Source organism: Puntigrus tetrazona, chromosome 25 (assembly GCF_018831695.1).
Source record: "Puntigrus tetrazona isolate hp1 chromosome 25, ASM1883169v1, whole genome shotgun sequence".
In the NCBI taxonomy this organism is placed as follows: domain Eukaryota; kingdom Metazoa; phylum Chordata; class Actinopteri; order Cypriniformes; family Cyprinidae; genus Puntigrus; species Puntigrus tetrazona.
This window is the reverse complement of record NC_056723.1, coordinates 10845755-10989933: the sequence shown is the minus strand read 5'-3', so window position 1 is coordinate 10989933 and position 144179 is coordinate 10845755. Positions and strand designations below refer to the sequence as shown.

Genomic DNA, 144179 nt, shown 5'->3' with positions numbered 1-144179 from the left:
GATGGTGACGCGCCCACTTCTTCTGCTTTCTCTTATAGTCCTGTTCCTTGAACATTTTAAAGCATTTTCAGTATCTGTAATCTCTGTAAAGCTTAATACCAGCATTCACAACCCCTTTTTTTGTCTATAATACGACACATTTCTTACTTGAGGCAACATTGTTGGTGTGGGTCTTGATTTTATGCATTGTTATTTGATTGGATTGTGAAAAGTGAATGTTTGACTCATTCCAGGCATGAAAGAATACATTTCCTCAGTTCATTTCACTGCGAGAGTTTAATGAGTCCCACTATATATATATATATATATATATATATATATATATATATATATATATATATATATATATATATATATATATATATATATTTTGCTGCTTTTGATGTGGTGGAGTCATTTGGTCAAACATTTATGCATACTGCTCTATTCTGCTTCATGTACATTTCAGTGACTAAAAATGAATAAATGAATAGCTTGGTTTGACCAGTTTCACATTTGCTTTTGGAATCGAATTCATTTGTACATTTAATAAATGTAAAAACTTTGAAATAAAACTCCCAGATATCTGATGACAGTTGTTTAGATGCAGTTTTGAAAAATGTGGTATCTTTTACTCTCTGCTAGCTTGAGATTAAATGCTAATAACACCAGAAAATATCCAAACTAAAATCAAATAATTCAGTTACATCAATCAAATTACCAGTATTATTTTACGGATGGCAATATCCGCCTTTCTTTCTTCTGTAACACTTTGTATCTCTTCTTTCTTTCAATAGCTTGTTAATAGTTTGAATTGTACTTCTGCATTTTATTTAGAATTCTTTTCCCATTCTGATCAATTCATCAAATTAATCTTGTCAATATTTGTTAAGCAATTATTAGATAATTTAAGGTTTCGCAAGGCTCGTTGGAGTTCGCAGTGCATTATTTAAAAATAAATAATTAAATGTGATAAATGAATAAGTTACTTTAGCAGCCCTCATTAAAACACTGAAGGCTGTGACCGAGAAAAAGAAAAAAAAAGATGCAAAAACTGCAGGAAGGGTTTTCTGACTTCTAGGGTAAAACATGGCCAGTTTCTCAGAGTAATGAATATAAAAGCGTGTCTTGAAGGGTTTTACGCCTCTGCACAAATGAGTGCGTTAGGATGGACGTGACCGCGAGCGCATGCTAGTTTGGCTGTGCTCAGTCATGTGACGCTAAACTGTTGATGTTTACGTTCAGCCGGATTCGTGAGTCAAATATAATGCAATGTGTAACGTTTAATTTGTTTGACAGAACGCATTTCAAATGCTTCTTTTGTGTTTTGCATTCATTATCATTCACAGCGCTGCGTGTGTTCGCCTCGCATGCACGAGTGTATGTATTTGTACATAGATGAGCCATCGTGTGCGTTCAGGATCACGTGATGCACATCTGACGTTTCTTATGTGTTTTTTCTTGCATGGACTGCTTGATCGAGGTAGTACGGGATGTTTTTTTTTTTGGCGGTGAACAGAAAGAGGATGATTTCTAATCAAGTCAATGATAAAAGCAGCAGAGTCGAGCTTCAAGCCCACAACCTTTATCCCAGAGCTATGACAGTCTCTGTGGCCAGCAGGCAATTGCCAAGTCAACTACAATCAGACGCACTTCAGTGGCTTCATACATATGCTTATTTTTAGATATGTGTGTTAGAGCTGAACTACAAAATGAACAAGTCTGTCATGGCCACACTGAATGTCCCGTATTATGCTGTACGTGTCTTGTGTGGAGTACATGGATATACCCCATATAAGCAGGCGTAATACTTTTTTATTATTTATTCTTAAAATATTATATAGAAATATTAGCAAATTATGTGAAATAAAATTCAATGTATATATATTTTTTTATTTTGTTGTTCATATCGTTTTTTATTTTGTTTTATTGTATATAAAAATATATAACTTTCTATAACTTTTATTTTACTTTTTTACATATTTACTTTTTTTATTCACCTGCATACTAAAGGACACTCCAAGTCTTTTTGATGTGTTCTTTATTTGTCCGTGTGTTTTGTGTTTGTATGTGTGTTTTATTTATACTGAACAGAAATCAAGCCACACCTTTGTAATATGCAGCATATTTGTCTATTATTTTATTTTAATTAGTTTAGATTTTATTAGTGTTATTATTATTATTATTATTATTATTATCATAGTTGTTGTGTTATTTATTTATTTATTTATTTTATTCTTCCTAAAGGGAACTCAAATCCATTATACATTCTATAATATATATTCCCTATTTGTCCATGCCTTTTACTTAATTATTTTTTTATGTTATGTTATTTTATTTTAATATATTTTTCATACATTGACATTCGACATTACAGACTGTAACGGTTCTGGACCTTCCTGTTGTTGTTTTCATTCCCCGTGTGCTCTGTGTGAGACCTAGTTTCTGTCTCCCGTTGATTGGTTTCATTTGGTTCAGGTGTGTGTCGTTTAATTAAGTCATTATCTCCCCTTTATGAGCTGAACTCAGTGTAAGTTTGTCTGCTCTCATCCACGCTATGTGTATTTTGTTACTATCCGTCACGTTGGATTGCTCTCTGTGGATTTATTAAAAGGCTATTTTTGTAATTGTTTTGTTATCTTCGTGCGCTCCTTTTTCCGTAAATGTATATAATAAAGGAATTAATTAAGAAGCAGGAGAACTCTCTGAAGCTAGTCGGAGTGTCTTAATAGCGAGCGACTGATTATAGAGTTGACCTGGAAAGATTTCATTGTGTTTTCATCTCTGTTATCGATTTTTCTCAGCAGCTAAGTGAAAACAGATTATTAAGTAGCTGGATAATGGTTGAATGAATGGAGGACAGGGAAAGGACGTTACGAGCATCTGCTATAAGCGTATCGGCAGCTAATTGTCTTTATAAAGAGTGGAAAAATCAATAGAGGGGATGAGTTCAATAAACAGTGGACTGTAGGCATTTCTTTAATGTGTAATGTTGGAAAAGGGCATCACCACTTCACATAAGGCGGCTGAATTATTTGAGCAATTAACCTTTTGACAAGGCACGGACTTCCTTTATTTGTCTGACTCTGCTGTCAAACTCCGGCATGAGATCAAGAATATAATATCAGGCCTGAAAACTGAGCAGGCATGTTTCTGATTAACCTGCATGTAAGGTTCTTTTAGATACAGAGTTTAAGAGCTTGCGAATTCTTACGCTTGTCTTTTTGCCTCGTCGGTTGTCTTGCATTATAAGCAGCGGCTGTGTGAAACTAGATCTGATGTCAGGGGATTGAGTTATAAGAGGACAGATGTGATTCTACAGTATCAGGTCACTGTAAGGCCAGTGGTCTGGAAATTGGTTTCTGTGCTTGCTTCAATTTCTTGGTCCAAGCCCATATTTGATTGCGCTCTCCTCCCACTGCACCGTTGTGCTTGTGTATGTTTACATGGTGGCTGTGACTGGATTTTTTCTTTACACGCTAATGTCTTAATTGTTTTAAAGTAAAAGACATCAGTGGTGGCTATTAGTGTGTATATATATTTCATTTTATTTGTATTTCTTTTTCACTTGGATCTGACAGCTCTCCTCCCGTTTCTTCATTGCTGCCTCTCCCTTCTCACTTCATCAGTTGTTCTTCCCCTCAGTCTTTGGACAACTTACGTGCTAAAGACCGAGCCTGGTATAGTTCAAATCACATTGGCGCAGACCTCTCAGAAGACCGAGACCACGCTCTAACCCAATTCAAAGAACCAGCGCTAGGCTCGTGCGTCTCCACTTTTTCCAAAAGACGCAATGCTAGTGCCAAAGGGTTTTCACAAACGTAGTGACACAGTTGGCCGCGGTCCACGCCTGGTGGAGGGTATTGGAGACGCACCCTACAGAGATGATCTTTCATGCTCTCCGCGCGACTGAACTCCCTCCTCAGAACACAAGCTGTCTTATTTACCATTTACTTGGGCTGCCTTTCAACATCGCGAGCGTCTCGAGCATTCAACTTCTGTTGATTAGGTTAGCACTTCCCGTAAGAGAGCTGGCAAACACACCACTTGAGCATGAGCTCCATCAAATAGCTATTAGTATGAATCTCCCTCGAGCCCGCGAGGTTGTCGAAGGCGTTCCCCTCACAGGAAATTAACTAAGATGTAGCGGTTCAAAAGTAGCCCGCTTCGAACACGCGGGAATCGTGTATGTGGCCCTAATAATCAAAGCTGGGACTCCAGGAGTTCACGGAGCTGTCGAGTCATCACATATGCTGTCATGATTCACATTTTTGATCTTCTGTGCCGAATGCTCGTACGAACTCATTTCGCTCGCCTTTGTTCTTTTAAATACGGCGCACTTGAGCTGATTCATTGTTGATGCGGAATATTAGCCACGGTGTGTTATAATGAGATACATCTTCAGGCAGGAGTGATTCACTCCACTGCGGATGATATTTGCAATGCATGTACTGTGGAAAGTAATGCCGAGATCAAGTTGAAACTTGTGCCTACACGCAGAGCATAAATTACAGGACGGTTCGTTCATTATAAGCACGTTCCCTCTCCATGTTCGGCTTTCCACAGGCCACTTTGAATTAGCACCATCTAATTGCAAGTCTTGAGAGTGAGGTCTAACCTGTGATTAAACCAAGACTTGGCTTAATCAAAACATCTCGTCCACCCTTTTAATCATTTCTCCTGCATTGTCACAGTCTTTGTACGGGGCTTTGGATCGCGCGAGCGAGAAGCCACAATCAAGTCGCTGATTGGAGAATGGTCAGTGTCCTGCATCAAGATGAAGAGGCTGACGCCAACTTTGTTTCGGGATTCATATTTTACTGCAAAAAAACAGAAGCAATGCACAGATCAGTTTGTTTGAGGGATGGCGTGAGATCCGTTTCTGTCTGTGGCTCCTTATCGGCACATTTAGTGTTCGTTTTCATCGTTATCGTTCTCATTATATCATTCTCTTACAGATTTTTTTCTTCAGCTACTTCATTGCGCACAAAATCTGTCTTGTCACAAAATTTGTGAAATCTCAAACACCAAAGCACAAGATATCATACAATTCTCTTTGCAAGGCAAAAAAACCCCAAAAACATAAATTAATATTATGGCAAAGGTGATGTGTTTGTGATTATTTTGAATGCAGTGCATCTTTTTAAAGTGATGTGAGGCATTTTGAATTTTGTGTGTAATTCCTGCATTTAAAAATACATACATAAGATATTCCTGTTTTTGCTTTTTTTAATTTTAAATGAATGAATGAACAAATGATTTTGTTTTGTTTTGTTGAACTTTGTTTTATTGTGGCATGCTTTCTTTTTGCGTTTTAGTTTTTATTTAGTTTTTATATGGTTTTTTTGCTTTTTTTGTTATTGTTTCGCATTCGTGGTGTTTTTTTATGTTCTGCATTGCAGTTGCTGTGTTTGTTTTGATGTATTTTCTGTTTTATTTTATTATATTGTGGTTGCAGTGTTTGTCTCAATGTGTTTTCTGTTTGGTTTTGTTGTATAGTGGTTGTGGCTCTTGTTTTTTTTTGTGCTCTGTTTTTGTTGTTAGCCTTTGCTTAGTTTTGTGTTATTGCGTTTTTGTTGTTGTTGCATTTCTTTTTTCAGGGTCTTTGTTTTGTGCAATTTTAGTGCTATATGTTTTCTTTGGTGGTTTTTCTTATTTTATTTGAAAAACTAAAATGAACAGTCACACAGTAGATTTCTACTTTTTGACTGTAAAAGTGCACAGTTTCTGTCATACAAATACAATACACTAAATCGTGAAGACTGACCATCACCATGAAACGGACCGCAAAAATGTCACCCAAAGTAACTCGTGCTGTTGACTTTATTCGATCAGTACTTCATTTGCGAGCTCTAACCTTATCAGTGAATTGGCTCGTTTGGAATCGTTGCCTGGCACGCGGCCGCATCTTTAAGGATAATGTGTGTGCAGAGCGTGAGACTCTGAATGAGTAATCTGATTATTTCGTCGCTCGAGGTGTGTCGTAGCAGCAAGCAGCATTTCCTGTGGAATCCTCCAGGCCCACTCCACAGCTGACTGTATGCAGGTGTTTTAATAATGCATGCTTCCCTATCTCGAGAGACGCTCATTTGATACAAACTCTCCCTCCTCACGAGCTGCTCTGTATGCCACTGAAATTGCTCATCTGAGACGACTCCTGTAGGCCCGAGAAAACTCACCGGGGCTTCGTAATGATGGAATGATTTTGTATAATAACAGATAACAAATGAAGAAGATCCTCTTGTACTTTATTAGCAGTTCACTAAATTGTTTTGTTCAGAATATGACCCTGATTTCATTTTAAGCTCATCACTGATTGTAATTTATTCTTCTTGTTGGTTGAATGGAACTGCAGCGTTATGCATACTTTATGTAGAAATCCTTACGTGTTTATGTCTCAAGTAATGTCTGATGGGATGCGTTTACTGATTCATCTTGACCATGGGTCGTCTGATTCAGGATTTCAACAAGATACGAAAATCATAATGTTGTTTTTTTTATCTCTTTGGACAGGAAGTGCAAAGACCCTAGTTGTGTTTAATGAAAACGGAGACGCCCCTGGACGATACGACATCTACCAGTATCAGATAACAAACAGGTCAGCTGAATACAAAATCATCGGACACTGGACGGATCAGCTGCATTTAAATGTAAGGAGCTCATCTGCGTTTTTCTCATCTTCTTCATCTTTTTAAGTGTACTTAAATGTTAGAGGCTCCCTATAAAACAGTTATTTACTTTGGTAATGATGATTATGGTGTAGACGACTGTCATAATGATTATGGCAATTACACTGTACAATTAGTGGTGTTGAATTAACACCCGTAATTCTGAAGTAATTTTTGCTTCATAGACGTGAAATTAACTGTGTACGTGTTGGCACTAATGCTGATTTATAATAATGTTTTATAGTTTGAGATCGGTAAATATTTCATTATTATTATTATTATTATTATTATTATTATTATTATTATAAAGGAATTCATACATTTTCGAGCATAGATGCATGTGGGTTTTTTTATAAATATTTACAAATTATGTTCTTTTGAACTTTCCGTTCATCAAAGAATTCTGTTTCGGTGACTGTTATTGTTGTTGTTGTTATTATTATTAATAATAAAAATAATAATAATAATAAAGGTTTTTTGAGCAGCAAATCAGCATTTTAGAGTGAATTTTGAAGGATAATGTAACACTGAAGACTGGAGGAAATAATGATGCTATTCCTTTTATTAAATATATTATTTGTGAAATAAATTTGTAAGCATAAAATCTTTTTTAAATAGCATTAAATGATCATTAAATAATCATAACAAGCCTAAGCTTTTAAATATGATATTATATTATCTTATATTATTTTACCATAGTTTGTCTAAACTATACTCTGATTGACAGATTCTGATTGGATGGCACGTATGCATTAAAACTATTTAATGCACAGGTAGTTTCAAGTCAGTTTAATCACTGTTCTATATCAATGTGCTGCTTTAATCAGTGCACACAAGGCCACTGAGACAAAGAGAGAAAGAAAATAGTCTACATACATCAATATATTATATTCTTCAGCAATGACGTGGTAAAGTCGGTGTAAACACAGCTTTATCGTTTGAATAGAGTCATTCAGATGCAGGTGACACGCACACTCTATCAACTCTCTCTCTCTCTCTCTCTCTCTCTCTCTCGATAGATAATTATTTCAAATAAATGCTATAATTAATTTAAATCTGATCTTACCACACCATCTCATCTGAGTGTCTGATTTGTAGCAGGCAGAATGCTAGCGCTAATGAGCAGTATCTGACGAAAATATTCCTTCCGGTCAAATATAGCGCTGAAAACATCATTAACAGCTTTAACTTGTCAATGCAGGAAAGTGACCGTATAAGCGAGATAACGTATGGCTAGCTGTGCATCAAACTATTTTAATGCATTTAGTTTAAAACGGTTTAATGCTAAGCTTTAGCTTTCTCTTTTAATCAGGTCTTTCCCACTACTGCTGACAGTTTGGCCACGTACACACTGTAATTTTTCGGTAGCGAATCGCCTGAAATGATCGTCTCGTGTGTGAACAAGACTCACTCCCGCGTCTGTCGTGACTGACACAGAGGAAACCATAGCAACGTACTGTAACTATCAAAACAATGGAAGCCCGCAGTTTTGTTTTAGCTGCTGCTGATGAGATACGCAGATACAGACGTGAGACGTGATAACATCCGTCAAACCGTACTAAGCCGCTATCAGCAGGGGCGTCCTTATGTATTTCTGCAATTTAAATCCCTGCTGAATTCGGTCCCTACGCACTGCACAACATTTCTTTAAATGCGGTTGTCACTACCTGGATTTCGCTGGAGTTAATTCGGTAGCAGGATGTGGTTGTCAGTTCCATAAATTACTGAACTGTGTGTGTACAGAACAGGATTAAGCACTAAAAGGTGAACTGACAAATGCAGTGTGTACGTGGCCTTTTTCCTTGATCTAATTCACTTTCACAATATGCTCCTTTGTTAAACTTGTTTGTATTTTATTGAACATTTTTAATTTCAATTTCATTTTACCAACGGATCCCACAAACTCTGGAAATAACAAATGCTTTTTGACATTTACCGGAATATTTCTGTCGTTGTTTGTCTATAGATGAATGCCATGCAGTGGGCGAGCGGAGACTCATCGGTGCCGGCGTCTGTATGCAGCCTGCCCTGTCAGACCGGCGAGCGGAAGAAGGTTGTGAAGGGGGTGCCGTGCTGCTGGCACTGCGAGCGCTGCGAGGGCTACCATTACCAGGCCAGCGAGTTCACGTGCCAGCTTTGCCCATATGAGCAACGGCCAGATCAGAACCGCACCGGCTGCCAGCCAATCCCCATCATCAAGCTAGAGTGGCACTCGCCGTGGGCTGTAGTACCCGTCTTCATCGCCATCCTGGGTATCCTCGCCACGACCTTCGTGGTGGTGACGTTCGTGCGTTACAACGACACGCCAATCGTGCGGGCCTCCGGCAGGGAAATGAGTTATGTGCTGCTAACGGGAATTTTCCTATGCTACGTCACCACGTTCCCCATGATAGCGGCGCCCGGAGTGGCTGTCTGCTCCTTCCGCAGGATCTTCCTGGGCCTGGGCATGTGTTTCAGCTACGCCGCCTTGCTCACCAAGACCAACCGCATCCATCGGATCTTTGAGCAGGGCAAGCGGTCGGTCGCGGCACCGCGGTTCATTAGTCCCGCCTCCCAGCTAGTCATCACCTTCAGCTTGATCTCAGTTCAGTTAATGGGTGTGTTTGTGTGGTTTGTGGCCGACCCGCCGCACACCGTTGTGGATTACGGCGAGCAGCGCACACAGGACCCCGAGAACGCCCGCGGGGTGCTCAAGTGTGACATCTCGGACCTGTCACTCATCTGCTCGCTGGGCTACAGCATCCTACTGATGGTCACGTGCACTGTTTACGCAATCAAGACCAGGGGAGTGCCGGAGACCTTCAATGAAGCCAAGCCCATTGGATTTACCATGTACACCACCTGTATCATCTGGCTGGCCTTCATACCCATCTTCTTTGGGACCGCACAATCTGCAGAGCGGGTGAGTCTAGTTTTTTTCTTAATAAGTGAATTTTTATTTCGGTAACTGATACGTTGAGATCATCAGCCTCACATCATACGACTTTACAGACAAAATGTTTTTTTCACCTATTGCATAGCTGCTGATTTGAATTTGTTGAGTTTTTGATATTGGTCACCTGCATGCCTTATACGAAAAAAAGTTTTAGGGTGGCGAGCAACCCTATTGTGATTGTTACAATGTCCAAAAATCTGCATTCTCCACTTAAAATTGCAGACCAGCAGACCAAAGTCATAGAGACTTGAAAATTGGATGAATAATAGTATTCTCACCATCTACAACATCACCAAGACTTGCTCAAATTGGCCTGACGGGAGCACTACAGAAATCAAAAGTAGCAAATCACTCCTAACTCATAACTAAACTGTTAGTTGCAGGTTTAGGTCTATTATGTTGTAAGAATCCTTGGCATACACTCCTCAGATTTTGGATTTTTTTTTTGTAAACCAGTCCGCCCAATCTGAAACAAAACAGTGCATAAAAGTTTTCTTGATTCGGATTAACAAAACATTTCTAAATCAAGTTGACATTTCATTGTCGATCAAAAATGTTTAAAGTGAGTGGGCCCACAGTTACTTTAACAGCTATAATTCTTGAATGGAATGAGATTTTTAACCAAACTCAGAACTCATACAAATAAAATCAATCTTTGTAAAATTATTCAAATTGGGGAGTTCGATCACTTGGTGGCACTACAACAGGAGAAAAAAACATGAAAACGGCTTTAACTAGGCAACCTTTACTTTTTCAAGCTCATCATTTGTCCAGTGTTCACCAAAATTGATACACACGAACAGAAAGATCTTTCTGGTAGACCCAACCATCAGATAACACACATCAGAGACAATTAAAATGGACATGAAACTCCATCTCCTCAATGCTTTATTCAACTAAATTCAAGTTTATTTGTATAGCGTTTTTCATCATACAAATGGTTGCAAAGCACTTTGACTGGAAATTTTACATTTCTACATTATATTTAGGGGTAAGTTGTTAGTGATGACTTCGGCAGAAACCCACAGTAAAAAGCACGCAGCTGGTCACAAATTACACTTAATCAAACAGACGGTAAAGATTATTGACTGCTATGGTTATATGTTGCGATTAAACTCAGAAGATAAACAATTTGCTTATCTTATATGTTGTTACATGGTTAGTACCATCGTGTTCAGAACAAAACTTAATTATGACAGCCATGGCCTGAGGTTACCTGCACAGTTTTGGCACAGTGCCACCTAGTGGTCAGGAGATATGATAACTCATTAGATCATTAAATATTAAAAAATAAAAATAAAAGGAAAAAAACATGTCACTGATTTGTCTCACCTTTTTTAAAATAACTTATGCATTACATTCAGTGTTTGATAATGCAGTGTTTAGCTGTTTTTAATCATATCACATTCTGTTCAGTAGATTCATTAGTTTATATTACAACTTAATATGAATCTTATTATAATTCCTATTTTACAGCATTTTATACTAACACATAGTCCTAGTGTCTTTACTTTCATTGTCTATCTTTATCTAGCATTATGTCGTATGATGAAGTGAACAGATGAGGATCATCTATATCCTCTCTTCTCTGGCAGCTCTATCAGAACACAGTCCTTGTTAGATTTTTAGGTCTTTGCATCAAAAACAAGCCCTCATCTAAGAGATGCTCATTATCAGGTATACAGAGATGATCAAACATGACCCAGAGGAATAGTGCTGCTGTTAATGGGCCATAAATAGAGCGCGCTGCCTCTGTCAGTCCAGGCCAGTGTGGGTCTTATAATGTTGATGACTTCAGTGGTGGTCTGCAGGCTGTAGGCTGAACCCTCTGTTCTTTCTGCACCAGGATGTATTTCGGTCCAGTGCTCATTAGTCCTGCCGAGAGAAGCCAGGATTAAAAACACTGTCTTCTCTGCATGTCTAATGTCTGTGACATGTGTTGAGATTTCCTCCTGCAAGGATTTGCTGTCAGATATTGATGTCAAATGTTATGTTAAAGGACAAATTGAGCAAAAATGGAAGATTGAAAGCAATGCTCATTAGGAATTCATCTCTAAGAGCTCGACAACATGATTTTCTCAAGATATAACAGCTAGAGATGGAGTTGAACTTGTTGACCTAAATGCTTTCTGTTAGCATAGATGGTTCTCTATATATTTATATATATTTTTTGCACAGACGGCGCTCTGGAATACCTTATTTTGGATGTTTAATGACGTTCTGAAGTTTTATTGAATGATGACTTTAAACTGTATAACTGACTGAGCATCTTAGCATGTTTCATGTCTGCTATCACTTCATTGCCTATTTTTCCTCATATAATAAATAAATATATGATGTTTGTTTCTTCATTTATTTGGTAAGACGCCAGGTATTATGTGGGATAATGTGCAGTCAGCTGGTCATTGTCATAAAATAAAATAAATCCTCGTCAGGGTGATTAAAAGACTCTTCTGCTCTCCCTGTAATGTAACGTGATGATTTATATTGTGCTTAAATTAAATAAATAACATTTATGTTGTCATAACGATACAAAGGCATTAAATTATTAAAATAGTAACAGTTTTTTTTTTGTTTTTGATACCAAGTAATGGCATTAACTTATATATATGTGTGTGTGTGTGTGTATAATATATGTATATGTATTTATTTATTAGTGACGTATTGATTGCATCCAAAGTAAAGGTTTTTCTATAAATAATATAATATAAAATATAACAACATGACTATAGCAATGTATACACAGTTAGTTTAAAAATAATAAAGTAATAAAATACTCTTTTTTACTCTTTAAATGTCCACAGACCCCAGTTTGAAATCCCTGCACTGAGCGTGAATCTTTCTCATCTCAACTATTGAACTTTCTCATCAACTTCTCATTAAAGCGAATAAATCCCTAGTGATGGTGTCCTAAGCGGTCGCTTGTGCAGCGTAATGCGTTGACCGGCACTGCTGTTGGGTTTATTTTGCTGTAATGACCGACTGGCTATTTGTTATCCCTTACCAATTTTGTTTGATCATATTTTCCCTGCTGAAAGGACATTTCCTAGCATGCCATCATTTTGTGATTGTGTGTTTATGTTTACAACATGTAGTAACCTTACAGCTTTAATAACGTGGATTTTTAACACCAGTGCTATGTTTTGACTCCAGTGCTACTGCTGAGCAGAGACATTTTTAAAGGCAACACACCTGTGAGAAGCCTGGCATGTTATCGAATCCAGTTGTGCATGCAACACAGAATTAGCTCGTGGAGCGATTCAATGTAGTAATTAGCAAAAGGGAATTGAAGCACATTGACATTGATTGAATTGGCATTTTCCTACTTAAAATGTTCCAGGCATGTGACGTGCATGAGGCTCATTACAATGGATTATCCCTTGGATAGTTTCCCTTGCAGACAAAATACCTGCCAATCAACTCAATGGTCTGTAATCCATTGTGCCAACCTATTGAAAATGACGAGAGGGGGTTAACGGTTTCAAATACACCACAGTATGTGTTTTGAATGCAGCAAATGATAAACCTTTTAGGTACCTAGGTTTTTTTTTTGTCCTTGAAACTACAGAATGTACAATATGTGAGTATGAATTTAAAGTTAACAATTTGTTAAGAACATGTCATGGGTCAGACTTGAACCTGGGTTATCCGCATGAGCACCGTGACTTAATGCATCTGCATTACATGCACAAATCACCTCACCTTATTAACATATAGATGGTTTTTTTGCTTCCTGATCATTTAATTACCCTCAAGCCATCCAAGATGTGTATGACTTTGTTTCTTCAGCCAAATATGAATTAATAATTTGGAGGGCAACATTCCAGGATTTTTCTTCATCTAATGCGAGTGAACAGGACTCAGCATAGACCATTTCTGACGGTCCAAAATCAATATTTGGGCAGCATTAACATAATTTACACAACCCCAACCAACAGTTAATGTTCTTCTCTAGCAAAACGATAAGTCGTTTTTAAAATGAAAATGAAAAATCGTATACTTTTCACCTACAAATGCTCGCTTCATACTGCATAGCTCAGTTTAGTTCACAAGCTCTTGAGTAAAGTGTTAGGCTGCATGATAAATCGAAAATGAAATATTAACCTAGATTAGACAGAAGCTCTGATTATAATGCAGATTTTTTTTAGTAAAGTACAGTTCTGTGATCAGTAGTACATTGGCATAGCCCTTATTAGTAATCGACATAGCTCTTATCACTGCTTTTAATACTATAAAATATGTTACGTGTCTGTATAAGATTTATTTGAAACACTCGACTGACGTTATGAAGTGAGTTTGGTGTAAAATATGTTGCTAAATGTGATATTTTCACATGCTTTCAGAAGAAACAGCATTTACTATACATAGCCATATTTCTCCGAGAAGCTTCTCAAACAGCTGTCATTATCCAGAACGATTTCTTAAATTTTCATTTTTAAATTTTATTATTTTTTTCCCCGTAGTTTGTCAGAAATGCTGTTCCACCTGAAAACAGGTGACGGATATTTACTACTAATCAAAGAACTGGCTTTACTGAGAAATTGTTTACATGACAACAATATACAAAAAAAAGTAAAAGTGTTTTGGAAAATTTTCATGTACAGACGACAACATTGGTCCAAAATTTCCATGTTCACTTGGAAACACAAAACCATCTAAAAAGCTGTATTATGCATGCACAAATACAGTCGTACCATTAAATGCTTACGATGGGAAAAAGTTCATTTTTAGTACATTGTTGTCATGTAAACATATCCAAAGAAAGCAGAAAGGAGAGGTTTTCTAAAACATGCACTTTGAAACCCATTTTCAAAAGTTTGTGTTTTAGGTTTTTTGGGGTATAACATCCCCTTAGGAATGACACAGTTAAGCTTTGAACTTTGATTAAAACACTAAACTCTTAATGTGCAATCACATCTGTTGTTGTTCAGTAGTTCTTTGCCAGCAAAATGCAGGTAATTTTAATTGGGATACTTTCAGGAAAAATGTAATCCGTGCAAATTTCGCAACATGTTCATGTTGACCAACAGCAAGCTGTTTGGTTTGAAAGCGACTTTGTGAACTGTGCTTCATACATCGCTTCACTATTAAAAACAGACGATGGATCATTTTGCCTATAAAACTTCGCTAATGGGATGCACTTTAAAGTGCAAAAACCTTACATTAGATTTGCCACAAGTTCAACTTGTCTTTCAATAGTGCAACTTGTCAAGACTTTGTGCCTGTTTGCATGCAGCGTATTTCTGGCTATCAAATGTAAGGAGTTTCCCATCATACTTGTTTAATTATACAGTTTTTCATTTAGATGCAGTGCCATTTAGCCTGATTTTACATAATGTTTTAGATTAGTAAATTATCAAGCTTTTTAACCTATATATAGTACAAAATGTCAAAATCTTCCTCTCAGCTTTTCCAGTGTTTAATTATCATCTGCTAGATAGCATATCTCAGTCAGATTAGCATAAGTGAGTTATGATAGGCTATTTTTACTCAGCGAGGTGGCTTCTCATACACGAGGGATTAGCGGAACTGCAGAATTTAACATAAAAGCACTCTAGCATTCATTTTGAGAAACAAACACTATGAAAACAAACGTTGTGGTAAACAGCTGGCCCTCGGGGTGGTATTAAATTAAAAGTTACGTAAAAGAGGAAATTGTTTCCCTCAAATCAGACCGTTTTTCATTCCTCCGCATGACAAAAGAGTCCAAATGGAAAGAAATCCGCCGAGCGTATTTCCCGTTTCCCTTATCTCTCCCGGGCTTATTTCTTTCGCCCTCACTGATGTTAAAAAGATTATTGCAATGAGCAAGCGCAATATGAGGACACAGATATGAGTATTTTATTGAGGCATGTCTCTCTTATTCACATCTCCTCACTCTGTGCTCATTAAAACTCAGAAGTTTCTTTACAGCTGCATGGCGTGTAATTTGAACCTTGCGCCTCCTCGTTTCTGCTCATTTTCTGCATTAACAGTCCTGTTTCTTCAGCGTACTTGTGCATTTCCTCATTGAAGGGAGCCGATTGTACATTAGCATTGGGATTGCTTGCGTTAAACGTCCTGGAGTGAGAAAAGGAACTATACCAATTGGTTTTTCTGTCAGTACCCTCACTTTGCATTGCAGTGCAGTCGAATAGAGGGGAACAGATGAAAAGATGAGGGAAGGATGCCTGCCGGGGGTAATTAGAGTTAGATGAGTCATCTGCAGTTTTACGGACATTTTGAATGAGTTCCAGTTTATATATAGTTGGTTGTGTTTATTCGTTCACCGCTCGCATGCTGTGGCATTGATTTTTAAACCACTTAAGCTCCCCAAAGATCTTTAGTTAAATGGAGTTTACTTCTTCGTACTGCTTTTTGAGAGTGTGTTTTCTTTTTTTTTTTCTTTTTTTTTTTTTACCCCTGCTGTTTTGGTGCTGCTCACTGACGCTGTGAATTACAATAGGCACATAAAAATATAAAAACACACTCAAATGCTTTTCAGGATTCACACGATAGGGTTATGCCGTATACTCCTGATGTATATGTGCTAATTTTGCTCCAGATATATAAAATTAAGCAGCATTCATTCGAATTTAAAGTTTTTCTGCAGAGATCGCATGGCTTTGTGCTTGATTTCATGCACCTGTTATCAATGGGTGTAGCTGAAATAGCCTTCATTTACATTTATTCATTTGGCAGACGCTTTTATCAACGGCAGTGACGAACAAATGAGGAATGCCTGCTAAAATCGTTTCATCCCGCTGTAGTAACATTGGAAGTGTGTTCAAAAGAAAGAGTCTAGAGATGGAGGTAGGACATTGGAAGAAACAGGCTGGCAAATAAAAGGAAAAGCTTTCGTTAACCCTAACCAAAATCAACTGGTTACTACACTCTCGCTATAGAAAAAACATGGTTCATTTTTGTAATCGTAGAGTCAAGCCTAAGTTGGCAACACTGCTTATTGATTGACAGTCAAAAAAACACTGGAGAGAGTAAGAACAGCTTTTGTCTACATTGAAAAGAGATTGTGTGAGGGAGTTGAAAGATAAACGCAACATTTTTACAGTTATAATAAGGTCATGTGATTGACTGTAGCATATGTTAAGCATTCGCTTCAAAACTGAAGTATTCTTTGGGCTAAAGAAATAGTAAACTAATCATAGGAGATTTCTTTTAGCAGTTAGCACTATGCTAAGGTAATAGGCCGAGCTGTTAGCTTGCTAATGGCTAACTGAAACACAAAGAAATGGAAATGTTTATTTGAACCATTTTTCAGATTCTAGAATTTGTTTCTGTCACACTGTATGATGTTATATACAGTATATGGAGCCCCTAAAGGAACATATTAATGAGAAAATAATGAGATAGAAAGAAAATTACATTTCAGTGCTTTTGAGTTTTCTCTCACAAAACTTTTGTGTTCCTCGGAGATCTTTAGGGTTCTTTTCATTTCCCCAAGAAACTTTTAGTTTCCCTTCGAGTGGAAACTCGCACTGCATCTCTATATTCTCCCTTTATCAGGAAACCAAACATGCATAACCCAAGACTATGCACTATATGGACGCAGTGTCTTATTCTCTTTCTCAGGGAACCATGGTAACATGCGTGACCCGAGATGTCCCGTTTTTGTTCTACCAGAGGGGTTCTCATACTAAATGTTTGCATTCCCTCTGAGAAAATTAGCACTTTGCTCTCAAACCTTTTGTGAAGAAAATAATATGAGCTCAGAGGAAAAACTTTATTTCAGTGCCTTTGTGAGGAAACAACGTTTCTTGGGGGAATGCAATACTTTTGCAAGTGAACTCAAAAACATAGAAATATAATTTTTCCTCCAGTCTCATATTCTTCCCATCACCACGTCCCCTTAGGGGCTCCATAGATATATGACATTTGACATGACATGAAAAAATATAAAAGTCTTCTTGAAAGCAAGTCATTCAGCAGCCATTTAGAACATCACGAGGCAACTATTTCCCAAATTATCAGCTTCTTCAGCATAAATCAGAATACATTTTCTACACATTGATGACAAAAAAGCGATCTTAAATCAACCTAAGCTACTTCACCGGTTTTTGATGGTCTCACAGCTTAGCAGGACTAGCTGGTATTTTCAGGCAATACAAATGGTCTCCCAGTCTGGACACTCCAGATAAAATACATAACCATTCTCGAAAGAAACGTTAAAAGCCATTAAACCCCTTTGCTTGTTTAATTAAAATGCAGTACTTCTTTTGCAACAGCTGCTATAGTACATTCTCCATTTTCATTTTCATCGAGCGTCATTCCTTGTAGCGCCAGGCGTTATGGAGACTTGCACAAAAGAGTGGTAGCAGGGTCACAAGGTTAGACTTGAATTTAAATTGCAATTCAAAGGGAGATTCAGCGAGAATTGTGCGCACTCAAATCTCCTTGACAGGATGGCAGCGCTCTGTTGTTTCAGAGAGACAGTACATGAAATCCTCTGCTGATGTGTTTACCTCTTTGCCCACGTCAGTACTAGGCAATACAGTTAATTTGATTTCAGTCTCATCTAAGCAGTAGTACGGAGTGACACCCTCCTGCAGTGCTCTAGATTCTCCTCTCCTGACCTAAAAACCTGGGCTCATTCATTCTCAGCACCCCATTTCTCTTAATATAAACGTGAATAGCTTTATCATCTGCTTCCTCCACAGCAGGCATATGTTATCATTTACCGCTCGTTAGCTTACTGATCACTCGCACCCAAGGTAAGGAAAGCAGTAATATATTTGTTAGCGAGGTTAGCCATTCATCAAACTCTCAGACGTGGGCAAGGATGAATCGACTTTTTAAATTGTCTTGCTCGGGGCGTGTGGTTGCATCCTAGGTTCAGGTTTTGTGAATCTGCAAACGTTAGCATTATTTAAATCAGATATGACTGGAGTGCGCCAAAATGGAGTCAGACCTGATCTTGAGGTGCATTCAAACTTAAAAATCCACTAACGTAATAATATTAGTAATAAATCGTCACTTGTTGCTATCTAGCTTACATTAGCATAGAACAGTGAAATTTTGTTGGTGAACAAATTAAACAAAATGCAGAACTTCCTATAGGCTTCATGAAGAAGTTATTTTTTTTAAATGAATTCCAAGATGTTAGTAAAAATGTTCATAGGTGCAATATTTAAAGATTTCTTAAGAAGTTCCTAGGCCTGTTTCTACTGGTGTATTTTTGTGTTAAAATGGAGATTTAAAATGTAAATGTGAAATCTCCATCTACACTACACAAACTAAAACGCTTGTCACGTGACCATTTATGCAATCATAGATATTGAGTACAACAACGAGCATGATGGTATTGTTTCCACGGTTGTCAAGGATACACAGAGTGAATATGGGCAGCCACGCCATTGTTTTCAAAAGTCTCTGAAAAAGCACTGAAACACAAGCCAGTAGTTCTGAGTCTGCAGTGTTCTCAGTTTTCGTCCTTGAATGTCAAACAACCGTCTAACACTAAAAACAACTGCCTTGTAACCACCAGGGCTACTTTTAATATATATTTTGTTTCAGATTTCATTAGTTTACTTAATTTTAGTAACTTATTCTAAATACTTTGGAATACTTGTCTCTTGTTTTTATGTTAACCACCTCTAAACAAAAAATGGGTGATGTGAATACATTTAAAACCATTTAATAATGCATAAATAAAGCTATGGGTTTTTAAATATGAAACTAAAACCACCAGTAGGTGGTGAAAAATCATTGTCTTAAAGTAAGAGTCATGAAATCATTGTTCATTTAAAAGGACTGATTCATTCAAGAATCAAGCATAAGTTTTTATTAATGAAACTGAATCATTCCCACCTGATTTGTTTAAAACACAAACCAAATGTTGCTTACAGATGCACAATTTTGATGTGGATTTATTTTAAAGGTATTCTAATGATGTCAATCCCAACCAGATTAGTTTAAGACCGGTTATATGGATTCATTTTTGTTTGCATTATGGAGCAATTCGGACAGCACTGTTCTTTTAAGTCACTAAATATCAACTTTTTGTTATGAATTGCACAAAATCAGCATCGCATTTGCAATCGCTCGAATATTCAGCTAAACAGCAGTCTTCTTTGTTGACTGATATTGCTCAACCATGGGCGGCACTAGGGAGGGGCTAACTGGTGCTTCAGCACCCCAGAAAGGCCAAAGCACCCCCAGAAATAAAGAAGAAGAAGAAAAAACATTTCACTTCTCACAATAGATTGTTTCCTTGTTCCAAGTATATTCCGCCTGACTAAAAACACTAGTAAACTAGACACATGTTCATATTAAATTAATTAATATAATTACGTACTAACCCTTTAATATAAGCAATACTTGCATATTATTGCCTGTTCTGCGCTCAAAGCTTTGCAGCAAAGCACCTGCAAAAGCAATATTTACCAATTATTGCCCCAGTTCCCCCTGACAACGATCTAGCACCCCCTCAGCGCCAAAATTCAAAAACAGTTAACATTTCCAATCATTTTACATCAATATCAAACATCAAATCTAAGTCATTGCTTTGGTAATCTAAAATGCTTTCTGATGTAAGTGTAATTTGATTACCGCACATTTAAAATGTAACTAAAATGAAATACTCACGTTACTCATATTTTGTAATTCAATTACAGCACGTTACAACGTTACGTGTGTTTCGTTACTCCCCAGCCCACCTGCTGCAATGAGCAAATCAAACATTTCATTTTGCTGTAGTTATATATGTGGACAAGCACCACTTCAGAGAAATGTACAAATCTAGTTGCTTTGGCCTTGGTTGCATGAGTGGAAAATAAAAGTCACATCGAAGGTGAAGAAATTTATTTTAAATAAAGATTAAGAAAACAAGTGTAGCTGTAGCTCAGGGACATTTATAAGCACTAATTATTATTATTATTTTTTAGTTACACTAGAACTTTTCTTAGAGCGACGCTGTTTTGTCACCCATACTGCCATTGATATCGCCTTCTCCTTTTCTCCCCAGATGTACATTCAGACGGCCACACTGACCGTCTCTCTGAGCCTGAGTGCGTCCGTGTCTCTGGGGATGCTCTACATGCCCAAAGTCTACATCATTATCATGCACCCAGAGCAGAACGTGCCCAAACGCAAGCGCAGCTTCAAGGCCATCGTCACCGCTGCCACCATGACAAACAAGCTCAGCCAGCTGGCCAGCGAACGGCCCAATGGAGAGGTGAAAACCGAGCTCTGTGAAAGCGTGGACAATAGCAGTGAGTACAGACGTCTTCTCTATCAAACACAGGTTGTTAATGTTAGCGTGCTTCCTTCATTTAATTAAACATGCAATGCATGTATTTAAAAGTTTCTATCAAAATTCATTCCGAGATTAAAATAAAAATCAAGGTTATAATAATCTCTTGATATCATAAAGATAGCCTCAAAAAGCGCTTCATTACAAGGCAGAAATTCTTGAAAAGAAAACCTTTGGCTTAATATTTTATCATGGTTCTCAACCTCCAGGCTCTCCATTGCCCACAAGATGCTGGAACATCCAACACTCCTAGTTTATGTAAATTCAATTTCAGGATTTTAGACGTTTTGAGAGCCAAATGTTCTTCAAGGTTGCCCTTCCTTTTTAACCAGTGAATTTGCATGAAATTCATCATTCATGATTAACTGGATAAAGGATATTTTTTCTTAAAATATTTTTCACTCATAATTTCTACCTGGTAAAATATTTTAAAACTTTCTAGAGAACTGTACATTCATTATAAACTACACATGGACTTTTAAATACTCTAGGACTGTAGGATCCCTTACTATTCAAAAAATTTTACTTATTTTTTATTATTTGAATGTTTTTTTTTCTCACTTGATCTTATTCTAAATCCCTTTAAGCCATCTTGAGGCCCCCATCTGAGGACCACTGTCTCAGAAATGTAAAAATGTATTTTATAAATCACATATATTTTTAAATTGCATTACATATAATTTTTTTCATATACTTATACTTCCTAATGCGCTATAGCCGCACTTCCCCAAAAACCTTACATTTACAAATTAATAAGTCAACATATTTGTAAAAAAGCTTATTCAATAATGCTTAATTTTGGTTACGCTATATGACACATCTAGAGCCATTTAAACAAAACAGGTGTGAAAATAAATGATACAGCGGTTTGTTAAAACCAACATAAACTAATGTATTTAGTTTCCCTTACACAGTGTGTCATTGACCCACACGTATCGCATTCATTTATTTAAAAAAGTAAACGCATAGCATATTATGAACCGAAATGTCATTCTTGGGTGAACTATTCATTTAACGCTGGCTTAGCTGTTAATGAACCGATATTTGCATCGCTTACTCTCTTTGGTATTTATCTTGTCATCTGAAGCTTTTTATTGTGAGGAAATGGAGCAGATAAGGATGCATTCACTAGAGTATCATTGCTAATTCATTAGCTATGCCGCCTGCATTGTCTAACGCTAGATGTTTGATTCGCGTGTCGTATAAAATGACGTCCGAGGGAATCTGAATCGCTGGCTGCAAGCTCATGGCAGCAGATTGTATTTCAGCAGCCAGTGCGGTGTGTCACCTTTTACACGAGGGATCCGATCATTAACCAGGGCAAGGGCAGCACGCGCAGGTCCGGAGCACTGTGTAAAAGTTAATGCAAATATTCAGACCCTCACTAATGTGCCGTGACCCTTCTGCTAAAGGGCTCCAACACTGGGCCAGTTTGTAATGAGAGTCAAATGCGGCATGTAATGAATAAGCAGAGAATGCCATTTCGAGGACAAACACGTTTTGGTGTTTCTCGGTATGTTTAATCTGTGTGCTGTAAACGCTGCATTACCTTGCCTGTTTAAGCAGCATTAAACATGCTAATAAGTACCGCGAGTCAGCTCTGCACAGGTACCGGGCATTTCTCACAATTCTTAACATGTTAAATTCGCATTAATTCATTTTTTGCTTGCAATAAGAGGTGCATTGTTTGTTTATGATAGTGGAACGGAGTATGAACTTTTTCAAACTAAGCAGCTTTCTGCTGGTAAAATGTTTGGTTTAGGGCAACCTCAATGTAAATACATGATTATTATGCAAAATTTCACTTTAGGAGATTAATATTTAGCCCAAAAATTAAATAATTTACTGAACCTGATGTTCGTCAAAAACCCTGAACACTGTGAATGCACTATGGAAAATATGTAATAACTCATTTAGTGCAATAAAAATATATATAATTCAGATCAGTTTTCATAAATTGGTCCAAACAATGCATTAAAAAAACGTATTTGTCGCACAAAGCTATTTAAAGACTTGTGTACGAGTCATATGAGCCATGTTTACTTTTTTTTTTTTTTTTTTTTAGGGCCTTCACTTTTAGATAACACTGTGAGTAGATATTCTTGAAAAATTCACCTTTTAAAGAAAGAAATTCACAGTCATTTCTAACAACAAAAGGGTGAACAATGGCAGAAAGTACAGGTGCATATTCTCTGTTAGCAAAAATTGAGTAATGTCTCAAATAAGTGTTCGTTCTGATTTTATTTAATTGCCTTGAATCCTACAATCCTTATAATGACTTTTTGAGAAATGTCACAGCATAGTCCTTTTCTGCGAAAAAAGAGCGTTATTATTTTCTCAATTGTTTCATGCCACTTTTGAATGAAAGCAAGCAAAAAAATCATTTTCAAGCCGTGAAATGAAGTGGAAATCAGAATCAAACCGAATTAACTCGGTATACCACAATTGGTTGTTGTTTTTCTTTCCGTTATACTGCTGTTTCCTTTAACCGGCTATTTTCTTTTTTCAGCACCGTCCACAAAAAACAACCTACGTCAGCTACACCAATCATGCCATATGAGCGCGCATCCTGAAAACGGTTTGGCATGGACCTGGCTGGCTCCGACAAAACAGGATCCAATGACTGAAAACCAAGCATGAGACATCAGTGTTGTTTGTGGACAAGAGGATGGACTCTTGGACTTTTTTTTTTCCTGGATATTTTATAAGAAAGCCTAGGCGGCCATCCAAAAAAAAAAAAAAAAAAAAAAAAAAGACAAAGCTGTCATTTACGTGGGCAGCCCATAAAATGAGACACTGGAAAAAGGGTAAGAGAAAAATACTAAGTTTAAAGAAACAAAACCAATATTGAGTCGACCATGTTACATGTTATTCTAATTGTAAGTATTTTGTGGTTGTGAAAATTTTTCATTCTTGTCCCACAGTGTCAGACCTGCATTGGAAAATGCGTTTGTCTCTTGTATTGGCTACTCTGGTCTATAACCTCGGGTTGTGAGTGTGCAAATGCCATGGTTGAAGCATGCCGATTAAATTTTTTATACAAATAATTTATTTATAATAAAGGAATGTTTTTGAAATGTGGAGGGTTCTTGGGTTATTTTTTGGGATGAAACTTGCAATAGGAAATTCACATTGCGGTCTTAAAAATGAAGGATCGAAGCGAAGTGACAGAAGGACAATCAAAGAACATTTGAGCGATTTCAACTTTTTAAAAGTTATAGAACCTTTTTCGCACTTTAAAGAATCTTTTGTTCAATTAAAAATTCTTAATGAAACCAGCGATGGCGATAACTTTTATTTTTACCAGTGTAGGGCTGTAACTAATGCTTATTTTGATAATCGTTAATCTGTTGATTATCTCTCAGTTATTGTATTAACAATTAAAAAGCTAAATTAAACTTACAGCAACAAATAATTCATAAGTCTTACATTTCAGTCAGCATTGCTGTGTTTAATTTCACTTGATTTTATTCATTTCTTATAGACATCAGAAACATAAAAAAAAAATCGAATTTGCATTTTCGAATATTCGAATCTTGATATAATGTAAATGACAAACGGCAAGGATTTTTATGTCTAATGGCACTTTATCTATTATTTTACTACAAGTTGTATGTTTCATGGTGTTTTTTAATATTATGTGTTGCTATTTAGGATAGATAGACCCAGGTCGTTGCTTTGATTTGTAAAAGAGCGGCATAAATAAATAATGATAATATAAATAATGTAACGTAAATAATATATTTCTAAATGTTCAGTGCTAGAAAGTAAGCCATGCAAGTCTGAAATGATACGAGGGCTGCAAAATGATAATAGTTTCACAAGCAGCATGTTTAATTCGCTAAAAAATAAGCATTTTAAAGACCGAAAAAAATGTGTGTCATACATGCATTTTCTGTTCAGGTGAGTCTAGACATTTCCAGGTGAGTCTAGCATATAAAAATGCCAAGCTGGCAAGTTGGTATAATTTATGAGCTGAATCTGAGCAGGTGTACTGTGTTCCAAATATAGCAAACGTCCGTTTTTTTTTCCAGGGCAACACAAAATGTGTTATTTATTGCCATGCTGTAAAGCCTTCCTTGAATCTTAAAGCCTATTTTATTATGTAAGCAGCTCAAGACTGTCCAACTTTCCTTATCCTAGAAGAAGAGGAGTAAGTGTTGCACACAGCATTTTAAAAAGCCTTTACTGTCCACATAATTTCTTACACTTCCATCAAAATAACCTTTAACGTCCACTATGCCTCCCTCAATGTATTTTCAAAACATAAATGCAACTCATCTACGCGCCGACTCTGCAGCGGTTTCTACAAAGGATGTTTCGGATCCAGTCGGATGCCGTTAATTGGCTCTCTGACAGACACAAGATTCCTGCAACTAAACTACTTCCTTGTAACTATGTCTACTAAACCCAATTATCTCTCCTTAGAGCTTTTTCTCACTAATTACTGCCTCTCAGTTGCTATTTAAGACTCATGAGATATGGGGGGGGGGAAGCATTGATAACCAAAATAAACAGGCTGTTAAATATTTCTGGCACTTCAGATGTTTCCACAATGCACAGCTTGGTGGATGGCATCCTTCCCTTTTGACAGACACAGCACAACTGGCTGGAGTGCAAGAGTGAAATGGAGAAAATTGACCACGCGTTGACGATGATCAATATTTGCACCGTGAAGAGAGACGGGCGACAGACAACTTATACCTGTGGGAGGAACATCGATATACCGTAGCACTAAAAATGACAACTAAAATGGTTTATAAAGGATCCAAACGGTGTTTTGAGCACTTAAAAGCTTTTATTTATTATAGCTACTACAAAAATTGACTTTGAAATGCAATATTTCCTTTAAGGGAGCTCACACTGCATCCTGTAGTAAACACAGCAGTGGAATCACATCTGTATGAAATGTTTATGTGGTGAAAGGTTTGAGTTTTATTAAAATGAACCATTTATTTGAATACTTTAAGACATTCAATGCTGCGGTTCAAATTTGGCGCATAAACATTAAATTAAATATTTTTTTATTGAATATCTATATTTCAATCTTTTTATTGAGGAAGGTTATATCGCAATAATTATAGTTATCGTTTTGTCGCCCAGCCCGACCTCAAAGTACAGTATATCTACTCCTGCATCCCCTCTTTGAAAACTGACACCCCCCAGGTTAGGAACCACTGCACTAAAGGAACCATCGTTACATACAGAACCCAAGACGTTCCCCTTTAAGAGAACGGGTACTGCATCCCCATGATGTCCACTAGAAGACACAGTTTGGGTTTTCCTCAGGGGAACTATGGTTGCACGCTAGCAGTGTGACAAGACCCTTATAACATGAGACGAGATTTTTAGACTTGCTTTAAATAAATCATCAATGATAAAATATATAGGGAAAATTTTTATTTCATTGAACAAAAACATTGGGAAAATGTAGGTGCATTTTGTAACCAACTTTATGAAACTTAGCTTCTATTTTAATAAATCACTTGCAACAACATGTGAACGCTGCAAAATAGTTTGCCACAAACTGTTGATAGTTTGCCACCTGTGTTCATTTGTCTATTCTTATTTATATATTCATTCAAACATATTTGTTCATTTATTCGTTTGACAGCCCACTATGTGAGATTGACTGCAATAAGGTACGTTCTTTTCAAGTTATAATCATAGTACACTAATAAATGATTTTTAGAAACAAAAGGTTTCATTTTAATTCATCAAGTTACTTCATGATTCTTTGTGTAATTCTATACATTTTACTAGAAAATTTGTCATGTTATACTCATAGGGAATAATCAATCTGATTATGTCTTAGGACACTTACACAATATACTTACAGGTGCATCAGAGAACGCTGTGAATCCATCGACTTTACTGGGGAGTATAGGACGTAGAGGATAAATGAAAAAAAGCAGAAAAGCTGCTGCCATGAAGTCTGCTTTTTTAACTATGCCAACCCCAATTGATTCACATGCAATGAGGGAGGCTAATTGATCACAAAATCCGTTTCTTTCAAGCCTGAAAGCGAAGAGTGATTCTGGGTAAAGACGTTTTTTTTTGTTTTTTTTAATCTGCAGCCTTTCTATGGGATCAATTTGCCCATTGACCTAGACACAGAAGTCCCAGAAGGCCTTGTCTTTGTGCGGCAACTGTAAGGGCTTTGCTCTGGTGAGGATATCTCATTTGTACAACTTTTCCTTTCTTCCCAAGCAACCTTTCGTTTAAATTTATTCAGATCTATACTCTATGAAGTAATGCTTTATTCAGCAATAATTAGCTACTGCTGTGCTGCTTTTTTTGAGCTCATAATTACATTAAGTATAGACCTTATAGACAACTTGCTGTTTCAATTTACCACTTACAGAGTGTTCTGCCACAATTTTATCAAATAGTGCAGACAGCAAACAAAACGCAGTTACGCATCATCAATATTTGGACTGAACGGCCATCAGCTCAGGAAGAAAGACATTTTTCATATTTTTTTCACTTTGTACAACCGTGTATAGCAGCAGAACTAATGATCTCTGAAAAGACTTAAAATCACACTGTCAAATTTATCAACAGATTCTATCACAAAAAGCTAAATATATTATATATACAGAATGCTTTTTGGTGGTTGCAAAGAGAACAAATTGAACTTGAAACAGCTTAAAAAAAAAGAGTGCAGCAGTAGGGCTCCACATCACAGTACCACATCACTCCAAAATCACAGTAATTTTCCTCAGAGAAATAGATTTTTATTTTTTTTTATGCTACTATACGTTACAAACCTTTCAAAACTGACCTACTGTGAGCCCTGATATTCAGTGGTAAGTGTTTCGATTTTAGTTCAAGAAGACTGTTTTTAAGTGAGTTTCAGTTGGAATTAAAAGAGAATTTCCAACATGGAATAGAAATTGCAAGTGTCCCTGTTCAATTTACAGTCAATGCCGCAGCTGTCGTTGCCAGAAAACATTTACTGTAAATATACAATGTCAGACATTACGAGATGGAACATTGGTGCCTGTACGTTTTACAGCATATAACCGTAGATTTCATTAAGCCATGGTAGGTTAATATAACATATACATTAATAATACCAATGGCAAAATACAGTAGAATGCCATGTGACGAATCATAAGAAAAAAGTGCACGTGGACACAGAGGAAGATAAATATTAGGATAACACACAATGCTGAAATAATGCAATCAAATTGAAAATATACCACAAAACAAGTGGAGTGTCTTTTTACTGTTTTTTTTAAAGCAAATTACTGTGTAATTATAAAATGTATAGTTTTACCATGTACGTGTAAGCTTTTTTCTTTCTTTACTGTAATTATATCTAAATATTTTGTTACACACTTCAAATATTTTTGTATACTAAATAAAATCACCAGATAAGTAATGATTAATGGTGTACATACTTAATTCGTCATAAAAAGCACTACTTCACATAGCTCTATATCATAGCTTCTAATTTTGGTTGGTTTGGTTCATGCCTACATTTAAAAAAAATATATAAAAAATAAATATCACGTTAAAGTTTTTAAATGAAAAGACTGGGAAAATACTTCCGGGGGCAAGGCCACTAAGTGGATGGCCACTGTTGTTAGATCTTGAGCAATATTGCTCAACCTTTGCAGTACAGGCTTCCATCAAAACAAAAATGAGAGGGTGCATTTGTCTTTATTTCAAAATAACCTTTCCTGTTGTGGTTACATGACCCTGAATATCTTTCTGAAGTTTCCGAACCAAATCTCTTTATATCACATCACCTTCGCTGACTCCATTAGCGGATTTTGCATTGAATTTTAAATGTGTCAGCACGTCTCTTTAGGGTCAGATCTACCGATTTCAGAGTCAGATTTCACCAAAGTTTACAGATATTTCTGTAATTGCAGTTTAGCAAAAATAAACCTTTTGAAAACAAAAACAATAGAATGAGGAGGTCTGCAAAATCTGATACATAAAACTTTAATTCTAACCTTGAGAACCGTTTCTCATTCAGCTCTGGGTCTTTCGCTTAAAGCAGCACCACTCAAGTTCTGTAACCTTTGAGTAGTTGAATAGTTGTGGTTTTTAAAACATATCTTTTAAAAAGGCTTATTTGTGACTTTAAGAAATATGCTCTTGTGATAGTCCACAATTTCAAGTTTTTTAATTATTTATACAATGGCAAGATCGTTTGTAAAATGGAACCTTGACAAGATGGAAATAAATAGATCTAAAATATCTAAAGTTTAACATTGCATGCATGATGGTGTCAGTTTGACAATCAATTTGATCATTTCTAACCAATTCTATGTTAATATTTTTATTACTTAGATGTATATGTATTTATTATGACTTCAGGGTGTATATTTAAGAGGAAAGCAAATCCTCTACCAATTAGTTTTTGTTTGTACTATTGGTTTTCTGTTGGATGATATCACTGAGACTCTTTATTTCTTTCAGAATATTATTATAAGAGATTCAATTAAATTCCAAATATTACAAAGAAAATTTGATTTGAATATTTCACACTAATACACATAAGCATGCATCATTTTGCTAATTGTACTTGTGTTTCCAACCATATTAGTGTCATTTTTTGTAGGATGATATTACTGAGATACTGAGATTACTGATAAAAATAATCAGAATATGAGAATAATTTTTCAGAATATTACTAACGGCAAATAGATGGAAAATAATGTGGGGACTGGGAATTGAATGAAATTATAAATATTGCAAAGAAAATATGCCTTATATGAATATTCTAAATTTAACAGAAAAAAAAAAGAAATGCCAGCAAATGTTTCTTACTAAATTGCTAGTTTTAGAACATTGAACACAAATAATTTATTACATAATAAATAGTTCTATTTAATAATAAATATAATATTACACCTCAGAGAAAAAAATACTTGATACTCTTTATTCACGAGCTCCAATGTGAAGTGAACTTTTCTGCCTTTGACAGACAGAATGTTCGTTAATTTTATGCGTAATAATGTTAGCTCACTTCTGTCACATCGTTTAGAACATTGTGTTTGATGTTTGAAGTGCCAAACATGTCCTGAGGGTGTGTGCGCTCATAAATATAATATTGCGAAAATGATTACTTTTATGCTCCTAGGAAAAACACTTTTAGACTTCTAAAGGTTGCTAACAATTTTTGAGGTCGCTGTAATTAATTGAAGGTTGTTTAGTTCTACAGACATGCCTTCAGTCCGTAATTTGTAATGAGCTAAAGGTTACGGGGTGAAATGCTATGCTATAATGTAGTGCATACGTAGTGTAGTTTTATGTAGAAAAGACATAATGTTAGGACACATGTCAGCAAGCTTCCGCTTTACAACATAAATTAAACTCTTGAGTGCACGCAATCCTATTAACGTAAGTGCGCACAATGAATTTTACAGCTGAATAACATTCACTGTGATTGACTTTAAATGCTTCCTAGGAGAAAAAAAAATGTTAGTCTGTTCATGAATGCATTATTCTTTCTTCGGTGGTGGAGAATGCGGGCACTAACACATATACACGTACAAGTTTTTTGTCGTATTGCAATATGCGTGTTTATGCAGGATCCAGTTTTAACAATATATTGTAGACGTGATGGTATGTATAAAGAAAGTGACGTGTCAGCAACATCTCCACCCCATCCCCATGACTGTCTCACAACAGCCTGCCAAATGTCTACTACAGCCAACGGTTTCTTGTCACCATCCAGCCATGTGATACAATACTTGAAGACAGATAGCTCCTTTGAGGTTTTTGTGGCCATAGAGAATAGTACCAGACATATGGAAGCCCAAATACTGCTTGTCTGCTCTGGATACACTAGAGGTCCTTCCATCTATTAATAATCTGCTTAGCTCTTATATACAATAGACTGTATGCTCGTGCATGCTTGTGTGTATATATATATATATATATAAATATATATATATTGAGAGAGAGAGAGAGAGAGAGAGAGAGAGAGAGAGAGAGAGAGAGATGTGTGTTTGTCTTCACGCTATAATTTGACATTGACAAAATAGGATCTGTGGCTGTAGTCCAAAAATGTGTGCTCTGCATGCCTAGATAGTATTTTAAGGCATCCTAGGTGCAAAAATGTTTCAAAGTTTCATATTGGGCGGCACTGCATGATTTATTTTACAGTTATGGCAAAATGACAAAATGCATTATGATGAGCTCAGTGAAAAGTCCTCGATGGCAGACACGATTTAGAAAAAAAACATTGATTATCTTAAATTGTATTTAATGCTAACAAGTATTAAAAAAAATTAAGTAAAAGTTTTATTGTATTGTTCTTGTTTCATGGCATAAACGTTACACGCAGGTGACATAAAATACGTACCAACAAGGACATATCACTGCAGTTTCCAAAGAATGAGGTATATATTTTTATGAGACTAGGTTGTCACGCCAGACTAAGAGGATTCAAGTGCGGTTAAAGACAGAGTTTATTGACAAAGAATAATATGGCAGTTCTCAGGAAGTAAATAGTCTCAGTGTAGAAAATCCAGGAACAGCAAAGGGAATCCACAAGAACCTAGTTCACGTCGTCCTCTCAGTGAAATGGAACTAAAACCAGAGAAAAGAGACGGCCACGAGTCCGGAGAATCAGTCAGCTGAGCGGGATATGACACAGGAGGGAACTGACAAAAGACAAGACCAAGCGCACAATAAATAGTGCTTATTAGTGTCTAATTATGATCTTAGCATCGTGCTAAGCTAAAGTCCAAGGGAATTAACTGTATATTGGCAGGTGGGAAGGACGAGCTAGCATTTCCAGTTGTGTTTCCCAAGGGGGTTTTGAATGAAAGTGACCCAATGATGGGTTGCCAATTTTTTTCCATTGTGAGCCGTATATCATCATTATGCTTAGGGGACGTGGTCTACACTTTCACCTGGGCCATATATTTTGGTACTCAAAGTCTCAAAGAATTCCTGTCAAGGCCTGAAGATACTAATTGGACCATAAGTCACTGATGTAGGGCACGGAGTGTCATGCACCCCATATGGTCTGACTGTGAACTGAGCTGTAGAAGCTGTAGATGTGATTTTTGTTGATCTAATTACCTCAAATGCTTATGTGAATGATTTTTTTTTTTCAGATCTGGATGGAAATGACACATTTTTGAGTTATATATATAAACAATTTCAGTAGAAAATAATTTGAAATTGAGAGATCGTGATAGCAAAAGAACAAAATGTAGGTGTGGTTCTAAACATCGGTTGGATTTTGAGATTAGAGCTTGCAACCAAAAGTTTAGGGTGGACTAAATGAGTGCAGATATCCCTGGGTCACCTGTCACTTTATGGAAAAGAGCAGCGTGAACATTTTGCTAAACCTCCTGTCTTCCATATTGTTTTTCCATCTCCTGTAATCCAATATGTCTTCTGTATTGGTTTAGAATGATGTGACTCTAAGTATATGACAGAATCTTCATTTTGGCCATATCCCTACGTCTCTATACATTTCTCCAACTGAGTTATGTTTAAGTGAATATGTTTATGATCTACAAGATGCAAACAATACACAGAGAAACACACAGGCTATATTGTCTTCCCTGTTTGAGTTAGGACTGCAATTATCCCTGTGTTGTCCCCGAGACTGACAGTAAAGGCGGCCTGGAGTGAACTGTCTATGCTTGAATTAATGATTCTCAATGCGGTGTCATGGCTAGATATCAGTTTTTCAGCTTTATCTTAGTCCTAAAGAAATGTCCTTTGAAATTCCGGCTCACTTTGGAATGCTGATGTGTTACGACTTTAAAAACTTTTTAAACTTTAGTTTTTGAATTTGAAGGTGCCAAATAATGGGCGTTTATCAGTTTCCCAACATGCACGCACGCACTCGCTAATCTCAAATAGCCATGACAAAATGAACCTTGCAGTTTTGGAATCTTAGACTGCCGCCACGGCACAGATTCAAGGCCGGAAGAATTTGTTTCCACAAATTTCCCAACATCGCTGTAAAGCAGGCACCACGTTGTCCCCTGGAGCAGTCTAGGGGTTAAGTGGCTTGCACAAGCACGCATAGCGGTTATAGGTTATGTATCCCCTCCCCCACCTAATGGGACTGAAATGTTCAACCTTTTGCTCGCCCACTAATCTATACTATTTGTTCCATGAAAATCATTAGTTTTCTCATTTAGAGCTGCACAAACACAAAAGTAGATTTTTTCTTTTTCGGCTGTAATTATAGATTTCCCGCTGTTTTCTTTCTTAGTAATATACACGGGGAGTAAACTTGGCTTCGGTATTTCCATGCAAATTAAGTATGGATAAATACAGTATACAAAAAGATAAATTCATTCTTACAAGTTCAAGAATGATTGCTCCCTCAAATCACTGTGTAATGAGGCATGTCAAGAAAATAGCCACCTAGTGTGCTATTGGAAGTGTAATTTCTGTGATTTTTTGGACAGTTCTAATCGTTATGTTACTGTTGCTGTTTGTGTTTTGACTTGGAAATGAGCAAATGGGTCATTCCAAATGTCTGCTGCATTTTATATCCCAATGAGGCAACACTGAATATTTTACATAAAATGTTAATTAGTTTTAATGCCACATGGTTGAATATATGTAAATATATGTAGCCCATTAGCACAAATTCATAATGATTGGAAATTAAGAATTAAAACAAAAAGATTTGACAGATATATTCTCATGTCCTCAATCCCACGTCCCCTATGTTTCTCAACTTCACTTTGAAATATAGGTTATATATTTATTGCAATTATTTGCCTTTATTATGATAGGACGGATGAGAATTGACAGGAAGTGAGGGGGTGAGATCGGGTAGGTCCTCAAGTCGGACCGACTTAAATTAGCATTTTGAATGTTAGTAAATACATAATATATTGTGATACTTATATTTTGTAAATATGTAAAAAGGTTAAATTAGTTTATGTCTCTCAAACTCCAGTTTCTCCAAGTTGTTGCTACTATCCTTTTAAAACCTATGCTCTAAATCACATGGCTTGCTAGAAGTTACATCATTTTCTTAGAAGGAAAGCAACTCAAGAACAAAGTAGGCTTATCAGTCGTAAACTTGTATCTCTTTTGCTCAGTTTTCAACCCGTTTCATTAATTTATACTAGACACGAAAATCCTGGTTTATTTCTTTTTTATACATAAGGCATCTATCAAAAGTATTCCTAATCTTCTGCTGAGATGTTGTTCTTTAATAGCTAGTAATGGGCTCCGTTAGCTTAAAACACTCAATCTGTTATGGTCCACCCCTGTTACACATTGCAATAAAAAAAAACACACACATTGTGTAACAGGGTGGACAAATATCTACACGTGTGAAATATTCAGGTCATACTAGCATGAGGTTGGCCCGTGTGTGCATATTGTTATTTTATACATTTATCAAACCGGTAAAATATCATTTAAAATACTTTTTGTATAACCTAAACTATATTTTGTAGTGTTTCGGTCTATGTTTCTGACTGGAGAAGGTCGCCTCAAACCACAAGAGCTATTTAAACCTAAAGTGACTCTCTGCATCATTAAACATTCTTTTTTCTCTTCTGCGTTTAACCCCATGATTATCCGAAAAACTCCACCTGTCGGTGCACCTATTGCGAAAAAACACAATGGCCAGCATGCAGACATTTAGTCAGCATCTACGGGTTTCTTTTACATGTCAGAATGAGGCAAAACAACAACATGTTTGCCTAAGATGGCATTGTGCTTTATGCCATTCAATATTTGACACCATTTGAAATTTCTGATTCATTACCTCTAGTCTAATCTATTGAAGGTTTGTGACTTGAGATGCCAGGTTGTCGAGTTTCTTGGTGGCCTGTCAATTTCAGCGATGAAAAATGTCCATCAAATGGGAATTGTTATTGATGTAAATCCTTCAGCCTGTGTAACGCCAGTAAGCATCTGTTTGTAATTTTCAATTCTTGAAATGTAAAACCAATTTTCCAATCTGACAGTTTGGAGGTTTTATCAATTTTAGTCGGCGTAAAGAAAATCCCTGATGTCCTACAAATGCTAATTCAGAATCAAAATAAATCAAACATAGCGCGCGAACAGGTGGGCGTGGTCGTCACTTCATTGGCGTTTGCAGTGCGTTTAACTTAAGCAACTTCGTTGAGCAAACTTCCAAATAAGGCCTTACCAATGAAAAAAATAGCAACCAAATGTGACTTGCTTCATCGTTTTGAAGCGAATTTTGAATTTTAAAGAATAAAAAAAAAAAAAAAATCTCTCTTATTGTTAATAAATAAATGGTGGCTGTACTAAATTAGTGATATGACCAAAACTTTGCTGAAAAAACTCTACTTCATGCTTTCTGTAGTCTGATTGCTAAATGATACATTTTTAGCAAATAAATTATACTTTCAAATTAATTTCTAATGTCTTTCTGTTGTGAATTGTTTGATTTTGATAAAGCAAACAAAGAGTATTTTTATTGATATTATAAATATTTAGTTTTTAGTTTTTTTTTTAATAATGTTAAAATGTAAACATCAAATAAGATACTACATGCCATTAGGAACATTTATTTTTCACCTCTCAGTCAACATTGTATTACACTGCATCATATGTTTTAACCCCAACAATAAAAGCAGTAACACTTTAGAATAGGTAATACTTGTTAACTATTAACTACTTTTTCTGTAAATAAATTCTTTAATTTGAGTAAGGTAGTCTTTAAATTTAGGTATTAGGTAGGATTAGGGATGTAAAATAAGGTCATGTGAAATAAGGCGTTAATATGTGCTTAAATTAGCACTAATAAATGACTAATAGTCTAGCAATATGCATGCTAATAAGCAATTTGAAATAATTTTAAACATGCACTAAACTTGCATTGCTCCTAAGAAAGTAACTTGTAAGTGTTGTTATCATTTATATTGCTTTAATTTATATTGGTCAGCAGCAAAAACGTTAGTTAATAAAAAGGAGATTACAACATTTTGTATCATACTCTTAATGTGCATTACACTATTTTGCTAATTTGCACTGTTTTTATTTATATTAATTAACACTGAATCTGTTTTCGTGCAAGTGAGATGAGTAAATGTAACTAGCGATCCATCACACAAGATTCAAACAGCATGAAAAAAATATCGCTTGCATTTTATAATAACATAATTGCATAATGCATAGTTTCTCATTCAGTGCATTGCCTTTCCAAGAGGGCTGAGACCGTGACATCCACAAGCTGCTGACCAGGCCTTCATCGATTCTGACAGGTCTGTGAGGAAAATGCTATCTCAAGATCACGCCAGGGGGATGGCTAGATAATTTATTGATTAAGGTGACCTTGGTCACAACCTCTTGAAAGTGCATGTGTTGTTACAAAACAAGCCACGGCTGTATCGATCCGATCGGGGCTGGAGTTTCCTCTCAGAGATTTGCGAAAGATAGCCAGTCCATGAAAAGAAAGTGCAAACAACTGGCTTGAGTTAATTACTTTCTGCAAGGTGATAATTGAGACAAGGACTGAAATAACCAAACCATGTGCTGAATTAAGATAACGGGTTTGTATTCAGATCAGCCTGTTTGTGCCAAGGGACTCATTTTTTAATTGGATGAATGTACTAGTCCTAAAGTGATGGGACAATCACTTGACCACTAACGATCCGTTACTAAAGATTACTAAACGCTTATGAAATGAACTGTTCACTAGAATCACTGCGTGTGCAAAAGTGATCTCATAGTGATCGACTATATTTGTATATAGCGCATGTATGCGAATGTGTGAAAGTATACCATAGAACAATTTGAAAAGACATTTACAGCATGTTGACTCACTGAAAGATGATTGAGGTTTTGTAGAACGTCAGGAGTCATTTGAGGCTTAAAGAGACATCTGAGAGCCAAAACATCATTTAGACACTCACCTGGATCTGGATTACCTGAAGAGGCTCCAAATCCTGCTGTTGAGCAAAATCGTCAAGGACAAGATGGATAAACAAACCCACTTCAGGGAACCGATGTCCCATGTGAGAGAGTCCCCATAGTGTTCTCTTCTTCAAAGTGCGAGTCTGCAGTCGGTGTCGCTTTATAATCTGAAACGACTTGAGAGGAACTTAAGCAACAGCAATCGGATTTCATACATCTAGTTTACATTTTAGGCCAAATACTCAATCGGGCTACTTTGGCCATTTTCGTTGCCACGAATGAAAATTGTTTCAATTGAGTTAAAAGCAGAATTAGATGCGCCTTTGAAAACACCGTGATGTTTCGCTTCATGACATGAATCAGCTTTTGAGCGTGTCAGTTGAGCAGAATAATTTGTAATTACTCATTTACTGATTGAATCAGAACCAGCGGTTCGAGTTCGTCCATTTGTTGCCACCTACTGGCAATCAATGTCATAAATCAAATATTGCAGCCAATTAAAAGTGCTACTTGCTTACCTCCATGTTCTTCCAACCCCATAAAAGCTCTGTTAGCTTGCTGATACAGCGATGCATTGTTTTCTCTCAAACCAAAGAGTAAACGCTCATAGAAAAGCGTGGACCTTGTTTTGCGACTCACACAGAACAGCATACGTGTCGATTTTGCACTGAATTGATAAAGTCAATATTTTTGTTTTCTTTGTATACAGAAAGTATTCGTCACTTTATAACGTTGCATTGAACCACTGACAACAGATGAAATATTCTGATGATGTCTTTTAAACTTTATCTGATCCTTGACAGTGTTCGTTACTTGGCAGTCAACGGGACCGTCTACAGGCCTCTGGTTTTCATCCAAAATATCTTAAAGACGATTAAAGCTTTTACGGGTTTGGAACGGACACGAGGGTAAGTGAGGGTACATTTTCATTTTGCGCGTGGAGTAACCCTTTCATTTATTTTCAAGATCTGAGGCAAACAATGTTTACTTTTGCCTTTAGTATGTCTTTAAGGTCACACAGAATGGTATTCAACTCTCATCAATAAAGCACATAATCACCTCATATTTTGAACTTGCATACCTTTTATCATATATTACAGCACTGTGGTACTCACGTGGACGTGTGTCAAAAACTGAGGGAAGAAAGTGTTGAATAAAGCCCTAACTCTTTAAAAAACAGTTTAATAGGCCTAAATTACTGTTATATATTTGACATCTGCACTTTTGTTTGCTGTCAGATTTTCAGTGTTATTAACTTTTCAATAAGGAGTAACTACAGGCATAAAGAGCAGGCTATAACACTTTCTATCTAGGCTCACATTGGCCCATCTATTTTGAAATTGGCAAGGTTTCCTAGTCAACATCCTTCTGGACGCTGGAGATCAAAGTACATCAAGCATGAAAGCGCTTGATTACAGTTGAGGTCACCATGAAATACAGCATGAATTAAGCAGTGCTAATTCCCCTCACACTGGGGACAAAATAGTCTAGAAACTATTTTTACTCAATAATTGCTGCATTTCACAAATAGTTAATAACACGCTGAATTAAATGTGGAATTTGGAAAAACTGAAGTAGATTTTTATTGTAAAACATACTCCAGTAATCCTTGTTTTATTTAGCACCTTGAAAAATATTTTTTATATACATTATATGTGTACATTTACACGTATACACTCTAATAGAAATTAAATGTTTTGCAATTAAAATGACATCTGCTGAATTTATGAAATTATTATTATGGTAACACTTTTACAATAAAGTGTCATTTGTTAACTGGAACAAAAAATTAGCAATGCATTTATGAAATGATCTATTCATCTTTGTTAATGTTAGTTGATGAAAATACAGTTGTTCATTGTTTATTCATGTTAGTTCACAAATGCATTCACTAACGCTAACAAACACAACGTGGTGATTTTAATAATAATGCTGAAATTAACGTTAAGATTAATAAATGCTGTAGAAGTATTGTTCATTCTTAGTTAATGTTTACTAATCTTGTTAACTAATAAAACCATATTGTTACCATTAATACTTAATATATTTTACATAAATATTTAGGGTATTTTTATTAGTAAAATAAATAAATAAATTATATATATATATATATATATATATATATATTTTTTTTTTTTTTTTTTTTTTTTTTTTTTTACAGAAATGTTTGTTTATGCATTGCAGTATATGGCTTTATTTTGTGCAGTGTAACTGTTATTCAGCAATATTTCAGTGTTCCTTTAAGAGTCCTTTTCAAGACTCACTTTCTTTGCACTCTTGGTTTCAGGCTCTACTCTTGTGCTCTGAAAAAATGCAGAAAAGCACACTGTCTTCTTCCTTTAGCTGTATGCAGCCCAATGCACATGGCATTTTGCTGGAACAGAATAGTTGTCCCCTGTGTCTATTGGAAACAGTGAGGTGATATGAATAAATAAAGCAGCACAGATAGCTTTTTATCTCCTGCTGTGCGACGTGCAGACCGGGAGATCAGGATTATATCATAACTGGGGCCATAGCTGCTGAGTTTGCACAATCCCATAAGAAGTTTGTTTTAGCTCTACCACACGCCACTCCCTTAAAATCACGAGCTTAGTTCCTGAACTCAATGAGATGCCTCTAAAAAGGGCAGCATTTTGACAAAGGCTGTTTCCAAAAAGTGTGGCTTAATTTCAATCTATCCTACCTCCTAAGATACCTTATAACAGCTTACATTTAAGGCAGCTCACTTGTATTCTTTTAGAAGAAGGTAATCCCAGCATGCACTGTGATGAACTGGCAATAGGTCCAGAATAGAAAAATTAGCTGAATAATCAAAAATACAGTATATAAAGTTAATGAATACCGTGATAATATGAACTTTGCATATGTTTTTTTTTTAATAGTAGGCATTATATGCAATGAGGCAAAGTTAAGTATTGATACGCATTATATGCAATGAGGCTATCCAAGTATCATTATGGAAATTAAAATTACATTACAATTACATTTTTCTTTACAAAGAATTATAAAAAAATAATTTCACGCTGGATAATGCATGTGGTTCCTGCCTCTGTCTGTGGATTCAAAATACTTTTAATTGTGAGCTTTAGTTTTTGTGCCTTCATTGCAAATCGTTATGGACAATAATATACCCAACTATAGTTATATAGTATGCTATAATATACCAAAAATGTATTTTTCCTACATCAGTAGCACAGTGTACTCTTGTCTCATTTGCTAGTGAACTGATTGTCCACTTTTCTTGTTCAGTCCCACTGACAGCATACTTTGATTGCCTTACCTCTATTTTCTAGTCAGTAGAGTTTCTTTTAAATTTAAAGTGCAAGTCTCACTACGTTTGGGGAGGTTTGAACTGAAGGAGGTTGGACATAAAAGCACCCTGCTGGAGGACGAAATGAACACTAGCCTTGAAGACTTATAGATGTAATGACTAATAGCTCAGCTCCCTGCTAGGAAGCAAGATCATAGAGGTAGAAATATTAGCATGCTCCATTTTCTTTTTAATTCGTGGATATATTTGCTTCAGCCTACATCTGAGGTGTTTGTGTCCTGCTTTGATGTGTATAAACACACTACTGATCCATAAATGGAAAAGCAGGAGGCTTGGATATGCAATCTAGGTTATGCATAAGAAGCTGATGCGGCAAGTGACCTGGTTTGGTAGAACTAGGTCATTTTCACTTTCCTCCGTTTCAAACTGTTTTGAATGGTTTCGGTTTAGCTTTCTTTAAATTCTGGGAGATCGTGACTCTTTTGTTGAAGACTGCATTTTCAGCTGGAATTATTTTTACAGATGCTGGGTTTGTAAGTGTGGTCCATTGCTGTGATGGATTATTTCAAGAGGTTATATAAGACGGCCAAGAAGTGCCAATGAGAACTGAATGCCAATGATCATGTACTGAAAAGACAAATAGGATTTGGTGGTTCGTTGAGCCTTGTAATTTTTTTCCTCACAATTTAATCAAGGTGCCTTTAAAAAGATATTTTGGCTTGTTTTAATGGTTAATGAAAACATATTTTTTGAAGCCAGATGGTGAAGTTATGCAGTAGGAACAACAGTGCCACGCTTAACTACTTAGTCCTAGAAGCATTGAAATTTTTGTCTTTTTTGACCTCTCATATTCTGTTGGTGACGTTGAGGATCTTCTTTTCTTGGAACTAAACCCATCTTGTCCAAGTCAAAAATAACCAGCAAAACAAAAATGGTTTAGGAAATGTCTTATTATGCAACATTAGTTTTTTTATGAACGTTTTTGTCGCTCTTTTTGAAATTGATATGATTTTGTTCTGATATGAAATTCCTAGATGATTTGAGCGTATGCACTACAAAACTATTCACAACAATGTATTTGCTCAAAAAACAATGGTGAATAAATTGATATTAATAACCAATCAATTCCAAAAAGGTATTTTTAATCGCGATTACATCCAAAATAAATGTTTACTTACATAACATATGTGTGTGTACTGTGGGAGACATATGTATATATATATATATATATATACACACACATACATACATAGTTAATAGGGAAAAATATGTTATTTATATAACAAATAGATTTATATGAATATGCAGGTATACTTATAAATACATGATGTTTAGCTATAAACAAATTTCGGGAGGAGCACGACCGATAATTAACGCGCTGGCTTCTCAAGCTTCCCAATCACGCAATTATCCAACCAGAGCAAGAAGTTTCATTATAAATTCGCATAATTTACCGATATCTCGTCGAGCATGGTAATCCAGCATGTCCGAACAAGACCAATCGCCAGAAACTCATGAAATCGGCGTGACACCGAAGCCCCACGACCGCTTGGAGCAAGCATCGCTAACGCCCGCCTCGAACTTCAACGAAGCGCCGCCGGGTTTACCAGAGGCAGAAAAAACTAACGCGAAAGTGACTATCCTTCGCCAACGCTGACAAGATCACGCTCGCCCCACCCGCCGACGCGCCCTCAAGCTTCCCCAGCCTCTACCGCAGCCTTTTCTTCCGCCGATCCGCAAATAAATGGACACCTGCCGGCGCTGGGCACCGCAAACGCGAACATTCGCCTCCGCCGCGCTTAACAAAGTCGCAGCTTCGCTGTACTCGATCATCGTCAGGCTTAGCCACAAACATTTCTCCTCCAGCCAAAAGAAAGGAAACAACTAGAAGAAGCCGTAATTTCCCAGGGGAAGACCTCGAGAAGTCAGCATCTGCACCCGTGATTAAGCCTCCGCCCACTGTGAGGCGGCAGAAGGCTTCCAGCTACTGCTAGCAAAGCCCCAGGACTCAAACACCAGCAGCTCTTCCTCCAGTTTCCAGCAAACAACCCACGCAGTGCTACCACGGCCCAGCCCCCATGCCATCAGCTCAGCCTGTACCCACTCTGTTCATTGGATCAGCTGAACTCACACCAATGGCACTCACGCCCAGTCTCTCCCGACCATGCCTGCAACCAGCTCCCCAATCCACTGTCCGTTATTTACCAGCCTCTGCTTTCCCTATTCCTCCAGGGACCTAACTCGCCCATTTCTGTTCCTACAGCCCAGCCAGCCATAGTGCAGCACAGGCACAGATGCCTCCACTGACGATCCCAGCCGACTCACCTCCTATTCCTCCTCCTCCCTATTTTTCATACCAGTCTGAACCTGGTGGTTCAAGACCCTCTACCATCTTCTTCACACACCTATTCTTCTTTACCTCCTATCTTTTCCACTCTTTCCCCTAGATCCCCTGCCAGCAGCCGCCGTGAGCCCCAACCCACTCACAAGTAGCTCCTATGAGCTACCCCGCCAACTCTCCCATCGCCCACCACCCCTTTCTCAGTATCCACTGCTAACCTCTTCCTATGCTCTCAACACGCACCGGACCCCACCTCAAGTCCCCAATCTCCACTCAAAGCACAGATCCTTGCAGAAATCCAGGATGCTGGCACCGAGAAGTGAACCCCCATGCAACCCAGGTGCTTCTCTTCACAACTAATATCCCAGCGACCATCCTTTAAGGTCCTCTCCCTCAAGCCTCTCGACCTGCTAATCCATGCCAGTTTCTCACAACCCTGCAATCTTACCTGACCGCTTGAAATGCTTTAAATCTTCCAGGCAAGCGTATAACCTCCACCCCTGATTTTTCCTCACATCCATCACTTTCTATCTCCTTTCTTAACACCTGTAAAACCCAAAGTCAGTTCTATTAAGGGCTACTTGAGTGGTATCCAGTTTTTCCATAAACTCATCCACGGCACGCTCACCTCAAATAAACCAATGCTCAGACTTCACTTTTAATCAAGGGGCATCCAAAGAAGGCATCCCTCCCGATCCGACCAAGGATGCCCATCAACTCTCGAAATTCTCTCTCAAATGCATATCCACCTCTCCTGCAGAGGCTACTTCTATCCATACTGCTCGTGACTCGATGCAATGTTCATTCTGGCCTTTTCGGTTTCCTCAGATGTTCAGAATTTACAGTCAACTCCAGATTCGACCCAAATATTCACCCACTATTTCCGGACCTATCTATCAGAGACTACTAAACCGTATCCTTTTTTCATCAAACAAAGTAAACGGACCAGACCAAAAATGGGCATTTCATATATATTTAACTCCAACTCCTACTTTTCCCTTCTAAATACTTCTAGCTTTCTCCAATACAGGAAATCCCAAACTAAAACTCCACTGACCCTCTGTTCACAGATGATTCCAACCACTCCCGTATCTCGATTCTGGTTCCAAAAGCACCTCAAATCAGTCCTATCTTACTCCGAATCCCATCAAAATTTCTCCACACTCCTTCAGAATAGGCAGCCACCACTGCAGCAGAGGAAAAGTCTCTCCCAACAGCAAATCCAAACCCTCGCCGCTGGTCTTCTAACGCATACAAAAAGCCACATTCGTTCAGACCAGTCACCATCAAAAAGCCCTCCAGACCCCACAACCAGTCCCAACAGAACTCCAAACCTACCACCTCTGCAGGGGATCACCTGCTGCACGCTCACTCCTTCATAAACGGCCAGCCTCGCCAGGCACGACCAAATGGCAAAACTCGCCACCGTGAGCGGCCACACCAAGCAGGAACATCGCACCACCGCCCCTGACGGCTCCCGCTATAAACAGCCATATTCAAAATCTGCCACCACAGTGGATATACTCAAGCAGGAATAATTGCACCCACCGCCTGGTCAGCTCCTCTCTCGCTATAAACGTCGATACAAAATCTGCCACAGGAGTGGTAATGTTACAGGAGCATCGCATCCACCGTGACGCCTCCCGCAGCAAACACCATATACAATTTCACTGCAGTGGCCAGCCCGGGCAGGAGCATCGCATCTACCGCCATGGACCACCGCTTATAGACGCGTCAGAGTACGTAAATCTGCCACAGGAGTGGTAATGCTAAGCAGGAGCATCGATCCACCGGGCCGTGACCGCCTCCCGCAGCAAATGACCATATATACCTGCCACTGCAGGCGCTCAAGCAGGAGCAGATCGCACCCACCGCCATGGACCACTCCCGCCAGATGACTCCTATTAAACCTGGCACCGCAGTGGCCAACACAAGCAGGAGACTGGTACCCACTGCGTGGACCGCTCCCGCCGTGATGCTAATACACTCTGACCGCTTTAACAGCGGACTACCTAGCCAGAGGGATTGCACCACCGGGCCATGGACTGGCTCTCCCCCATTGTCACAACAGTAGGCAAACTGCTAATGCAGTGGCTAACACAGGCTGGAGCACACCGCACCGTCGTGGGACCGCCCCTACAGGATCATGGAGCATAAACTCCAATCGTGAGGCCAACACAGGCAGGGAGTGATGGTACCCACCGGGCCGTGGATCAAACTTCCTGCCGTATTACACAATAGCACATTAAACTCTGCCACCACAGTGGCTAACACAGACAGGAGACAGACCCACTCACGTGTGGGACCGGGCTTCCCGCTGTACACGCCAATATACAACCCGCCACCGTGGTTAACACAGGCAGGAGTACTTGCATCGCACTGTCGTGACTGCTCTCCGCTGTAGATGACGGTATACAACCTGCATCAAAGAGTGGCTAACACAGGCAGGAGATTGCACTCCACCGGCCGGATCGCTTCCTGCCAGACATGGCATACAAAACCCAAGCACCGTAAAAATAACACAGGCAGGAGCATTGCACCCACTGCTGTGACCGCTTCCCGCCGAGATGATGGTGTTACAAACCTCACCGCAGTGGCTCAATACAGCAGGAGCATTGCACCCACCGCCAGGACCGCTCCCGCCGAGATGACGGAGCACAAACTTGCCACCGCAGGCATAACGCAGGCAGGAGCATTGCACCCACCGCCGTGTCTACTCCCGCCAGAGACGCACACTTGCACCACTGCTTCTAGCAGCAGACCGCAGCCGAGCTCTGCACCCACCGCTGCGGGCAGCTCCCGCCAGAGACGTGTCATTCACACAAGCTGCTATTACAGTGACTGCTCGTAAGCCGAGCCCTGCAATTCCACCGCCGTGGACCGCTTCCCGCTTAGAGACGACATCGCACTCCACTCGCTTCTAGCAGCAGACTTGTGTGTCGGAGCTTTGCACCCACCGCTGTGACAGCTCCCGCCAGCGACGGTCGCTCACACATGCTGCCATTACAGTGGACTGCTTCTAAGCCGGAGCTTGCACTCCACCACGTGGACCGCCCCGCGCCAGAGACGCACCGCACTCCACCGCTTTTTAGCAGCAGACCGCAAAGCCGGAGCCTTGCACCCACCGCCGTGGACAGCTCCCGGGCCAGCGACGGTCGTTCACATGCTGTTATTACAGGTGGACTGCTCTAGCCGAGTACTGTAATCCCACCGCTGCGTGGACTACCCTCTACTCAGACGCCACACGCACTCCACTGCCTTCAGCAGCAGATCAAAGCAGGAGCATTGCACTCCATCGCCGTGGACCGCCCGCCAGGCATGACAACATAAAACTCACACCGCTGGCGGGCTAACACAGGCAGGGAGCATTGCACCCACCGCCGTGGACCGCCTCCCGCCGTATACGACAACAGGCAACCGCACTGCGGTGGCTAACACAGGTAGGAGCATTGTACCCACCGTGGACCGCTTCCTGTACACGATAATATACAAACTCGCCACCGCAGTGGGGCTGCCGACAGGCAGGAGCATTGCACTCCACCGCCGTGGGACTGCTCCCACTGTAAATGACATTATACAAAACTCGCCACCGCAGTGCGTGGCTAACACAGGCAGGAGCATTGCACCCACCGGCCGCAGGACCGCCCCGCCAGATGATGGTGATAAGAAACTCGCACCGCAGTGGCTAACACAGGCAGGAGCATTGCACCCACCGCCGTGACTGGCCCCGCCGAGATGATAAGGCAGCAAAACTTACACCGCAGTGGCCAACACAGGTGAGCATTGCACTCCACCGTGGACCGCCTCCCAGAGGACGCACTCGCACGACTGCTTCTAGCAGCAGACCGCAAAGCCGAGCTTTGCACTCCACTCACAGGACAGCTCCCCGCCAGCGACGCAATGCTCACACATGCTGGCGCCCGGCAGTGGACTGCTCGCCGAGCATTGCACCCACCACGCGGACCGCCCCGCCAGAGAGATCGCCACTCGCACTCACTGCTTCTAGCAGCAGACCGGGCAGTGTCGGAGCTTTCGTGACCCACCGCCGGTGGACAGCTCCTCGCCAGCGACGCGCCGTTCACACATGCTGCTACAGGGACTGCCTCTGCTGGAGCATTGCACCCACCGCCGGACCGCTTCCCGCTTAGGAGACGCCACATTCGCACTCCACCGCTTTAGCAGCAGACTGCAAAGCCGGAGCTCTGCAATTCCACCGCCGCGGACAGCTCCCGCCAGAGACGGTCGCTCACATTACGCTGCCATTACAGTGGACCGCTCTGCCGGAGCACAGCACTCCACCGCCGTGACCGCTCCCGCAAGAGACGCCATGCACCCATCGCCAGCAGCAGACCGCAAAAGCCGGAGCCTGCACTCCACCGGCCGTGACAGCTCCTGCCAGAGACGGTCGCTCACACATGCTGCTATTGGCAGTGGACCGCCGCCGGAGCCCTGCACTCACCGCCGGACCGCCTCCTGTAAGACGCCACTTGCACCCACCGCCTTTAGCAGCAGACCGATGCGTGCCGGAGCTTTGCACCCACCGCGGAGCGCTCCGCCGGAGACGGCCGCTCGCCACATGCTGCCAATACAGTGGACCGCCCAGCCGAGTACTGCACCCACCGCGGACCACTCCTCGCTTAGAGACGCCGCCAACATTTTCTGATGCCCACTTCCTACACCTACATAATATCATCCAATACCATTCCACTTCAACTAACATATCCATGCTCTTCCTCCTTTCTAGCTGGCCAGTAGCTTTTTTTGGGGGTCGCTTTTACACGCGGTTTTCGGCCGTTGTCTTAATTGGCTTTTGGGGCACTCAGGATCGGTCGACACCGAGTCCTGTCCGCTTTCACGGACAAGAGGAAAACTCTGACTCGGTAGTCCACCTAGTTCTGAGCCCTTCCCGACAGCTCGCCAACACGCTTACTTTTTACCGCTACTATGATTAATTATACGTAGCGCGAACTCTGGAAATGATGTTTAGCTATAAACAAATTTCGGAGGAGCACGACCGATAATTAACGCTGGCTTCTCGCTTTCCTAATCACGCAATTATCCAACCAGAGCAAGAGAAGCCTACTATAAATTCGCATAAAGCCTACTCGACATATCTCGCTTTCCGCAGCATCCTCCACCACCCCAATCTCTCCATTCCTCCTAAGTTCTACTATCCTCTCACTCAGGATCGGGTCGACACTGAGCCCTGTCCGCCAGCCGACAAGAGGAAACTCTGGACTCGTAGTCCACCTGTCTTGAGTCTCTCTCCCCTGACAGCTCAAACACGCTACTTTTACCAAGCATTATGATTAATTATAATGTAAGTGCGAACTCGTGAAATATACATATTTTAAATAAATATATGATGTATGTGTGTCTTTACATATGAATAATAAATATACACAGTACATACACATATATTATGCAAGCAAAACTTCTGCTTCCGCGATTTTCATGAAAACGTGTTAAACGTGATTGTATAATAGCAGACCCTAAACAAGCTACATGGTTTGTGCTTTTATCTCAAAGGTGGGCAAAATGTAATGTTTAAAGTAAGAGATTTGTTCAAATCCTCAATCCCAAGTGTGCTTGCTTTAGCAAAAACCACTCACGAGCAAAGGCAGGTACTTCTGGCAGATAACGTGATATACCACATAAATACGTGAAATGAAAGATCATGAAGATACGGATGGCATGATAAGACCATCTTGTCCTTATGTCCCTAATTAGAGCATTAAATAAACGGCTCATCTAAACGTGATCTGTCACCATCCAATCACTAGTGATTACACAAAGCCGTTCAGATAGCGCAGCAAGCAGTTCAACGCTTCCCTTTGAGGTGTTCCTTTCAGCGGAGAACTGATTGTTGATCTATACTGCTGTACGGTGCATTAGTACGTTGACATTGATGCAACTGAACAGCACATGTGGATGTTAGACGTTATTTGCCAAAAAGCTGCATGATAAACAAATAGATGGCTACGCTTATATGCAGTCGCTACCGCTTGTTTTATTTCTTCTACTATTGAACACACCCGATCATCAGGCTTTGTCGCATGAAGGGCATTTATTCTCTCCTGAATGGTAGAGATGCATAAACAAAATTGGTCCTCTAAAGACAGGAGTTGCGCGTGGCGCCCGATGACACCTTGTTTATCTGTTCATGCTGGCGAGGTGGAACTCAGTTCTTGGTAGAGGGACAGAACTGTTTGATAAAGCTGTTGAGGATGGAGTTGACTGATGGTGCAGGTTTGGGACAGCTATCAAAGATTGCATGGAATGGTTTGACACAGGTTTCTAAGGTGTTGATGCATTTTATTGAAACAGGATGTTGGGGTGAGGTATATTGGATTTTGCTGACGTGCCTCTGAGTGCGCTGGATGAAGTCATCAATATTTTGGTTTGTTTTACTGAGGAGAAAGAGTCTACGTCTTTATCTTGGAAACATCTGTTATGCAGACACTGGAGAGGACAGTTGTACATACATAATCATCTTATAGATGATCTAATAGATGTCTATCTGATAAGAAACATCCTATAGACATACTGTGATGAGAAAGAAATCTGTGACAAAATTTAAGTTGACCAAAAGTAAAAAAGTTTGTTTTCAGTCAGAAATAGTTGTAAGTAGTTTTTTAAAAGCTTAAAGCTGATACAGATATACAGATGGATGGATGCCAAGGAGCCCAGAGGCCGCTAGGGTATCTTCTAGGTGGCTGCCAGGATACTTGGAGTGGTTGCTATGACTGATGATAAGGCAGTTGCTAATTTGTTGCCATGTGTTTGCTAAGGTGTTTCTCATGCAGTTGCTATGGTTCCTTGGAGTGGTTGATAAGGTATTGATAAGCAGTTACTAAGGTAATCGGGTGGCTTGCTCGGCAGATAGGGTACTTTGGGTGGCTGCTAGAGGTTAAGGCGCAGCTCTTTGGTAATCAGGGTGGTTGCCAAAGTCTTGACAGAGTACACAGGGTGGTTACTAGTTAGTCGGATAGATAGATGTGCCCTTTGATGTATGTATGATATCAGGAAATTTTTCTGAACCCTAAGCCAATCTCTGATTCTAACCATATTACATATATTATATTACATGTAAGTAATAGTTAAGTAATAGCCGATTACTCCAGTACAGTAAAGACTAGATCAGCACCTATTATTTCCAAGTAAGTATTACTTGTTTAATATTGTAAAGCTGTTTTGACACTATCTGCATTGTAAAACACAATAAATAAAGTTAACTTGATTTGTGCCAACTTAAATAAAGTGTAACACCATGGTAAATCTACATTAACAATAACATTCTAAAACCAAGACTGTAGATATAAAAAGACAGTCTACCCTGTTATGAATGGAAGGAACTGTAAACATCTAATATAGCACTGTCTGAATAAAACTGCATGCGTGAAGGGGCTGGAAAGAAGCTTTTTAATGGAATTTATACGAAACAGTATTCAAAGGGGCAGCATCATTTCAAATGTTTTAGTGATCTGGAAATATGTAATTCGAATTGTGAGTTCAGTGTTAGTTTCTATTCACTTAGATATAATTTGATCTTTTGGATGCTAGAAATAGCCACCCAGAGGCATTGCAATATGGCTAACATATGATTCTCTTGAAAGGAACTTCTATAAATCTATTCAAAACACATTCAAACTCATAGTTTAATGATAAAATCACATTGAACACATTAGTCACTGTGATAGCCACATGCTAAAATCTACGCTGAACATATTAGTACCTTATAGAAACGTGGTAAAATCCACACAGTACACGCGGTCTTTTGTTCTTCTCTTAAACTGTGTTTCTTCACTGGTAATTAGAGCTGGTCAAAAACCGCAGTTACATTTTTTCATTTTGCTGGGTGTCTGTGATCGCAGGAGGGTCTCGGAACAGCATTTCAGCTGGGATAATCTTTCAAAACCTTGCCTACCCTGCCAGACGAGAGGTAACGAGGCTCAAAACAGGGTACAGAGAGGGGAGACAAATTGACAAACAGCTGGGCTTCAAGAGAGCAGGATGTGTGTGTCGCAGAAGAGGACAGCTGGGGAGGTACACGTGAAACTGGCAGTGGGAATGTCATGAACTAGATTGGAGTGATAATTCTCTTTCCTTCATGCCACAACATCCCAAACAAATCCCAGTGTTTCTGTATAAATAGTAATTTGTTATATTTCTGCACATTTTGTATGTTCAACGTGGAGATTACCCAAGGAACATTTCTATAGCTCATTTAAACGTAATGAATTCTTTACGTTTAATTCATCCTTCAGATGTTCCTCCTAACTGATTATGAAAAAGGTACAAATGAGATGATATTGGAAAGAATATGGATATTGTTTATAGTTGTCCTGTGAACAAATAGCTCAGCTAGGGCAGGAAATCTGTTAATCAGCTTATTCCAACCAATCACAAGGTCAACCAGTATCTGACCAATCAGGCCTGGTGTGTCTAATGTGGTATTAGCTAACATAATCAGATGCAAAATTCATTTACTTTTTAAATTCACTTTAATTTTTAAGTTGTTTGAATATAATGTGTTGGAAGTGTGTGTACACACCTATCCTATAATAATAAAAATTGTTTAAAAAACTTCCTTCTCAAATCAGCTGCTGGCACAATGACATAGTTTTGTACAGGCCCTCCTACTTAAAGTTGATTGACAAGACATCTAACCTTAGACCCGTCTTGAGTGAGTCTGCTTCACGCGCTAACTTCGGTGCACAGAAGACAACCGTGCCATTGTAAAGTAATCTAGGTGTTTTATTTTTGGATGTAATTATGAATATAGCAGTCAAGTCATTTATTGCCAACATTTGAGCCACCGAAGACGGAGAGGATTGCTTTTTTGAAGGAAACGCACAGATCCCCAGTCTCAATAAATGCATCTGTTTACGTAAATCATTTGTGGTCCAGCTTCATCTCCTTCATTCATTCATTCATTCATTCAGCTTGAGTACAAGGGTTTTTTATGAATCTTTGCCAATCGCCTTACTTAATAATTTGCTAGTTAACAAAGCTTTTAGGAGAACAGCTCCTCACCCCACAGAAGAGAGGGGCGGGGGTCAGCAGAGCTCATTAGCATTTAAAGCAACATGGACTAGAATGGCTTTGTTGACAACAGAGCTGATTTTGACAGGGTAAAGAAGGTGTTTTTATACTGCTGTTGAGAAATTTGAACCAAAGTATGTTATATATTTTTCATTAAGACCCTAAAGAATCATATCAACCTGTGAAAAAAAGAGCACCCAATGACCCTTTTAAGATAAATGAAAGTTCCTACAAAGTAGCACTAAATTAAATTTTTACAATTTTAAAACAGCGAATCTGTTCTGCCACATTTAGGACATCCCACAGAGCACAAGGGCTCATTAACCAGAGGAATTCTTGAAAGTGTAAGGCATATAGTGTCCAGAGAGAATCCTATGAGTGAGTAAGTATATAATTTTAAAAGTGCTTTATGGAGTAAAAGAGAAGAAAACTGTTTATATAAAGAGCGCTTTTTAATCTCTGAGGAGCATGAGGACTACTCATGTGAGAAGTACTGAGACTGTGTCTTTCTCTCTTTTCCTTCCGTTTTCTAAAAATGATCCTTCTAACCTTCATGGAATTTGAAAGCTAGCCAGCATAATTTAATCAATTTGCATCTATAATGGTGGAAAGCAGCTTTGATCTTAATGCGGCAAGTTATGAGGCGCTTAGAGTTATTGTTGCTTGACTGAAGAATCCTGGTCTAGACACCTAATATTAATGATATCAAGGTTTTAAAAGAGAAAAAACATGCTTCCCACCTGTTCAAGTCAAGTCACCTAGTCACCAAATCGACGATACTGACTACAATAACTTTCATTGTCTGCTTTTTTCTTTTTGGTTTTCAAGGGCTTGTTCTTTCTTTGATTAGTTATTAAAACTGAATGGATCTGGAGTGCTCAGTTAATTTTTGATACTTAAAAGGGTACTAAAAGCATATTGATATTGTATTGATCTGGTTGTAACTGTGCAAATAGCTGTATATTGACACAAAACTTATATATCATAATTATAATGCTTTGCCCCCAAACCCTATCAATTCAGTCATGGCACCACCTATTGGTTATAAGTTATACTGTGACTATTCAAACCATATTTCTTAACTATTTTTAAGGATTCAATATTGAATCAAATGTAAAGGATATTTCCTTTTTAGGATGTAGCATGGCCTTTAAAGTGAAAACCCATTTTTAACCCTGCAATCTAAAGTATTTTTCAATGTTAACGTTTTATGCATTGAAGAAACAATTCCAATAAAGAGTTTTGATATCAAAATATTCAAGTATTGGGACTGTTTTACATAACATACCATATGGTTTATGGTTAATTTTCAGCACATTCATTGTCAACTTCTGAGAATGTTTCGAAGACAGCACCACACTGCTCAAATGTTCAGTGTGAATGCTGGAACCTGTTATGTGGGCCTAAAATTACACGGCAAATGCAAAAAGTGTGAGATGATTATGTGTACTTTCTTTCTTTGAAATTCTTGACAGATTTTACCATCATTAATGCAGCACAAGTATGGGATTCACTCATACAGAACTTATTCACTTGTATGTATTATATGTTCTGTACACAACTCTCTATGGTGTTTCCGAATGCTAATGAATCCTAATATTTGTTTGAAACTGTTGCATAGTTTTGATTGCGTGAACATCATTCGCTATGACACATCGTTCATCTTTATTGCTGATGCATCTGGCTTCCAGAATGTTTCAAATAATTATGCTAAGAATTTCAGTTCAGATAAATCTTGCACAGATTTTTTTTCTTTTGTCCAACTGATGACTTTTGCATTTTAAAACCGATGAGTATTCATTTTGTCATTTGTGCAGACATTGGCCTTGAAACTACTTTTTTGTGCTTTCTAACCGTCATTCAAACCTGTGTGTAACCTTTACAACAAAGCACTCAGAAGAATTGGAAGAGAAATGAAGACTCATGGACCTTTCAAGCCCTTGAGCGCTATGGACTACAGATGATCTTTACATTAAAAAGGGGCTTGAATGAGCTCATGCATTTCAATACCATAGGGGAGGAAGACAGACAGAATGGCAGATGAGATAAAGAGGTCAATTCTCGCTAAGGTAAGACAAATGGAAGCTGTTTTAAAGTTTGATATGTTCATATATGACAATGGCTCTGTAATGGACGCTATATGAATTTTTAGAGGGCTGTGTATTTTTTCAACCAGCAATGGATTTCCAAAAAAAGAAAAAAAAAAAAAAACACAATTTCTAGGGACATTCAGTGAATCATACACCATCCTGATGTTACATCATTTCTGAAACATATGCTCGAGTGTAAAAGATGTTCCCAAATTGAGCTAATTATTAATATGTGGTCCATACCTGAGAAAAATGTGATTTTTATTCTGTTGTTTGATACTCACCCTGTCTGGAAGTTCTCAGAGCTTCAGTTCCCGATGAAGAAATCACCACAGGCAACCCCCAAAACCAAGAGAAACATTGCTTTGAATGAAAAGGAGATGAGGTATAAACTCAGCCTTGGACTTTTTATATTTTAATGTGAAGTTTGTCTTTTCTCTGGCAAAAGAGGATCCAACTGTTTTAAAACAGGTGTCCTGAATTGCCCCGTCTGCTGTTGGTCAAATAAACCGATAGCCCTGCCCCCAAACCCACGCCATTGGTTGAACTAATGTTGCTATGCTGAGCTAGACACAATTTTCAAATAAACAAAGAATTTTTTTTTTAAATACCAGAGTCTGCGTCCCTGCTATAGTAGTGAAAACAGTATACAAAAATGGTAGTCTGTACAAATTCATAGTGTTGGGGAAAAAGTACCTGGATGACCAACTTCACTACTTTTGGCAAAATATATGTGTGTATCCGAAATACTCCCATTAGACCTTTGAGCTGTGGGAATGGCAGTGAAGAGGTACAACTGATGTCATATAACAATGACAACATTGCAGATGTAGTATATGTAAATTTCATTCTCACTGCGCAGAACACATTAACTGTCATAAAGTAAGTTCTTAATTAACTGTAGTACATACTCAGACACTACATGCCATTTTCGCAGCTAGCATGTTTATAACTTCTTGAAGAAATCAACTTACTTACAGTTATGTTTAGCATATAAACAATAGGAAAGGAAAACTATTTTCACTTTAAAAAGATGAGTGCTAATGTTAATTAGTGCCGCTTGCTTGTTGTCGCTGCATCAGTCTTCAAGCGTTAATCGAATCACACACCAAACTTTATACATTCTGATTCAAAGAAATGACTTTTGTCTGTGCTTTGTGTTAGATCTAACTGTGCACTGGTACAGATATCCCGCTTGTCTGCCTTGTACTGCACCAAGAACCATTGTGAGCATGAGGAGAATATATTTGCATGAAATTAAACAATTGGAGGACGGATCAAAATATATTACACTGCTAGCAGTTAGTGTTAGGTAATTACTTTCAGAGTGTGGAGGGGATGAGGGGCAGATGGTTATGTTTTTAATTTGAATGAGACTGATTAAGTTTCCATAACTTAAATGAAATGGCTTGTTTAGTCATCTGCGCAGAGAAAATGTTTCAGTCACTGTCATTCCATATTGTATTCACACTCACTGTAATAATTACAGAAGCTATACTTTACACAATAATGTGATCCTTAGCTTATGATGCTCAACATGAGACCATTTTTGCAAACCGAGGAGGTCAGTAAAATTTGAAGAAAAACAACCCAGAGTCACCTGAAAATTGTACCTGTGGTGACCTTTCTGCTGTTTATTTTCAAATGAGTCATCTACTTGCAAGTACAATCTTAAAACACTTTATTTTAAGTAGTTTATGCCTGTTTAATATTCTGTAATTTTAATGTAATGAGAAAGGTATTACTTGTATTCAAGCTGTGTACTATTGGGTTAAATCAAAGGTGCAGCTAGATAAGGTTTACAGTATAGATACACATGAAGTACACTTTAAGTACAATCATGATACACTTTATTTTAAGTAGCTTATGTCTGTGTACTTTAATAATTTATAATTACATTGTTACATGTGTTGCACATAATTTATGCAATCGTTTGGTTAGCTGTGTAACAGACTGTTACATGTGTAACAGTAGCAGCCTATTATATCTATATAATTATAAACTGTTAGTACAAACTGCTCCACAACTTGGTAAATATATTTTGTTTTATGCAAGTACAACAGCTACTATACAAGTATTACTATGTAATTACTCCTGTATTATAGACAACTTAAAAATAAAGCTGCTATCGAATCTGCAGTTAATTGTATTTTTTAGTGTAATGTTTTTTGTTTAATTGCAAACATATAAGTATAGAGGCATGATTTTCCACAGAGCCTTGGGAGGAAGTGATCTGTAAGCATTCTGTTTCTCTCAATAGGAGTAGCTCAGCTTGACACCTTGTTTGCAAGCCATTTTGTTTCAGTAATTTGACATATTTTTGGTATTCAACAGAAAAAGGATAGCTGGATTTGATTTTAACCACTGGAATGTGTTGCAGGGTTCTCAACTGCTCAGTGCTAATGAGCACAAAATATGTGCCTTCTTCCTTTGTTAAATATTCCTTTGTGAGGGACCTCAATATAACAGGTGGTTGGAGGAGGGCCTAAGAAATAAGAGGGTTTGGTAACAGCCAAGTTGTTTTAGAAGTGGAGAAAATGATTACATTTTAATAAAAGATTGTGAAGACAGCTCTTTCATGATCGGACAAAGAATGTATATAGCTGATTTGATTTCACATTGACTTTGAATGATGATAAACAAGAAGGTACACAAAAATGGATCATGGTGATGCCATTTAGACCTTGTTTGGGTGGTATTAGGCATACGACAGACCTCATATTCATGATTACCACAGTCAAATAATCTTATCTGTAATGATGTCTTCAACATATTGTGATAAAACAGTTTTAGACAATGAATGTCATTATAGCCCGACAACGTCTCACATGAAAAGCGCAAGTTAATTTTTCTCGCAAAGTGTGGAATAATGAACTAGTCAGAGATCTTATGTCCCTGAGAGTGATGCTCTTCATATTGTGTCTGTCTAATGGGCTCCTGCTGCTGTGGAAACAACATTCTTTTTATCTGGATGAATGGAGTTCCATTATATACGTCCCCTTGGTTAGTAAGTCCACCAACACCAAGAGAGAGGTTTTACAAAAAATAACAATAATAACAAAAGAAAAATATGAAAAAAGGAATTGCAAGGTTGAAATTCTTTTCTGCCTCACTAGGTAAGGCCAATGAAATATGTCAAAACAGGACTATAAAACAAGAGCTACAAAGTGAAAAAGACAAGGACAAAGAAAACGGGAAAACAAGAACTTATTGAGCCATTAACGCCAAACTAAATATAAAGCGCTATATCTGTCCATTTTTCAGAATCACTTTGCCGTGGGAGCAAAGGTGAGTGAACGCGTGGCCGGGGGCGTTCTGTGAAACAGCTTTCATTTAGAAATGAAAGGATAAATGAGTATTTCCTTTCTTTTTGTTCAGTGTGCACTCATTTGAAGTTTCTCAAATCTCTAATGACGCACAAGGGGTGAACGGCAGTAAATCATTATCTGCTGCATGGGGTCATTTAATTGTTTAAATGTTTCACTACAGGTTTGATCAAAAGAACTAAAAAGACTCGTACATACATTATGAAAGGAAGAAGCTGCAATCCGAGCCGCATACAGCTCCAAATCGTCGATCGCGATTCCAAGTTTGTTACCGGATATTACCAGCCACATGAAAGGGAAGAAGAAAGCTGCGATGAGAGACGTCCAGCTCAACAGCCGTGATACCAGGTACTCTGGGTGTAGCCGCTCTCCGCACTCACGCTAGTGCTACGCTAACAACCATGTGCAGGATGCACAATATTGCATCATGCGCCATTTAGCTGATTTGAGAGGAAGTAATGTGGTGCTCAAAGCTTTCCTGTGGCATCACCCAGAAAATAAATAACGCAACAAACGCACTGCATATGCAAGTGGAGCTGGGGAGGAAGGAGGGTTTGTAAAACACTGCAACTGCTAAAGTACTAAAACACTGAGCAGTGAGCTCATTAGCTGCTGATAGAGTTTCATGATAGAACTTTTCATAACTTTGCTTCCGGGTAATTTAGTCATGTTCAAGTCTAATGTTTTAAAAATGTGTTCAGAATTTAAGTCATGTAGTGCATTCCAGCTTTTACCAGTCTAAGGAACATCATCCCACAAGACGGCACGATAGACCAATCAGAATCGAGTATTCCAGAGTGTTGCCTAACAACAAACAAAACGTAATGAAGTATTGCCATGCATCAGCTGAACCTGATGGATTATGTATGCTTCAGTGTAAGATATAGCAGATGTTAAGGGATGTGGCAACAAGAAATTATAACAAGAATATTAAAACAACTTTAAGTGGTGTCTTTTGAGACATTTTATACCCAATACTGGTTTTATCTTGTTACACGGGTTGATTTGCATTTCCTGAAGGAAATTCAAGAGCTTGCAAATCAATAGTTAAGGTAAGAGTAAAATTTTTATGCTTTGGTTATATCTAAATAAAGTGCTGCTATAGTGTGGTTGTAATGTGAGCCAAGCTTTCCTGGAAGGCTAATTTCTGGAGCAATAGTATGGATAGAGGATTCATTTTGTATCTGACAGCAGTGGTGTGAAGTTAAAAATGCCTTGATGGGTTTGTTTCTTACAAACATGCAGGTTTTCACTTCAGAAGATGTTAAAAGATGGACTGGAGTGATGTGGATTACTCTTGGATTGTTGTGATGTTCTCCTTCTGACGGCACCCATTCACTGCAGTGGATCCATTGATGAACAAGCGACATAAGGCTAAATTTCTCAAAATCTTTTCTGAGGAAGAAACAAACTCACACATCCTGGATAACCTGAGGTTGAATATATGCTAAGCAATTGTAATTTTCATGAAAACTATTCTTAAAGAGACCCTGGCTAATTGAACATACTATATTGAACAAGAACAAACTCCAAACAGGAATATCAATACATTACTGATTTGTTAGTGCTATAAAGATGAATGTCTGATGGCTTTGCTTAGGCATTTATTTAAAAATACTTTGACATACAGTATTGATTTTAATGTTCTTGGAAAACCAGTTTATGATCTGAAGGGCATAGCAGTCAGCTATACATTGTTGCAGGGTCAATGCGATGAGTTTTCTCTGCAGGGCTAAGTAACATTAATAATTCAGTTAAACAGGAGAAGAGTTATACGTTTTGCAGTGGTTAAACCTTTAGTTAGAATAAAATATAAATGAAGCTGTATTTTAGGGATTGGCTTATAAAGGATTTTTGGAAATCTCCTGAATGTCTCTGGTAAGGGGAAGCCTATCAATTACACTTATGATGAAAAGACTGGGGAATCATAAGGGACCATGAAAAGACTAGAATACATATGTCTGTAGCCTTTAGAACATAATCATATAGTACATAATCAACATAAATGATGTAATGGTTAACGTGACAGCTGCTGTGCTCATTGAGAACCTCATGAGGTTTTAGTCTGGCTTGCATCCAGATTCTTTGTCATTTCATCTTACATATTTATTGTATATTATATGTGTCAAACCTTTAGACATTCATCATTTTTTGGATTTCTTAGAATGTCAATGTGGCTATATTAACAACAACTGTTTATATATATATATATATATATATATATATATATATATATATATATATATATATATATATATACTGTATATATATATATATATATATATATATATATATATATACTGTATATATATATATATATATATATATATATATATATATATATATATATATATATATATACAGTTGTTGTCAAATGATTTATATCCACAATAAAAGTTATATAAAAATAAGTTATGTTTATATTTGAAATGAATATATCTGATTTAATATTGGATTTGAAAGGGTAGGAAAAACATTCTGCAAAAAAACGAATTCGAACACTGGTTGATCATGTCAAAAACAACTTAACACATGCTTCATTATCTGCGGCACTTCATTAGGCCTATTAGCACTGCCACAAACATTCACAAGCATGAAAATACATCTTTCATTTTATAAAGCTAAATGCTCACTAAAAACTGAGTCATCATGTTTAATAACTCATCATTTTCTTCATTTTCAGACCCAGAACTCACACGAAAACAAGAGGCGAGATTTATCAAAAGAACCAATCACAACTAATTATAGCACGATGGAAGCATTGCCTTCTCTCACGTAATTTTCCCTATTTAAGAGAAGTCACGGCAGGCTTTGGGGTCTCTGTAGAAAGTCTATAGACCGAAGGGAGGCACACCTCCACTGTAACTTTACCTGCAGGTGTCGCTTTTAGACTTTCAATAACATATTTAGTAGTATTTTTCCTTAGACGTTATAGGTAAGGTAACAACGTGCAGTAAACAATAAAACTGTTTGCAGTGCAAACCAGTGTTTTCATAATTAAGATAATAGGTTAAAATAGCACCACCAATTTTCAATATCAAGTAGCCAAACAATCTACAGCTAAAAATAGCTGGCTGTGGATGAGACCGGAAGTTAGACCCATAGAATGGTGCTCATTTTTATGTCAAGAAAAAATGTGGATACAGCCTGTGAAATTAAAACCCACCAAAAATCGGGTAAAATTCGGCTGTGGCAGGTAACGCTGTCAAATTACTAGCCAATTTGGGTAAGTTTATGCAACTTCGAGTGCTCCTGTCTGCTGAGAGGTTTGTGTGTTTGTAGCTCTGTGTAGCTTCGCTCTTCTATTTAGCACTCTCTGTTCTTTATAGCAATCAAATATAACTTAATTATCTACATACTACTGATACTATCAAACTAATCTAACAAATTTGACTGTTGATCGTGAATCTAAAACCGTGCAGTGCACTAACACTTGCTTCACAGACCTGTCATTGCTTTCTTTTTCTTTTCCGTTTCATTTGTCCCTTGTGCTTGTTCGCTCCGCTTTTTTACAAGCTCATCAAACAACAATGGTAAGCAAATCTTCCATCACTCACAGTGAATAAATGGTTTCTCCTTACATTGTCACTTGTACCGTTTGCCACATGTATAGTTTATGTCTCTCTGTCGGCGATAAGGGATTCATATGTGATAAATGCAGGGAAATAGCTAGGCTGACAGAAAAGGTTTGAAAATTAGAGACATGCATCCAAACATTAATTGAAGACAGTAGGAACGTGAGGGCTGTAGATGCTTACTGGGGTGATGAGATTCACAGCAGACTGCTGGGTCTCAATGGCTGGATGTCTAAGTGGTGCCCACAGAATAACATAGGTTTCATAGACAATAGTTTCTGGGGCAGATCTGACCTGTTGAAGAGAGATGGTCTTCATCCCTCCTGGGGTGGTGCCGCTCTTCTCTTGAGAAATATGGCATATAGTCTTGAGTTCACACTTGACTAACTAGGGCCCAGGTCAGGAAGCAGACAGACTGTTTAAACCGACCGTCTGCCAGCTGCCTCACGTCACAGAAGGCAGTTAATTCTCAGCACATAGAAGCTCTTTCACCTAGATATCACAAAATAGAGACTGTGTCTGTTCGCCCGAATTAGAATAAACAGAAAACGCCCAAACCAAATTTAAAGCGACAATTTAATTGATGTTCAACAAATAAAATCTGTTTATAATACAGAGCAAATTATAAAACTTGACTTGCTGAATATCAGATCCTTTCTACAAAAGCACTTTATATAAATGATTTGATCAATGATCAGAATCTAGATTTGCTCTGTCTGACAGAAACCTGGCTAAAACCAGGTGAATGCATTACCTTAAATGAGTCTACCCCTCCAAAATTAGTGCTATAAAAATTAGCCACATCTAAAAGGTAAAGGGGAGGAGTTGCTACAATTTATAACAATATTTTCAGTACTTCTCAGACGGCAGGCTTTAAGTATAACTCATTTGAGGTTATGGTGCTGCACATAACATTATCTATAGAAACACAGGCTAGTGATAAATCCCCTGTCATGTTTATACTGGCTACTGTATACAGGGCACCACACAGACGTTATTAAAGAACTTGCTGATTTTCTAACTGAGTTAGAACTGGCTGCAGATAAAGTCTTTTAATATCTATGTTAATAATGAGAAAAAATGCATTAGGATTAGTTTTCTTAGACATTCTGAACTCTGTTGGGGTTAGACAACACGTGTCAAGACCTACTCATTGTTGAAATCATACTCTAGATCTAATACTGTCATATGGAATTGATGTTAATGTAGTTGAAATTCTTCAGCTAAGTGATGATATTTCAGATCACTATCTACAGTCTACTGGTTTTCCTTAAGGTTTTTTTTTCCATGGATCAGGTTTTGGTTACAGATAGATTACAAAGGTCGTCTCTACATTTAATAACAAAATGGTTGAATCTTGTCAATCTTGTCACATCGCTATCATTGTGTTCTCCTATTTGGTACTGTTCAGTGCTTTGATACAATCTATATTGTTACAAGCGCTATGTAAATAAAAGTGATTGAACACAAATCTGCACAGGCTTAGTGCAAATACTGAACTTGTGAGACATGACCTTATAGAGTATATTGCAAAAACCAAACACAATCCACCAAACAAAAGCAACACTTTTGTTTTTTTTCCCTATTTCTCTCAAATATTGTTCAGAAATCTGTCTAAATCTGTGTTAGTGAGCCCTTTTCCTTTGCCAGGATAACACTTCCACCTCACAGTTGTGAGATATCAAGATGCTGATTAGACAGCATGATTATTACACAGGGTGGATTAGGCTGGCCACAATAAAGGGCCACTCTAAAATGTTCAGTTTTATCACACAGCACAATGCTACAGATGTTGCAAGTTTTGAGGGAGCGTACAACTGGCATGCTGACTGTAGAAATGTCCTCTAGAGCTATTGCCCGTGAATTGACTGTTCATTTGCCTACCATAGACCATCTCCCAATGCGTTTCAGAGAATTTGGCAGTATATCCAACTGGCCTCACAACTGCACACCACGTGTAACCAGTCCAGGACCTCTGCATCCAGCATCTTCTCCTCCAAGATCGTCTCAGACCAGCCACCCGGGACAGCTGCTGTAACAATCGGGTTTGCATAACAAAAGAATTTCAGAAACCATCTCAGGAAGCTCATCTGCATGCTTGTCATCCTCATCAGGGTCTCGACCTGAGTGCAGTTCGTCGTCGTAACTGACTTGAGTGGGAAAGTGCTCACATTCGATGGCATCTGGCACTTTGGAGAGGTGTTCTCTTCACAGATGGCATGTAGGGTGTCGTGTGGGTGAGCAGTTTGCTAATGTCAACGTTGTGGATAAAGTGGCCCATGGTGGCGGTATGGTCAGGCATATGCTATGGACAATGAACACAGGTACATTTTATTGATTAGCGCACAGAGATACCGTGAATTGAGATTCTGAGGCCCATTGTTGTACCATTTATCCACAACCATCACCTCATGTTGCAGCATGATAATGCATGGCCTCACGTTGCAATTACCAGAAGCTGAAAACAGCCCAGTTCTTGCATGGCCAGCATACTCACCAGACATGAGTATTGAAGAAATAGGCCATCACTCACTTACAAACACTGACGTGCTGCCTCCTAATGGAGATTGTACTTTCACATTTAAAGTATTTTTGGATTTTGAAATATTTGTATTCAACATTACATGTTTTAAATATCCTGAATTAGCTGAACTAACACCTGTAAATCCAAATGCAACTTTATATGCAACTTCTGCAAAGATTCATTTTCTTGATACTGATTTCATTTGTTCAATAACAGAATAGAATTTGACTGATTTTAGAATAGCCCATCCTGAACAGATCCTCTAAGCGCCACAAAATTAAGTGAGCACATGTGAGAGATGATTCGAAATAAGGTTACATAACATAATTTAGAAATGATTACTTATGAAAAATATCAATAGGTACCAATGAAAAATATCATATTACTGAAATAGAATGTTTGAAAAAAACTAATGAACTAATGAATCTACATAGAGCATCCAAACACACACACACACACACACACACACACACACACATTAATGCATTGCATGGATGGTCTATTTCCAGTTTCTTTCTAGCCCTGATTATGATATAAAGCTTTTTATGATCCGGACACACACAGTGTGAACTCATTATTCTATAACTGGAGGGAAGTCTTCTTGGTAAATAAAAGTGAATGTTTTTGAACGCTTTTTCCTTTCTCTGTTCACTAACTTTGTTTACTTGTTAAATATGTTCCAAGGCTGTGTGTGGCCTCCTGGTTGGGAATGAAGTATTTCTGAATTACGAGGGTACGTCTTCATGTAATAATTTCAGTAATTATCACAATCAAACATTTTCTCGTTCTGCTCTCTTGTTACTGCATTGTACTTGAGATAATGACGAATTTAATTATGGCCTGCGTAATTGTATATAATTATCAAAGAATTGAACATAAGAACTGGCGGACTTTGCTTGATGTGGCACCGATGACAGAAATCCATTCAAACTAGTTCTTCCACCTTTTTCAACGTTTGCGTTCTGAGCTCAAGTGGCTGATTAAACACCCTCAAACTTCATTGTTTAACTAAAGTGCACCCCATTTTATTGCTAATTAGTAACTACAAATTAGCATATATTAAATGGAAGCAGGTCAGATGGCTGCCCAAATTAACATATTGTTTACTATTCCCGCTTACATCTGTGTAGTGGTGTTGATTTTCTTTCTCCGTTATTAATGTTATGATCTTCATATGTTCAGACGTCAACCAGACTGCATCTTGTTTCGAGGAGCTAAACGGTTCCCACATTCTCAGTTACACAAATTCTGTGTTTTACAAAAATAGCTGTGGGGTATAAAAACAGCTGAGGAAATAACTCCTGGTTGATGTGTCTAAAGATACTGCAGCTACACAAAAGCCTAGTCTGCATGAAATGGGTCATTATCACACCTTCCTTCCAAAACGGCTCTGATGCAGCAGATAATAACACACTGATTCAAGTAAATTTGACAAACTAAATAAATATTGCATATGCAACTCAGTGCTTTCGTTGGCGCCATGAAAAAGAAAGTCCTAATTAGTGCCACTGGAACGAATCATGAGCAGAACATGTAATTTCATAGTTTAATTATGGTGTCACAGGGATTTGGATTTGTACTGTGAAGCCCATTTTAATGCATTGGGGACAAGGGGACAACATTATTTGAAATGACTTTTCACAGTGAAAAAAAAGGTTGTGTGTGTCTGTCTGTGTGTGTGTGTGTGTGTGTGTGCAACAGCGTCATATGGCAAGGCTATATAAAAGCAAGCGTGTGTGTGTGTGTGACCTGGTATTACACCTTATGGGGACCAACTGTCCCCACAAGAATAGCAATAGTTTACTTTTGACCTTGTGGTGACATTTTTTGGGTCCCCGTGGGGAAACAAGTTTATAAATCATACAGAATGAAGTAGTTTTGAAAATGTAGAATTGCAGAAAGTTTCCTGTGAGGGGTATATTTAGATGTAAGGTTAGTGTAAGGCAGTAGAATATAGTTTTTATACAGGAGAAAGAAACAGTAAGCCTATGAAACGTGACCATTAAACATAGAAACACAATGTGTGTGTGTGTGTGTGTGTATTTTATATCAGTGTTACTTTAGTAGCTATCACTGATACACAACAGTTTTTGCTAATATTTTGTTCCAAATGTAATTAAATTAATTAATTAAAATTTAGTTAGGTAGTTTTAGTCATTTTGATGTTTTTGTCAGTTGTATGTTTTTTTATTGCTTGCTATTTCTTACAGTATGTATAGTTCATGTATTTTCAGTAATTTTAGTAAGTTATTAGTGTTTTTTTATTATTATTGTTTCGTTTTCTGTACTTCTAGTTAAAAATTAGAAATGTAGCAAAACCAATTAAGTTTGGGCAAACACTTCCTGTTAACTTTGCAGCTTGCTGTGATTTATAGCTCCATATGTTCATAATGGAGCTGTTCATAAAGTTTTATTTCTAACTTAGACTCAAGTATTAAAAATACAATTCAAAGCACATTTTGGGGCATTCTAAAATGCTTAAAGTGGTTTAATGTTTTAAAACAGTGATATTGGAGCAACAAATTTAATATAATACATGCTTTAAAATTATTAGGCTAACAACCTATTAATAACCTTATTAATAATATTACTATTAATAAAGCAGAATAGCCTAGTATATGAATGCAACATGCAGCACGCTAAGCTTTTTCTCCCTACAGCAAACGATTAAGGGGAACAAAGTATATATTAAAACATTTCATTGCTTTTATTTGAGAAAACGCAAAACATTAAAAACCCATTTATTTTCCCACCTCTGTACGCCTTTAGGGGCCCTGTAGTTTTGTTGATATTTTTATACATTTTTCTTGATTAGTTTTAGTTTACTTAGTTTTAGTTAGAAAATTAGAAATGTTGCCTGAAATAAATAATTTACGTTTTAATTTGAATAGGTTTTTATTTTATTTCTAGCAATGCTTTATGGTCTTTGTTTTGGTTTTGTGTATATAGTCATGTGTATATGATCGTTACTTAATGTCCTAATGGTGTTTGACCCGTACAATGTATTTTAGCTATTGCTACAATGTTAACATTCATTTTATTCAGCCTTAACTTTTTGCAGTTTAAAATTTAGTCAAGTCACTCGTCTCCAGCATGTCTACCCAGTCTGTCCTGGGAATCCTTTGTCAGATCCTTGATCTGAACAGTGTAGCGTTCCTCTAACGTATCATTTGGGGCTTTAAAAAGCTTGATTGTGGATTTCATTTCGTTTTTTTTATTTAATATAAATACACTTCAAATGCTGTATTTGTGCTGATTTTGAGAGTAAACATAACACCCCAAGGCATTGTGATAGCACATAAGATCTTTAATACATCTTTCGTAAAATGATCAATAATCCAAGCTTTCTCCATAAATGGCCTCCACTAATGCCAGCACTAAACAAAGCAGTTCAGTCCGCATGCGTTATATTTCCTTAAGGCCAAGAATTTCCCTATTTATCGGCGTAATGCGTGTGCCTGCACCATCTGACTGCTGAATTTACTGTCCACAGGAGTCTTGTATCTCTTGTTCTCTTCCTCATTTCTCATTCGCTCTCTCTCTTTAGTCTCTCTTTCATATTTTACACATATGACATGCACACACAAGCCCAGCGCTGACAGATGCCTGGTTCTCCACGGGCTCATTATGACCCTGTCCACCATAGAGTTCCTTCCTATAAAACATGTGGCATTTCATCAGGAAAGCGCTGGAAGCAAAGCCTCTGTCCAGGACCTGCTTATAATAGGTCTCCAAGGCTTTGGTGTTGATGCTATGAGGAACCCCAAGACATGCCGTGCGGTCATGGGATGACCCCAAAACGACAAACTCCTCATTTGTATTGTTTTCGAGTAGGACCCGAGGTCTGTCAGGTATACTAATGCAGTGGCGTGCCTTCATGTCGCCTCATTTTGCATGCTTCGGAGTTGTTCACCAGAGGGAGAATAACTCCTTAGGCTAATTGCTGCAACTGAAAGAAGTGAAAGAAATTTCACATTTATGTCAGACTCCACAAACCCTCACTCACGGGTCTTTATTCCTGAAAATGGCCCCTTGACGCTCAGCAATAAACATTCACCTGACAATTTTTGTTGCTGGGGAATTCCTTGGCAGCTGTATGTCTAGATAATCTAGTGTTTTTAGATGGATTCATCTTCTTTCTGTACATTGTTGTGAACAGAAAGCTCTGTTTGTAACAAAACCAGACGAGGTGACATGCTGACAAGTCTGTTTCCGACTTTTTTATTTTTTGATGCTTCTACTCTCAGCTTCTGCACGTTTAAATGGTTTTGTTCCGACAGAAGCTGCACCGCTGCTTTTTTAATAGTTTTTCTTCGCAAACATGTACCGGATGGTCAATCAGCATTGCATATGAGCATAGCGATTCTGTATTAGGGATGTGCATCTCCATAACCGAGGTAGATGCGATGTACATTTCGATGCATATAGCCAATAAAGATAGATATGAAGCAGCTGCGATTTGGTTCAGACAGACAGCAAATCATAAATTAACTTATATGCATTCTGACTTCTAACACATTCGTCATATTCACATAGAAACAGCGGTGAAAGAATGCACTTGAGAAAGAGTTCTAGATCAATCTATGCATACAATACATTTTAAAGGTCACTTTTTAAATACAAAAGTATAGCGCATATACTAATAATTATATCAGTGAATCTTACCATCCCTTTTCTGTATAGAAATGAGTGCAGACAACCGATTAATTGTGATTAATCTTACATGTATATACATTTATATTTATATATATACATATATTTCATATAGAAACAACACGCTTGAAATATATACATCTTAAATATATACATGAATGCGTTTTTATTTATACATAATAAATATACACAGTATACACTCATGCATTATGCAAACCAAAACGTTTATTTTGAATGCAGTTAATCATGATTAATCATTTGATAGCACTAATAGAAATGTGTTAGAATTATGAGAATTAGAAAAGAAAAAAAATCAGAATCATGAGATAAAAAGTAGCATTTTTTTAATAACCATTTTTAATTTTATAACTTTGTGGGGAAAAACTTTGAGATATAAACTCATGAGGGAACAAAGATAATTTTCATAGAATTTTGAGTTTCTATGTTTTTAATATAAACCGCAAGATAGAAACTCAACATTTTAATAAAGGTTCCTCTCACAATACAATTCAAAGCTGTTTTTTTTTTTTTTTTTTTTTACCAGGAATTAAAAATTTAAATGGTAATTCATTTTTTATCTCACAATTCAGATTTTTGTTCTGCTTTACATCTCATAAACTATTAAAAAAACAAGTCAGCACTGTAAAATCTTCTGAGATAACTTTTAAAAAGCAGAATGTGGAACTCATTTTATGTAACCAAAGAAGAACCAAAATCAAAAGGAAACAGACCACTGGGAGAATTCAGCTTCTCCTAATTGGTCCTCTTGAATCCTCACAATTGGCTGTGTGAGTACGTTCTGACCTGGAAAAGTTTGTTGAGGAGGGACAAATAAAAGTGTGATACACACAAGATACAGTCATATCCCCAGTGTCTCAGCTTGAAGAGTGTGAGAATGTGGGTACTACAATATATAAGTGTGAAACGAACCAAACCTGTCTTCGCTTGTTTGTCACAAAGTTTTACGTCTAAACACAGCACGATGTTCTGACAGACACACTTAGCACATGCCTAGTTTGTTTAGCACTTTTAATGACACAAGACACATCGACCAAGTCAGGGGCCTGTGTTGACATGCACTGATTTGCTATGACTTGAATAATATTAGCTGAGGCCTATTGAAAACCGTGCGAGTAACTAATTACAGTGTGCTTAGTTGTATTTAATATTTCAGTTATTCTCAAAAGGATATACCTATAAATGATACATTGCCAAACTGTAATGTCTAGAAGGTAGATTTGTGTGGTCGACTAAAAGTAATGAACCCTAAAACCTTGCTTTTGAACCCTGCACCTGAGGGCCGTCTGCCCTGCAAAGTTTTTTTTTCCGAACCGCTTCAGCACACCTGATCCCCGTGACTAGTCAAGTGATCCTGAAAACCTTGATTAGCTGGTTCAGAGGTGTTTGATTGGGGTTGTAGCTAAATTCTGTGTGAAAGTGTGTCCCTAGGAGCCAGGCCTATCACCTAAAACAAGAATACTGTAGTTACTGAAAAGTTTTAAAAGAATGATTCATCCCAAAATAGACATTTACGGAAAGTTTACTTACCTTCAGGTCATCCTAGATGAGCTTGTTACTTTGTAAGAGCATAGAAAAATTGAGCATTATATTGTTTGCTCGACGACGGATCCTCTGCAGTGAACGGGTGCCGTCATAATGAGTCCAAACTGCTGATAAAAACATCACAGTGATCCACAAGTAATCCACACCGCTCCAGTCCATCAGTTGATGTCTGGTGAATTTATGTCATTTCCGACGGCACCCATTGACTGCAGAGGATCTGTTTGTGAGCAAATGATGTAATGAAACATTTCTCCAGATCTCTTTTGATGAAGACGCTAACTCATCTTTTCATTATTCATATAAGCAATGAATAAGCTTGTACATTTGCATATAGTGATGCACATTTGTAATACGAACACTAAATGCGTACATGATACATTACTGTAAACTCTGTACTTTGCATGCCAATTTCAATTTGCTTTATCATCTCTTTTAAAAGAATTTAGATAATGCATCCATATTCTCTTGCGTGTGTCGCTGCAAATGTTATTTTACAAGCATGCCTGGTCACGAAAAGGTGTAAATTACAAACACATCGGATGAAAAAATTGGATTAGTGCTCTGGAAAAGAGACTGATTTACACATTATTCGTGCCTCATTAATGGCAGCCCCTCAAGTCCAAAATCTAACAGGATCGTGGTCTTGAATCAGTCAAACCGAGCATCGTATTGCATGCACTTACACAATCTTCATTTAGTATCGAGCAGGCAGACATAGTGGAGGAAGATCTCGGAGAATCTTGGCTCACTCATAGAGGTATCCTGTCACAGGATCCTGCGGGATACGGAGGGACCTGAATCGGTATCAAGCAGGTGGGGCGCTGGAGGGCTGACATTTTAAAGGATTTCACAGTATCTTTGAGTTTCGACGCATCCATGCCAGGAAAGTAACCAGAGGCGACGTCCTAGAGCAGCTTTAGCACAGGACTCAACTCTCCACGGCCAAGTGCCAACAAATACACTGAAACATGGTTAAATATCAGAACAGATGAGCTTCGGATACATTACATAAATAATCATAAACAGAAGCAATATTGAATGTCAGAGGATGTCATACGAATCATAAAGAACTGATTAGATTAGACTAGATTTTCAAAATAGAAATTTGGAATTTTTCTAGTTCAGTCTATGTAATTTTGTTAAACTTGTTTGTTTATTGCTATGTTTTTATATGTTTAGTAAAATATTTTAAATAACGATATGTATTGTGGGATAGATTTTGTATTTCATGCTTCAGTAAAAGAAAAAAAACGCTATTGTCTGAAGGAACGGTGTGATTTCCGCGGGGTTTTTTAATACGTCAACCAGTGACGTAACATCCGGTACAGTACGCGCCTATTCAAACCTTCGGGAGGAGGAAGCTAAAACAGCGTGCGGTGAGTTTGACATGTCGGACGAACGCAGTGTTTCTCAAGCCGAGGGATAGAAAATATCGGGATGCGTGAACGCAGATGTAGATGCGAGATAAACGCGCTAGACAGCTTGCGCCGAGAACTTTAGCGGGAAGTTAGCAAGAGCGGCTAACTTAGTTGTTTACCCCCGTTCAAGCACGTTCTTACGGAGCTGCAGAAATAAACGCGGCTGCATTTGAGTGCCATTAACAAGTGCAGTGAAACGTATCTTTATGATACGTGAGGTGCGTTAAATGGCCTCGGGAGTCTTTAACATGTAGACTCGGAAACCTGGTTGAGTGATAATGTTTACTGAAGTGCGCAAAGTTAAACGCTGGCGATATGATTTCAGTTTGATGGCTCGTGTGATGCCTCTGCCGATGATATTAATGGAAACCGCTGTTCTGCATAAATGTCAATGTATAAACTCAATTACATAAAGGCCAACAGTCATTGCAGCTAAACAACCTTTGCTTCGCCACAGATTCATTGAAATAAAGTCTCTCTCACACACATCTTCAGCTCTCACAATCTAAAGTCTCTCCACTCTCTCTCACTCACACACACACACACACACACACACACACACACTCTCTCTCTCTCTCTCTCTCTCTCTCTCTCTCTCTCTCTCTCTCTCTCTCTCTCTCTCTCTCTCTCGTTGTCATTATCGTTTAGCGTGAGCCTGCATCTGTGGTGAATGCGCCCGAGGACCTGTTTCCTCTAACATTAGCTGTTGTGATGTTGGCATTATTACTGAAGCGTTTTGTTAACAGGAGCTCACAGGGTCACATTACCATGCTCCTGAAGCGCGCTGCTGTTTTTTACTCTCCAATATACCCATTTAAACACAGCAGAGAGCCGTACGTGTGCGGAAGTTTTGTTTGTCCAGGCCAGAGATATTAGAGTTGTCGTGCACAGCAGTGCTCCTATCTTTGGACGTTTTTTTTGCACAAGCCAATTTTTGGGCATTACAAATAAAATGTTTGTCCTTTTGGTAGTCTGTAAAGGGCAATTGACGAAAAAATAAGTTGATGGGAAAAGCTAAAAGAATCTGATATGGAGAAATGAAAGGCACTTTTCAGTTATGGTATTATGAAAAGATTTAAGATTGACATTGACTCTTTGTGTGCATTTAAGAGAGATATATATATAAATTATTCTTAGGACGAAATAAGTGGGGGAACTAAACAATAAAAAAAGCCATCTATTAAGTATCCTTTCATTGCTTCCAAAAGTTAGATGACTATTTATGAACTGTATCAACCCCTGTAATAATTTTGGAACTTGAAATTGTTGAAGCGAAGTGGAAGTTGTAAAAATGCATAAGCTGTTCATGAGACAGAATGTTTCCACTGTCATAGAAAAGAGCAATAGCAAAAATCACAATAACATAAAAAAGTGTTTTGCATTCCACTTGTGCCTTTTTTTATGCTGTTATCTTATGATTCAGTGACATAACATGGTCTTAAAATGACAATCATATCACTTATCGCAGTTAAGGCAAAATATTGCACAACAAAAAGTCGTTACTGTGACAGGCCTAAAATCCAAGTCTCTTCTCTGTAGAAATTACATTTAAAAAAAAAAATCATAATTTTGGTTAGCTTTTATATAAAAGAATTAAGTAAACAACACTTTATTTAAAATTGTTTTTTTTCAATCTAGGTTAGAATATTAACTATTAAACTATAAATAATTTTAATCATATTTATTTAATCATTATTTAAATATTAATATTTTTGTGGTGATGCAAATTATAGTAATGTGAAATATTTATTTGTATTTTTATCTACATTTATGCACATTTAGTATATTAGTATAGTATATTACTGGGCATTACAATACTGGGATGCTTAAATGTAGTTTTAGGAGCATTTACAACTATTATTTTCTCCCTGTACTTAAAACCTACTGTGCCTTTTTTTTATGCAGAGTTTCCCCTTCGCTATTTGTCCAGTGCTAATTTCGTGGATTTATTTAAAAAAATCCTACATTTTCTTCACATTTGAAATTGCTGTTTTTATTTTTGGCAAACCATTACAGATAAATGCATCAAGCAGCGATGAAATGACCTCCGGTTTGCTGCCTGTCAGACAGCTCTGCCTGACTAAGTGGGTGGTTTTTTTTTTTGGCCAAACTTAACAGAAATCGCTAGATCTCGGCTGAATAGTTCAGTAAACCGACGTCTGGAGAAAGGAGAAAACTGCATTACGCTTCCTTCAGAAGACGCGATCTAGTTTCTGTCGTCCAGCGAGCACATCGTTCAGATCATTCAGGATGGTTGTGTGTTACTGTGATGCTTGTGGTATTTGTGTTGAGTCCTGGAGTGAGTGTTTCGAGGTCCTGCTTTTGGTAAAGGGTGGGAGGGGGGTGAAAAAAACGTGATGTCTGGGCTAATTAATTCTTGTTTGGAGTTGAGAAATCCCTTCAGGAATTAATTAGACACACCATGTATTGATTTTTCTTTCTTTTCCTGAATTCTGTGCTTTTAACAGTAAAGCCTAATTCACTTTGCGCAGGCTTAGTTCCTTTTCGTTCCACTTCGGAGGTTTCAATTTCCTTTTTGGAGTGCCTGGGAGAAATGCGTAGGAATATTCATAAGCGCTAACAACATCACTACGGTTCATCCTGATGCCCTGTGTAATGATGTCTTCCGTACGTCGTCTGGGGGCGAATAGCGCAGCTGGATCAAAACGTGAAAGAAATGTATCCGCAGTGCCAAGATGTCTAAATAAGTGTTCTTTTGTTTTTTTTTTCAAGGACAGTCTGATAGCTGGATTGCGAAAATCGGTTCAGTCACCTATGATTGTCACGCTTTAATTCTGGATTAAAGGTGAGGAGACACGCGACGGTGTTAATTTCAACTCTTTTAAACAACGCTGAGATTCATCCAGCGGGCTCTCAGTGAAGTGTAAACGGTACATTGCTCGGTTTATTGACTTTTTGTCGCAGTTAGAGGTCGTGTCAGAGGTGGACTTTCCATTCACCCGTGGTTTTCATTTTAAGTGTATTTAAAAAACACTCTTCAAGGTCAGTGAAGACGGAGACACTCTTACTCGTATGACCTCTCCGTTTAGTACACCCTCGCCCCGGGGGTCTCAGACTCAGATTACCTGGAGGCGCTAGTCAGGTGGTATTCAAAGCGAGTCCAGAATTGTTTTGCCAGGAGAGTTGAGGCTTAGCCGACAGTTTTGAAGTCCATTGGTTCCGCTTCCAGCTTGCTCTGCTCCTCTTCATGTCCCGTTTAGAGGAGCAGATGTCTGCGCTGACATTTTCAGTGCGATTCGCATCGTGAAATCAGAAAATGGGTCACCGTTCGATATGTTCTGATTGATTCGTAATTACCAAACACGCAAAAAAGCCATGACTGGAAATAGACTTGTGAAAAGGAAGTGCACTTAATTGTACTTGGTGTGCACTTTGAATGTTAAAAGCATCTAAGAAGCCCTATTTGCAGATCATATAATATTAATGAAAAAAAGGCCACTTTAGTGTGCTTAGAGTACACTTTTAAAATGAACTTAAAAAGTCGGCTTTGTAATAACGTCAAAATAAAAGTTGTAGTTCAAAGTACATTTTATATAAATACGTAAACTTAAATGTGTATATATTTAAAAAAAGTAAGGTATGTTTATATATGAAATATTTATATAAAATATAAACTATTAATATAAATATATAAATACATAAAAATACTTGTAAATATTTTCATAATGTATACGGCATCTATGTTATTTTATTTTATATATATATATATATATATATATATATATATATATATACACACACATATATACACACACAGTGTGTATATATATAAACAAATATAATGCAATTAATAGCTAAATATTTTGTAATGCTCTAAATAAGTACACTTATTTGATATTTAGTAACATTAAAGCACATGATGTACTTGATTATAATTTTAACTGTAATTTAATTCAGTATTACGTTAATATATTTAAATAGAAAAAAAACCCCATTGAATTATATGGTAACACTTTACAATAAGGTGTCATTAGTTAATGTATTAATTAACATGAACAATGAACAATACATTTATTACACTGTTGAGTTAATGTTAGTTAATAAAAATACAGTAATTCATTGTTAGTTCATATTAGGTCACAGTGCATTAACTCATGTTAACAAAACAGCTTGTGAATTTAATAATACTTTAAGTGCTGAAACGAACATTAATTAACAGTAATAAATAATGTAGAGGTATAGTTCCTTCTTAGTTCATGTTAACTAATGTATTTAACCAAAGAACCATGTTATAAAGTGTTAATAATCATATTTTAGTTTACCATGAACGCTTGATTGCATTTATCAGAACACGTCAACTACATTTCTATATGTTTTTAAATATAATTTATAGAGATATACTTATGTTTAAGTAGGTCACAAGCGATCTAAATTGCGTAAGAACAAGCTTTTTTTTTTTTTTTTTTTTGAATAGGTACTCTTTTTCAAATTGTGTACAAAAGGAAATGAATGTGCATGTACAGTTGATTCAGTAAAAAAATCAAATTTGGCTCAACCTAACACAAGCAGACTTTAAAGGTCATAGCAAGCTAATTTTGAAAGCATAAGATGTCACCCTCCTCCAAAACTCATGAACGTACACAGGCAGACCAGAGGCTCACCAAAGATGTATTGTAATAATCTTATCATAAGAGGAAAGTGTCCTGAACCAAAAAAGCTTTTATACATCTATTGTCGTGATTTATGCTTAGATTCATCAGCGATTGAAGTGATGTGCATCCAGCAGATGTTGTTTACGAGAGGTCGCTACGAGGGCCAGAAGGTCTATAAAAGATCAAGACCCTCGATGGAGCGTCTTTCCCAGATGTTCAGCTCCATCGAAGGAAACTCCACTTCATCAGGATGAGCTGTTGTACACGTTCATGTTTCAATGGAGCTGCTCGTGTTGAGATGTTTCTCATTTCTGATTTGCTTCCTTTGATCGAAGGCAAGCTACGCCGGTGGTCTTTTCAGAATTAATTAGTGTAATCTGTGATCCACGCCGCTTTCTCAAGATGAGTTTTGGTAGATGTTGATCATGGGCACGCGCGTGTACATGCGATTCTTCATTCTCAATTAGTCGACAATATGACGCGTCTATTTTTGTGGCTCGGTGCAATATAGGCTTAATTGTTTCTGAGATGTTCACCGTGGCACCGTATGTTGCTTTATTCTTGCTATCAATGCATCTAAATTGTTTTGACACATTTTTTTGCGCCTGTGCCTGGCAACGTTTGTGCATCAATTTTTGTTCTTGCTGCTACAGGCTATTATCAAAAGGACATGCCTGTACAAAAAGTCAATGATTCATCTGACCTGGACGCCAAGGTCCCTTCTCATCTCCAGCACACGTCTATAACAAGCCTCACGACGACCTCTCAACCCTCACACAGATGTGTCAAGGTTTGAAGCCGCCTTTTACTGGTTTGTGTTTTAACAAACGCATGCTTGCATAACAGACTTCTTTTGAACTTTATTTGTTTTAATAAAACATTTTACAAATTTTGGTAAAAATGATTTCGTGCTCCTGCATTTTTCTTAAAAACAAAAATACATTTCTTTGAAGCGAGACAAAATTTCTACTTTGTCATCAGTCATAATAACAAATTTTAAACAACAATGTTTATTATTATATGTAATTATAAAACTTTTTTTTAAAAATTGCTTCTTTGGCAATAAATGACTAAATTGCCATTATATTTAAAACTATAAAAATTATTATTATTTTTATAAATAAAGATTAATAATAAATGCCTAGCTAAGACCTGGTGGTCAGTATTTATGGGCACAGATTGACTTTAAAATGAATATAGGGAGATATTACTGTGTATTAATATTATTAATAATAACAAGTAACAGTGCTGTCTATAAAGAATAGTCGCAATAATAAAATGCATCCAAAGTAAAAGTTTATTATATGTATATATGTGTGTATATATATATATATATATATATATATATATATATATATATATATATATATATATATATATATATATATATATATATATATATAGTGTGTACCATTTATTATGCATATACATATATTTAATATACAAATACATGCATGTGTGTATTTAATAAAAGCAATAAGTTTGTTAAATTGATTTGGACACTGTCTATATTTAGATTACACATATGAGGTATGTTAGTTTTAAAAAGTTAAATAATAAAAGAAAAAACAACAATATTGGCTGAAATTGATTAGAGACTGACATAAAACTATAATACTATAAAACTGACAGCTGCTCATCAGTAAAAAAATATGGTTAGATCAATTATTGGACTGTCTGTAAGTGATTATCTGCCATCACTGACACGTGGACCTGCATCTGCATTAACTACAGGTACATCATACTTTAGCCAAAACCTATCAAGCCCTGCACAGCTTTGATTTTAGGTGATCAAATCAGTTTACAAATTTCACATTTTCTTAAGCTTACACTGTACGCTGAGGATTGGCGTAATACATTGTATAACTACAGCTGTTGACTTCTTAAAAGTGTTTATACGAGTTCTTTCCTCTGGATAGGCTAGAGTGGTTCATAAAGGTCCCGTGTTATCCTGCGCACAGAAAGGTGGCGTCGAAATGCTTCGTGCAGAGATCAAAGGTGAGTTTCCCCATTTGAATTTAAATTCAAAGACAAAGATCACGGATGAACCTGCGACGTATCAAGCTGATCTGTTTTGTCAGCGGCGACACTCAATCTGTCTGGCATTCACACCTCGCATTCCTGTTTAAAGCTGCTCTGCCGCTTTAGCGCTGAAAAGATTTGTATAGGAAAATCTGCCATCTCGACTGCATGGATTTTTTTTCCCATTAAAATGTTAACTAATATACCACCGCATCTAGAGAAAAGAGAAGCAATATGGGGCCAATTTGATTGCCTGGAGAGGCTTGTTCAAAGCGTGCTTGAGACTCGCTCGTGTCTGTGATTTTAAGCTCTCAGCCCTGCAGATTTTCAGTCTTGAAATGAAAGCTGTAGCCGGTCTCAGTCTGTCCTTGCTGTTTTCTTTCTCTCTTTCTCAGAGGAGGACCCCCTTCAGAGAACTGCTGAACATACATCAATCAATGTCATTTTCTTTGGCACATTGGCCAAGGACTTCTCCCAGTCTGCCAGACAAGGGGTAGGTTTCTATAAAACCTTCAAATATTCATTTGAGTATTGGGGAAATATATGTAGATATACATATTTTTCAAGGCTCCAGGCTGTAAAACAGATGGAGGACGGAGCTCTGCGTGATAAAGCTTAAGCAGGTCTTGATTTTTATTTTATTTTATTTTTTTATATGTATATATATATATATATATATATATATATGTATGTATATGTATATATATGTATGTATATATATATATATATATATCTATATATATATATATATATATATATATATAATTTTTTTTTCTCTCTGTATAATGGCGTTAATTGTAATTGCATCATTTCGAACGATCATTATAGCTAAAAGTTATAAGAAACAAAATGTATTCAAAGTTCATGTTTCCATGCAGTTTTTTTCATAAAATTGCCATTTATATGCACCAAAAATAAGTTTCTATACAGTATATGTCAGTATTTCTCTACAGATATTTTGACTAAAATATTTTAATGCAGTACATGACCGATTCCAAAAACAAAGACAAGCAAAATCATCATGAATATATATAAAATAATTTAATGTAAGAAGCAAAATCAATTTTGTTATGTTTTTGTCATATTTCCATGCTGTTTTTCACTGAAACTATTACTTATATGCAACAAAACACGTACTTATGTTAATGTCAGTACTTATTTACAAATATTTTTGGCAAAAAAGACATGCGCTATTAAAAGTTCTCTGTCCTAATACTCTCAAGGATAAAATATTGCTAATTTAATCTAAAAGCCAAATTAAAAGTAAAAAGTCATGAATATATTAAATATCTACGTCAAATCGTCAAATTTCATTTTTTTCTTTCTCTTTCCTAATTTTCAGAATTTGTCGATTATGGAAACATTTAACAGTGACACTATTCACACTTTTCAGTCACTTAACTGAGAATAAGTGCATAAGAAAAGCACAAAACATAACAAAACATAAAAATAAGAAAACAAAAGGACATTTTGTTTCAAAACAATAAAATAAAATTAAAAAAAGAAATGTAGATTTTTTTAAATCCGATTGATTTGTAAATCAATTAAATAATCAAATGATGAATGTGATATCAGAATAATTAATAGTTGCCCCAGGTGTTGTTCAAATTTATTTTTCAGGCATGATGTGGCAAGTCACATCTCATCCATTTTAATGGGAGATTTGTCCTAACAACTGGGAACTGTGACAAATAATGCATGACAAGACAATCAGTTTTCATCTCTTTTTTTTGCCACATTGTGTTTGTTGAGTAGCCTTGCCCACGCTAAAATGTTGTTTTAAAACCTTAAAATCTTGTCATGCTGCATCGTTAATATACAAAGCAAGGCTATAAAAGCGTCTTCCAAATGAATAATCATTATAAAAGTCAATTTAATGTTAAAATATTAAATATTCTCTGAAATGAACGTCGGTTTCTTTCTAGAGGTAGATTAATTTTAGTTTCAGTATTTAACAGTATTAAAAAAGCATTAAAATGAATCCAAGTACATCCAAGCCCTGCCATATCTATGTGGCAGATATTTCTGCCTGAATTCACTGACTTTGAAAACAGGTCATCTGATGTAACCTCATTTATGTGAAGATGGTTTGAGAGGTTGCAAAGCACTGCGGTTGCATAGCCAGTATTTTTCCGCTTTTCTCCTCCAGCAACACAATGGTCACAGCTCAGATCAGCTCCCCACTGACAGACAATGGCTTGTAGAGAGAAAATCGGCCTTGAGAGACATGCCTTCAGTCAAAACTCAGCCGTTTACTCCCCAAGGATCCTCTTTTGTGTCACCCACAAAATTAACTGTTGCTTACTGGAAAAAAAAAAAATAACGTGCCTTGTCATCACTCATATTTCCAGGAACGGTCTGTAGTTCGGTTCTGAACCTTCCTGTTCTCAAAGATGGAGGTCGAACATGGTTATCTGCAATTGTTGTAGTCATGTCCAACCGCAGCGGTTTATTGTACAACAGCAGCAAAAAAAAGTTTCGTTTTTTTTTTTAAAGTGCAACGTATGTAAACCTACTTTTTTTTGACAAACAACCTCTATTTTTTCTTTGCTGTTGTCAGGAGCTCTTTGGAAAACGGATTATCAAATTGTCGTTTGGCATGGGTAACAGCGAATCTTAAAACAATGGCACAAGATAAAGCTTTGAATTGATGAGCTATCATGATACTTGGCAGCGTCTATATAATGGCGCTAAACATTATCAGTCTAATCTTTAGATATCTGTGAGCAAGGATTAAACTCTTAGATATGTTCTGTAAGTCAGCTTAATTCATCCAGATGCTGAAGTCTAAAAATAATTACAAGTTTGATGTCGTTCCTGATGGGATGCTATTTGCTTGGGTCTTTCATCTCAGGGTCATTGCTAAGAATGGGATTGTGTTACACAAAGGAATATCTCAAATCGTGTGGCTTGTTGTGGTGGGGTTAGGTTTTTAAAGAAGTGAATTTATGATCGCCTGGCATGTCATAAAACGGGCTTTGAAAATCACATTTACTTGATCTAGGGACAATATTAAGGAAATAATACAGTGAAAAATAACTAAATAAATTTCCTTGTTTTTTATGCATTATAGATATCAGGCATTTACAATCTCAGAATATTTTTCTGTGGTAGTCACAGTGTTATTAATAATGACATGGTTTTAATATACACACAAAATATATAAATTAAGTTATTTTAAATAATGAAAATGACACGGCAATCTGCATAACAACCTGCAAAACATGCTAGTAAGAATATCAGTTCCTGCTCTTACAAAATGTTTAATATTTTACATTTTTAATTACATAATTTATCAAGAAGCAAAAAGCATATAAATATAATTCCCTACTCATTAATTATATCATATAAAATTATTTTACGAATTTAGTTTCTGAAATATATTATTATAATTTTTATTATGTTTGGTATAACACACTAAATGCATTACAACATTTACAGTATATGTTTACAATTTTTTTTTTAATTTTTTTTTAGGATGTTGTCCTTTTGGCAGACTTTACCATCAAAAAGTCTCCATCTTTCCTGAGAGACAAACTACATCCTTATCAGTTAGAGATGGATGGCAAAGATGCTTGTGTCTATGTGAGTGTCATTTGTTTGCATTTTAAAACTATTGTCTTCTTGAACTTTAGCTGAAAACTATATTTCATTACTATATATTTTTATTTCATAATATATATATATTTTTTCCCAATTGTGCCTATGTGGCTGTGTTTGATAGGTATGTCCCTCGAACGCCCCCTTCAATGGTCCTTCCAATTCAGAGGTGCTGTATGCATTCTTTTAAATGACAAATCTCTCCCACTCTGTTCTAATACCATATGGTTTATCCCTCGGAGATCAAGGAGATTCTTTATCTAAATTGGCTTCTGTCTGCTGGCTTTTGTTGACTTGTCTCTGTCTGGTTGTGTGATTGGTTGTTCCTTCACTGAAATACAACGTCCTTTTTAATTTGCAAACTTTTGTAAAATTTGCTTGAGCCAGATCAAGTGCTTCAACACTACATGCCTCCAGCAACATTCAGTCTAGACTAAATGAAGATGAAGTCAGAAAAACTAATGCATGCATGGATTTTGACTTTAAAACAATGTTTTTGCTTTGACACAATGCATTGCCTCGCTTTTAAGTAGTGTTTTACAATAATAATAATAAAACAAATAATATTGCAGTAAGGTATAGTTTGCCACAATTGCTGTTGTTAAAGTTTAACTTAAGTATTGAAGCCAGGATATTTGTTTAATGGCAATATTTCTCTATTTTTCGAAGGCCAAATACACTTATGTTCTCCTAAACAATTTAAAGCCCAAGACAGTGGTGAACGTCTATGGCGTGGTGACCTTCTTCAAACAGCCTTTCCCCTCTAAAGGTTCAGGTCAGTGAATTTCCTTCATCTCAGCAAGGCTGTAATAGGCTCTTCCATTGTTATTTGAGCCCTCTGGAGAGTGAGGCCAGAGAAAAGATGACTTTCTAAACGACTTTCAGGGCCACTTTTGAAATAGACGTCAAAACAAAGAAAAAACGTCTAATGGATATCAGATTAGGTGAACTTTTCTCTCAGAGTATGTCATGGCAGAGGTTTTTTTCGAGGCAAGTTTGTAAATTATTCTTTGCACTTTAGTGATCGAATAACATTTCAGAGGCAACCAAAACAAAACTGAGACCTTGGCTTGTGCTGCTGACCGTGAACAATGAGGTTTGCTCTCTGCAGTGTTAGCAGGAGATTATTCATACCATAAAGGCTTAGAATTCATCTGAAGAAAAGCTGACACAAACCAATTATTGCCAAAACACTCTCTCAAGGTGCATAACTATACTGAATTTTCTAAATACACTTCATTGATCATGGCTTGGATCATGACATGTAATGTGTGATAAAGTGCCAAAAACCAATCTCTGGCCCCCTAAATTGGTTTATTGAAATATTGGTGTTTTGATAAGTGGACCGAATGTAAACACCCCTGTTCCGTGTAATCGGTAGAGGGAATTGAGCATCATGTCCAAAAGGTAACCAATTGATCCTGGATCAATGCTCAGTGAGGCTGCAACTGCTATATATATTGACCTGTAGATATTCTCAGTCTTGAAATGCTAAGCATGTCTTAGGCAAAAGCCGAAAGTACTCCTATAAATGATGTTACCAAATGATCAAATCAAATAAAAATGCAAATTGTCGTAAGTTGTTTTGATTAGTTTTGTGGATTCAGAACATTCTGTAAGTGATTATAAAAGGTTGATGCTTTCGTTGAATCTTTTTACCTGTACATGCAGTACATTAAGAATTGTTTATATTTAGTCACTTTGCATAGTCACAAGCATATCATCTTTTAATCAATAACTCTTTATTTGTCACTAGATTACTGCTCTACACTAAAGATTACTGATCAGTCTGATGTTAAAGTTGGCTGCAACATCTTCTCTAAAAATCTGGAGGATTACCCTGTCATCTACAGAGTGGGGGACATTATCAGACTTCACAGATTCAAGGTAAGGAGTTTTGACCTGTTTATTTGTTCCTTAAAATATGAAAAAGTGGGCCCAAATCACATATTTGTAGTATGTCCAATTCTGTTTCTGGTTGGCCACCATCTTGCAAATTTAAGCTATAATTAAACACACCTGACCAGTAGAAACTTCCTGGCAGCTATATTGTAGCAAAATGGAGCCAACCTTTGCAGAAATGTTGCCCTCTAGGAGCAAAGATGGTCACACCTGACTAAAAGTAATAAAGGAGTACCATCTGAAACATTCCCAGAAAACACACATACCTCACTAAGATCTTTATGAAAGAGGCTCTGGAAAACCTACTATTCTATGTTGAACATCTTATTCATATAAAACATCAGTATTTGCTGTATTTTATTTGTGCTGACAAATAGTGGTCATGTGATTCGCCTCCAGAAGGGATTGGATACTGCAGTTGAGTAGGCAACAACCCAGCAACTTGATAGCCTACAGTGACTAAAGAGCTGTCAGTGTGAACACACCTTAAATGTTACACATTGGTCAAATATAGTTAGTGTCTTGGTGACATGTATTAAGGTATTTTTTGGAGCATCACAAATTTCATGGCAGTCTAACTTTAAAGGAATACTCTCATTTTCCAACTCCCCAAGAGTTAAACAGTTGAGTTTTAACATTTTCAAATCCATTCATTCAATCTCCGGTTCTGGCAGTAGCACTTTTAGCAAAGCTTAGCATAGATAATTGAATCTGATTAGACCCCTTTTTAAGCCTATACTCTCATTCCAGCTTAAGAATTAAGGACCTCTGCTGCTGTACCACGGGTGCAGCAGGTGCAATGATATTACACAGTATTACGGAATGAGAGTATAGTTCCTAGCCATATCGGCATAAAAAATCGCCACTTTTCATTTTGCGTCAGTCTTGCTACACAATGTAACTACATTACTCTTTGGTAATTTTTGAACGTGGGATGCTGAGCGTGAGATGCTGCACTCCAGAACCCGAGATCGGCTGAATGGATTACATAACGGTCAAACTCAACTGTTTAACTCTTGAAATTGGAAAATGAGCCTTTTCATTTTCAAAAAAGTGGAGTGTTCCTTTAAGGCTCCAAATCGCTAATAGTTTGTCTTCCCATATCCACCCAGACTGACATGTTCAGAGACTCCATGTCACTCTTGAACACTTACGGTTGGTCTACAATTACATTCGATGGAACAGTTGACAGTCCAGTAGTTCCTCGAACCGCCAGCAAATCATTTAACTTTGGAGAATCCGATGTACGTATGGTGCAGGAACTTCGCCAGTGGGCTGCCAACCAGTCTTGGATATCCAATGACCTCACAGTCTCCCTGTCCTCGGTACAGCCTGGGATGTACTTTGATTTGACCTGTCAGCTGCTGACCAAGGCCATCATGGATAGTCGTTGTATCCTACTAAAGGTGCTGTCTTAATTTGAATCTCAATCTTCAAACTCATTGATTTTAAAATCCAGGTTGTGCAACTAATTGTTACCCAATGTGATCAGGTGTGGGATGGGACCAAATGTCAACATCCCTTATTGAACGTTGCAATTGCATCTGATGCATTAGAAGGAGAATCCACTGTGGCTAAGGACAGGATGAACCTGACAGCCAACGTTCTGGTCTACGACAATCACCTGGAGGTGGCTCGAGACTTAAAGGTGAGTTTTTCTGTTGATATTACAGTGGTTTGTGGAGGGTCACAGTCTTGCAAGAGTTTGGTTTCAATCTTAGCTAAACACACTTGTCAATACTAGGCACTTCCAGAGCAGCTGTGTATGTTTTGCAAAACATGCAGTAAGCTTTGCAGAAACGCCTTCGAAGAACATTATAAGACACTCTTGTTATATACAGAAAAGAAATGCAAGGCTGTGTATGCCAATTGTTGGAAAACATTCTTTTTAAAAGAAACAAATGTTGTTACGTTTCATTGGGAAACGTCTTGGGTGCTCTTCCAGCAAGAAATCCTGTCCTACAGAAGCAGTAATCTTATTTGATCATCCTACAACCACCACCATGAGCGTCCTCTGTGACGCTGTTACTATTAATGCCTGTGAGAACAATCCAGCGCAGGAGACCCACGCACCCACTCCAGCACCTTTAATGATGAATTAGGTGTCAGGTAGGACTCTTGTGGGCACATCTTCTCATGGCTTATTTGAGAGGCGTTCACTCCTCTTCAGTCTATTGATTGCGTTTGCTGTTCTCACTTGAATCCTGGCCTGCCTGTTTTCATTGTTAAAACCCCTCAAAATGTCCTCTCCAATTGATTGTCTTATAACGACGTTTGAAACATATAATCTCCAGAACTAGTGACAACATTTCGGTCTTCTGTCGTCATCCTTTCTATGAATATTTAAACAGAAGCAAGGCTTTTATGCTACTTTTTGAAGGCTCAGATTCTTTCCTTTCTTTCTTTGTTAATGTATAGTTCTTCCTGTGACAGTTGAGTGGCCAAAATAAAACTTTTTTTGACACCCTCAATATGCGATTAAAAGCACAATGAATCATTTTTATTATTGTACAACTACAGTACATATTCGGTTCATTATTTCAATAGTTTGAAGAGGACTCTGATGTATGAGTGTTGGTTTTGTTTTAAGCAGTAAGCCGTTTTTGTTTGCCTCTCAGCATAATGGTTCTTTTGAATTTGTACTGTGTGAATTATGAACAAAGGTGGGTGGAGTGAACCGACTGTTCAAAAGAGGAAACGGCGAGTTGCTGACTATTCAAGTTTTTGAGTTTCTGTGCAGCCATGTCCCCTACTGAGTTTCTTCGTTGTGTTTCTGTAATTAGAATTCATAGGAAATTGATCTAATTGCTTCCTCTGCTGTGAAGTTTCAGAGAATTGTGATCTTTAGTTAAAGATTTTGAGCTCTTCATACGGTTTCCCTGTATGTGCTGCCTCTCCTATGCTGTGTCAGTGCCAAACAACAGGCATATCCATCACCTGCTGGCCATGATGTTGTTAAAGCATCTCTTCAGCCACAAACTATCAGTTAGATTGACAGAAAGAAAGATATCCCAATAAATCAGTTGCCCTTACCTACAGATAAAGAGACCGGTCTTTGCAGACAGTTGGAGGATTTGTGGTGAGATGTATTTACGCCTGTGCCATCTCTTATTTATAATTTCATCACAAACTAGAGCTTTTCACAGATGAATGTTATTTCACAATGACATTATCTGAGAGTGTAGTTTTTGACACTGTTTGCATATCACTGCTTTTATAATGTAAGTCTAGAGTTCATTTTACATATTTCTTGCTTCTATTATCCTCATTCCCCTCAGCAATGCAAAGTCCAGTAGTTTGAGGGTTAGTTTGGTTATGAATGTTTGAACTTCGGGTCCAGATATTTGGTTTCTAAGACTTCCAGGCGGTTTTGGGTCACCATTGACTTCCATAGTAGGAAAAAATACTATGGAAGTCAATGGTAGCCTAAAACAGCCCGAATATCTTCCTTAGTGTTTGGCAGAACAAAGAAATTCATCATTCGTACTGGTTTGGAAGTACTTAAGGGTGAGTAAATGATGACAGAATTTTCATTTTTGGGCCAACTATTTTGTTTTAAAGAGGTAGTTTACCTCAAAATAAAAAATTCCCATAGATTTACTCACCATTCTAGGTGTATATGACTCAATACAATCAGAGTTTTATTAAAAATGTAGTCTTTTGAAGTCCATAAATCCACCATATTACATTGCGGTCAGTCTTTGCTCTTTGAGTGCTTTGCTTGAGAGTGCAATAACTAGACAGTTCAGCCTTTGTTTAAAAGCCAATTCACACCACACTGACAGACATAGACCAACTCTAGCTGTCACCAGATTACATTATATCACACCTAGACATTTCAAGACCCGACAAAGACGGATTCAACATAAATGCAGCATCAGATACCAACAAGGATAACACTCTGATCCGACAAAACCAATTTGTTTGTTTCCATTTGTCTGTGTCTGTTGAAAATTGGCTAGTGTAAATGTGCAGCATTTGCCAAACTAGATCAAACTAGACCCAGAAGAGCAGACCTTGTCTAGCAAAACCAGACCTTGGACTTTTTCTTTAAATTTTTTATTCGCAATTTATTCTTGCTAGAAATCATGACATGTCTGAACAAGATGCAAAGCATCCAACGGGTTGCTCGGAAATTAAGAGACAATGCATTAGTGGGGTGTTCAATAATCCAAGTATCAGTAAAATGCACTGATGACAAAAAAAGTTGAAGGAAATTGCTGTTTTTATATGATAACATAATACCCAGTGATCAGAAATGCAATTTATCCACTAAAGATTGCATTGAGTCAGAATATTTCCCCAGCATTATCAATATCCTGGGCCGTATCGTCTCTAATATTGTGTGAAATTGCTTGAGCTCAGTGTTGAGGAGGGAGAAAAGGCGAATAAAGCCAGCCATTAGGATTAAGTGGTCTGAGAGATAGCTTTATGAGAGAGGAGAGAGAAGGCCAAATCAATACGGCTGTCATGGTGGACGAGGGCCTTCATTGTGGGGTCTGTGAACACTTTCTTGACTTCGACTTGCATCATATATCACTCACCCTATAGATCTAGTGTGGCGTACATTGAAGGAGATGTATGTTATTTAGTTTTATTACGAATCAGCAGGGAAGTATCACTTTAAGGATAATAAATTTGTGCTGTTTTGACTTTTTGTTCATCATTCTTTGTGGCATCAAGTTTAAAGATCTGTTGCAGTCAGTGTTCGTGTTGCTATTGTGGGGTTTTTTTCGGGAGGCTAGAATCTCTTGAGGAATTTCTGAGAACATAGAGGAAACACCAACTCTTTCACCTCTTGGTTTTCCTTGTCTGTCTTGTGAAAATGTCTCTGTTGCATGCTTTTTGTGCTATTTGCATCATCTGAGTCCCAGGCCAGTTGCCAAATGCACTTGTGTCATCTCGCTTATAAACTAGGGAATGGATGCCTCATGCAATAATAATGGAGATTAAAGTAGTGCCAGACGCTGCATGTGTACAATACGGAGGACAAGAATCACTTTTACTTAAGGTTTTTCAACTCCATAATCCCGAGTATTCAAATTCAGGGCATCGCTTGTCTCAAACCATTTGAGCCACAGCAAGTATGGTTCCTCTAATTGTGTGGCTTGTTGAGCAGAGGTAAATGATTACATTAAGAATGATAAAACCGTTGAATAAATGAAACTAAAGGAGGGACCTGAGCCTTGGGACCAATATATAATAAACTCAGGGGTGGGCGATATGACCCAACTCTTATATCATGATATGAGTAATTTTACTTAATGGTAACGATATATTTATATCACGCTATAGTTATTTTTGCTTTATAGGGCTGTCAGTGTTAATACATTACCGTATGCGGTTAATGCAAAAAGTTTAACACAATCGTTTGACCTCAACTTCTTTCTGTAATCGCATCGCGGAAGTTTGCGTGATAAGGGTGCAGCGAACCAGTCTTGTATAGTTTTACTACACAATTGGGCTATTTTGAAAATGCAGTCACTGAAAAAATTACAGAGCAGTGGGTTGATGTTTTTCGGGCTAATTTTATAACATAGCGTTGCCGCTCAAAGTGAATTTTGAGACCATAGAAATTCTTCTCACCGCTGTCAATGTTTTTTAATTTGCCTTGCTTAAAAATTCATGCAAACTATTAGTTTTTAAGCAACGTCACATGAGCATGCAACCACGCTAGTCCAAAAATCTCTACCGTGGACAAAATTTCTACCAATTAGTCGTGTCTGCCGGTGTATCGCCCACCTCTATGTCTGGTGTCAAGATGCATTTTGTTTGATCCCATAACAAGCTGCTGTTTAAACCTGGTAGTAATATGAATCTCAAATGTGGTTTCTCTGACCACTTGTCATCGGATTTCAAGCAAAGGGTGTCCAATCTACTTAAAACATCCTAAATGCATGAGCACCTGCAGCTCGGCTAGAGCTAATGCAGTATACTGTGACATCCTGCCTCTATACACATGTGACTATCAATTATTCATAGTGAGAGAGAAATCAAGCACCTGGGTTAACTTAACACCCAGACGGCCCCTGCCTGTAATCGCATCAGACAGCCAGCATATGACACTTATCCACTGAGAGCGTGTGTGCGTGTAAGAGGATGTGAATGATACATCATGGCTTTTTTATTTGTTTTGTTGACTTCGTAGGACATTTGTTCTGCAATAGGCTGAGACTGAGTATACACAATATGCAAATTTAATGAATCAGTGGGTTGCCTGGGCTCTTAAAAATATTCTTTTTCATTTTTTTTTTTATTGCCATTGTAATTCTAGGAGGAAACTTTAGGTATTCATGAAACCTTTCCATTAAACTCTTCTTTATAGTGTTAAAAAGGCTCTTTTAGATTATTAAAATGTTCTTTAGGGTAAGAAATAAAATCTTTTAAGAACTGTTCACAGAAAGGCCCTTTGGGGAACCAAAGATGGTTTTTATATGACATTGTTGCAAAAATTCCCTTTTGGAGTTAATATTTTAAAACACTAGTCATTTATTAACACTGTTTAATTTAATCTTTAGCAAATCTAAAAAATTATAATAAATATTTCATGTTGTTTATATTATAGTGAATGGGTTTTTAATTGTAAGATTTGGAGTATTTATAGAAATATCTTTAAAAAAAAAATTACAACTGTTTTATCAGTTATCTTCCAAAACATTAAAATAATTTAAATTTTAATATTAGTCTATCCCTAGTTGTGACTGTATTTTTAAGCATAAATGAATAGATAAAAACCTAATCTGACTATAATGATGACACATCCCTATTTTGAAGTAAATCAGTCATTCTCATTCAAAATAATATTAATAATAATAAAGTTGTCAAATCTAAAATTATTCCACACACACACACACGGTTGAAAAAAGAAACTGATATTCTTAGCACTCTTATTAAATATGACTTGTGCAAGCATGTGGTGGGGCACTTCAGGAATTGTCGGCTGTCAGACGATGGAGGGTCTGTCTTAAGCACAGTATTTGCTGACAAAACGCAGCGTGTCTTTGAAAAGAGAAGCGAGCGCAGAGAGAATAGCTGCAGAGTTACAGACTCTTTCAGAAATCTGCACGGCTAGTCTGTTTTTTTAGGGGCTTGGAAACCCATATTCCTCAGCCTTGACTAGAGAAATAAAAAAACACAATGCTTTCTCGAGTACAATAATAGATAGTAATGATTTTAAAGGAAAATTACAGGTGAAAGTCCACATGAAATTTAAAATTTTTTTTTTTTTTTTTTTTTTCAATGCGTGTCGTGTGTTTTGTAAGATATTTTATGATTGACTTGCTTTTTAGCTGACATCATACAGTAATGTAGATTATTTGTGAATGTTGCTCATGTTAACTTGTAATTGTATGTTACCATTGTAGACGGCCAAAAGTGTATGTTCATCTGCTCGTGCAGCACTTCATCGTGTTGCTGAACAAAGCTTTTTCACCCATCTGGTCAGAGCCATATGTTTTTCATTGCGATGACTTTAATATCTATTAAATGTATACGGTACATAATCTTGAGGTTGCAACCTCAAAAGCGTTCGAATTATTATTCAATGCCTTCGCAAAACGCTTTCTCAAATGTACTCTTTGCCTGTATTTCTTCCTGTTCAGCAGCCATGTGTTACAGGAATTGGTTCGTTTTAGTGAATGGCAGCTTTTTCCTGTTTACACATTGGTTTTTTCCATACAGATGAGGGTCCGGATAAGGTTTGTGTTATCCAGCGGCACACATCAACAAAGCTTTGTGTAATGGAATTTTCCGTGTAGGATGAGAGAGTTGAGAAACGTTACCGTTTTCCCGCTGTCCTCACCAGCACCATCAGAGGAGCTTGACGGCAGCACCTGTGCCGAGCAGCCCGGCTCCTTCCCCTGCTGTGAGTAACCAACCGTGCAGTGAGCGCCGGTAGGAGAATACCAAGTATATGTAGATTCGGCTCACCGATAGTTTTATGTTCCGAGTCGTTTCTCAAGGAAAATGTTGCGAGCCTGATAGGATGCAGGAATAGTTCATCTGAAAATGAAAATTCTGTCATCATTTACTCATTTTCCCATCATTCTAAACCTGTCGGAGTTTTTGTGAAGCTGCTACACTTTTAGAAATATGGGAATTTTTTTTTACTGTTCCATGAAGAACCTTTAACACTCTTTACACAGAAGGTTCTTCATCCATTGCCATCAAGCCTATAAGTGAGGCTTCCGGTTCGTTAGACTCTACGGGTAAATAGAATAACAAACAAAGAGAATAACAACGTGCAGTAAACAATAATACCATTTGCACTAAAAACCAGTGTGTTCATAATTAGGATATGTTAAAATAACATAAGACACAAGCAGCAAAGCAAACTATTTTGTGCAGCAAGAAATAGTTGGACGTGGTTGAGGCCGGAACGTGTGAAAATCACATCAAAACCCATCACAAGCAGCTTTTAAATAGTAACATATATAGAAGGTGTTCTGTGTCGTTCACACAAACACTAAACACCATCATGGTGAGACTCATTAAACTGAAATGTGCAATAAAAATGTATTTAATAACATTACATGTTATTCTTAACATACCACCCTAATAAACATAACAGAAATTCTAAGAAGAAACAAACAAAATTAGAAATGCAATGCAGGGAATTCTGGGAATATCAGTTTACATTTTTTGTCTCTGTAATTTTTACAGGAATATACCATTAATCATTTTACAGGTTTTTACCATAGCATTTTCACTTTATTACATTGTAAAAATAAGTTTCGGAACCTTTATTTTTAAAAGTGCAGAAGCTCTTTCTGCATATAATGAAAGTGAATTGGAACTGTGGCTTACAAATACCAATATCATATCACAGAAGTAAGTTGTTCATGCAACTTGTGTGCAAGTTTTTCTAATTTGTAATTAATTTATCTGACAAACAGACTACACCATTTGTCAGAGGGCCAATATGGACTAAAAATGGCACATAAACATCATTTGATTGTTATTGCATTTGTGGAGCAGTAAAATAGTGATGAAAAATACAACAATTTATTATTATTATTATTATTATTATTATTAATGTTTTGTAATCGTTAAATAAAAATACTGAAAATCTAATAAAAAAATAAACTAGTAATAAAATGCGTGGTAATAGTTGGTTAGGATCTGAATTTGTAAGTATGAAATGAGTTGAAAATGTTTCAGTAAAGAACAAAAAAAAAAATAGCTACTCCTGTTTAATTTGTAAGTATAACATAAGGTATAAATTTTGATTAAGTAGAATTTTATCACCATGAGGTTTGAGTGAATTTAAATTTTTGCACTATTCCTTTACATTGAATTCAGATAGTGTTAGTTATGTCTAATAAAATGGTACTTCCATTCGTGACCAGATAACAGACTAACAGTGTCAATCAAATCTCAAGGTTGTGCATTGAAACTTAAATAGAGGTTTCATGAATGATGGTGGTACAGACTATCATTGTGATATTCAGTTCTTCCAGAGAAGTCTAGAGAAAGTAAGCTCAGGTCTGTGAGTTTAGTGCCTGTTTTTGCTGCTGGATATGATTGAAAACATTTGGTTCTCTCAGTGGATCCAGCCATGTTTCTTCAAGGCCATTTTTATCACTCCCAGGTTCTCTTTTTAGCTCCAGTCTCACACCCCAGTTTTCAGTTGTCAGCTTATTCTCAAGCAAGATGGTAATGAGCAGAATCAAATTTGCACTCGTGGAAAACAAGCCTGTTTTCTTGAAATGCGGTTACCCACCTTGCTCTGTTTAAGAAAGAAGTCTGTTTCGATCAAATATTGATGCTGAATAATTGACGCCAACATTCAGTCGTGGTTCAAATTATTTGGTTTGCACCTTCGTAATGCCTTTTTAGGCTGTTTAGAAGCACTATCTAGTGGCTGTGTCGCATCCAACCAGTTCTTGGGAATGCCAGCGCTTAGGCTTACTTCAAATCTCTGAACAAACAGAGCCTGGGAGGTGAATTCAGGTAAACAAAGACATGGCTTTTGCCCGAAACCTCAAAGATGACGTCAGAAGCTTACAGCTATAGGAAGACTCCCAGAACCTGATTGCAAACGAAGAACGGAAATGTGACCCTATCTGTTCAGAGGTGTTTTCAGACCATATCCTCTTCTTGACTTGTTAAAGCCCATAATATGAAGACAGTGTGTCTATGAGAGTTCATTATGTGATCCCAGCTCTCACTGTCTTCGTGTTCCTTCTAGTGATCTCAAGGGACCAACGTTTATTTTCTTGCCATCTTACTGTAATGTTGAGAGTTTGTTGCTCACTTTTGATGTCGTAGCTCCCCCTACTGTACTGGTAATTTAATGTTGTGTAAATTTATTAATGTAACAGACCATAGAATAACTCAATGTTTTATTTTTCATTATTTCATACTATTATAGTTATTTTTATATTATTTCATGTATTACTCTAAAAAAAGATACTTGCTCTGCCCTGCTTTTTAATTTCATATTTGTCTGAATGGTTTTGTATATTTAAATGAAATTTAAGCTTTAGAAGACTGAACATAGGCTGGCCTTATATTTTGAAGCATCTACACACAAATAAAGGCGCTCAATGATGCCATAGAAGAACCTTTTTTGTGTGTTCCATAAAGAACCTTTTAACATCTGAAGAACCTTTCTTTTCACAAAAGATATTTTGATTATAAAACTACAGATTATAAAAGGGTAAAAAATAGATGGTTCTTTAAAGATCCTTTGATTGCATGGTTCTTTTGTGGAACCAAAAATTGTTCTTCAATGGAATTGTTGTGAAGAACATTTAAATACCTTTTATTTTTAAGCGTGTACAGGTACATCATGCTGTATTAAAGGACTTTCCCAGAAAGATTTCAAGAGAAAGTTGATATGTATCAGTTCTGAGAGGATTGCAAAGCTATTTCCTGAGGTTCTTGAACTTTGTTGAACACAAAATAGAGAAAACTTGTAAGTAGTTTCAATGAATCAGCAAGGAGTATATTGCAAAAATGGAGTTAATGGATGAATATCAAGCCAGAAACCACTTCAATACTGACTTTTTCAGGGGAGACATTGTCTTAAATCTGGATTCTGGAGATCTTTTAACAATGTTAACAATTTAACATTAATGACTTGCTATTATTATTGAAGGAGACATGAGTTCTGCTATATAAGATAGACTTTTGAAGAATATCTGTACTCAAAAAAAAAAACATTTTGGACAATGCCAGACCAGAATATGGGCGCATTGCTATGTCTGAATAGCTAAAAAGAAAGCGTTTTCGGGAAATGCTGTGAAAATATATAGTTACGGTCCTACCTGTTGTGACAGGACTAGAGCACTTTGGACTTACCAAAAAGAATTCAGCAAGACAACTCCTACTGCAATTTCTAAGTTCATTATTTTGTAAACTGGGAGGAAAGAGCTAGTGTTGTAATGAAAACATCTCCAGCTTGTGTTTGCGTTCAGCCAGGCACTTTCCTGCGCTTCTACAATCTCCACGCACTCCTTCAGAGAGCCCCGAACCAGCTGCCAGATCAGCCTGAGCACCTCAGTTTCCACCTCCATGGGGGGACGTCATATGGACGCGGTTTACGCAGCCTTCCTGCTGAGAGCCCTGCTCTACAGTCTCTCAAGAGGTGAGTCCAGAGACCACAATGTCTCTATTTAGCATTTTCTTTCCTTTACCAAATATATTATCGCACAGCAAATTCATTAAATTAATGACAGAAAACAGTGTAGAGTATTGCACTTTTTATGTTTTAAATGTTAATTATTTTTTAAGCAACTTAATCATCAATCAAATCATTATCAATGATAAAAACAGCAGTTTTTTTTTGTGAAAACAATATATTTTTTATGATTCTTAGATGAATTGAAGGTTGTAAAGAAAAACATTCATTTGAAATTAATTGTTCAGCACTATAAATGTACTTTGTCACTTTTGACCAACTGAGATATAATGTAACACAATATATACAATTTTCACATATAAGAATTTTCTGAGCTCCTGAGCATTCTGATGCCAGTATAACTGAGCTTTGTTAATTTCCATTAAAAAATGAATTCTGTGGCCCTGTCTACCTGACGTTCTCTCTCTTTCTCTCTGTACTGATCCATATTCAGTGTGCTGGAGAAACACGTGGACCTTGACGAGTGTGAAGACGTGGACGACGGCACGTTACTGGAGATATGGTACACACCGCCGGAGGCAGTAGGTTGGTGGCGCTTCTTTTGGTTTGCAATTTTTGTGTCCTACTCAGCTCGCCTTCATCTGCATATGCTTGTGTTTCCTTCTAGTCTTGCCGAATGAAGAAGAAACAGGTATAGATGTATATTATTACGTTTAAGATCTCAAAGCTTTTTCTGCAACAGATGAATAAAACGGTAGATAAGCTTGAATGATTAAATATTGTTATTGTTATCATTTGGGATGCAGAAGCAGATACAGGACCTTCTTATACAGGTATGAAACTCGTCTTGCTCTACAGTGGAAGTGAAAGCCACAGCTCTGACAAAACCGTATGTGATATAATTCTGAATCTGTAATGATTGTTTAGTGCGGACGTGTGAGCACAACACACGACGGCTCACACTCTCCCGGGTGAAGCGCTCCACACCGCCGCTGTCCTGTCACGTCCGAGCTCGAGTGAAGAAATACATGCCTCAGCAGTTATATCAGTGCCTCAAACTCTTCTGCTCCAGCTGTAAAACAATGTGAGTCTTGTAATATAGTTTTTTTGTATACTTAGTATTTGTTTGGTGCATGATCGTATCACTGTAATTTTAAAGGAACACTACTTTTTTTTAGAAATAGGCTCTTTTCCCAACTCCCCCAGAGGTAGTAAGTTGAGTTGGACCGTTTTTGAATCCATTCAGCCAATCTCGGTAGCATCGCCTCCAAAAAGGTTTCTTTTTAAAACTTGACTGTTCTGTAGTTGTATCATGTACTAAGACCGAGCAAAATACCAATATACTTTGTGTTTCACTGTTGAGGAGCAGATTTGAGCCTCAGATTTCTTGATCTAGATTTGCTGTATGCTCAGTTTGCCACCTGGTGGCATGTTAGTGCAATAAAACTGCAAAAAAAAAAAAAAAGACATTATTTAACTTTGTTTCACAATCTTAATATACACAGTATACACATTATGTACATAAGCTTTTATTTGGCGTGCGATTAATCATTTGACAGCAGTTATTCATTCATTAATCAGCAAGGATGTGTTTAGGACATGCGTAATGTTTTAGAAAATAAATGCTGTTTTTAAACTTCATATTCACGAAATAGTCCTGAAAAACATTTACATGAATTCCACAAAAAATGGATAATAATAATCCTTTTTTTTTTTCTTGAGCATCAAATCAGCGTGTTAGAATGATTTGGAGATGCTGGAGATTCAGATTCACATCACAGAAATAAATGACATTTTAAAATGTATTCAAATAGAAAACTGTTGATTTAAATTGGAAAATTATTTCACTTATTACTGTTTTTGCTGTATTTTTAGTCAAATAAATTCAGTTTGCCATCACAGGAATACATTACATGTTACGTTCAGAAATAAAGCTGCTACTTTAAAATGGCATATTATTTGGCATTATTGTATTTACATATTTTTGAATGAACAAATGCTATCTTTGTGAGAATAAAAAAATCTTTCGTTTGGCAGTGTGAGCAATTGCAATAAAAACCGAAGAAGGTTTCGAAGAAGCTTTAAATCTTACCAACCAGTAGTCTGTGTTTTTTGTGCGTGACAGGCAAGATGTTCCTGATGACAGCGCTGTTGCTAAAGTCTTTCGGGAGTCTGCGAAAGACAGCCATCCCTGTGAGGAGCAGTGGGCCGCCACTTCATCAGCAAGTTCCAGAGAGCCTGGCAGAACCATCTCAATGCATATATCCAGAGACATGGTGGGAGAAAGCACCCACATGCAGCTGATATTCGTCGAAGGTATCTCTGACTAGAAAGAGAAGCATTTGTAAACGCATGCTTGAAAATTCATTTACAAAGAAGCTTTGTTATCTACAGGAACGACGCTGGATGAGATTTGCGTGTTATCACGGAATTACAAAAACCTGGTTCCTGTGAGATCAGTGAACGGCAGGATGACTCTGATGGATCTCACAGCTCCGTTCCTGCTCTCTGGAGACAAAAGATACTTCGGGTAGGACGACAAGCTTACCTGCTTCACTGGAAACTCCCCTGGTGTTCAACGCGTTCGTCTTTTATCATGAAAACAGTTTGACAAACCCCAGGGAAGGATACGATCACATCTATAAGTAGATAAATGGTTATTTGTGTGTGTGTGTGTGTGTGTCTCAGGTGTAAGCGGTGCTCTCTGAACACTTTTCAAAACCCTGTGTTTACTGGAGTGGAGACCTGGGATGAACAGGCAGTTGCTCAAGGTACTTAAAAAAAAAAAAAAGCAGCAATAGCTTTATTCATTTGAACTATTTATTTAACTATTTATTTATAAAATTAAAAAGGTAATCTAAATTATTTTTATTTTGCGATACGGCATCACAAAGTGTTATTTTTGTATGGATTTTTATTTTTGGATTTTCTATTTTCATTTTGTTTTCAATTAAAATACAGGTCCATATAGGTTTTTTTGTTTTGGCCTTTTTTTTTTTTTTCAGTTTTTGTTTTAGCTATTTTTGCACAGCAAGTAAAACTAAACAAAAATTTAGCAAATTGAAATAATAGTTATTTTTTATATTTGTATTTCAAGTAACAAATGTTTTTAATACAGTAATTTATTTAAATACGTCCCCTTGTTACTTATGTTAAAATCTACTTATGTTAAAATTGCATTTTTGGGCCGTGTTTGCAACCTCAATTAAAATTTCAGAACAAGGACTTGGCTAAGACCATAATAACATCAGTTTTTAAATGATATTGAGATATTTTGTTGTCGTCATTGTTATTATTTATTATGTTTTGTTAATTTTAATGAGCCCAGCTCTGGTCAGACTTATTTGTTTGCAGGTGTATTTTCAAAAAAGCTTACCCAGGCATCACTGTAATTAAATCTTGGGTTTTTTTCCCCTAATGTTAGGTCCTAGTTAGCCTAAAAAAGTTTGACTTTAAAATGCGTGACTATAATTATCTCTGTCACACAGCTCTGGGAGTTCAGCTGATGCAGTACAGACTGTTAGTCCAGTTTGAGCTGGAGGACCAGACTGACACATTACAGGCTCTGCTGTGGGAAAACGCTGTAAGTGCACATGCATAAATATTTATATGCTGCACGTAAACGCTGTGTATATAGATGTTTCGTGCTTTCAGCATTCGGTTAAATAATTGCAATTATTACGTAGATGCGAAGGTCAGCAGAGGGTGCTGTTTTCTGTTCAGTAATAGCTTTGAATCACTGCCTGTTCTTTACAGGAGAGCTTCTTCCACGTTTCTGCTGCAGATGCTTCAGGCAGCCAGGATCTGCAGGACAAGATTCAGACCATCATGGACACAATTCAACCTCCACACAGCAGTTTGGGTAAACATTTAATACTACCGCTATACTTTTTAACATTATTTAGCATACAATGTTTTTTGTTTGTTCTTTTTTTGTCTTTGTAGAGGAGCGTCCGTGGCTGGATCTTTGCCTCTATGTCTACACCGTAAAGGACAACGACGCGAATGCAGTTTGCTACCAGATCAGAAACACAGAAATTAAAGAGGAATAGAGAGGTTATTCGCTTCGGATAAAGAGATCACAGAGTAGAGTAGCTTGCGTTAAGAAATGTTAATACATTATGGTCAAACGCAATCCATGAATTCACACTGTAAACTAAAACAATAAAACACTCTATATTTATAAGACATCTGTTCATTCTTTTCTTCTGGATTCACTTGGAGTTCCGGTTAGAAACCAGTCCCAAGTGATTGGCTAGTTCTGTATAGAGTCCAAAAAAATTCTCTTTTGCTTAGACCTGTATTGCGTGTGTATTTCTCCAGCTAAAGGAAGGTAACCGAGCATAGACAGTCGGTTGATGCGTTTCTGTTTCAGACCGCTAGGTGGTTGCTCTTGTGACAGATGCGCTTCAGGAGCTCAAGGACTTTCACTTTACCGAGATGCTGGATGTTCTCGTTCTCTCTTTCCCCCCGCACGAAACTCTAGGAAATGTTTCAGGGGCTTCGGTTAGCTTTTAATTGTTTGGTCAATCACCTCTCTGACCAAGCATTTCCACTTTTTCCCCTCACGCTTCTGCTGTTATATTACTACTTTTAGAAATGGAAACCGGGGATGCTCGTCTAAACGAGAGACCGGCGAACGGAACGAAGCTTGACGTTCGCTCCGCAGCTTTGCCTTAACGGTACCGGGACGATCGGATTTGGATATTTTTCGAGGAATATACACGATGGATGTGCAATTTTTAACTGTGTTTTGTTTGCTCGTTTGCTGTGAACTTTCGGCGGTTCTCGCGCGCGGCGGCAACGCGGCAGATGTAACGCTTGAAAGGGCTTCATCCCATAAAGTGCGTGAAATCGGCACGGACGGCCGTGAGCGACGTTTAACTTTAAGCGAAACGAGTTTCGAGGAGCCCACGGACGTGCTTTCGACGAGCGGGACCGCCGTGAAGCTAACGCCGGAGAACGGGAGCGATAACGCGAGGGCGTCTTCCAGGCGAAAGTACGAGGAGAGCGATCGGCTGGACGGATATGGACAGTTTATGAAAGGAAAGCCGGGCGTTAAAAGGCGTTTTCGTCGACAGGAGAGAGTAACGGGCGGGAATCAAACCATCAAATCTCCAGACGATGAACTCGGGCGCGCGGAGCCCTTGCCTAAACCCGTAGCGCAGATCCAGCCTACGGAGTTCACTTCTATCCCTGAATGGGGCACCTCACCTGTGGAGGACTTCGAGGAAGCCTTTACCCCGTTCGTCCCCTTTAACACGCGATCAAAAGCTCCGGGGGTGAAGAACCCGTTTTACCCCGTGACAGGTGAATCGTACGGCGCGTATGCCGTCATGTGCGTCTCCATTCTCATTTTCACTGTGGGAATTATTGGGAATATAGCGATCATGTGCATAGTGTGCCACAATTACTACATGAGAAGCATTTCGAACTCCTTGCTGGCCAACCTCGCCCTGTGGGATTTTGTCATCCTCTTTTTCTGCTTGCCGCTTGTTATATTCCACGAACTCACTAAGGATTGGCTCCTTGGGGAATTCTCCTGTAAAATCATTCCGTACATTGAGGTACGGTCACTTTTAATGGATGATTGAAGTGTATTGTTGCGTTATACTGGTGTGATGTCTGCTACTTCAAAAAAAGTATTTTAATAATCATATGAGGTGCATTGAAAACTAAATATTAGTCATATAAGAAATCTGATTGAATAGACAAGTTAATAAGGTCCATAGTTGAACTCATACTGTATCAGATGTTTTCGTGCCATTCCATCTCTTATGGTTTAATGCAATCTACAGTAGGTCCAACAGAAGTTGAACCTTGGGGCTTTCACGGGTCAGACTGATGATTGAGTGGACCGGGCCTGCTTTCAGGATTGAGCTTGGCTTTATTCTAGCAGGTTCACAACACTTTTACACATGAAGCTGGTTAAACTAGTAAAGTTGCTGGTTTACCATTTCACCTGAATGCAGCACATTTAATATTTGCACACTATTCAACATTTTATCTGCGTGCATCTGTTGCGTTACAGCAATATATGCACACGGATTGAATCTGAAAATGCCAGGATTTTCGAATTTTTATGTACTTGGGTAGTATGTTGCAGTTTCAATCAAGTAGTAGTTCTACTAAACCGTATGTGTTACATGTCAAGTAATACATAGACTTAGACAAACCTGCTTAGCAAGATTTTTATCAAACTTTTGACCCAGAAGAGGATCTGATTGTAAATGTCGATATTTACCCCTTTACACCTATAGCACCTTTTGTGGCGACATTGAGATTGCAGGATGTTCTTGCATTCAGTGTCTGTCAGATTTCACACAATGTAAGATAATCACAATTTGGATTTGCATTAACTACTAAACTACTAAAGCAGCCTATGTTTAAACGTATTAAACGTATAGCTTGAAGGTTTTTTTGCTGCACTTATAAGCCAACAAATGTCCGGAGCCGATTTGTTGGCATTTTATAAATGGTAGGTCTCTTTCTGTTCGCACATTTTAAAATGAAAAATGCTGTTAAATTAACAAAAAGGTTGTTTGATGACAGTAAATCAGTGTAAATGCATATATGTGGGTCAGGACAGACATCTTAACTGTGCTTCATCTTCCTCAGTGAGGAGGAGTGTCTCTTCTGCAGACACAAAGAGATAGTGGTATTGCCCTGGGGCAGCTTTCAGATTGTATCATGCGTTTTTGAGGAATTGACCTGATTGGTGCCATAGTTGTGGCTTTAATCTCCTGACACACTACAGAGCGCCTACACCCTAGATTCAGAATAACATGCTAACTTGATCACTATGTTTCAGCCTAACAATGAAGTCGATGGCCTTAAATGGAAAGGCTGTGGTTTTTAGTGGGCTTAAATTTCCTTGTTCAACAAGCTTTGGAGTTCAATTTAAGTTGATGCTCAATCGACACCCCTTGTGGTTTAATGTTGATTGCTATTTAATTCAGACTTGTTCCTCATTCTTAAATGTTCTGAGAGGATTCAAATGCATAAATGTTAATGTTTTTTTATAAAAGCACTTACTTCTGTTAAAACCTTTATTTAAAACTTGCAAGTATTTAAGCTATATGTTTATTCTTGATATTTTAAAGGATTAGTTCACCCCAAAATGAAAGTTCTGTCATTAATTACTCATTCTCATGTAACTTCAAACCCTTAACCATTTTGTTTATATTCGGAACACAATTTAAAGGAACACTCAGTCTTTTTTGGAAATAGGCGATCTCTGGATCCGGAGTACTTTTAGCATAGCTTAGCATAGATCATTGAATCCAATTAGACCAGTAGCATCGCCTTTAAAAATGAACAAAGAGTTTTGATATTTTTCCTATTTAAAACTTTAAAACTTGTGAGTTGGAGAATGAGCAAATTTTCAAAAAAAGTGGAGTGTTCCTTCAAGATATTTTTGAGGAAATCTAAAGCTATCTGACCCTCCATAGACTGCAAAACTAAAATGTTCCTACACAAATTTTGTCACCAGAATAAAATGTGCAAACTTTACTTGCATTTACTTGATTTTTTTGGTAACTGATTACAGTGATGTTGGTCGCACATGCATATTGAATTGGTTTTGCACTAAGTTGTTCCAAAAGTGGCAAAACTGGCTACAATACAAAATTAAACTAAAGAGATTAAATGACAACATAGCTGAGATTGCAACTGCAACAGATGCCTGCAATGACAAGTGTTTGTGTAAGGGTTTTATGAGAGAGAAGCAACTTTGTTTTAAAAGAGTAAAAAGACACTTATTAGTCATAACCTTTGGAGAAAAATATAGTAAATAAAAGATGAAGCTCTCTACAGTGTGTGTGAAGACTGCTTGTGTTTGCACAAACCTTTTGAAAGGCTAGGCATTTATTGTACACGTATGTTAGCTTATACATACAGAAACAAAGTATAATTTAGGCTTAACTCAGATTTTTGCTTTTTTATGCCATGTGTTGTCAATCAAACTTAAAGGGATAAAGTAGTTCACTCAAAAAGTGAAAATATTGCTATTAGTACAATGGAAGTCAGTGGTCATTCTTCAAAACATTCTTTTGTGTTCAATAGAATAAACCCATACAGATTTGGAACAACATAAAAGTGAGAGCACAATGACAGAGCTTTAAATTTTTTGGGTGAACTCTCCAATGGAATGAATGCCAATAAAACCGGAAATGTTTCATGATCCTCTTTTGTCCATATGTTACAGTGGAAGAATTTCTAAGAGTTTATTTTTAATGACCACACATCCCCTTTGCTTTGCAGGTGGCGTCTTTAGGAGTAACTACCTTCACTCTTTGTGCTTTGTGCATCGACCGTTTCCGCGCCGCGAGCAACGTCCAGATGTACTACGAGATGATTGAGAATTGCACCTCCACTACCGCCAAGCTAACCGTGATCTGGCTGGGTGCTCTGCTCCTCGCCCTGCCCGAGCTCCTCATCCGGCAGCTGGTGAAAGAGGAGCGCGAGCCTCCGGAGGTGATACCTTGTGAACATTGCGTAATCCGAATCTCCACGGCTCTCCCAGACACACTTTACGTGCTCGGGCTCACCTACAACAGCGCTCGCCTGTGGTGGTACTTTGGCTGCTACTTCTGCCTGCCCACCCTCTTCACCATCATCAGCTCGGTGGTGACCGCACGCAAGATCCGCAAAGCTGAGCGCACCAGTGTCCGAGGCAACCGCAAGCAGATCCAACTGGAAAGCCAGATGAACTGCATCGTGGTGGCTTTGGCTATCCTGTACGGCTTTTGTGTTATTCCAGAGAACATCAGCAACATCGTAGCGGTGTACATGGCTACAGGCGTGCCACGTCGTACCCTGGATATTCTTCATTTGGTGAGTCAGATGATGCTGTTCTGCAAGTCCGCCGTTACGCCCGTCCTGCTTCTGGCGCTCTGTCGGCCCTTCAGCAAAGCCTTCTTGGACTGCTGCTGCTGCTGTTTCGAGGAGTGCGGCCCACCAAAGTCCTCCGAGCCCAACAGTGATGACAACGATCAGGATGGCACCACCGAGCTCGAGCTTTCACCCTACAGCACTGTAGTCCGCAGGGATCCATCTACCTTCCCAATAGCAGGAACGCACTGCTAAGGTTGTACCTTACCGAAGGGCTAAACAATACCAAGGGCTTAGATTTGCAGAGATGATATTTTAACAGGCTGTGCAATTTTGTGCAGTTTCTGTTTACACTCAAGTTTGCCCAGAAACTGAATATTTTACTTTTTGAAAATAGAGACAAAAGCCGCATTTATCCAAGGCTACATGGTCTTAGAGATGCAACTGCCTATTGATGTTTACAAAAGACGAAATGCGTTCCTTGTGTAGTTTCTTGGAAGTTTGTAGAAGTCTAGAAGTATTATGAATTAACTCACAGGCATTTGTTATATTTGCACAGTTTTCTTACCCCTCTATCTTTTTTTTTTTTTTTTTTTTAATTTGGTGTATTTATGTTTTTTTGTTTTTTTTTTCCCAAAATGTCTCTGAAGCTTATGGAAGGTATTAGAAAATGGCTGTTTGTAGTTTGTTTTGGTGTTGTGGAAACTGGCGATTCTTGTGAATCGGTTTAATGTTAAGTCTAGCTCCCTTGCTATGTAAGTATTAAATTCACTCTGTATTTGCTAGCAGAAGAACTTGTGCTGTTCTTCAGCCACTGGAAAGCACTGAAGAAGCTATTTAGTCAAGACATGTCACTTTAATAAAAAAACAACAAATTACAAGGTCTTAGGATTTTCTTACAAAAGTTTGAGATGCAAATGCTGAGTTCTGTCGTGAAACTCTGGATGGATTGTTCACACAAAATGTTCACAGTGTTAAACTACTTGGCACAAGCTGATTGGTTCATGTTGCATGTCCAGCCAATTAGCTTACTGCTTTACATTTAAATGGCTGTTAGCATGCACTAGAGCAGTCCATAGTATGCTTTTAAAGTTCCTCTAAAACCCTCCCCCAGCTCCACCTTTTATAGATTCGCTATGGGTTATTACATGTGCTTTTTTTGCAGCAGCGGTATGTCTTAAATACTCACAGCGCCATATTAGTGTATAAATTGTCAGTAACAAGTTCATGTACTTGTTTGCAGCAGAAGTACAAATGGTTTGTACAAATGCAATAACATTGTCTTGTGAATAAGCATGCTAAAAAGAGAAGTTTCATGAACAAAGATCTTTTATGAAGTGGAAATGGACCATTTCATTATGAGATTTTTTTTTTAGGTTGCACTTTATTTGACAGTATTTGTAAGTATATGTACTTATAGTGTACTTAACCATGAAAGTATTAGTATTATAAGGTAACTACGCGGGGTAGGGTGAGGTGGTTCAGGGTTAGTAGCTAGTTATTAACCTAGTTATTGTAATTATTACAATAAATACATGGTATGTACAAAAGGAACAGGACTGTAAAATAAAATGCTGCTCTTTTTTTCTTTTCATTCAGTTTATGGTAAGGTTGAAGATCTGGAGATCCTAACAAATCAGTTTTTCTCTAGTGGCAAGTTCACAGGCCTTTGGGTCATAACAGTACTGTTCTAGCACACAGAGGCTATTGTATAACGCAGTGGCCGGTTCAACATTGGGCATTCATACTTTAGCGGATTCCGTGACCTCACAGACAGAAGTGCGGACTGGATTGGGAGTGTGGGGAAAGATGTAGGAAGCCTGTTTGGCTTAACAGGACAGCTGGAGTTTCGTTATTGTGGTCTGGTTGCTTATTTGCCATTCGGTGCCAATTTTTTTTTTTTTTACTTTTGTGCTGCTCAAGGAACAGTTACCTCTTTTTTCATTTAAACTCCCTTCCAAAACCTATTGAGTCACCTTGCTGTCTGTTTCCTACACAGACGGCATCCTTCCAAGGCAGCATCATAAAAGAAATAGAAATCTTAGGTAGCTGATTTTGGGAAAAATGCTTTCTGGTGGATAATGTAGCTATAAAGGTTAGAGAAACTGCAGCCTGGTCTTATGAAAATGCGTAATAAATAGTACACCAAAATAAAAATGAAAACTTGTGATATTTATATGCAAAAATGGACTTTGCCATATATGTGCCATGCACATGATTGGCGTGTATACAATACTCACTTTTCACATGCATACTGTATGATGCAAAATTTGTTGCCATTCATATGAGAACGAGTTTTCATTTTTATTTTGCATACTATTTTTATGCTCATTTGTGAGTTCGGGTAGGTGGAACTCAAAACATATCTGAAAAATGTCCAATGATTTGGACCCCACTGACCAAAAACATTTGATATTTTTCAGAACATCTACTTTGGTGTTTCACAGGAGACTGTCGTACAAATCTAGAACAATGCAAAAGTGATATAATCATAATTGACAGCATTGTCTCCATCTTTCCTGTCAACTTTTTTTTCTTGCAAAACACGTTTAAGAAAAACGTATTTTATTTTAAGGCACTCTGAGTGTTCATTGATGACATTCTCATGCATATTTAAGTAGATTGCATCATTCAAACCCACACGTCAGCCTAATAAATGATTCATAGGCACCAACAAACAGTCATTCTTTTGAACGGCACGTGTCATATTAATATTTCATGAATGATGAGCACTTCGTGCCACTACAATGCATACTTAAGATGTTGTTTGGTCCTGCAAGGGCTAAATTCATTCTCATTTCTGTTTATTTTTTCTGACTCCTATTACTTTTTATTAGGGCAATTTATGCCAGATGTAAAATTGTTGTTGTTGTTGTTGTTTTTTGCAAGTTATGCATAATATCCTCCCAGACAGTGTTTACACTGATGGGAACAGTTTTAGGTGTTTGGTCCAGGACGGTACCCATACTTATAATGGCTGTACACTTTTTAGCGTCTCTTCTAATTGGATCTATCTGATTGAGAGGATGCCAACCATGGAAAGAAGGGCTTTATTGTCTTGTTATTCCTTTTGTGGAATTGTCCCTCATTTCTAGGTCACCGCCTGTGATGGATGTTTGAATGCTTTAATGAGTTCCCTGTGAACTCTTCCCTGTGTGTGAGCGGCTCTTGTCTTTGTCACAAACACACTGTATGTACTATTTGCAATGCCCCTCCTCAGCTGCCCTATGAAGGGAATTATGGGATTGTTGGCACTGCCGAATTACTGTTTGCTGAAGGGGAATGTGAAAAACCTTTGAGTTTGTTTAAAGGTTGCTTTTGAAAAGCCTAATTGAGCTGTTCTGATGTGAACACAACGGATCAGCCCACATCCCCTCCTTTTGCCCCATCATCGGCATTATCCTCAACCTTCGATTCAATCCTAAGGGAAATCTCAATAATATGTGCCAACTTGACAACTCTATTGTAGCCATTACATTAATAGACCCAGCCTATTAAAAGCGATACTTCATCCCGAAATGTCAATTATCCCATGATTTACTTACCTTAATGCTGTCCTAGGTGTGTATGACTTTCCTGATGAATACTTTCAGAGCTATATTTTAAAATGTTCTGGCTCTTCCAAGCTTTTGATGGCAGTGAATGGTGGTTGAGGTTTAGCTGGTACAAAAAAGGTCTCCTGAATCGAATCGATGTGTTTGCGTAAGAAAAATGTCCATATTTAAAAACCTTATAAACTATAATCTCTAGTTTCTGCTAACTTGTCTTTAAAATCTCAGTCCCATTCACTGACATTATAAAGCTTGGAAGAGCCAAGTCATTTTTAATATAACTCTAGTTATTTTTAGTTATTTAATATAACTAATTTACTCACCCAAGTGATGTGGGTGAGTAAATTACTTCATTTTTGGCGTGAACTATTTCTTTAATGTCAAAAAATAGTATGATTTTTACGAACGGCCAAATTTGATAGAATTTTATATTTTATTCTCTAATTAAAATTGGATGATTATCCATAAAATAAATTGGTCCCCAAACCTGCAGGATGGTGAAATTGTGCACCACATGACAACGGATGGGAAATGACCTTTTCTCATTACATAATAATGAGTGTCTCGTTAATTATTAAACTCTTTTTATCTCAAATTGGCAAAGTAATTTACCTGGTAACAAATGCTTTAATTAAACTATTATTAATATTTATAAGGATTCATGGGCTATTAATTTATAATTGCTATTTGAATATAGAATTACAAATACGTAGAGTGGTGCCAAAAGTCTAAAATCGCTTGTGGAAATGATTCTGTTTTGCTTTATTTTTAATTGAATTAAAGAAAATCAGTATATTATTGGCAAATAAAATGAAGCTTATTACAATGGTATGAGTCTAAAGGCCTAATTAGAACGATAGAGCTAATAAAAACGAAGAATGACCTTTTTATCTTCACCTCAGTGGTTAAAATAAAAGATTTATCCTCTTTAGACTCAGCCTCAGGTCCATAAGACTTTAAGAAAATGTACATAGTTTTATCTGAAAATTCCAGGGCCCACATTATGTCAATTTTTTTTTAAGTGTTATCCGAAGCATAGAGGCCCTCAGGACTGAACATGCACCCTGAGTAGATGTTAATCAGCATTCTGAGTCACCACAGTTAAAAACAACCACCAGACAAAAAAATACTGTTTTTTAGGCGTTTAGCCACGTAGCCTGAATGCTAATGTTGTGGTTAAACAAGCATTTAACGAGCCAGACAAAATAGTCAGTGCTCCCAATGGAGGAACTGGAAAAGCCCAATGTTTTAAACTGGTCTCAAATAGACTGATATTTATAACAGAACCTGAGAGTGGAGGAGGGTTAAATGTGCATCATCCGCTGGCATAATAATGCTTAACTGGGTGTATATGAACAATCTCAGCATTGTTCCCCTCCCTCGTTCTCTCGCTCTGAAATAGAGAAAACATCCTTCTTCAGCCATCTCTATTATTTACTACTTATATGTAAAGTGAATTGTGGTTTCTCAACTGTGTTTTCCGTCGGATTTGCAAAAACAAGTCATTTTGAGGATTCGTTTTGAGTCATATTCCAATTCCTCTTTCCCGTACAGTATGCTTTTCGGGGGGGGGGTTGGTCTCAGCGTATCAAAACGCACGCTAACGCGGACCTTTTAGCAAAAATAAAACAATGAATTTTGCAGAGTTTTCATTTGGACAAAGGAAACCGTTTGCGTCACTGTGGCATTCGGGCCGAAAGGAAACAATCACTGCCCTGTGTGGACTTTTTATGGCATGTGGGAGAAAGCCAAATGAGCATTACTGGCCTGCGACTCAGTGGTCACAAACAAAAGGACCGCAAGAGACACTGAGGTGTTATAATTCATTTTAAGCATTCAAGAGTCCAATAAACCACATGCGAAAGATGTTCGCTACGACACGCATTGATATTCAAAATCATATGGCCACTTTTCCTTGCCGGCGTCCTATATTTAGCTTTTCTTTTTTGGTCCTTTTCAACTTTTTTTGAATGCAAAACTCTCTACTTTAAAAACATCAGCAATTTTGTTGTCAGAAACAATCAGAAAGCGTCTCCGCTCTGTTCAGGGGGTGAAAAGCTTCCGAATGCCACACACGTTGCAAAGGTCACTTTTTTTCCACGGCAGATTGCCGGTTGACTGATGGACGGGGCAGTTTGCGTTGAGGGGTTTTCAGAGAGAACTGCTATGGAAAGACATCAGGGGCGATATTGCATATAATAATAATGCTCTTGTCACTTTGATGGGTTCAGGAGGCCTGAGATAAAGCCCTTCTTTCCTATAATGCAAGGTCACCAAAAAATATTATTTCCCCCGAGCCGTTGGTGTTATCTAAAATGATTGGCCTATACAGAAATAAAGCAATTCAGACAAATTTAGTATAATTTGAAGAAAAAACTGATTAGATTTAAATTTTTATTTTGATTAATAGCTGTATTTTCGTTTTATTTAAATGTGTAATTTATTTTATTAAATAGAACTATGTATTTTTTGACATTTCTTGATTGCAAAAAATATATTTATTTATTTTTCTTAATAATAATAAATGTTGTCACTTATTTACAAAATATGAGTTGTAAAAGAGGGACAGGACAGCTGCTTATTACTCAGACGACAAAAAGTCACATTAAGCTGAAGAAGAGGGAAAGGAGTGAAGAAAGTGGAGAGGGGATGGTGCTGGATATCGCCCATCTGTGCACAGGAACGACGAGGCATTACTTCTGGGCCGTGGCTGACAAGTGAATTGAGTAATTGCCAATCGTGGCAGGCTTGTGCTAATGAGATTTCATTCCTGAGCCCCGAGCCAATGTCTCCTCATGCATGATGGAGTTTAATTATGTGTGTGTACCGAGATGAGCAAGATATTTACCAAGACCATGTCTAGAGCATGATGTTGTCCTAAATGAACTTCTCGTTCACTCACACCATTCGTGCCAAACTGCCTCCACGAAGAAGGGGGAAATGGCTTGCGTGTTCATGCATAATTTACAAAGACGCACAAAATGAAGGTTCTCTATTGGCATCAATGAAGAACCTTCAATATCCGCAGAACCTTTACAATTATATCAAACAGGTTCTTTGGTGGAAAACGGCTCTTTAGATTATGTTCACTAGAAGCTACCTTTTGTTAGAGTATACCTGATGATGATTTGTCAGTCATTTCTATGACGTTTCCAGACCTAGAAATCACATTTGTACATTTTCTTGTACTTCGGTTTTCCATGATTGCTGAAGTGCCGCAGGTCCACCTGATGGTTGAATGTTGGGGTGATTTTTGAGGTGGAAGGACACTTCAATCCAGTAATCGCCGAGTGGTTCTGTCGCTTCGTAATCTGAGAGCTCAATAAGTTGATCTATGGGAGCGCTGACAGACTCGAGTCCTTATATCGTTTGAATACAGTGGTCTGGTAAAAGAAGAAATGCTTCTGAGCAGTCATTAGTTGATAGTTTGGTTTTTCTGTGGAAAAAAGGGTAAAAAAAGGTTCTGAAGGGTAAAAATAACATATAAAAGGAGATTTGAGAATGTGGACTTCCCAAAAAACGTCCTAAAAGTAGGTCAGCGGTAACCTTGTATCATTAGTCAGAGGTGTTTTAGTCTACATTTGTGTTGCAGGCGTTATGAATCACATCACTCAAGGGCAAAACACTGACCATGTGTCATCACTCATTTGTACATGAGAGCATAGAGAAAAATTCATGTTACAGAAATTATATCAAGCCAGCACTTTAGTCCGTGAATAAATAAATACCTCCTTAGCTCATAACATTGACCCCTAAGCTGGAGCTAGATCAATGACTTCTTCTGAACTGAATTATCATGTCTCTACGTTTGCTGCCATGTAGGTCAAGGACACCCTTGAGGGCACTTGGGTAGAAGTCACTATTGATGTGAGTCTTCAAAGCATTCGGTCAAGATGAGTGCAAAAGCTCTGTGTACTGTAACTACTGAGTTTTCAAGCTTCAAAATGCGCACAAAGTTATCAACTACATCCATAACGCTTGAGGCCTCTTTTCAGTGAATTTCGATCCATACCACAGTTTTAAGTCTGTAAAGAGCACATTCAGGGCTTTTCAAAGTTTCCTCATGATCGCTCCCTCTTCTTGTTGAAATTCATGAAATTCATTTAGTGACACTCTTATGGAAATATGATCATATTTAGTAATTACCATTTAAAACTCATTTTTTTAATTTTGCGTCAAAAATCAACATCTCGGGAAAAACGTTATGGAGTTTCAAATCAAAATATGACTTTCTGTTATTTTCTCCCAATGAAGCATTTTGGGAGACATGACATAAACTAATAGGCAAAGAAATTATATTTCAATATTCTAGGAAATATTATATATTATAATGAAAATTGGGTCAATTATTCCTCCCATTATTACATTTATTTTTTCATAATGTTAAAACAAAAAACATAATCCATTTTACACGTATTTTGCAGAAAGAAAAATTTTATCGATTCATTTTTTTTTTTTTTTTAAATCATCTTTATACAAAGTTTGGTTAATTTATTTATTTTTTAATCTTAAAAAATGTATTATTCATTTTTAAAAACAATTGATTTTGTTCATTCGTGTCTTTTTATTTATTTATTTTAAGAAATTGAGTCTCAATGTCCTGAAGCACATATTCATAAGCAGCATAACTTATGAATGAAATATATATCTTTCTGCATTATTTTTACTGCTCTAAACACTGTAAAGACATAAAAAAAACGTTCTCTGGACTTAAGAGGTTAAGTCATACAATTGATTTTTGTGTGGAATAGCTAACAGTTTTAGTTGTTAAATATCTAACGTTTCTTTGGAGGGTTAGATATTTATTTATCCAAATGATTTACTAAGCTGAAATTGAGAACCAAAAACTGAACTGATTAGGGTGATAAAACTGTATTATAAATGCCTTCAGAAAAATTACCTTCTGTTAAATGACTTCTTTTGTGTTTCAGAGGAGAAAGTCATACCGGATTTCACTTTAATGTTGCTGTATGTAATCGTGGGAATTCGCATGTGTTTTGAGGAGGTTTGGTCTGACAGATGGTCTGAAAGTCAGGGTTCAGAATGTATGTCAGTGGGTCGACATAAAGGGGAGCCATAAACACTACGAATCCTTGTTAGAGCAACGGCAGCCCGCACTTTGACCTGAGGCACCAACGTATTCACAAGCATTAGAGAACAGCCACGTCTTCCTGATCTACAGCAACTGACAGTGTCTTTTGGCGAAATCCTCAAACTAGTAACTGTAAGAATGCATTTAAACCACATACAGATACATAAGCTACATATTAGAAATCATGTACAAATATATATATATATATATATATATATATATATATATATATATATATATATATATATATATATATATATATATATATATATTGTGTACATTATAACTTCGATGTTAATGCATGCCCACAGATTCCCCAACAGCTGACTTGCATCTTCTCACCCGTTCCTTTTAGCTGTATGTTTTCCTTTATTTTATAGAGTCACTGTTGCCGTCTCTGTTAGGTTACTCAATAGTAAAAGCTGTCTTTTGTCTGTCTAGGGACATTTGCGTCATGTCACCCAGTGGAAGCGCGGGCCAGCCCCCCTCAGAGTCAGAACACTATGCCTGTCACAGGCGGTCACTGCAGGATCTTTTGTTGATCGTGTTGATGTTGCAGTTTCAGCTGAAAACATACGTCTGGCCTTACAGTATGGCACACATTTTTGGTGGAGACTCCTGCTAGCACAGAAATTTGCGAATAGGAAACTTTACTGGTGGTGGTTCGGCCTTTCGAGACCCGTGAGTTAGCTCAGATTCAAAATAAAAATTCATAATCAATAAAATGTTATTTTTATTAAGATTAATACGAGTCGAATGGCTGTGGTGCTGTGATGTAACAACACTGCCATCTGCAGTCAGGTATATGTAACTGTGTAAACTAACAAATTAACTTGATTAAATAAATTTAAAATCCCCCGGTTTCAGAGACAACGCTTAAACCTAGTCCGAGATTAAAATGTAACCTGAGCTGATTCAGCTGAAAGAAACTGAATCTTGAACATCAGTGCACGCCTGTAATGCCTTTTTCTAAGGCATCTTTATAAAGGTTGATTAAACGTATTAATTGAACTACGGCCTAATGCTGGTTTAGGCCAAACCCAGTCTATGAAAGCTGGACTTCATATAAATTAAGCATAAATATCGTATTTGGATATTTTGAAAATGTGAAACGTTAAACGTTTGGACATTATCACAAAAGGCTTCTTCAATAAAAATTTGCAAATTTAAAAAACAACAACCAAAAACTAAAAATAAATAAATAAATAAACAAAATTGTCTATAAATAACCAATCATCGTCAAGATTAACTGTTAAGCCAATCAGGATTCGTTTTAACTATAGTGCGTCATCAAGCGTGCGCGTGGTAAACGCCACAGTTGTAAATATGATGAAAATGAATTAAAATATCGGTGAAAAAGGATTTCAGGACAAGCATTATGTGTTTATCGAGGCGGTAAGTAGATTGTAGATGAAATGGGGCTCTCCATTCGATTATAAATGTTTGTATGATAGATACAATATATATTGAAAAGATTTTATTGAACGCATCCAAACAAAATAGTTGAGTACATTGTTCATAATGATGTTAGTTTGATGTATGATGTTTTAGTCCAGATAAAGTGTGTATGTAATGCAGAGACAGCGACTCCTGGTGGTTTAAACGTGTAACCTCTTGGTTAAAACTCTTCCTGAAGGGCTGTGACTACATGCTGTACTTACAGTACGCGTATTGGAATATGTTTATGTATATGTTTATGTAAAATGGTCTAAGGAAACAAAGTCCGAAAATTTAAACTTTAAAATGCCCCCTTTTTCTTGACTTTTACTCTCTTTTTTTATTTTTACTTTTGCATCCATTACGACTCCAACATTCATGCGTCTGTTTATATAGTTTCAAAATGCCTAATGAAAGTTTAAATAATTACGTGTTTGACATTTTGTGACAAATCATACATTTATTAGACAATTGCATGTGCTATCTATACAGTCTATCATTAGTGTAAAACATGAACTCACTTTTAATGCAGTTATGTATGAGTTACCGTCTTTAAATGCAATACATTTGTCTACTTAATCTACAACATTTTCTGTTAGAAAGAGGTTATAGTAGCTGTGCACTTCCTGTCTTCGTAGCACTGACAAGTGAATTTGTTTTTCCAGTAAGCGAGATCGTTGGCTGAGGGAGTCCCCGTGACCACATATTTCCCATCTTTCCTAATGATTTGGAGGCTTCCTGAACTAACGTGGAGGTAATCTTCTGAGTTGTAGTTCTTGCGGACACAGCGTCCGTTGCCTTGACAGAGACTTTTGCTGCAGAGTTGGGCCGCAGAGGTGACGTTGGCAATGTAGGGGTTTAAAGTTTCAGACAGGTATGCAGACAAGGCTTCACATGAGGTCTGAAAGGAAAGAGAAGCATTAAAATAATTTTTCCATGTCATTTCATGATTTCTTTCTGCTGTGGATTGAGTACTGGTTCTGTTAACTTTTAGATATACAACATAACACGTTAATAGTGAAACAGAATTTACCTTGTCTTTGTAATCAGCACTAGCCCCCCATAGCACAGCTCCAGAAGCCCCCAGGGCTGCACTCTCACCGATACTGCTTACCAAGTCAATCTATAGAAGGACAGACAGTGTATTACTGCAAGAAACCTATATGGCCTAGACCTGTGGTTTCCTAAAGTGCCCTACGGTGCATGTTCTGCATGTCTCTGTCTTACACATCCATTACAGGCCTTGGAGCAGAGGTTTCAAACAGTCCTACAAATTTTAGTTCAAAGCCTGATTCTTGTAGTATTTAAGTAAGGACTTCATTAACATCACACATCGTGTACTTTGCACAGATAACGCCATAGAATCATGTCCATGAATCAGAGGTAGGCTAGGACTGCAAGCGTGTAAATAAAAGGGCTGAGGCCCTCCACCCCCGGCTCTCCGCTTTTAGACATGCGCTCGCAAACGTCCCTAAGCACCATAGAATAACATATAATAATATAGAAATTTAATCAGATCTTTTTTAAACATTTGTGACAGCTCAAGCATAACTAAATGCATACAGAATGCAATAAACCAACTGTATATTTGAATCTAAGTGATCAAGGGCTTAGGAAGTTATGGTTCAGCACATTACAGTGGTTCTGCCGGTAGTGGGCATATATGCAGCGTAATCAGTGAGGTATATCTGAGTTATTGAGATACAGGGAAGTTGGGAATGACTGGCCTGTATCTGACCTGATGTGTTCAATTCTGGAAGATGACTGTCCTTCAGCGTTTAGCTTCAACCCCTGTTAAACACACCTGAACCAGTTAATCAAGAGGCTTGTCGGAGATGATCCTAGCTTTCCTTTAAATGTAAGTGGCAGTAGATGGCTACAGTGAAGGGTGGAGTAAAATAAGCGCAGTCAAGGTAGGCATCTCAAATGAGCTTGATGCTGATAATACTATTATAAAATTATAATACTTATTATATATACTTATTATAAAATCCAAGAGCAATTTCGTTCAGTCCTGGCTTAGATTGTACTTTTCATGTTTTGGCTATACCATAGTTGATATGCTTTGCCATGGTCAATAAAAGCCAGTAGTCTCCATTCTGTACCTCGTTCATGTAAAGCTCCTTCTGGTCTCTTAAAAGAGGTCGTAGATAGATGTAGACTGGTGCAGTGTGATGACGTTTTGGCAGGGCTGCCACTCTCGTTGCCTCTTGCACCTGATGGCGAACGAACAGTGCAGCGCTCCTGCTTCCACTCACAGAAACCGGCAGATATGCTGATGGGTAAAGGGCGGTGCTAAGCTCCCACAGCCAGAGCAGCTCGTCGTTCAACTGTTTTGTGTGTTCTGAGCAAGCTCCCGTATAGTTTGACTCCTCAAAGTCATAGTTATAGCAGTCTGGGAACAAGTAATAGCCCCACAGATGCAGGGGTCGAAGATCGATTCCCATTTTCAGAGTTTCTTTCATGAAACGTCTGGCTTCTTGCTGGAATTGTAGTTTGGCCAAGTCTGTTGCCTGTTGCAGGTCAAGGGAAGAATTCTGCTGGAGAGTATAGTTGATGGACAGTTCCTTGTAGATCTCCTTATTGTCCAAATTCCTGTCAAACATTGGAAGCCACTCTTCCCAATCCATGACGGCAAGACCAGTGGTTGAGTCCAGAATGTACTGGGTGAACTCTTCCTTAGCTTTATCCAAACTAGCAGACAGGTTGCCCCTCTGCGGTATACCGCCATTATACTCTTTTGAGGAGTGGACGTCTACATAGGGGTAAAGGCCAATTCGATTTTTGTAGAACAGGGTAAGGGATTGATTGCGTTGCCTGGCCGGTGTGGTGACCGCCTCAAAGAGCGATAAATCCAGAGGGACCTTCAGTTGTTGGCATTTAGAAACAGGAGCGTTCCATAACAGCACAAAAGGCCTATGGAAGAGAGGAGCTACTGTTGGTGGAGGAGACAGTGACGTGATAAGATGCCCGAATGTAACGAAGAGAAAGGTGTAAAATGGTAACTGTTGTTTCCTTTGGTCTCCCATCTGTGCACAATGATTGAGAATAAAAATTCTAGTAAATTTTCCAATAATAAGCAAAACATTTGTGCAACAGTATCTTATAAGATTGTTTTGGCACAATAAAATACTACCCTGAAGAAGCAAACCGTGAAGTATACAAATTATCTTTGCAACGTTGACATTTGACTAATCTGACACTTTTAAAACATTATTGTATGGTGGTTTGTCTAGAGCTTTCTTATAATACATCAGAAATATATGGACATTGGAGATATTCTTAGTTTAGTTTGAGATTTAGAAATAATGAGTATCTTACCGAGTCAAATGGGGTTCTCCTGTAGCAAGAATCAAATGTAGCTTGCTCAAGTTCCTGTTAAATATTAGCAGAGGTCAATGTTTAAAAATGCAAGACTGTGCTTGTTGTATGTAACCAGAAAAAAATGTGTAGTTAGAAGCGATCGGTATGTTCTCTGGTTGCTTTTAAAAAAGTAAGGCCTAAATCAGCTTTATATTTAATGATATACCAAAAGTTTGTTGTTGTTTCATTTTGTACTTTTATGTGTGGATCTTTTTTAAACTGGTAAAAGCAAATGATGTTTGAGTTCAGACCTTATTGAGACTCTTAATGTAATTATAGTGACAGTAGAAGATTGTGTTCGGTTTAGATTCATTCAAGAACTATACTTCTTTTAATCATGTCAGCCCCAACTGTAATGTTAAATAAGGTGAAGGGGTTATTGGGGCTTCTTTGCTCCCTTAGGACCTGGACAGATTGCTATCATCAATGGTAATATGAATCCCCAAGGTTATCAAGGAAAATGTAATGCCATCTGCCAGTCGAAGCTCAACAGAAGTTGGGTAATGTGACCAGATGATGACCCAAAGGGGGCAGCTCTGCAATTTATTAAATCACATACATTTTACTCTGTCACTGTAAATATATATAAATGTCATTTTTGATAAAGGGATTCAAATGTAAGCAGGCTTTGTTTGGAAATTGGTGGCTTAGTGGAAGATCAAATGAAACTGTATGACACATTTTTGAAGAAATCTGGGTATTTGAGTAGACATTTCAAGATTTTCACGATGAGAATCAAGACCAGGTTACAATCCTTTATTTGCAGTGCATCAAGACTCAAGCAATTTGTCTTCGAGTATTTGATTAATTGTATTGTAAAGAAAAACAAAAAAACAATGAAAAATAAGAATCAAGTAATGAGTAACACATCGCATAAATGTCTGATTTTTAGATTAATAAAAATAACTCTGTGGAAATATATTTTGGTGAACTTAAGCACTGAGGTAAAAAAGACACTGACCAATAATGAAGGCTGTGATAATAATGTCATACAAACTTCGTTCTGCATGCAACAAAATGCAACATACTGAGTTGCAACGGGTCAGAAAATAGTGATAAAACACGGTCCGATTATCCTTGACCTGAAATTGGACATGTAAGACAATCTGTAGACAGTTTGCAGATTCTGCTGTTTAAAAGTATTCAAAGTACTCAAAAGATGTTGAGGTATAATACCTTTCTTTGTTTTCAGTGTCGATCATTCTGGCTTCATTCAAACAAGAGCAAAAAAAGACACAGTTTAAAAATACAATCATAATGTTTTCACGCACCACAGCGTTCTGTAGTTAGCAAACGCAGACTTACATGTGTAAACATACATCTTCAGAATCTTTGGTTTAACACACATTTCAGCAATTTGGGGGCAAAATGATAAAAAGAGATATTTTGTACTTCAATGAAATTCTACTAGCTTCAACTCTGGTTGTGTCCACTGAGTTTTCTCATCATTGATATGATAAGTATAATGATTTATTCTAATGTGCAATATTGGTAAAAGCTTAAAATACGATGAAAGATATAATGATTATTTTTTTAATATAATGGTATAATGACAAACCTGTCATGTTGCCATTTGTACTGTATTTTATACAACTTTCAATAGTAACAGTAACATCCGAACATGATTTATTCTTTTTTTTTTCCCTTTTTGATAATATTATAAAGTTGAGGCACATTTATTATGATTTTAACCATTAGGCTAAGGATTATTTTGACCCACTAGCACGATTCACTTCTAATAATTATTAATTTATATATTGTAATTCTAAGTTTAGCTATTTGGTATGTAGCTTTTTAAAAAATAAAACATTTGGCCAGTTTAAATTATAAAGCTTGACATGTTTATATAATAGCCTTTGTGGAAAATAGCTTACCTCATTTGGGTAAGTTTTAAACCCCAGTGCTCCCTGGCATTGAAATGCTCTGATAGCTAGCATTTTTGTTAGTTACAAGCTTGCAAATCACGGGAAGCATCTTGGTGTCAGTGCTTTGTAAAAACAGACTGCATAGATCTAACCTTTCCTGTCAGAAAACAGTGACAAGTTAACAATCATCGAGCATTCAACAGTTATTAAAAAATATTCAGACTGACGTTTGTGCAAACAAGGCTTGCATCTCATCTACACTAGCATACAGCACCAATGTAACATCTATCATTTTTCAGTATTGCAAAATCACAAATATTAAAACCTGACTGAGTCATGATGTGCCATCAGTGTGACTCTATGGCCACTTTTCATTGAAGGTAAAGTGTGTCAATTTTCTGCTGCGAATATTAACACATTTCAGCTATTTGATGGTTTGATTTCCTTGAAAATCTAGGCTAGTTGTCAACCATGATAAAATTAATTGTAGCAATATCTTTAAATGAAATTAATTTTGCCATTGACCACTTTGCTCTCTCTATCTCTCCCTCTCTCTCCCTCTCTCTCTCTCTCTCTCTCTCTCTCTCTCTCTCTCTCTCTCTCTCTCTATCTATCTATCTATCTATCTATATATATATATATATATATATATATATATATATATATATATATATATATATATATATATATATATATATATATATATATATATAGAGCCTGTCCAATGGCATACAGGAGTGTTTGGGAAACCGGTTTGGAATCAGTAACTTGTTTCTGCAGTTCCACCTGGGGCCTGTTTCATATAACAAGTTTACCAAATAAGCCAGGTTTATTTCAGTTACCTTGACTTACTGTCAGTTGATTTAGTTCAAAATAAGTGAGACTACAGACTACACATCACCTCTACATACAACTGAAGTTCAACAAGAAGAGTAGAAGAGTCAGGATGAAGGTGTTTTGTAAAGGTGCAGCACTATCCTGAATGTCTTTGTCGACCTCCGGTTTCCTTTTTCCCTCGTCTTCCTCCACATCCTCTTTGATCATGTTATCCTCCTCTGTCTCCTCCGGCTCTATGCTATCACAGCGCTCTCCTTCATACCCCTGATAACAGTGACAGCGGAACTTTTCGGCCAGCATCTGGCGCTCGTTCTTAGATTGCTGTCCGGTGACGTTCACGGTGAAGGTGCCGTTTCGATTGGACAGGATCCGATAGCTGCCGCGGCTCAGGTGCAGGTAGTGTGGTGCCTGTGGGTCTCTACGGACACATCGCCCATTCAACTGACACAGTAAATCGCTACAGATTTCTGCTGCCCGGGTAACGTTAGTGATGTACTGGCCCAGTCTATGGTTCAGAAATGCCTTTACTTTGGAACAGTTGTGCTGAGGAGACACAGGAAGTTACTGTAAGTTAAAACTGCGGCATTAAACTACAGGAAACCTAGTGCAAAGTTTGCTGGCAGGTTTATTAATGCATTCTGTATTGAACCAGAAATCAATGTAAATGTGACATTGCTTTGCCATCAATGAGTGTAGTAAAATTTTGCTAGGTTAAATTGCTGCTACGGAAAAATAGAACAGGGTTTTTCCAACTTTTTGAAAAAATATGGTGGGTTTTTAATGTAAAACATATGGTTTCTGTAACTTGTAAAATAAAAAAATAAATTGTATTTAATGCGTTATATCAATGATTCCAGTTTGGGAACATTTTGGAAACAAGCAGGTTTTTTTGTCTAAACGATCTTAACTTGCTCAGGTGGCATTTTAATAAACCTGCCTGAAATTTTTTTAACTTCTTTAAGTGTGTTTGATTAGCTTTGGGACTACACTTAGGAGAAAAATTTGTATACAGGTTTCTTTAGGATGAAAAGCTTCAAAATCCCTTGTCTAGGAATTTTATCCTCAAAGTAGATTTGTGACTAATAAACACAGCATGAGACTAATGAGACAAGTGTCATTATGGAAGAAGTACCGGTGAACAGATGTTTTCAAGATATTTCAGGTATCAAATTGTGTTAAAAAGCTCACCCTTGAAGAAGTGAGGTTAAGATCCCCCCAAATGACAAATCCTGCAGCACCCAAAGCAGCGCTTTCTCCTATTGTATGCATCAAGTCTTTCTGTGAGGGGAAAATGAATAAAGAAATGAAAGCATATATGTTTATAACATCATTGCAATTATAGTTTCCTGGAACATTTATAGTTTAGCTAAAATAATTATACTTGTTCTGATGGACCACAAGAGGGAGCTCTTGATTCCAGACTCAGTTTAGAGCAGAGGTCTCAAACTCAGTTCCTGGAAGGCCAAAGCTTTGCAGAGTTTATCTCCAACTCACGCCTGCTTGGAAATTTCTATTAATCCTAAAGACCTTGATTAGCTGGATCGGGGGTGTTTGATTAGGATTGGAGCTACATTGAGCAGCTCTGTGGCCCTCCAGCTATGGAACTAAGTTTGAGACCACTGGTTTACAGCAACGATGTACAAACCTGAACCAGCTTATCAAGGTCTACAGGTGCACTAGAAACTTTCAGGAAAGTGTGATGGAGCTCTTTGGAGCTAAACTCTGTAGGACAATAGCCCTTTAGAAATGTTAGAATTAGTCCAGCTATGCTGGAAAATTATGTAAGGCTTATTATCACCATTTGTTTTTCAACAAAAATGAGAGATTCTTCTTGACCAGGGGTCACCAGATGCGGTCCTGGTGTCCCTGCAGAATTTAGTACCAACCCAAATCAAAAACACCTGAAGCAACTAATCAGGGTTTCACTATGTATACTTTCAGTCAGGTGTGTTGAGGCAGGTTGGAGCTAAACTCTGCACGGCCCTCTAGAAACAAGTTTGATTAACCCTTGTTCTTGACTGTATGATAAAGTTTATATGATAAAGTTTATATTGTTATATTTACATTTCTGATTGAATATATGCTCATACCTGGCTCAGAAATGTCATTGCCTCATCTCTATACCCCAAGCGTGTGTATACATATGTAGGCAGCTCATAGGGCTGTGAGGTAAGGGAGGCCAGTCGCAGCGACTCCAGTACCCTGTTCTGTGAGAAGTGCAGGTTGCGAATGCTGTCCATGTGGCCTTTACGAATAGCGAGGGCTGGGAAGAGGGCAGTGCTGCTGTTCCACAACCAAAACAGCTGGTCATTCCGTTTGCTCTCCTGTTGGGGGCATGTGCCGTTGTAGTCGTGTGCATGTACATTGTAATTGTGACAGTCAGGGTAGAGATAGAAACCCCAGAGTCCGTGCGGACGAGTATGTGTGCCGAGCTTCAGCGTGCCCTGCATGAACTCCTTGGCGCTTTTCTCAAAGCGCAAGCGTGCCAGTTCTTCCACCTGTTTGTCGGTCACATTAAGGTAGGCCTGTGCAATCAGCTCGCTTGAGCGCTGTCGGTAAATGTACTTTTTGTTCCAGTTACGGTCCCACTGAGGCCGCCAGAACTCCCAGTCGATCACAGCCAGGCCACGGAAGTCTTCCGAAGGGATGAAATGTGTTATGTCTTTTCGGGCTTTGTGAAGATGTGCTTCAAGGCTGCTGTTCTGAGGTAGGCCTCCGTTGATGGGAACCCCTTGCTCATTGTAGAAAGGGTAGTAACCCAGGCGGTTGGCATAGAAGATGGTGACATTTTGGCCTGTGTGGACAGCTCGTGGACTACCGCTGATTTGGAAAAGATCGAGGCTGACGTTGATATTGTACTTCAACATACACATATCCAGTGGAGCATTCCAGGCTGCCAGGAAAGGCTTGCGGCCCACCAGAGGCAGCTTTGCAGGTTTCTGGCAAAAGGCGGAATGGACCAGGATCAACAGCCAGGAACAGATGATGGCACAGGCTACGGGCACAGTGTGGTGTTGCAAGGCCCCGCAGGGCACACCGGGCATTCTGCTACGTGACTCAGCACAGGCAACTGTCAATCATCCTGGGAGGGACAAAAAAGAAGTGAGGTAAGTAGCACACAGAGTAATACAGGTAGTTATTTTAGCAGTTCGTGCATGATTTGAAGCCATGTTCTTGATAACCTTACAAGGTAACCTAACAAGAAACTTAACTCTTAAGTTAAACGGCAATTGTAAAATATTAATTCATGTGGTGTATTTTGAGTAAAACAGTAGAACCAAGATGATTTTAGTGAAAAAGTGAGACAGAGAGAGTTATATAATTAATCTTATTCAGATAAATGTTGTTTCTTTAGAATAACATGCACTGAATTTTTTCACATTAGTGAGTATAAAAAAGGTTTTTAACATTTACACTAAGCAAGAAACATAAGCATTTTTGCTTCATACACATAATGTATAAAATGGCTTAGATGTTCATCTTAAAGATGGAGGTGAGGTCCTTCATCCAAAGTCAAGTTATCTGTGTAAAGTCAGGAGAGGTCAAGCATAAACATAGCATTTTGTGCTTCGACTTGGTTTGATTATGATTCAAATGTTACTTTGGGGGTTGCAGTCATCAGTCAAACCAACAGTTAACCACAAGGGTAATGGCCAAATCCAGCCACATACTCTCACCAGTGTGGCGCCCACATAGCCATAATCATAGCTACCCTTGCCAGATGCCCTATCTGCATGCTAGATGATTAAAAGACAAGACAATGGGGAAATGGTATGAATTTCATTGCATTAGATGTAACCAACTGGCTTATGCAAACAAATACTCTTTGGTCTAAGGGTGAATCTTAGTAGATGCTCTCCAGTGGCCAAAAACTTTTAAGACTATTGTATACTAAAAACAGTATACTAAACCTCTCATCTGACTTTCATTATTTCATTGTGAATTTGGAAAAAACTGAAAATTGTGGTTTTAGTAACAGCTCCAAGCTCATTACAAATGTTACCGGATGTTCTTTAGTACCAGATAATCAAGAGTCTCAGTTTCTCTCAGAATAAGGCATGGAACCAATCACTACAAGCATGGCAGTAACACATATATTGGGAGGTTATTAATGCCAGTCATGTGCTAAATCAGAGGTTGAAAAATGAGGTATGGCGTGGAATGTTGCGGATGAAGGCAAATTGTGGAGCCCCGTGGTGGTTGTGTTATTGAGTGGAAAGAGCCTGGCTGAGAGCGCTGTAGCTCCTTTTTCCCCTAGGACTGGCGCCGGGCCCGTGCCATGAGGGGGAAGAATTAAACCACTTCCTGCATAATAAGACCTCTGCTTTGCATCGAGCTTCACGGATGATCTTCATGGCATTTGTGCATGGAATACCTTTGCACACTGATAATGTATAAAGGACTTTCTTCATAATACCGTGGCTTGTGACAAAGGTTGTTAAAAATGCAGAAGAGGAAGGATCCCACATGTGATTATGCCTTAGTATGTGAGGGAATTCAAATGGGGGAATGAATAAAACTTTCCATGAAGCTTTAGGGTCATCCGTCAATGAAAACACTTGAGAATTGAAATGATTGTAACTGTATTTCACATAGATTTATTTATCTTTGAGCTTCCTCAAACCCTCAGCCCTCTCTGGCAATAATTAAGATACATGTGGCTCAGTGAGAGTGGTTTTTACAGAAACCTTTTCGGCGACTGCTTCAGAGAAACCACAAAAAGCATGGAGTCGACCTGATGCTTGGATTTCGATGCAACTTCATTCAGCCCCATCCAAATGTGAATTTGATCCAAATTGGAAACATAAATATGACTGAGCCAGATTTACAACAGGAGACAGAGAGGTTCCTTGAATTGCCATAAAGGAACCTCAGGGCTCCTCAGAAGATGTGTGGTTTAATATCTGTGGCTCTAAGGAAGACGTGAGGCAAGTGTTCCCATTTAATCGTTTGTTTGCCTCAAATGAAACAAGATGACATTCTTTGACATCCGTAACTTTCATTGTCATTACTGATATTTTCCATTTGAACTTTCCCCAAAGTCATTTGAATCCAAAGATCACACACTAAGATCACAGATAAGAGGCCTAATTTGGATATTTATTGCTGCGTTTGATGCTCAGATGGTAAACAAATCCTTAAAAGGATTATCTTAACACCAGTGGAACCCAAACAGAGATCTACGTCAGGTTAATCCAAAAGCGTGTTTTGGTTTGAGGTGGATTGTTTTCTCTTAGGCAGTCAGGATAATAAGTGATCTCTTCAGGATTAAAGAATTATATTTTGGGCACTGCCGACACAATAAGCTGCCTTTGAATACTGCTGACAATGAAATGCTATAATGACACTACGTTTTTACCATATAACAAGAGGTCTTCACAGTAATCATGGGCTCCTGGGAAACGTTGACATTAGAGGCTGTCAGTTTCTCCAGCATCACTGGCCATCACCCAAGAGAAGTTCTTTATCTGGAAGTGCGTAATCTCATCTGTAAAACCTTCCCTCTGATTAACTCACTTCAAAATATTTACAGAGCCACTGTTCAAAGTCCTCAGTGGTGCCACGGCACATTTCCTGACAGTAAACTTTAAATTAAACCCTTTGAGGAACACATATATTTGGAATGAGCTAATTAGGTTTTCTTTCATTTGATTTCCTTTGCGGAGAGGTCTTGCCCTACAACTTTCCCGTTCAAAATAGTAACAATGTCGAAAATCCCCTTTACACTATTAGTGATATAGTATGCATTACTATTAAAATTGTTGTTCATAATTATTTTCACATTTTGACAGCTACTGATAATGGCTCTATACAGCTCTATACTAATTTTGGTTAAAAAGTCTAATAAATTTCTAACTTTATATGTAGTCATATTATATTAAAATGTACAGTTTATACTGTTTTCAGTACTATTTTTAAATTTATTTAATTAAGCATTAAATGATGACAAATGTAAAAGCAGAGAAAATGAGCACGATTTAACATTCAATATATAATATAATATTCTATATATCGGCTAATAATGCATTTGATGCTCAAGTATCATCCATTCCTATTAAAAGGTCTAATTATGCATCTATTATGGAAATGAGGCTTTTCGATAGCTTTATGCTTCCAAGGCACTAGTTTAAAAAAACTACTATAGCAACCAATTCCCACTATTAACTAATTGCTCATCAGCATTTAACTGAGTATTAGCATTTTCATATTCTACATCCCCACTCCTACCAATATCTCCTAACAACCACCTTACTGTTAATAAGCAGCAACTTTTGAGGCAAAAGTCATAGTTGATTGTTTGTTAATAGCCAAAATCCTATTGCTTAACAAGTTAACTCAAAGTATATGGCTACATTCATTCAAAAAACCTCCACTGACGTCTGGATACAAAGTATGTGCAGGAAAGAAAACACTGAATTACAGAGTATACTTAGCCGAGAACAACACAGACAACAATTTTAGAAACGCTATAAGGAGATGGAATGTGCCTACTTTTGTCAAGCGCTTTGTTTCAGAGTGTGCTGATGTCAACAGGGTCATGTGAAGTGTGTGTATATATAAAATATTGAGTCACAGTAATTAGAGGTCACTCACCTGTAGATCCCACGCCGCTGCTTCGGTCACATACGGCTGACGATACACTACACACACCTCTCTGCATCTACAGGACTCTAGCATAGTTTTTCTCTGTCTGCCGAAAAGCCTACCCACTGCTTACTTATATACACAGTGAAGAGAGAGAGAGAGACAGAGAGTTTCCTGAGAGGGAGGAGAAAACAACCACAGAGCCACAGCGAGAAAACCACAACACTGCGATTAGAGTAGAGAAGCGGGGAGGGAGGACTCCAGACTAAATCCCATTGACTTAGTGTGTACGTGAAAGTACATTTGCATGAGTGTGTGTGCGCATTTGATCCTCTACACAGCGTCTTACCTTCATCCACATCACTCAGCATTAGCCAGGTTCGCCATCCTCCAATCACCTGGCTGTATTCACAGGGGACTCTAATACACTACAGACGCAACCAGGCCTTGTTGAAGCTCCGGGAGCGTTTTTCCTGCTCGAGTTACTGTCCCTTGTGGCCTGTGATTGTCTTGTTTTTGTCTCTTAGTCACTGTCTTTTGTGGCTGTATAGTAGACATTTGCCAAGAAGTATAACTAGTAGCTGTAAATAAACACAAAACGTTATACTGTACATCCAGGGATTAAATGGGATTTTTTTTGGGGGTGGGGACCCTTAAATAAAAACTAAATAAACAAATAATAAGAAATCATTTGAAATGGCTGTGTGAATGGTGCTTTTCCATTAAAATAAAACAAATAATAAATAAATAATACCTATTGCTATTTTGGAATTTCCTGGTAAATTCTACTAGATTTTTCTTGGTTCAGTGTCCTAGTTGTAGTTTATGTACACAAAATATTATAGAATTTTAATATTGGCAGTGGAAATATTTATTGTTCTAAATTTTTATAACATTGTTCTTGGCGAATTAAAAAATAATATTAATAACAATAATAAATAAAAATTGTTACATTTAAAAAAAAATAAATAAAATACAAAGGACTAAAGGTATTATGATGTTCATGAACTTTACCTTGAGTATTATGAGTGCATGTTGAGACATTACAATTTTTCCATGCCTAAATACACACATGACCCCAGTTTTGGTTGGAAATGGAGTACACTGCAATAATTTAACTGCAAATATCCATGGTGTGATCTCTGGAAGAATTAGTTGCATTCCTATGGCAAACCGTGCTAAATTACCATGTGAAAGTTATAGCCCCCAAACTTTGTTAGCACATTTTTCTCGAAAACACTCCCTTTAACCCTAATTTAAAGATAGTGCATGAGTCCTGTGGTGCAGCTGTCGCTACATTTATGGGGTTCCTTAAGATCCCTGGCTCACAACTGAGACAAACAGGGGATGCTGATTACCTTTCTCAGTAGTATGAATTCCCACCAGAACCGTACTTGTCTTTCTTAAATAAGTGTTCAGTTGGTGTCTGGATCTTGACCGTAACTTGCTAGATCTTGTTGCAATTCTCTGTTGTTATACGAGCATGAGGAAGTTAGCTGAATGGAGTGGCTTGTTGACAGCCAAGAGTCATCAAGTCATCTGCTATGTAAGGCGTTCAGTATAATGATAGGGTCTAGGTCAGTGCGTAGGGGTAGTGGAGGCATGTTGTCTTGGTGTAGACAATTTTCAAACTAAAGGCCTTGCACTGTCAGCTTGTGCATGGTCCCTTTGTTGTATATAGTTTCATAATAAAAGATACCATGGGGCAGTCAACAATTGGGTCGGTGATGAAAATAAAAAAAAATTAAAAAACCATGAAAAAAACCTTTTCTTCTTGAATGGCAGGGTTCTTACCAAACAACTCTGAGTCTTGCGCAGAAGATCGGGCAGAAAACACCAGCACAAAATGGTTATATCTGGCCTCTGTGTGGGAAAGCTAACAAAAGCTACTTATTCAGGAAAATAAGATCTCATCATGACTAACCAGGACCACCAACACACTGAGAAAACTACTTTAGATCCACTGGGTGCCGGAAGCTGTGTTCTGGATTGACTTATTGCCACTGTCCAGCTTCCTAATAGTGCAGTCAAAGTGAAAATGAATTTATTCAAGATGAGTTTATTCAGCGGCGGGAGGCGAGGTGGAGGAAGGCTGAGGAGGTTGGCGTGCTTCAATAGAAAACCACATTCCCACAGTTGAGGGAATGAGAAGGTCGTGTTGGGCCAGCACTTTGGATCATTGGAGAGCGTGTTCACTTCCCTGACCTCTTGCGACTTTAACCAGTAAAACAGATCTATTCCTAGGGTACGATCGGCTTGCTGCAGTAGTATAGTTTCACTCAAATTGTAGTAGTCTTTTTTTAGTGAAGTCAGACAAACAATGCGACTTCAGCTTGTTGTTGTCCAGCAAGATGTTGGTTAATTCATACAACCTCACTCATATGGCTTTGTACGATTTGTCTGAACCCCAGTAACAGATAGGTTTAGTCCACCTTGTAAAATATGTACGAATTGCGTGAGAAATCGTTCTGGCCTAACTGCTTTTGCTCACGGTGATGCTCCAAATATTCAGTTACTCATTTTGTCATGTTTCCTTGGACAGACATGTAAAGACTGAGCACAAAAACAGTGTAACTCCATTAAAACTCCATGTGTAAACATACTAAAGTCATGCTAAAGTCTGGTTTTAATCTCTATTTGCCTCTTTGTTCGGTAAACCCTGTGAGATGCGTTAACGCTGAGAGACTGAGTCACCGCATGTGGCTATTAGATTAGCCTGTTGGACTTAATTTGGATCTAAATGTCTAGCTAATAAAAAGAGAAGATCAAATTATGATTCAGTAAAGAGCGTTTGGGTGAATGAAAGCTGGGGTTATATTGATGCTGAACGAGTGGGATCTGCAAAACTGTAGAGAAACCAGTGAGGTCTAGTCAAGCGCAGTCATCAGATTCCAGACCTCAGGGCCGTTTGCCAAACCAAGTGGTCAGGGAGCCGTTTTTCTGGCAGTGTACCATTGAGGAACATACGCTTGACGACTCTCCCTCACACATTCTTTTTTTTTCTCCACATAAGAAAGAAAAATCACAAATGAGATCTTAAAGGCACAGTTCACACAAAAACATAAATTACTCCACAGTCTATTTACCCTCAAGCCAGCCTAGGTGTATGTGACTTTATTCTTCCAGACATATACAATCAGAGTTATTTTACATGTGGCTCTTCCAAGCTGTATAATGGCAGTAAATGGCTGTTGCGATTTTGAAGCAAAATAAAGTGCATCCATCCACGTCATCCACTGGAACGCCACTCTCTCATGAACGACAGTTGTACGACAACTGTGCACGACAGTTAGGGAAAGCTGCAGATTACATTTATAAAGTTGTAGATATGGATATTTTTCTTACACAAAAGCATTGATTCGCTTTATTAACCCCCTAGAGCTGAGTGGAGCACTTTTTTGCCCTTCAGATATTTTTTTATATATATTTTTTTATATATTTTTGGGTGAACTGTCCCTTTAATACTTGACATTTAGAGTTTCTCCTATAGACGGCAATAAGAGAAACAATGTATCCATTTGGTCGAAGTGTCTTGGTTTTTAGGTTTGTCCGCAACCAAAAGTCAGAGGTCTTAATTTAAACATATATTTGCTTATTATTTCGAAATTAGATGTTAGATTTACTTACTTTATTGCCTCAATTGTATCTGTTCTAAGAAGGTTTAAAAGAAACGCCTGAGAATGGTAGTTTAGTATGTATGTAATTTGCAATGCATAGTCAAATACTGGAAGGATTAAATACATGCTTTGTGTCTTTCAGTGTAGTTAGCAGACTATGGGATAAATGTAGATCAGCTACAATTGCATATCATAGGTTTGTTAGTTTGACTTTGAAAACTGGATTGGTATAATTTCAGTCAAACGCTCCCATGGCAATTTAAAAATATTCATTTTTGCTTTGTTGTGAAAAAATGGAAGTAGTGGTAGTTTTACTTTCATATGACATACATCTGAATGAAATGGATGAATGAAATAATCGTCGGTTGGAGACTTGGTTCTATCCATCAGCTGTTAATTGGATGGAGGTAGATGTAAATGCGAGCTTGAGGTGGAAAGACGGCGGGATTTAAGTGGACAAATTGATTGGACATTCAACATACGTCAACTTTTCGACACCTGGTTGAGATTTTGATTCAAATTTGAGGCCAAAACAAATTACATGAAAAAGTATTTAAAACATGCATCTAGAAAATAGATGAAGTGATTTTTAATTTCATGCCAACAACTTAAGTTCATGTAAAGTTCATGAAAGTGAATGCTGAAAATGCTGAAAGTGTGAACTTTAAGCAGTAAAATGTTCTTTTGGGAACAGCTGAATGGTTTAAAAAGAGTATAATCCTTAGAAGATAACAGTGAGAGAGCATAATGTGAGGGCAGTGAATCTGCAAATGTTCGTCTGACATTGACTTGTTACATTGCGGATGGGGGAGACACCATGGCAACAGTGGTGTTTTAGTCATTTTGGTTACACTGCATCCAAGATTGGGCTGTGAAACATGCTAACAAATGGCCTGCATAATGACGATAAAATATTTAGTTGTTGTTTTTTTTTTCCCAAGCCTTTCGAAGAGTTTTATTCAGACAGTAAGTAAATTACAGACTTCCTGTCTCCTGGTCAACTATAGCAACAATTAGCAATGACTGTGTGTGAGTGTGTGTGTGACACACCCCATAATCCTCAAGAGTCATGCTAATGCTAGCAGCGGAAGTGTGTATGGGCTTATGTAAAAAAAAAAGTTATAGTTAGAGCGTTGACGTAGTGGTTTGTGGGATTGAATATGACCTGCATCATGTTCTATTGCCATTCCAGTTCTTACATCTGTCTAAACTAATATATAGGCAAAAATGCCAAAAAATAAAGCAGAAAATTTGGTTTTGCACCAGCAACCTCCAGGTTGTCATATATTTATGTTATGATTGCATTTATATTATGATTGGAGTGTGATAATGTGGACATTGAACACCCACATGTCCTTTGGTACAAAACCGCATTTCATCGAATTCAAACTGGGAGGTCTGTTTTATTAAACCACAGCTTAGGATATGCGACCCTACTGTTGATCCAACAGCACTTTAAAGTTTGTTGTATCATGAATCTAGCGTTTGGTTTGCTTGTTCAGGAGTAGTATGAAGCGTTCTTTGAACTGCCCGTCTTAAGGGCAAGCAGACTGGCATGTGATCTGAACGTCTGCAATGAAAATAAAGATTCTTCCAACGCTCTCAATGTTCCTCACTTAGTAGCTTTTGGCACGGGAAATTATAGCATAATTGTATGGAAATATTCCCTTCTCATTCTTCAAAAACAGTATTAATGTAAACCAGGTTTCGAGCACAAGTTATGAATCATTTATGGAGTTGTCCTTCAGATGCACTTGATGGTTACTGGAAAAACTGTACAAATAATGTAATACAGATAGATGTTAAATATCTTGAGTTTCGCGAAATGCTTTACAGGTGTTGCAAATTTGGAGAAAAGAAGGGAAGGGAATGGAAACTTTAAAAGCCTTTACATAAGACAATTGTAAGAATCAATTTGTCAAAACTGGGATCTTTTTGCACCCGGCTGAAAAAATAGGTTTAAAAATTATAAACTACTACGGGTCAATATCGGATATTTAACTCTGCGTGCACTTTTCTTAATTTAGGTTCGCTTTGCCGTCATTTACTGTAACGCTCAGTTAAAGCTGATCTTGAAAAACAGAATACAAATACTGTTTATTGCAGAGACTTTTAATTTTGGTTTTACAATTTACACATGAGTCATCTGAAAATACCGGCTCAGCAGCAGTTGGCTTTTTAAACAACTTTCCACTTGTCAACTTGAGTGATTTTGTAGATTTTTTTAGCCTTGTTAAAGCAGAAGTTATGATTTGTCTGCCAATAGTGCCACCAAACAAAACCATTTACTGTTTTCAAACAAGTTTCTAAACACTCCTCGACTGCCATTGGTTAAACAAACAGTTAGCCCCGCCCCAAAACTCACGCTATTGGTTAAGCGTTGCCGTGCAGGGCTGCTTAATAAAGCCTGCCAGTGCTACAGTGAGGGAAATCTACCCCCAAATTGCTTACTTCTACTTCTCTTTCCATATTAAGTTGGGATAGAATTGTTTAGCATCAAAAAGTGATCCACTTCAGCTTTAAGTCCCACAGAAAAACATAAACAAGCAGTGAGTCAGAGGCTTACCAGCAGTAGAAGCGGTAAGGGCTGTCATGGCAAACAGGTGAGAAGTGCAGGATCTTCTGTATCAAGTAACGCTGGTTTTAGTAGTGGTATGAAAAAGTGATCTGTGACGAGAGGAACGGTTGGCATAGCAGGTAACACCGCAGCTCCACAGTGACCCATTAATAGAGCATTTTAATGGCCTCCTGTAGTTAGCTTTTAGAAGAACAATGTCAAAGCCATTCACACTCCCCACTGAGCAACATGTCCAGACAATGAGCTCGTATTTTTAACCATGGGTCATAACAAATGAACCTTTGACTTGTAGCAAAGCAGTACTATAACAGATGCTGCACTTCTTAAAAGATTTGCTTCTGGTCTGTGACATCAGTGAAAATATCAGGCCTGCGTCAAACGGTTTGAAAATGATTCAGTACAGATTGCAGTGATTCCTTTCGATGTATATCCTTTTTAATTTTTTCCTTTTAACTTTTAATTTCCTTTTAATTCCTTTTTCATTTTTAACTTTTGATTTTTATCTCGTATTTATAATGCCTGCACTTTTTCTTCTTTCTTTTTCTTTTTCCTTTCTTAATTTTTTAGATGCTGGGCGGTTGTAAAAAAACATTTCGTACCATGTATGTATGTGTATGTGATAAAATTGTATTTTTTTTTATATATACATATAATTAAACGCAATATTCAGTTATTATGCAGAACTTATTCTGATGCGCAAATGTACTGTACAGTATGTATCAAAACACAGCATTAAAAAAGCACAACATTTAATAATTTAATTTAGTTCATAACTTTAATGCACAAATGTTAATGAGGTAAATTATTAGAGCTTTTATGCAATAAGCATACAAGTTTTTAACAATAAAAACATACATAAGCTGTACACACGTTATTAATAGTTATTGTTTATTAATCATAATTAGTGTAGTCAAACGATTAATAACATTGTTGTTTATATATTTATTATATGTAAATACAAACAGTATATATTTTGAAAATATATATTTATTTTTATATTTTATAACTATATTCAATATATAAACATTTTTCTTATATACATTTTTCATATATATATACATACACACACATTAAGCAAAAAAAATATTTTAGATTTGAATAATCACAATTCATCGTTTGACAGCCCTAATAATAATAATACTTATTTTTATTATTATTATTGTTACATCACAGTAAGAATTGAGCAACAAAATCTTTACCTGCATGATAAACCGCTGATATATAGGTTTGGCTGTTACAAAAACAGACACTTAAAGTCTTTAAATTTATGCTGACCCATTTTTACGTAAACTAAGACATATACAGTGGCAGTGGCAGCCCATATTTAATGTAATACCTGTCAGTGGGTAAGATAAATGGACATGTGGCACATTTTAGCAACCCACAAGCTGTTATTAGTGGTCAGAGAGGGGGGTAATGTAGACTGGTAGTTTGTGGAGAAATTATGGAAGGGAAAGACGACATCACCAACAAGACCTTTTGCTTTCTGCTCTTCGGTACTTAAGACACACTCCTATCCAGAAGACACTTTAAGACATGAAATGATCAGCCAGTTAAGGCTATAGGGGGTAGTAGAACACAGATGGCATTAGATGGTAATACAATAGTAAAGTGAAATTAATGTACCATGCTATTTACCAGGGATCTGCAGTTAACAAAAAAACAACTAATATTCAAGTCTTTAAAAAAAAATTGTTGCTTGAAATAATATACATTTTTTCCACTATAGTAGCTCAAGTAAGTTTAGCTTGATGTGCTAAAATAACCTAAACTAAAACTATGTAATGTAAAACTATTTGCAAAATGTAAAAAAACTATGAACAAATACAAAAAATAAAGCACAACAAAATAATAATTATGACTAAAGACTACTACTATAATTCAAATGAAAACAAAATGTAAAAACGTTTAATTTGTTTAAAGTAATTAAAAAAAAACATATTAAATACAGTGCTGGCAAATAATTAATCACGATTAATCGGATCCAAAATAAATGATTTTGTTAAATAATACGTATGCATACTGTGTATATTTATTGTGTGTATATATAAATACACATACACGCAGTGGATATTTCTGAAATATTTATATGTTTGCATTTACACTGAGAGATACTAAAATAACCCTGCTATTTTTAACTAAAGAACACTGAATTTTTTCGACTACCTTGTGTAAAGAAGAAATTGTAGTATCATATGTAAGTCTAAAAAACATGGTAGTGTCCAAAACAACATGTTTTGCAGGCATTATCATCCAATTATCTGTTGTTAGTGGTGAGTGGTGTCAATCCAAACCCACAACCCGCTTTTTAGTTTTTTTTGTTTTTTGGACATATCTTTTTTTTTTTAACCATGTCTCAAGGGTTCAGCATCCCAAAATAATATGTTAGTTTTTGTTACTTTCATGCAAGTTGCATTGCATTTCATTGTACAACCCTTAAAAAACTAAAATAAGATATTGCTGAAATTTGATTCTTAATTTTTTTTTTTTTTCACGTCAAATTCTGCACTACAAAAAAGCGTGACTGATTTCAAAACATCTAGAAATGTTTTGCCCAAAATTATAGCGTTTGTATTCTGAAGGAATGCTTAGCCAAACAATAAGCCTTGAGAAAATTTCTTAACGAATGGGTTTGGTGTATATAAATCATAGAGGACACTTGCAGAATCTAATGTAAATGGGTATGACTCATTGGTCTATTAGTTCAACCACATTAATGTTTGGCGTTCCTGAAGTTAGAAATGTACTTCTGTGTACTTCTCCTTATTGCAAAAGACACAAATACCCACCCTCTCGCCTAAACACACATACTGTACTGCTTTGATGTGGTCCCCATAGAGCACAAACTATGGAAAGACACCGACTGACCCCACTCTTTCATATATACGGCTGTTTTTTTCCTCTTAACTTCCCGGCAAGGGGTCTGGAGGTGCTTGTGTTGGATTTGTCTGTCCCACCCAAAACTTGAGGAATTCCTCCATCTCTAGATCAGGTTCCAGGGCTGTGTTTGCGAGTGTATCCTGGGCTCCAACCAACAGCTGTGAGGTGTGTCTCTGTTATGCACGACCTTTGCTGGCTTAAAACCTTTCCTCACATTCCCGCTTCTTACGTGCGCGGCCATCCAGGTTCAACAAATAACATCAATGCGTATAAATATTCAAATCCAGCCGCGTGTTTTTTATGGTCGCTACCTTAGAGTTTAAAGCGTGTTTGTTTTTGGTAAATGTTGATTTTTAGATTAAATTAAAGCTGTAAGGTCCATTGATAACGGAAACAATTAAAAACAAATATCGCTCTTCTGAACGTTTATCCCCTTTTCCGTTTTTTTCTGCTCATTTTACACCAGACCATATCAACAGTGGTCTTCATGCGTCACATTGTTTGCAAAAAAACTCTTTTTTTAATGTAATGCCGTAGCCAAAAAAAACAGACAAAGAAGTATTTTCTCCTACAGAACCTCAAATCCCTTAACAGATGATGGGTGCTACAAAAAGAGATGTTATTTAACTTGCTGTATAATAAGCAGGAGTCTCCGTTTCCCAGGCTCGGTAATTTATTGACAGTTTTTGGCTGACAAGCTGAATCACAATCTACGGAGCCTCAGTCTACGCTGAGACATGTTGGTCAACCAGTTTTGTCTTATTACACCATGCTGTTATGTCTAATTTCTGGGGAAATAGTTGAGAATATTCACCTCGGTTTGGGTGTGGAAGGAACCATTTGGAGTCCTTTTTAATGAATCATGTCTTTGTGGATATAGTACTGAACTCTGAAAACCCAAGCGATAACATGAGAGCCTGTTTATTACTTGAGATGGGTGTACGTTTAAAACAATGGAGTTAAACTTGAGCATTTATTTATCTTTTACTTGTTTCTCACATGTAGAGGAGGGCAAGTTGTCACACTTTCATTTCGTTGTACCTGTAAATGCCTGATTACAAAATGATATTGAACATTTACAAAAACACTGAACGTTGACCTATAGTTAAGGCATGTTCTCACTCTATAAAGTGGAAGTTGTCCCAATTGAAACCTGCAAATTGAACAGCTTGTAATGTAAAGGCAACTCACTGTTTTAGTTTCCTATTTATTTGAGAGCATTGCGCCAATAATTATGTTGTTTATTTGTGTTTTTGAACGATTCGAGTGTAAGAAAGGGCTCAGTTGTTAGCGAGTCTTACTGTATCATACTGTTCATAATTCCTTTTCTTTTGGTTCACTTGTTCATGGAGCACTAGTTATGCTTTGTTTTTCATTCGCTCACCCCCGGTTTCACAGACAAGGCTTAAGATAGTCTCAGACTAAAATGCATGTTTGAGTAAATATAAATATATATCTTATGTCAGTTCCATTGTTCTGTCTTAGGACGCTCAAATGTAATGTGACATTTTTCCAAAAGCTGACCTGACTTAAGCTAAGCCCCAACTGTAAAACTGGGCCTAAAAATAAATGCTTTAAAAGAGTCATTTGTTCATGAATCAGACCACACTGATTGTGCTCTAACGCTTTTATGCAAGTTAATCACGCCGGTTGTGCAATACTGCATTTTTGATTCACTAAAAAGAAGCGGTTCAGAAGAGTCGTTTGTTCATGATTCAAACATCATACTGGTTCCGGATGCTTTTGGTTCACTAAAAAGAAAACACTTAAAGTATCTTGTTCACAGAGTACTGGTTATGCTTTGTTTTTGATTCACTAAAAATAAACAGATTAAACGTTTGCTCATGCTATAATGCTTTTTTGATTCATTACAAAAGTTTTAAGGGAGTTTATCGTGAGTGGAATTACAGGTTTACTGGTTGTTACGCTGTATGTTTTTGATTTGTTAAAATAACTGATTTAAAAGAGTCACTTGTTCATGAATCAAAGTATGCTGTTCGTTCTATGCTGCGTGTTTTTGATTCAGCGAAAGGAACCAGTTCAAAAAGAGTCATTTGTTTATGAATCATATGCCATTATGCTTCTTCTGTGTTTTTAGTTTTGCTAAAAACATCGTTTTCAAGAGTGCTTCATGTTTGTCACCAATCTTTATGTTTGTTCGATCAGATCAATTTTTGACGAGCTCTAGTTTTAAACTAGTTGTATTTGAAAGCACTTCTAGGCACAAAGACCTTATAGTCCCTGAGATACAGCTACATCTAATTTTTTTTTTCCTTTTTCGTTTTTTATTCAACAGATCCCGTCTATAGTGCCCTGTGCTTTACAGTATGAGACACTTAATAATGAGACACAGACCCAAGAACATGATGACTGACAGACAGGAGAAGTGAAGGGACAGGAGCAGCAACAGTTGTCTCAGGTGGGACGGGACAGACTCTGTTATCTGGGGCATCTCACAGTAGATGCCCGTCCAGCCCTGGTAACACTGACAGGTGAACTTGTGCTTCATGTCCAGGATGTCTTGGCTGTCGAGGTGGCCGCTGACGTGGAAGCGTGGTCCTCGGATGCCGTGGTTGAGTCGAATGTTGAAGAAGCGAGGGTTGAGGTGCAGGTAGGCCCCGGAGTCCAGGCTCTTACGGACACATTTGCCGTTCTTCTTGCACAAGGCCTTGCTGCACAGCTTAGCAGCTGAAGTCACATTAATCACATAGTGACCCAGTGGACCGTCAATGTACTTCTTCACTGTCAAGCAGTTTCTCTGCGCAAAGGCAAACACAAATGTGTAAAAGATATTTTTATCTTTTTTACACATATATACAGTATTTATATATATATATATATATATATATATATATATATATATATATGTATATATATATACACAGTATGTATGTGTATATATATATATATATATATATATATATATATATATATATATATATATATATATACAGTATATATATATATATATATATATATATATATATATATATATATATATATATATATATATATATATATATATATATATATATATATTTTTTTTTTTTTCAGTTTATTGACTGTAGATTGTGTCTGCATATTGTTACTGTTAACTATTTATTAATTTAAATAAAATTAAAAATATATAAATTGTAGGTTAAACACTTTTCCAAATGAGAAAGTTTTAGATCTAAAAATGTGTGTTGCCTTCTGGAAATCTAGTTAAAATAAATTTAAATATTACAAAAATAATAATTTGTTAAAAAAAAAAATTACCAAAAAATAGTATAGAAAATGCAGAAATAAAACTGGTCAATTATTGTGCAGTTGCCTCATTTTTACATTAGAACATTTACATTTACATCTTTCCCATGATTTAATGCTCACGAAAAGTTCATCTTTTATAAAAGAAAATAATAATAATAATAATAAATAACAATAATAATTTAATAACAATGTTATTTATTCGTTTATTATTTATTTAGAATGCCTAAATTCACTTGTAGTATTTAAAATAGTTCATTTCCATTTTTAATGTTTTATTTTAAATTTTTTACACAAAACATTAGAAAATGTAATACTGGCCATCTTCTTACTTTTTCTCATAATAAAGATAATTTCTGTTAAAATCTACTTCCATCCGCTTCACCGAACATGATGCAACTAATCAGAAATTTCCTTCCAGTGAGTTAAATTGTCTCGGCTCATTTACTTGCGAGACGAATAAACATAATTCCCATTATGTCACGCAACGTAAAAACACATGAGCATTTTGTTAAATCTTTCCATCTGCTTCAGTTTACTCTTAACCCTGCGCTCTCTGTAAACAGGAAACGGGATTCACCCACAAAATGAGCATGTGTCCTTCAGGAGCACGTCTGTCTCTGTGTGATACAGTAAATCACCACAGAGACGCCATTATCAGTCACAATGATACTAGTTAAAATATGAATTGAGGTTGGAAGGTTTCCTGAGCCTTAAACATGTTTAATATGTTAATACCATCAGCTCAAGCAGATGCTGATCCCCAAATGCGGTGGGTTATGGTTGCTAATATTAGCAAATTAAGCTAAAAAAATGCAGCAAAATGCAGATTTAATGTTGCAGGATAGTGTTAGCATTTACAGGATTATTGATTCAATGATTAAATCTGTATTTGTTTTCAGTCTGGCCTTTTCCACCACTGAATAAAAATATATTTTTATCTCGCAATTCTGATGTTTGTTTGTTTGTTTTTCTTCTCAGAATTGCATGATATAAACCCAGTTGTAAAGTCTGAATTATGATTTATAAAGTCACAATATTGATTCGGCTTTTCAGACTAAACCAGTTTTAAGACTGATACGTTCTCAGAATTACGAGTTTATATCTTGCGAGAACAAAAAGTGTCAAAATTTCGAGATATGAACTCACAATTAAGTTATCGTGCAATTATGAGAAAAAAAGTCATGATTACCTTTTCAGTTTTTCATTCAGTGAGTGGAGGAAACATGCTTTCATAACATTACCATGTATGTTTTTACTAATTATTTATAAATGTTAACATTAATACTTTTATTCAGCAAATATGCATTGAATTGATAAAGTTTATGAAAAAGTGATGAAAAACTGTGTTTTTTTTAAAACTGATGAATGATTTGTGCACTGAAGAATGGAGTAATTATGCTGAAAATCACAGATGTAAATTACATTTCGGAATATACAGAAATATAAAACAGTTCTTTAAAATTGTAATAATATTTCACAATATTGCTCTGTTTACTATATATTTGATGACACAAATGCAGCCTTGAGCTTAAGAAACGTTCAAAAGAATCTGAACCGCGCTAAATAATGAGTACCTGGGATCTTGCGTATTCGGAGGAGCCCCACAAGACCACCCCATCGGCCCCCAGGGCTGCGCTCTCTCCTATAGTGTGGACCAGGTCACTCTGTTCAAAATTAATATAGTTTTCCTTTGTTAATGGAGAAAAGCAAGAGACCACGTCATATAGTAGCAGGCCTAGACAATAAATTTGGTGATAGTTTTGCTCAACACAAACATCACAATTTCCGTTGCTTGTATGTATGGTTTAGCTTTTATATGTAGCCATGAATGATATCTTTTATCATCTATAATGTAAGGTCTGGAGCCTGCACTATAACAATGAACATATGGAAGCTATCGTTTGTAACCTTAACTAGTCATAATAAGTACATTACCTTGTGATGTACCTCGCTGTCTAGAAAGGCGGGTGGTCCCATCAAGCTGAAAACACGGCTGCAGACCTACTGCAGAGTTTGATTTGGAACATTCCACTCATAATGAGGTGACAGATGAGTGTTTAAGCATATCTCTGGCATTTAAGATGCCGGGGAGGTGGGTGATTTAGGGAGTGGGTCTGTCACTCAAGTATTTGACGAATGATTAAAACAATGTGTGTTTGACAGGTTCCTCTGTATGACAGGAAAGCGTGCTAAGCAGCAAGCTGGAACGGAGTAAAGCAACTCAATACTTTCTAAGCAGTTGTTAAAGGGATAGTTCACCTAAAAATGTAACTTCTGTTATAAATTACTCACCTTCGTGTTGTTCCAAAAGACCTACGTTCATCATTATAACACGAATTAAGATGTTTTTGAGCTTTCTGACCCGGCATGTAGACAGCAACGCAACTGACACGTTAGAAATCTAAGGTAACTTGCAGGTTTGAAAAGACCGAATTTTTATTTTTTGGTTAACTATTCCATTAAAATCATGGGATTTCAAGAGAAGATGCTGTTTGGCTACTTTCCCCCTTTAAATTATAGAAAAGGCAAAAAAAATAAATAAAAAGAAATCACTTTTTCAACTCCCAACTCAAACTTAATTATTGAACTTTAACCCTATATGTGAAGTTCTACTCACCTCTGATAGGACAACAAATGTGTATGCATAGAAGGGCCTGGAATAGACAAAAACAGGAAGGGTATAGTCATTCCTGGCAATCGAGGCAATCCGCATGGCCTCCTTGACACGGTAATGCACGAATTTAACAGTATTAGCTGAAGACTTGAGCTCATAGTCAAGGTAGATGGAAGGATAGAGAGCCGTACTCTCCTTCCACAGCCACATCAGGTGATCATTGCGCACATGCTCAATATTAGGACACTCTCCAGTGTAACGCAAAGGATGCTGCTTATAGCCATAGTTGTAACAATCAGGAAACAGATAAAACCCCCAAAGGCCATGCGGTCTTCGGCTCTCGGCCAGACTCAATGTTGAGTTCATGAATACTTGTCCGGCTCTCTCAAAGAGCTCCTTTGCTTCATTCTCCACCTTGCTTTGCGGCCAACCAGGATGCAGTTTCCTTATAAGCTCCTTGGATTTGTTCCGGTAGATGTCTTTCGAGCCCCAGTTGCGAACCCACTGCGGTCGCCAGTTTTCCCAATCGATGACACCAAGCCCGTGAAAGTCCTTGACGGGTATGAGCTTGTCAATGTCGGCTCGAGCTTTGCTGAGGTGCTTGCTCAGGCTTTGGTTCTGAGGAAGGCCACCATTGATGGGGACCCCAGAGCTGGTGTAGTAAGGATAGTATCCCAGGTGACTGTGGTAAAAGATGGTCACGTTGGGTCCGCTCAAGGTCTCGTTGTGGTTTGCAACAATGTCGAAGACACTGAGGTCCAAATCCACCTTGTTAAAGAGACGGACAAGAAGTTATTCCCATCATTTGGACCACACACAACATTTGCTAGATTATTGACACATGTTCAACCTTGAATCGAAGACGGCAGGATTCAGTAGGAGCGTTCCACACCACCACAAACGGACGATGGGGCAACAAAGGGCTTCGGGCCTGCTTCAGCTGATCTGCCCGAGCCACCAGTAATCCACACACTGCCGCCGCCAGGAAGCCAATCAGCGCCATCGCCCCAATGCCTTCATAGATCGATCAACCCACAAGCCAAATATGAAAAATCACATCGCTGTTGAAAAAATTATTACATCATGAGGGTCATTTGACAAAGATAATCAAAGATGAGTTTGAGTGACAGACAAATGAGGGTCATTGAGCCGTGGTGCTCTAGATTCCACCGCACAATGATCCTCTGTACTGTACCCAATTGACTGTCCTCTCATTTCAATGCACAGTTATGTAATTCATGCATATAAGACTTAATTAGGTGACTGCAATCTAGCAGAACTGGGATTTGCTAGTGTTTATTGATATTTTGAATTGGCTTTTATTTTTTTTAGTAATATTTTTTTGTGGTTTTGTCATTTTTATTTTGAACTTTTTATATTTAGATTTAATTTATTCCAATTTTAGGTTCCAAACATATTTACATTTCCTATTTTTAAATTTAATATTTATATTTTATAAAAATAATAAAAAAAAACACTGTCTAGCTGTACATAAATATTTATCCTTGGAAAAGTATTATATTATATTATATTAGTTACATGTTTGAAAATTTTACATATGAAACATAATACAAACAAATAGTCCTGTCAAATAATAATTGGTCATTAATTGCATCCAAAATAAAATTGTTTTATTTGTTGAAATATATATACATGTATGTGTGTGCATTTATATATACACAGTACATATTGTGTAAAAAATTCACAATTAATCATTTGAGAGCACTCTAATAAAAAAATAAAACATTTATAAAATCTTTAGCTAAAATAAAATTTAATAGAAATTCTAGAAGAAATACTTACACCTCTACATTTGTGTTGTTTGTATTGTCCTTTTGGCAGAAATAACTTTGGTAACACTTTATTTTAAGGTGGCTTTGTTACTCACATGTAATTACTATTGTAATAACAATACATTTTGCATAATTACATGCAAGTAACCCTGAGTCAAATCCTAACCATATAGTAACTTAGTTACTCATTCCTCAAATGTATAATCATATTGTAACAAGCACACCTTAAAATAAAGTGTAACCAAACTTTTTAGTAGATGATTCTTTTACTATTCCTTTATATATCATACCTGTTTTTTCCTATTCATCCAGTCATAATTACAATATATAGATGTATGCAATATATTTGCATGAAAATTGCAGTAAAATGTTGCTCAAAGGAGCAGTTTTACCCAACTTTGTTGACAATATCTATATTTACGGCCTTATATAGACCCTCAAAGGATTAGTTCACTTTCAAATTATAATTTCCAGATCATTTGCTCACCCCCATGTCATCCAAGATGTTTATGTATTTCTTTCTTCAGTCGAAAAGAAATGAAGGTTTTTGATGAAAACTCTCCAGGATATAGTGGACTTCAATGGACTCCAAACGGTTGAAGGTCAAAATTACAGTTTCAGTGCAGCTTTAAAGGGCTACAAACAATATTGCGCAATGAATAAGGGCCCTAGTTCGTGAAAAGTCACAATTTGACCATTAAACGGACACAGAGACATCTGAATATGTGTCATTGAACATTCAACCGCTTTTGATCGGTCCTCCTCTTCCACATTTGTAAACACTGACTCTGTCCTTCCACTGAAGTCCATTATAGCCTGGAATGTTTTCATCAAAAACCTTTTTTTTCGACTGAAGTAATAAATGCATAAACATCTCGGGTGAGTAAATTATCAGGAAATTTTCATTTGAAAGTGAACTAATCCTTTAAACACAGACCCTTGGATATTTGGAAAGTGTTTTGTAACTTTGGTTTGGGTAACACAAGAAATCATGTTAAACGACGAGATACGAATTTTTCATATCACCATTTCAACCGTTTATAGGCGTTTTGGAATTCTTCATTTTGATCTTATTTTTCCTCCTTGATTTGACGTTTGAAAATGTCATGTGTGTTACATTAAAATTCCTTGCTAATCTCCGTCAAATTCCTCTCACAGTTACGAGTGTGATTGTGTACACTCGGGGGGCCTCGTAAATGAAAGCAGTCCTTAACGTGCCTGTTTTCGGGCCTATTTATTTTTCAAATAATTCTTAAGAAACGGGTTTGGTTCGAAGAGAAAACAAAGACAAAAGAAAACAATGATATCAATTCACCATCCGAAAGGGTTTCTTCCACTCAGATATTTTTCATGGATGGCGTTTCCTTCTCGTGGGTTTGTGGGAGTTTTTCAGATAAAAAAGAGGAATGATGTAGCTTACTGCACATGTGGAAGATCTGCATTTCCTCTTGCAGTGAGATGGCAGTGAAACTTGTCCATCTAACCAAGAGCAACAACGTGGTGAAGTCACTAAGTCTTTTCAGAAACCACAACCATCTACAGTGCCCAACCACAAAAAAGACCCCCCAAAAACCCGTCTGAGACATACTGGCACTGCTTTCTCCTCAGACAGACAGTGCTCAAGGGACATGAGAACCAACTGCGTTTTCTTTCTCTTCTTTACAAAATGGACTGATTGAATCC

At 37.5% G+C, this 144179-nt stretch overlaps 6 protein-coding genes across 9 annotated transcripts in view; 3 read left to right on the top strand and 3 right to left on the bottom strand.

Moving 5' to 3' along the window:
- Positions 1-23911, top strand: part of grm8b (glutamate receptor, metabotropic 8b) — a 121394-nt gene extending 97483 nt beyond the window's left edge. Inside the window, 6 exon segments of the mRNA XM_043227272.1 lie at positions 6493-6629; positions 8614-9549; positions 20543-20789; positions 23340-23350; positions 23352-23637; positions 23755-23911. Of these exon segments, the coding sequence (XP_043083207.1) occupies positions 6493-6629; positions 8614-9549; positions 20543-20789; positions 23340-23350; positions 23352-23390 (1370 nt within the window). The 3' untranslated portion in view covers positions 23391-23637; positions 23755-23911.
- Positions 23912-70376: 46465 nt separating this feature from the next.
- On the top strand, positions 70377-98391 carry pot1 (protection of telomeres 1 homolog). Of its 4 annotated transcripts, none has more exons than XM_043228681.1 (22): positions 70377-70440; positions 73216-73288; positions 75749-75885; positions 77015-77093; positions 77513-77610; positions 80595-80702; positions 80842-80886; positions 81387-81492; positions 82474-82604; positions 83732-84025; positions 84112-84267; positions 94040-94209; positions 94697-94788; positions 94871-94894; positions 95010-95036; positions 95131-95287; positions 96329-96519; positions 96598-96733; positions 96892-96974; positions 97692-97786; positions 97960-98065; positions 98149-98391. In XM_043228681.1, the coding sequence occupies exons 3-22, from the start codon at positions 75766-75768 to the stop codon at positions 98253-98255; spliced, it is 2325 nt and encodes a 774-aa protein (XP_043084616.1). In that variant the 5' UTR covers positions 70377-70440; positions 73216-73288; positions 75749-75765; the 3' UTR covers positions 98256-98391. The 4 variants fall into 4 exon arrangements, with proteins under 4 accessions (XP_043084616.1, XP_043084617.1, XP_043084615.1 ...); XM_043228680.1 differs by having other exon boundaries at positions 70397-70440; positions 73221-73288; XM_043228682.1 differs by lacking the exon at positions 73216-73288 and having other exon boundaries at positions 70383-70440.
- Positions 98392-98502: 111 nt separating this feature from the next.
- Positions 98503-103898, top strand: gpr37a (G protein-coupled receptor 37a). Its single transcript, XM_043228684.1, has 2 exons — positions 98503-99770; positions 102466-103898. The coding sequence occupies exons 1-2, from the start codon at positions 98931-98933 to the stop codon at positions 103288-103290; spliced, it is 1665 nt and encodes a 554-aa protein (XP_043084619.1). The 5' UTR covers positions 98503-98930; the 3' UTR covers positions 103291-103898.
- Positions 103899-113436: 9538 nt separating this feature from the next.
- spam1 (sperm adhesion molecule 1) lies at positions 113437-118941 on the bottom strand. Its single transcript, XM_043228707.1, has 5 exons — positions 117655-118941; positions 116437-116490; positions 115221-116144; positions 114149-114238; positions 113437-114016 (listed from the first exon to the last, which is right to left on the bottom strand). Exons 3-5 carry the CDS (start codon positions 116142-116144, stop codon positions 113711-113713), a joined length of 1320 nt encoding a protein of 439 aa, XP_043084642.1. The 5' UTR covers positions 116437-116490; positions 117655-118941; the 3' UTR covers positions 113437-113710.
- A 121-nt stretch (positions 118942-119062) lies between these two features.
- LOC122331189 (hyaluronidase-4) lies at positions 119063-125897 on the bottom strand. Its single transcript, XM_043228706.1, has 4 exons — positions 125775-125897; positions 121271-122262; positions 120369-120458; positions 119063-119723 (listed from the first exon to the last, which is right to left on the bottom strand). Exons 2-4 carry the CDS (start codon positions 122222-122224, stop codon positions 119247-119249), a joined length of 1521 nt encoding a protein of 506 aa, XP_043084641.1. The 5' UTR covers positions 122225-122262; positions 125775-125897; the 3' UTR covers positions 119063-119246.
- An 11263-nt stretch (positions 125898-137160) lies between these two features.
- On the bottom strand, positions 137161-141706 carry hyal6 (hyaluronoglucosaminidase 6). Its single transcript, XM_043228554.1, has 4 exons — positions 141554-141706; positions 140707-141471; positions 139664-139753; positions 137161-137598 (listed from the first exon to the last, which is right to left on the bottom strand). The coding sequence occupies exons 1-4, from the start codon at positions 141704-141706 to the stop codon at positions 137161-137163; spliced, it is 1446 nt and encodes a 481-aa protein (XP_043084489.1).
- Between the last annotated feature and the right edge of the window lie 2473 nt (positions 141707-144179).

Excerpts from the sequence above, each read along its gene's own strand:
- LOC122331189 (XM_043228706.1), bottom strand. The coding sequence starts at position 122,224 with ATGCCCGGTGTGCCCTGCGGGGCCTTGCAACACCACACTGTGCCCGTA. Across the intron at positions 120,459-121,270 it reads CAATGACATTTCTGAGCCAG|AAAGACTTGATGCATACAAT; the intron begins GTATGAGCATAT and ends TTCCCCTCACAG. Across the intron at positions 119,724-120,368 it reads TTAACCTCACTTCTTCAAGG|CACAACTGTTCCAAAGTAAA; the intron begins GTGAGCTTTTTA and ends GTGTCTCCTCAG.
- gpr37a (XM_043228684.1), top strand. The coding sequence starts at position 98,931 with ATGGATGTGCAATTTTTAACTGTGTTTTGTTTGCTCGTTTGCTGTGAA. Across the intron at positions 99,771-102,465 it reads AAATCATTCCGTACATTGAG|GTGGCGTCTTTAGGAGTAAC; the intron begins GTACGGTCACTT and ends TTTGCTTTGCAG.
- spam1 (XM_043228707.1), bottom strand. The coding sequence starts at position 116,144 with ATGGGAGACCAAAGGAAACAACAGTTACCATTTTACACCTTTCTCTTC. Across the intron at positions 114,239-115,220 it reads AGGAGCTTTACATGAACGAG|ATTGACTTGGTAAGCAGTAT; the intron begins GTACAGAATGGA and ends GTCCTTCTATAG. Across the intron at positions 114,017-114,148 it reads GTGCTGATTACAAAGACAAG|ACCTCATGTGAAGCCTTGTC; the intron begins GTAAATTCTGTT and ends CTTTCCTTTCAG.
- pot1 (XM_043228681.1), top strand. The coding sequence starts at position 75,766 with ATGCCTGTACAAAAAGTCAATGATTCATCTGACCTGGACGCCAAGGTC. Across the intron at positions 84,268-94,039 it reads AGGTGGCTCGAGACTTAAAG|CCAGGCACTTTCCTGCGCTT; the intron begins GTGAGTTTTTCT and ends GTTTGCGTTCAG. Across the intron at positions 94,210-94,696 it reads GCTCTACAGTCTCTCAAGAG|TGTGCTGGAGAAACACGTGG; the intron begins GTGAGTCCAGAG and ends ATCCATATTCAG.
- hyal6 (XM_043228554.1), bottom strand. The coding sequence starts at position 141,706 with ATGGCGCTGATTGGCTTCCTGGCGGCGGCAGTGTGTGGATTACTGGTG. Across the intron at positions 141,472-141,553 it reads CCTGCCGTCTTCGATTCAAG|GTGGATTTGGACCTCAGTGT; the intron begins GTTGAACATGTG and ends CTCTTTAACAAG. Across the intron at positions 139,754-140,706 it reads CATTTGTTGTCCTATCAGAG|AGTGACCTGGTCCACACTAT; the intron begins GTGAGTAGAACT and ends AATTTTGAACAG.